Source organism: Eubalaena glacialis, chromosome 3 (assembly GCF_028564815.1).
Source record: "Eubalaena glacialis isolate mEubGla1 chromosome 3, mEubGla1.1.hap2.+ XY, whole genome shotgun sequence".
NCBI lineage: Eukaryota > Metazoa > Chordata > Mammalia > Artiodactyla > Balaenidae > Eubalaena > Eubalaena glacialis.
Window position 1 is genome coordinate 64,057,564 of NC_083718.1, and position 144,179 is coordinate 64,201,742.

At 39.1% G+C, this 144,179-nt stretch overlaps 1 protein-coding gene across 1 annotated transcript; it reads right to left on the reverse strand.

Moving 5' to 3' along the window:
• Positions 1 to 8,108: 8,108 nt before the first annotated feature.
• On the reverse strand, positions 8,109 to 72,218 carry LOC133087013 (PSME3-interacting protein-like). Its single transcript, XM_061183790.1, has 6 exons — positions 72,109 to 72,218; positions 59,825 to 60,059; positions 59,626 to 59,743; positions 57,616 to 57,758; positions 9,157 to 9,212; positions 8,109 to 8,832 (listed from the first exon to the last, which is right to left on the reverse strand). Exons 1-6 carry the CDS (start codon positions 72,216 to 72,218, stop codon positions 8,109 to 8,111), a joined length of 1,386 nt encoding a protein of 461 aa, XP_061039773.1.
• Between the last annotated feature and the right edge of the window lie 71,961 nt (positions 72,219 to 144,179).

Below are 144,179 nucleotides of genomic sequence, written 5' to 3' on the forward strand. Positions count from 1 at the left end.
GTGTATGCTCTACCGGTAGTGTACGAAAGGGCTCGGCACACACAAGATGCTCAATTCATGTGAATTCCTCTCACTGTCTCTTCAGGTTGCAGTATGAGACTCGGACTATTAATGACATCTACTCTAAAGAGACGTTCCCCTCTGAGGTTGCCCGTGGGCAAATGGCTTGGAGGCAACATACTGAATATAGGAGATTTAATAGTTTTAACAGAAAATTTAATTCCACTGATACTCTTCAGACGTTTGAATTTGAACCAAACCCATGATTTCTCCGACTCACTTCCTGACGATAATAACTAGCTAACAGGGTGGATATCAAAATTATAACAAAGCAATAGCTCTGAAAGTGCCTAGCACACTGCTTGGCTTCTGTTAGGCGTGTCATAAACATTTCTTCAGTTGGACATGGAGGCTTTCGGTAAAGTACTCAGTGTTAAACAAATGTGAGATACTATATTCTCCTGCTGCCATGACTTTTGAGCTCCACTTTGGGAAGTGGAAATACCCACAGGTTATAAAAAACCCAGATTTGCTTCCCTCTTTCATGCTGTTTCTCAGGCGACTGGCTCCCTAGATGTTTGGGGCTGGGTTCGCTCCCCCACAGGTACTACCTGCAGGGGATGCTCCAGGTAGCTGCTGTTCTCCAAGGTTCTGAGGGAGAAACTGGGGTGCCTGTTCCTTCTGTTTGCACTCCTATTGTGTGGAAATCAGTGGGAGAGCCCTGCAGGCCTCCTCTCAGGTTTCTCTGTACCTTCTCCTGAAAAGACACACACAATGTTCCACGCCCCTAGTAACCAAATGTGCTTCAGGCTCCCATACTGACTGGCTTTCTTGAAGGCAGAGCCAGGTGTGGACTTCCCACCACAGGTGCCTGTCATCCTGTCTGACAAATGGTTCGTCCTCAGGCTTAGCTAAGTGGATGCCAGCTTTCCCTATTCTCAGCTGAAGTGCCTTCACAAGTAGTAGAAATCTCTCTCGGGCTTTCATAGTTCCCAGTACCTTCTCCATCTCCATAGAGATATTGTCTTGGTGAGGGCTTCCCTCAGCTGTCTGATCCCCATGGGAATGGGGAGGGTTCATGGAAGAGAGAAATTTCAATTTGTGTGCTTCAGCAAGAAACTGCGGGGACAAGAGTCGGCCTGTAGTTGTTTGGTGATCTCATTTCTTTCCGAGCCAGCTCTTTTTGCTTTCTATTTTTGTTTTCTTTGTCCCCTGAGGCCTTACCTATCCAAATGCTCTTGTTATGAAGTCCAGAATGTGAGTCAAATGGCTGTTTTTGGTCCATAGGGGATTGCCTGCCCTTTGTTGATGGGAGGTCAGTGTGGGGAATAAATCACAAATTCAGTTCTCCTGCTTGGAAAGGCTGGCGTGGACATTCAGTGAGCAAATGCATTTGAAGGATATGATTGACCAATCCCATTTGTTGAGGTTTTCCTTTACAGTCAGCAGAGATGCTTTTAGGCTCCCAGAACCATCTGGAATGCCCAGTGACGTCAAAAGGAGAATGATTTTATTGGATTTTTCCCTTCAAAGGAAAATTTGGTTTATGTGGGGTATCCTAAATAGCACTTCATTTTCATTTTTAGAAAACCTCATTTGGTTATAGTGATTCCTCTGTAGTGGTCAATATTGACTCTCTTGAGTAGACAGGTGATTATTTTAATTTGTTAGCACAGGGGAAGCCATTTTTTCCAAAAAGTTGGTTTAATTGAGGTGATGTTTACATGCTGATATAGCGTTCCTGGGGAAAAAAATGGGTCCCAATGAGATTTCCTGACTCATGGTATATATAGATTATTGCTGTAGCTGGGTGTCCCTGCTTCTGCTCTGGAAATAGGTGTCCTTATTCTGAAAAGGAAAGGGATTTATTCCTATAGTGATGATAGCTAAATAGGAGGGCATATTATGGCTCCTTGCAGACAACGAAGGATATTAATGGCTACTTTGCTTTTAATATATTTATTCCCTGCAATTACGCAGTGAGTCCTATCGATTTTCCAATCACAGGCATACCTCAGATGTTACGGGTTTGGTTCCAGACAACCCCAATAAAGGGAATATCACAATAAAGAGAGTCACATAAATTTTTTGGTTTCCCAGTGCATATAGAAGTTATGTTTACACCATACTGAAATCTATTCAGAGTGCAATAGAATTACGTCTAAAAAAATCAATGTAAATGCCTAATTAAAAATACTTTATTGCTAAAAAATGATAACCATCATCTGAGTCTTCAGTGAGTCATAGTCGTTTTGCGGGTGGAGGGTCTTGCCTCAATATTGATGGCTGCTGAGTGATCAGGGTGGTGGTTGCTGAAGGTTGGGGTGGGTGTGGTGCTTTCTTAAAATAAGACAACGATGTTTGCTGCATCGATTGACTCTTCTTTTCACAAATGATTTCTCTGTAGCATCAATGCTATTTGATAGCATTTTAGCCACAATAGAACTTCTTTCAAAATTGGAGTCACTACTCTCAAGACCTACTGCTTCTTTATCAACTGTTTATGTAATATTCTAAATCCTCTGTTGTCATTTTAGTAGTCTTCACAGCATCTTCACCAGAGTAGCTTCCATCTCAAGAAAACACCTTCTCTGCTCATCTGAAGCAATTCCTCATCTGTTAAAGTTTTATCATGAGATTACAACAATTCAGTTACAGCTTCAAGCTCCTTTTCTTTTACTGTTTCCACCACATCTTCAGGTACTTCCTCCACTGGAGTTTTGAACCCCTCAAAGTCATCCATGAGGATTGGAATCAACTTCTTCCAAACTACTGTTCATGTTCATATTTTGACCTTTTCCCATGAATCATGAATTTTCTTAATGGCATCTAGAATGGTGAATACTTACCAGAAGGTTTTCAATTGACTTTGCTCAGATCCATCAGAGGAATCCTTATTTATGGCAGCTATCACCTTACAAAATGTATTTCTTAAACACTAAGACTTGAAATTTGAAATGTCTCCTTGATCCATGGGCTGAAGAATGGAGGTTGTGTTAGACATGAAAACAACATTAATTTCATTGTACATCTCCATCAGAGCACTTGGGTGACCAGGTGCATTGTCAATGAGCAGTAATACTTTGAAAGGAATTTTTTTTTTTTTTTTTCTGAGCAGTAGGTCTCAATAGGGGGGCTTAAAATATTCAGTAAACCATGTTATAAACAGATGTACTGTCATCCAGGTTTTGTGGTTCCATTTACAGAGCACAGGAAGAGTAGATTTAGCATAATTCTTAAGGGCCCTAGGATTTTCAGAATGGTAAATAAGCACTGACTTCAACTTAAAGGCACCAGCTGCATTAGCTCCTAACAAGAGAGTCAGCCTGTCCTTTGAAGCTTTGAAGCCAAGCACTGACTTCTCTCTATCTATGAAAGTCTTAGATGGCATCTTCTATCCAATAGAAAGCTAATTCATCTACATTGAAAATCTGTTGTTTAGTGTAGCCACCTTCATTAATTATGTTAGCTACATCCTCTGGATAACTTGCTGCAGGTTCTACATCAGCACTTGCTGCTTCACCTAGCACTTTTATGTTATGAAGACAGCTTATTTCCTTAATCCTCATGGTTAACCTAGTTTCCTTGAAGGAACCTCTGCTAGCTTCAGACTTTTCTTCTGTTGCTTCCTCACCTCTCTCAGCCTTCACAGAACTGAAGAGAGTTGGGGCCTTGCTCTGGATTAGACTTTGGCTTAAGGGAATATTGTGGCTGGTTTAATCTTCTATCCAGAACACTAAAATTTTCTCCATATCAGCGACAGGGCTATTTATTTCTTATCATTCATATGTTCACTGGAGTAGCACCTTTAATTTCCTTCAAGAACTTTTCCTTTGCATTCACAACTTGGCTAATTGGCACAAGAGACCTAGCTCTTGGTCTGTCTCAGCTTTTGAGATGTCTTCCTCACTAACCTTAAGCACTTCTACCTTTTGATTTACAGTGAGAGATGTGTGACTCTTCCTTTCACTTGAACACTTAGAGGCCATTGCAAGGGTTACTCATTGGCCTAATTTCAATACTGTTGTGTCTCAGGGAATAGGAAGGCCCAAGAAGCGGGAGAGAGACAGGGGAAGGCCGGTGGGTGGAGCAGTCAGAACACACACAACATTTATCCATTAAATTGGCTGTCTTATAGGGGCACGATTTGTGGTGCCCCAAAACAATTACAACAGTAATATCAAAGATCAATGATCGCAGATCACCATAACAAATATAATAATAATTTAAAAGTCTGAAATATTGTGAGAATTACCAAAATGTGATACAGAGACATGAAGTGAACAAACGCTGTTGGAAAAATAGCATCAATAGACTTGCTTTACGCAGGGTTGCTACAAACCTTCAGTTTGTAAAACATGGAATATATGTGAGGTGCAATAAAGTGAAGCACAGTAAAATGAGGTGTGTCTGTCTACAGATGAGGAAACCTGCTTAAATACCCACAGCCAGAATATAAAGGAACTGAAATTCAAACTTAGGTCTAATCTGATTTTAAAGCTTTTGCCCTTAACTGTTACATTCTCCTGCATCTCAATTTAGGGGTTATCTAATCAGAATGTCCCTACAGTAGCTCTCAAAGTATGGTCCTGAGGCCAGCATTATTAGCATTACCTGGACACTTGTTAGAAATGCAAATTCTCAAGCTACCTCAAATGATTAAATCAGAAATTCTGGGGGCTCAAGCTTGAGTATCACTGCCCCAAAACATTCCAAACAGGTAGTTATATAACCTCTCCGTCTGGCTCTTACATCCCGTAATGCAGTCATTCTCTCTGCTCTGCTTGTTTAACTGCATCAATCATTAGAAAGTTCTTCCTTATACTGGAGTATAATTTGCTTCTCTTCATTGTTCACTCTTTGGTTCTGGTTCTGCTGTTTGTCTCATCAACAAAATAGCTGAATGTAGCTATTGAAACTCACATGATCAACAACAGGAAATTGCTAAGGTATTAAAAAGAGCTTGTCTGATGGAACATGTGCAGTTTGAATGCCAGCTTCCTTTTTTTGTACATTTACCACAGATGCTTTATTCTTTGTCTCACAAATAAGATAGAAGGGGAACATTTTTGAAAAGGGGAAAAAAGAAAGACTGAGGAGTCAGGGTTCAAGGCTCTGCTATGTCTTTAGGATGTAGCCCTTCTAGTAGCTCTGGACCTGGAAGATGTTCTGTTTCCTCCAAAGTCATAGGTCAGATATAAAATCTCTCATGATGAGCAAAGTGGATCATTGAAACTTGAGGGCGTTTCAGAGCAGGGTGAGACTAGGTTGGTTAGAGTTGCTGTAGGTCAGAGTGGAAGGAGAGTTTAGAAGACCAGAAATCATATGTGATGAGCAGATGACTCTGAATCTTTGCCCTTGGAACTAAAGGTGAGGTTCACGTACTTCTTTCTTAACTTGGCTACCCCAGAAAACAAAGCTTCCACGCTATGACTGCATTACATGTTATCTTGGGGGAGGAAAGGAGTGAGGGGAAAGGGATGTGAGCCAAGAATAGAGGGAAAGCCAACGCAACAATGCATCACTGAGTTGTCTTCTACTCCATATGAGTATCTGCTTGATTCTGCTGGACTGGTTTTTCAAAGCTAGATTGTTATTCTTGGGGGAGAAAGAAAATTTATTCACTGGTTTCCATCTACCATCTGTCAAAGTTCCACCCACAGAGTCATAACTTCCCCAAACTCTGGGTCATGCATGTGTGGGCTCCATGTTGGGTCCTACACCATCCCATGCCTCATGGTCAACGGGATGGGAGGCAAGAGGCACTTGGCATAGGCATGAGATGAGACACTGTCAGGTTTTACCTGTGTAAAACTGGTGGCCACAATGGTGGCTAGAGCAAGAGTCAAGTGAGGCTGAGAGGATCTGAAATTGCACAGAAGAGGTTTCTGATATAACACCCTTAAAGTAATTTTGAAAAAAAAAAGAACATCCTTTTACGTTATAAGGTTGATGTCTAAATTTTTTTTTGTCATTAGTTTAAATAATGACAAAGGATAGCATTCCTAGCTTATCATAAATGCTGATTAACATTTTAAAACAAAATTGGGTTCTGGTTTCAGGTATGATGACTAAGACTCTACTGGATGACCACTCAACTTCCATCCACATAGAAAATAGCTGCAAAGTCTGGACCTAACACCAAACCAAACCAAACCAAACCAAACCAAACCAAAAAACCAGAAAATCAGTATCTGAAGGTACTGGAGAGCAAGCAGAAGTATACCAACTCTGGTGGGAAGTTCATACTTGTTTGGAGAGGGAAGACTGAATTAAATAAATAAATTTCTGTCTCTGCGGCATTTAGCTTGAGGCTAAGTACAGCCTGCATGTGGCAACAGCACACGTGACAAAACTTGCAATCTTTCAGGCCTGGAGAATAAGAAAATTGAAGTTAGGAAACTTACTAACTTTAATACTAAAGAGCGTGGGTAAATTCTGGAAGGGAAGAACCAGAGTGGGGACCCCCAAATGCTATCTATCCACATCTCTGACTGGACTCCTGAAGTACGCATGGGCAGAGCAGACTCAAAGCAGCCAGCTAAAGATGAAAAAGATCTGAAGGGACCCAAGTTGCCATAGAAGAAACTGAGTTTGCAATTCAAGGCCAGCCAAGGAAAAATACCTGCTAAAACAAATTTCCTCTTTGGGGAAAAATAACAGAATCCATATTTTCCACACTATGGCATTCATAATGTTCGGCATAGAATTCCAAGTTATGTTTCACATGAAGGAACAAGGAAATAAAGCATATTCTCAAAAGAAAAGAACATGAAGCAGATCAGACGCTGAGATTAAATGGATGTTGGAACTAACAGACAATGATTTTAAAGCAGCTATTATAATTATTCTCAATGAAGTAAAACAAAATATGTTTTTAATAAAGGAAAATCTCAGTAAATACAAAATTATTATATCATTCTTTTCACCATATCCTTTTGAATTTTAATATTATAGTGATTAAATATTAAAAAATTGCATGAACATTTCTTTTTTAACGGTCAGAAATTTTACATTTTTTTCTCCTTGAAATAAAAATTTCATTTTACTACTCCCACAGAATTTTATCTAAATATAAAGTACTATGGTTCAAATATTTTGATTATTATCATAATTCTCTTAAAATACATTAACATTTTTTTTCTTTTCTTTTTTTTTTTTTGTAGTTTAGAATCTTTACTTAGTCACACAACATCAAGAATAGGTTAGTTCCAGGGCAGTGCACCATTCCATCACCTGGGACCTTCTCTCCCCCCTGCATGCTCCACAATGCAGTATAATCAAACGGCGCCTTCGTCTAGAATAGAATGTTTAAATGATACCTGTTCAATAACTGTCCTTGCTTCTTTGTGGTGTTGGGAAAGGAAAAAATAAGAAACAAAAACCAAAAAAAAACACAAGAAAGCAACAGAACCCAAACCCTTTGCAAGCTGCTTGGTACCTATCTTCCCAGGGCATTTTTAGTGGAGTTTCTGCTGGGCCCTGACCTCTGCCCTACTACATCAGTGAGGTCAGAGGCCGTGGGACAGGTTTGGGCATCTGTACTGGAGTAGAAAGAGAAAACAAACACAAGTCGGGCCACAAGTGGATTCCGGCACATTTTTTTTTTTTTAATTGTATACAAAGTTGTTTTTGTTTGGTTTTTTTGTTTTGTTTTGTTTTAAATTATTTATTTATTTATTTATTTATTTATTTATGGCTGTGTTGGGTCTTCGTTTCTGTGCGAGGGCTTTCTCCAGTTGTGGCAAGCGGGGGCCACCCCTCATCGCGGTGCGTGGGCCTCTTCACCATCGCAGCCTCTCTTGTTGCGGAGCACAGGCTCCAGACGCGCAGGCTCAGTAGTTGTGCCTCACGGGCCCAGTCGCTCCGCGGCATGTGGGATCCTCCCAGACCAGGGCTCGAACCTGTGTCCCCTGCATTGGCAGGCAGACTCTCAACCACTGCGCCACCAGGGAAGCCCTCTGGCACATTTTTAGATGAGATTAAAAATGTCATGGTGTACACAGGGAGCAGGCAAGGGACTTTTCTGTGGGAGGTAATGCCTGTAGGCAGAACAAACTGTCCAGTCTACTCTTGGGGAGGAGCTCCCTGTGGTAAGAACAGAGGAACTAGGGGTCCTCGAGGAAGGTGTTGGTTCGGAAGATGGAGGAGACCATCTTGCCGGTGGCGTTGATGGTGCCTTCGCTGTCTGAGCTGGACTCAGAGTCGCTGCTCCCAGAGTAGGCACCCAAACCTGGGAGGATGCCGATACAGACGGCAGCAGAGGGGCAGTGGATGGAGGGACCACTCAGAGATGTGCTTCCAAGAGACACGCAGGATGGGGCTTCTTGATTCTTGTCATCTGGGTCAGGGTCCGATTTCAGTCTTTTCACACCGTTGCCACTCTCTGAGCTCTTATGCTTCACAGCTCCTGACAACAGCTTTGCCTGGGAGAACTTGGTCTTGGTTTCTGTGGGTTTCACAGCCACTTTCTTCTCCACTTCCTTCTTGTTTTCTTGAGAAATTCCAACCTTGTTGAGATTACTTCTGTATTCCTTCAGTTCTTTCAGTTCTTCTTCTCTTCGCTGCTTTTCTATTAGTTCCTGCTGCCGAGAAACCTCATCAAGGAAGTTGGTCTCATCTTCGTCTAAGCCTCTTACCATGTTTTTGAATTTGAACTGTTCTTCATACTCCTGCTGCTTCCTATCTTTCTGTTCCTGTAGCCTTTCATCTAGAGACCGAGGGTCATAAACCTCCTCTGGGCATTCTTCTGGATCTTCAGGTTTTCGAACTTTCTCCCATTCTTCTTGCCTCCTTTTGTGCCATTCATCTAATTGTGCCTCAGACACAAATCTTTTTTTTAAAAATAGTAATCTTTTATTTATTTATTTATTTTTATATTTATTTTTGGCTGTGTTGGGTCTTCGTTTCTGTGCGAGGGCTTCCTCTAGTTGTGGCAAGTAGGGGCCACTCTTCATCGCGGTGCGCGGGCCTCTCACTATCGCGGCCTCTCTTGTTGCGGAGCACAGGCTCCAGACGCACAGGCTCAGTAGTTGTGGCTCACGGGCCCAGTTGCTCCGCGGCATGTGGGATCTTCCCAGACCAGGGCTCAAACCCGTGTTCCCTGCATTAGCAGGCAGATTCTCAACCACTGCACCACCAAGGAAGCCCCCAAACCTCTTTTTGATAACAAGGTTACCATCATCCCCTCCATCTATAATGGAACAATCAGACTACCAGCGTGCAGGAGGCGAGACCCCCTCACCTTGGTGGCGCCCACCCCAAACCGCCACCGCAAGGGCCACTCGCTCTTAAGGAAAAAGAAAAAGAAAGAAAGTAAAAACAGCCATTTAAAAGTTTTGTTTTATGTACTAGCATAAGGTTCTAGGTGTTAAAAGTCTATTTTAAATTGAATCATTATTCTATATAGTATTACTATAGAATTGGTCAAAACAATGCAAATATATTACACATTTTGATAGATATTCAATGGAATAAAATTTTATTGCAAATGCATATCTTGATAAAACAGATGAGGTTATTTTATTTTTTCAATTTGTTTCTGTATTCTTAGATGGATATTACTTACTGCTAGTGTAAGCTAATGTTTTTATTTTTTATAGGTGTAAATATTGAGAAACTGCATTCATATAAGCAAGTGGATAGAACTGAAAGGGGGATTATATCACTAGCAGTCAATAGTTATTGTTCACTAAAAATGATTCTTAATGATCCATCAACTAACATCTTCAATTTTGTAGAAAGCAAAGAATTGGAAACCACCTGATTTATGAATATTCTTTTCCCTAGTTCATTAGAGACACTCACTTTCTTATCACAAACACAATATTTAATTGTGGCATTTTTAGTGCCCTGGGGTTTTTGTTTTTTGTTTTTTAACACTCTGGGGCAATGCATTGAAGTAAGTTTAGAATGGATGAGAGGTGAGTTTTTCTTTCATTAAGTTGGACAGAGATAATTAGTGGTCCAGGAAAACTCAGCTTGAGCAAACATGTTCTCACCCATATCAATGAGGAACGAGTTTCAACAGAAATTGAAAATCTAGAAATTGATCCTGTTGAAACTGTGCACTAATATGTACTTCCTGGAAACTCTTTATGTATGCGAATGCGTACCCCAGTTTGCAGATCACTGATTTAGATAACCAGCGCGCTGGAAACCACCCACTGGTTAAGAGACCTCAAAGGGAGCTTAAGTTTAAGAATTAGTTTTTTTTTTTTTAACCTGAAAAGGTGAGAAAGGATCTCAGACTAACACTAGCCAATAGATTAGTGTAAAACAGGGAAAACTTGAGGTGGTACAGACTAACACAGTATCCAAAGTGCAGCTAACAACAGTGAAATCTTGGATTTCTCAAGGAGACGGAGAAAAAAAATTCTCATTTGAGCAGTGTAATGCAGTGAATAAGTGCATAAAGATACAAAGAAACAAAGATGGAGAAGATCACCAGATGTGATAAAAGTAGCAGTACCAGCAGCACTTGTAGTTAAAGGTAGAAAGTTATTTTTAGTAGATGCTGGATTTGAGTGAGTACACTGGAGTCTGAGGAAGCCTGTGGAAATAGCCTACTTCTAGAGGTATTAATAATAACAGAAGAAAACCATCAGTTTCAGGCAGGTTCAACTGAGGACTTAACTTAAATACAAGGTGAAACAAGAAGCTATTTAGAACTGAAATAGTGATGGCACATGACTGAGTTCACTAAATGTAGTTACTTTTGACAGCACTGGTGCAGAAAGCAGGGTTCAGTCATACGCTATCACATCCTTTCTACACCTGCCTCTTGCTGTGTCATGTGACCAAAGAGTTTAATGGAGATTAGACCAGATAATTGCTAAACTTCCTTCTAGTTCTAACATCCTATGGAAGAACACTCTGCAAATGTTCATAGCAGCATTATTCATAATAGTAAAAAAGTGGAAATAATGAATGGGACAAAAATAAAAGTGGAATAATGAATGGACGAATAAATGTGGTATATCCACTCAACGGAATATTCTTTGGCAATAAAAAGAATGAAGTACTGATATATGCTACAACATGGATGAACCTTGAATACATTATAATAAGTGAAAAAAGCCTGACAAAAAAGACCACATATTGTATGATTCCATTCATGTAAAATGTTCATAACAGGCAAATCTATATAGACAGAAAGTTGATTAGTAGTTGCTTCAGCTTAGGGGTTGGGGAGAAATGGGGATGACTGCTAATGGGTACCAAGTTTGTTTCTAAGATGATAAAAAGTGATTGTGATTATTACACAACTCTGTGACTATAGTAAAAACTACTGAAATATACATTTAAATGGGTAAATTGCATGGTATGTGAATTATATCTCAATAAAGTTTTAATTTTTTTAAAAAGAACATTATGAAAGAATTTTTAAGAAGAGAAAAGAGCTTGGATCCTGGCACAGACATAGGACTGTTCTGTTTTGACAGAGATTCTAAAAGGAGAAAAAGGCCAGGAGTAAGTAGGGATGAGGGGTTAATTAGGGAGGTTAGGGCAGACAGCCAGTAGCCTGAGGAGAGTGGGCATTTGGTGGTAGGGGAGGATGCTGGAGAGATGTCCTGAAATGGAAAAGGAGGGTATCTTAAGGCAGACTCTCTGCCTCAAGCCTTGTCTTTTACCAGATTTGCACCTGGGCATGTCTTTCTAAATGGACCCCCCTTGGCCCTCTACCCCCATATTCATATCCAGGCAGCTAAAGACACAACTTTTCTCTCAGTTCTTTTAAACTCTTGTTAAAATGTCTTCATCTTCCCTAGCTTCTGCCTCCTTTGACATAAAGTCCCTCTCCTCTTTTCATTGGGTGCTTACCAGGTACTTTCTCTCTCCTAGGCATAGGCTGTTTCTTTTTATTTTTTATTGTTATTATAATGTCAGGTTTTGACTTTTATATTTCATTTATTCTTCCCTTGGGCCTTTTGTGACCTTATCATAAAGGTTTATTACATATAAATGTGAAGATTCACTAATACACTTAAGATGAGAGAAACCAATGTAGCAATTGCTGATAAGATAAAACACTGTATACCATAAAAATAAGAACAAAGCTATCCTACATTCATTTTCAATAATTTACACAATAAAGAAATTGAGAGCCACCTTAAATTTTTTTTTTTTTTTCTGTATTCTCATTCTTTAACCAGTAAGGACACAGTTTTATGTCTTATCCAGGGTTTATCCAAAGTATCATCTAACTTTTTACACAACTAAAACTAATGCTAGATTTCACATTCATTCATTAATCTAATCATTCATTCACTCATTTAACAAATGTTTATTGAGCATCTACTATGGACTAGGCATCTTGCTAGATGCTAGAAATATAATGATGAAAAAAGGGACAGAGTTCTCCTGGCTCTTGACACATACAATCCAGCATGAGAGACAGATGTTAAGCAAATAATCACACAACTTTCATAAATAATTATATAATTTAAATTATGATGTTTTATAAAGGATAAATATAAGGTAATGTTATATATTGGGTTGGTCAAAAAGTGCCTTCAGTTTTTTTTTTAATTAATTTATTTTTATTTTTGGCTGCCTTGGGTCTTCATTGCTGCTCGTGGGCTTTCTCTAGTTGCGGCGAGTGGGGGCTACTCTTCATTGCGGTGCGCGGGCTTCTCACTGCGGTGGCTTCTCTTGTTGTGGAGCATGGGCTCTAAGCTCACGGGCCTCAGCAGCTGTGGCACACGGGCTTCAGTAGTTGTGGCTCGCGGGCTCTAGAGCGCAGGCTCAGTAGTTGTAGTGCAAGGGCTTAGTTGCTCCATGGAACGCGGGATCTTCCCAGACCAGGGCTCGAACCCATGTCTCCTGCATTGGCAGGCGGATTCCTAACCATTGTGCCACCAGGGAAGCCCAGTGCCTTTGGTTTTTAAGTAAAAATAAAAGACACATTTTTCATTTTCACTGAGAACTTTATTGATCAATGTATTCACCCTTTTGTTCCACTACTTTCTGCCATTTTCCAGGCAACTTCATAATTCCATCTTCCCAAAACTTTTTATCTTTTTGAGCAAAGAACTGTTCCAGGTGCCTTTTACAGTCTTCCAGGGAATTGAAATTTTTTCCATTAAGATAATTTTGTAAAGACTGAAATAAATGGAAATCCAAAGGTGCAATATCTGGTGAATGTGGCAGATGAATCAGAACTTCACAGCCAAGCTGTAATAGTTTTTGCCTGGTCATCAAAGAAACATGCGGTCTTGTGTTATCCTGATGGAAGATTACACATTTTCTGTTGACTAAGTCTGGATGCTTTTTGTCGAGTGCTGCTTTCAGTTGGCCTAACTGGGAGCAGTACTTGTTGGAATTAATCGTTTGGTTTTCTGGAAGGAGCTCATAATAGAGGACTCCCTTCCAACCCAACCATATACACAACATCACCTTCTTTAGATGAAGACTGGCCTTTGGTGTGGTTGGTGGTGGTTCATTTCGCTTGCCCCGCAATCTCTTCTGTTCCACATTATTGTGCAGTATCCACTTTTCATCGCTCGTCACAACTTGTTTTAAAAACGGAACGTTTTTGTTACATTTAAGTAGAGAATGGCATGTGGAAATATGGTCAAGAAGGTTTTTTTTCTCTTAACTTATGTGGAACGCAAACTTCAAAGTGATTAACATAACCAAGCTGGTGTAAATGATTTTCAGTGCTTGGACATTTTGAGTATGTCAGCTATCTCCTGCATGGTATAATGTTGATTGTTCTCAGTTAATGACTCAATTTGATCGCTATCAACTTCAACTGATCTACCCGACCATGGTGCTCCGTCCAGCAAGAAATCTCCAGCACAAAACTTCACAAACCACTTTTGACACGTTCGATCAGTCACACCACCTTCTCCGTACACTGCACAAATCTTTGTGTTTCAGTTGCGTTTTTACCTTTCTTGAAATAATAAAGCATAATACGCTGAAAATGTTGTTTTCTTCCATCTTCAATATTAAAATGGTTACACAAAAATTCACGAATTTTGATGTTTTTTTTAAAAAATGCACGCTGATATGAGAGCTGTTGTAATAAAATCTAACAAAATTGTTTCGAATGAAGTTCGAAGAACTAAGCACTACTAGAGCCATCTTATGGAAAAAACTGAACGAACCTTTTGGCCAAACCCAATATAATAGGGCTCCTTCTTTCTTGATTTTCTTCCTGCACTTATTTGGTAAAGAAGCCCATGAAAATATTGGAAGGGATTTTCAAGTTACTGAATATTTTAAAAGATATTAAAATTTAAGTCTTTCAAGTAAGTGCTTTAATTAACTCAAGTAGAGTTGTCCCTAGTTTAGTGAATAGATCACTCACTTGTAAAGCAACATTAAAACATTTTAATAACTTTTAATTTAAGTATAACCTATGTAGGGAAAAGTGTGGAGATCATGTATACAACTCAATGATTTTTTACAGACTGAACACACCTGTGTAACCAGAACCTAAATCAAGAAACAGAACATTATTAGAACCTCAGAAGTTCCATACATGCCTACTTTTCTTCACCAAATTCAGTTTACAAGAGGACTAGTAGTTTTGAGCATTTGTTATGTGCTAGGCTCAATGCAAAGTCTTTTATAGACCCCATATTTTGTGAAGAGCAGTTTTTTTCTCTCTTATGTTTTACATTATTCCCTGGCAATCTAATTGACACCCATCATTTAATTAGCAAATTCATCCTTTTCAGATAGCCAGAATAGTATCCTTCAGCCCTGCACAGATAGGACTTTGCAGTTCTGCTTTCCTGGAGATTTTCCACAAGTGCAGGAAATTTCCATGATGACAGTGGCCTTGGAGCCCATGAATAGAAGCAGGGAAGTAGCAGTTTCTCTGGATGGCTGTGTGCCAGGCCCTTAAGCAATCAGGTGCCAGGATTTCTTAATTTGCTGTTCCATATCTCTTCCTTCCCCAAGGAGAAGAGTCAGCCTGCGTGCCTCTCTCCAATCCCCTCACCGTAAAGTCCTCCTTAAGGATAACTAAGATTGATTTGCTAACTTCTCTGAATAGTGAAGGTCACTGTAAGGTGAGCATCTCTTAGCCAACTGTAATCACTCAAAGCTCTGAAGAAATTTATATCTAGTATTTGGGACACCATCTCTTTGAATTCTAGGGGCTTGTGGAAGGGGATTGCTGTGGGGTTTTAAGGAGTCTGGCTGGAAAAGAAAAAAAAAGGAATCCAAAGGACTCTGGGAGAAATAGAGACAGAAAAAGTTACCTACTGCCCAAAGGAGGTTTGGCCCTCTAGGAACAATACTTAGAAAGTTTACTAGCAGCTTTTTTTTTTTTTTTTTTTTTTTTGCTTTGCTTTAGAGACCAATCTAGATGAGAAAGCAGGAACAGGAACCAAAGACTTAATATTGTTATCAATTATCCTAGGAGCTATAGGGGACAAAATGTATTGGTGAGGTTACACTTACCAGAAACTGTGCTGGTGAGACTTGGCCTATTTAGATGATAAGGTGGCTGCGTACTTATTATTATGGTACATGCTAGGTTAGGAGGAGTAGTGTGATCTTTGGAGATTAATAAAGTACCATGGGGGGGACATGCCTTGGGCACTGGTGAAAGGGAAAGCCATCTCTATGGTTTCTCCAAGAGATAATAAACATCTCCTTATTATAAAAACAAATATGTGAACAAACAATAAGAAAACTACTTCTAACTGATCCTGACAAGTTCCAAAGTCCCCAAATAACTTGCCTCTTTGTGCGAGGCATTGAAATCCCCAGAAACAACTTGGGTGTCTTGTATCTGGTGAGATCTCAGAATTTCTGACTAGGGCTTCTATAAAACCTAGGCTTCTTCTAGGCCTTTGGTGCTTTTTGAGTATGTGCTGATTTTCCACCATTGTTCTTTCTGGCGATGTGAAAGGCTGTGTCATATCTCTCCCACCTCCACCCCAACCTCAATCTCATGTTTTTTCCATTGTGGGGAGACAACTTTGCCTTTCCTTTGCTGAGAATCTTGAGGTCACCATGCAAGGTCTTCCTTACTTTCTCTCACTTCCCTCCTCTGCCCCTCAGCACAGTCTTTTTACATGGCCTTTGTTGATTTTTCTCCTGTTTCAAAGGACAAAACTCCTTGTTGCATCCCAAAGCCATTCTCTGTGCTTCTTCTCTGGGACTGTGTTCCTCAGTAATTTAATCCCTCTCATACTTTTGTTTTAAACTTTTATTATAACATTTTCCAAACATATACAAAAGTAGAGAGAATAGAATGATTCCCTCATATACCCTTCACCCACATTCAAAAAATTATCAACATTTTGCCCGCTTACTTTATCACTTTTTCCCTTCTCTCTTTGCATTGTATTTTGAAGCAAATTCCATCATTGTCTCAAAATGTCTTTTTACAATTGGTTTGTTTAAATTAGGATTCAAACAGGGCTTACATATATTTGAGTGCTATGTCACTTCATTTTTATCTAATCCAAACATTTCCCCAGCCCCTTTCTATTTTCTGCCATGTTATTGACTAGTGAGGAAAGCAGATCGGTTCTACAAAATGTTCCACAATTTGAATTTTTCTGCTTGCTTCTTGGTGTTATTTAACTAGGTGCTCAATCGCCTGTATTTTCTATAGCCTGGAAATTAGACTTAAAGGCTGATTAGTTTCAGGGTCTCCCCTACCCTCTTACTTCTTTTGTTTTATGATCTCTGTCATGCACAAATAGGTCATGACTATTCATTATAAAGTGTTTAATTTTCTCTGTGCCCAGATGGCCTCTGTCCCATCATTGCTCCACATATAGAGCAAATAGTCTGCATCAATTTTCTCTCCTATTCACATACATTTTCCCCCCAACACTTTTATATGGCCTCTGCCCCTATCAACTACAGAAATAATTCTTTCAGAGATCACTGAACATTCTTTAACACAAAACCCAATGACTTCTTGTTAGTATTATAATTAATGATTATCATCATCACTAGTTGCCAACTCCCATTTGTAGCCTTATAACAACCTATAAAAGGCTTTTTGTCACTACTTTTTTTTTTAAGTCCTCCTCCTTTATCACCTCATTCCTCTTTCTTGACTTTTTTATTTGCACTGTTTAATACTATTTATTTCTTTTTATATAACGCTAAGGGCATTTTTTTCTGTTTTCCTTTACTTATTGCATTTTCTCCTCCCACCAACAAACATCCGTGATTGTTTTTCAAAGTATTGTCTTTTTCCATTATTGGTTTCAGGAACCTCAGGGCTTCATTTCTTACCTTCACGTGATGGCTCTGCATCTCTATCTGTAGCTCTGACCAAATCTAATGAGCTCCAAGCCCACATCTCCTTTTTCCTAATGGGCAATTTTTCCTGTAAATGATTCACCAACACTTGGAACTCAGTTGATTTCAGTCATGTCATTTTCCCCTCAAATGAACTGCTTCTTCTAATTTCTCATCTTTCATAATGATATCCCTGTAAGTACTTCTGCTTGGAAGTCATTTTTTCTTCCTTTTTTTTTTTTTTTTGCTGCCATTTCTAATCTATTGACAGCCTAGCCCAGCCTGATCTGCAATATCTGTCCCAATCATTTCTTATTGTCCATCTTTTCGGTGCCCATTTTCTCCATTTAGTCTTCTCTACCTAGTTAAGACATTATTAATCTCATGTCATGCACATTCTATTGAAAACTGAGCCACCACTACATTTCATATCCTTTTCCATGCTTAATTTTTCTCCATAGCATGTAACAAATTTGTTTTACTATGTATTTTGTATATCTGTTTTTTAAAATTGTCTGTCTCCCTTGACTGGAATATAGGCAAGGTAGGATTTTTGTTTCGGACAGAGAGGAGGTACTCCACAAGTATTTATCAAAAAGACAATGTAGAGCCTGAATCATATAATCGGATTCAATTTAAACAATCTTTATTATGTAAACTTATGATAATGCTAATCTGATTTTCTGAATCGTAAGCTCCTTGAAGATAGAATTCATATCTCATACTTTTTTGGTATTCCATCTGACCCTCTCCTCCCTCATCCCCATTTGAATACACCTATACCTCTATGCTTTTTGGTGGTTGGCTTGGCAGATGTGACATAGGTGGTCTTCCAGACCACCTATGGTCTGTAGAGAGAGAACCAGGAGTGAAAGCAGGAGCCACAAGAAGGAAAAAGGAATAATGATGGAAGTCTTATCAGCAGGAATGAACTGGAGAAGGGCCTTGAAGACTAGTGTGTGTGTTGGGAGATGGTGCAATACAGAATCTACAGAATGGCAACTGTATTTTGAAAATGGAGTTTCCATCTGAATAGGTCCATAGATCTTGCTATTTTCTAGCTTATTAGTCTCATATAATTAACATTACTCAAATTGCAGAATAAGTCTTTGGGCTGTGCCAGGAAAGTTGTTTGCAAATTAATCTAAAAAGAAAAGAGTGATTAGAAGCCTCTGTTGATTTCTCTCTTGTATCACTTTCATCCTGATTAAAAGACTTCTTGTAACATCTCTTATATCATGAGTTTGGTGATTATAAATTCTTTTAACCTTTTTTTTTTTATATCCAAAAAGCTTTTATTTCATCATGATTTTTTGAGAGATATTTTTGCTGGGTATAGGATTCTAGGTTGACAGTTTTTTATTTCAGTACTTTAAAGATATTGCTCCATTGTCTTGTTGCTTTCACTGTTTCCATTAGGAAATCTTCTGTCATCCTTATTTTCTTTTTTCTCTATGTGTAATATGTCTCTTTTCTCTGACTCCTTTTAAGATTGACTGGTATTTTGGTTGTTACAGGATGGTAGGTTAAATCCTTTTACTTTATCTAAGAGAGATATTGTCCTAAAGCAACTTTTTGCAAATTTTTCTATTTGGAGATTATGTTTTAGAATTAAGTATTTTTGCCCAAAAGATCAAGGATAATGACATTTATATTGATTTATTTTGATTTGGTGATATAACATTTAGTTAAGAATATGTATTTAATAAATGAATTTAATTCAATAGGCATTCTTACTTTTTATAATGCATTGTGATATATGTAATACAAAGAGAAATAAATCCTTATCTCTGTCCTTGAGGATATCTTGGAGTTAATATATGCACAAAAATAACAATGCAAGGAAAAAATATTAAGTGTCACAAAGGCATGACATATACTTTTGTGGGAAACATATGATTGAATCTTCTTATAATAGGAGGACTTTGCTTCTAATTGGGAGAATGCAGGAGACTTTGTGGTTTTGAGGTAATCTTATATGACAGGTTATTTGGAAATGAAGTGGTTTGTGGGTATATGAGAAGGGTGATTCTAGAATTGATAGAAAACGTTGATCAAGTGCCACACAACAAGAAATACAGGGCATGTTAAAAGGCACACAGGTCAGTTTGGACTGGATCCTATGGTGTATATAGGAAAGTAAATCAGGCTTGCTTGCAAGGAAGGTTAGTACCAATTCATGAAGGATTTTGAATGCCTAGTTAAAGACATTTTCCCTTTTATTTATTAAGTATGGGGCATCTTTGAAAGCTTCTGGGCAAGAGAGTGAAAAGATTAGAGAAATGCTGTGGAATTCTTGAAAGTAGTGAGAGTGGATGGGAAGGGCAAATATGGAAACGAATTAAGAGGCAATTGTTTAAGAGGTCATGAACTTGAACTAATATAGTGACCATGGGAAAGAAGTGGGGATTGAACTTATTTTCAAGTGATGTTTCTTGGATAATATCCACAGTGTATGGAAACAGAATAAAAGGGTGAAAGAATTTGAATTCTCAAATCTTCATAATAATAGCTAATATTTGTTGTTTACCATGCAACAGTTCGAGTGCTGTACATATCAGTCTGTATTCTCTGTATCTCCACTTGGATATCTAAGTCATCTCACAGTTAACATGTATATAACTCAGCTCCTGATATTTCTTCCCAAATCTGCCTCTCTGTGTCTTTTCCATTTCAGATAATGGGAAATTCTTTTATCTAGTTCTCAAACCAAGATTCATCCTTGACCCCTCATTTTTTGCTCATACCTCACTTCGAATTTGTCAGCAAATTTGTTGATTCCATTTTCAAAATATATCCAGAATTCCACCACTTCTCACCACCACCACTGTCATCACTTCTCACTAGGGTTGTTTCAGTAGTCCCCTAACTGGTCTCCCTGCTTCTGTCTTTGCTTCCCTTAAGTCTATTCTCAATACAGCAGTCAGAGTGATTTACTTAAAGCATAAATTAATTATTTTTAAACCTGTGCTCAAAAACTGTCCTATAAGAACTAGAGTCCATAGAGTGTCTTATGGTGCTCTCCATGATCTGCTCCCTGCCCACTGCATTACTGCACAGATATTTTCTCTTCTTCTCTCTTTCCCTCAATCCATTCTAGCCATGCTGGGGGTCCTTGTTCCTCTAGTTTGCCATCTCAGGGCTTTTGCACTTGTGGTTTCTTCTGCCTGGAACAATTTTCCTCCAGTATCTGCAAGGTTCACATTCTTATCTTTTGGAGCCTTTGCTGAAAGTCACATTATGAGTAAGGCCACCATACTTAAAATTACAACCTATCCCTCTTGACTTCACATTCTGTTTCCCCCATTAAACTGCTCTGCTTCTCCACCCTCACACCCTTCAGTTAACTTATTACATTGGGCCCCCAGTGGGAACATGCCCTACAAAGGGGAAGGAGGCAGGCCTGGAAAAAAAGGTGGAGAGACTCTACATATTTCCCTCTGTATTTATGGAGTCACAAAAACAGAAGTTTCCCACACCTGTGCCTCATCTTTAGCCTGCCTGCTTCCTTATGTTACCATCTTGGAGTGAATAAGATGGGAGGACAATGAAAAATTTCAACACAGAAGAACATTTGGAGGAGGAATTTGAATCACAGGCTCTTCTAAGGTGTGATCTTCAAAACTTCTTTGAACTCTGGATACCCCTCCCACTCTACCTAGAAACCATTTCTACATTCACACCTCTGATAAGACATATTTACTCTGTGCCTTTGCAGCTTTTACTCAGCTCTTTGAAAAGCAGCAGTAAAAATCTCATGAGTGTCAGATCAAAGAAAATTGGTCATGACCTCCCAGCCTGTGGGAGCAATGCTGCTGAAAACAGTCAAATGGTGTGGCACACTGCCTGCAAATAAACACACACAGGGTAGCTTTCCTGGTCACTGCTGTGCTGCTTGCAGCTGAGGCTCAGGGGAAATTATAGACTGTCCATCTCAGCGCCAGGTCCAGAGGAGGCTGATGAATTCACCTTGGCCATGACTGTCTTGATGACTGTGGACAGATGTCTCTGGTCTGGGGGCTACCAAACATGCCCACACAGAAGAATCTCTTTGGTGAGTTCCCTGGTGGTCCAGTGGTTAGGACTTGGCACTTTCACTGCTGTGGGCCTGAATTCAATCCTTGGTGGGGGAACTAAGATCCCACAGGTCTCGCAGTGCAGTAAGAAAAAAAAAAAAAGAAGAATCTCTTTGGAGTCTTGTTAAGCATACTGATTTCTGAATGTTTTGAATCTGAATCTTTGGAGGTGGTGGGTCTAGAAATCTGTATTTGTTCCAAGCTCCTCAGGTAGTTTTCTACAGCCTACTGATGACTGCTCCACAGACTAATATATGGGATTCAGTGCTCTTCTCACATTTCTTTAAAGGTTACTTATGTACTTTTTTTCTTTTTATTGGATTATAATTGTTTTACAATGTTGTGTTAGTTTCTGCTGTACAATGAAGTGAATCAGCTATATGTATACCTATATCCCCTGTCTCTTGGACCTCCCTCCCCTGCATTCCACCCATCTAGGTCGTCACAGAGCACCGAGCTGAGATTCCTGTGCTTTATAACATGTTCCTGCTAGCTATTTTATGCAGGGTAGTGTGTACATCTCAATCCTAACCTCCCAATTCGTCCCACCCTCCCCTTCCCCCACTGCGTCCACATGTCCATTCTCTACATCTATGTCTCTATTCCTGCCCTGCAAATAGGTTCATCTGTACCATTTTTCTAGAGTCCACATATATGCATTAATATACGACATTTGTTTTTCTCTTTCTGACTTACTTCACTCTGTATGGCAGACTCTAGGTCCATCCACATCTCTACAAATGACCCAATTTCTTTCCTTTTTATGTCTGAGTAATTGGCCGAGAGGCACATGAAAAATGTTCAACATCACTAATTATTAGAGGAATGCAAATCAAAACTACAATGAGGTATCATTTCACACCTGTCAGAATGACCATAATAAAAAATCTACAAACAATAAATGCTAGAGCAGGTGTGGAGAAACAGATCCCTCTTGCACTGTTGGTGGAGATGTAAAGTGATAGAGCCACTGTGGAGAACAGTATGGAGGTTCCTTAAAAAACTAAAAATAGAACTACCATATGACCCAGCAATCCCACTACTGGGCATATACCCTGAGAAAACCATAATTCAAAAGGACACATGGACCCCAATGTTCATTGCAGCACTTATATGTACTTTTGACATTTGGTTTGGTGTGAACTAATTCTTAACCACAAATAACCTTGTCCTGCGTGAGATGGAGGTGGTGTTTTCTCCTAGTTCCTGAAAACCTGTCTTGTGTGGAAGATCCATCCCTCGGGCATACTCTGTGTACTTACCCAGCGAGTACCCACAGTCATCACTGTCTCCCTGACATGACCCCCAGACATGGACACTTCCATTTCCTCTCTATAACAGTGGGATAGGGGTATGTGGTGCTTGTGGTGTGACAGCTCTGAGAGGGATTCAATTAAGAGGGAACTTTAAATATGGCAGTGTATGGAACAAGACCATGACTTGTGTTAGGATTTAATGAGGGAAAGTACAAAGTGTAGTTTGAAAGGTTATTTTGGTAAGTGGCCCGGGAAGAGGGTGACACTCTTTAGAGTCATGCTCCAGTAATAACAGACGTTTATCAGTTGCATTCTTAACGGTTGGGGCAAACTTGGATACCTTCAGGGTTTGGGTGGAAAACTGCTGTGTGGAATCTTCATGTCCGAGGCTTGGGTCCCATTCATTAGGGAATGAATGGGTCCTTTCTCTGACTCCCTTTCCCCACGTGGCATTCATCATTTGTTCTGAATAGAGGTTGAACAAATACTGTCTGCCAGGTAAGACACCCCAGTAGGGAGTCAGGCAATACAGATTTTAGGTCTGATCTCACTGTCAAGTCTCCTTGGTGTTATCCTCTCTAATCTTTCCAGGAAGAATTAATACCTCCCTTAGCATCTCATACTATTGTTGTATGGTCTTCTACAGATTGACTCTTGTTATAGTGGGTTGCGTATGTGTCTGCTTCTCCTACAGATTGTGAATTTCTTGAGGACAGGACTCATATTTCATGTACCAATTTGTTAATTAATTCTATGTGTTATTTGGTGTCTGCTATAGTCAAACACTATACTTTGTGGCCTTTGGATTTGAAACAGTAAAACCATAGAACAGGCGAAGGGTCAAGAGAGCAACAACAACAGTAAACATTAGCTAACACTTATTAAAATTATTTCCCCTTTAAAGGATTTTAATTCAAGTTTAAAGCAAGTTTAATTCATTTGATCATCACTCTAATCCTATGAGGTAGTTACTATTATTAGGTTATTTTACAGATGAGCAACTGAGACACAGAGACATTAAGAGAGCAGCCAGAGTCCCAGAAAGACACAGGAAGCTGTCAGGCAAGGCATTTCTGTCTGGCCATTAAGTGGAGGCTGGCCTTCAGTAGAGTTGAGAGAAGAGACGTATTTTTAGAAATCAATTGATGAGGACACTTAAACTAGGAAATTATAGCAATTATGGAAGCAGAGACCAAGAATTTAATTTTCTATAAATTGTAATGTGATACTAAGAAGTTCAACCACCTTCAGTTGCTATTTTCATAAAGTCCTTAGTTAAAATACCCTTCAGATAGAGTTATAAATAACTTTCTGAATCTGTTGAGCTCTAACTGAGAATTATAGTCAAAGTTTTATCCAAAGTGGGCAGATCAAGAAGACGACCCACTTGGAGAATGCAGTTTCAAAAGATGTGTTCTGCATTGTACTCAGGGTTCGCGGCTGAGAAAGGTGACAGAGGGAGCACAGAAGAGAAATTTCTGTGAGGGATGGGATTTTTGTCTTGTTTTGTTCACTGTTATATCATTTGTTCTTAAACAGTGCTTGGCACATGGTATGTGGTTTAACCAAGATTCGTTGAGTGAATGATTGAGCGACAGGGGAGAAATATAGATAGAGCATGGTGGAAATATGCATAATAGGTGCTCAATAATTATATGTGAGGTTGAATGGAAAAGACAGTTTACAGAGCGGCCTCACTAAGGCAGGAAATAAAGTAAAAATAAAAACAACAACAACAAAAACCCTGAACAAATTAACAGAGAGGTAGTGTAAGCCAGACTTGCTTGACTTCATGGGTACTAGTATGTAATAAGCTGTGAAATATTTTAAGTTCTGCTTCTAGCATAGAATCTCTTTTCAGACGTCCCCTCTCCATGCCCCTCACGTCATCCATTATATCGTGATTCAAATGGAAAAAGCCTAAGGGTTTTGTCCTCATCAAGTTTCATCAAGGATAGTTGCGTGATAAAGAGAAGAAAGAAGACTCAGTCCTTAGAGAACTTGGAACAGGCTGCTGAAGGAGAGAAGAGGTAGAAGCCTTCCCAGAAATCTTGGGCTCTCTTTGGCAGGACCTCATTTGAGAAAACCATTTTTAAATTATTATTTACAGGGTCATGTCTCTTTATGTCACCACTACATTTTCTGCTGTTTGGGTCCAGTTTTGCTATTTGACTTAACTTGCGTGTGATGGGTGTATATTTGTCCTGCTGGCATTTTCTGTATATGTGGGAAGGTATGCCTGCACATAGAACAAGACCTTTCCAGTCTCTTTTGGTGCCTGGCATGGGGAACCCCATCTCTTCAGAATGACTTCCCTGGGGATGATTTATACCTCTAAAAAGCTCTACCAGGGTGTCATCTCAACTTTGAAGTTCTTACCAACCTACTTAGGTAGAATTAATGACACTATTGCTATTTGTTTCTTGTATAGAGTTCCATTTATTGTTACATCAATGGAGGAATGAATGAATGAATCCAGAACTCTCTCTTATTCTTTGTAACTCCACAGCTCTGCCCAGCACCTGACCCAATAACCACAATATCACGGCATATCATGGAGGATCAACAAATGTGCAACTGTACTGAACTTCACCTTCCATTTTTTTCCTTTTCTCCTTGATGTGATGATCATAAGAAATTAGAATTAGTGGGAACTTCAGAGATCATCTGCTCCTTTATACTAATCAATTTAGAAGTCCTCTCTAGAGTGGGTTTTATTGCCTACTTGAACATCTCCAGTGGTGGGACAGTCAATAATCCATAATACAGTGTGATCCATTTTGAACCACTCAAATTGTTAGAAAAGTGTTTTTATATTGAGCTGAAAATTGCTTCCCTATAACTTTTACCTATTGGTCCTATTTCTCTCCTCCCCCCCACACTGGGGACTATCTAAAATAAGACTGAACTCCCCCCATATGGCCATTCTCAAGTATTTGAAAACAACTGTCATGTTCCATTTAATATTCTCTGTTCCCAAATTGGGCCATTATATGCTAAATCAGACTTCAACACTCTCTCATATCATATGGTCCCTAGGCCATTTCTCTTCCTAGTCTTTCTCATTTGACATCCAGTTAGTCAATGTGGTTTCAACAACCTAGTACTCAGGACAGGTACAATGGTACCAAAAAGTTCAAAGTTATAGCTATGATCCCTGTTAACCTTTTTGAGCCTTCTGAATGCCAGGGCTGTGCTGGGGGCTGAGCACTCAGAGTTGGCAGGTCTGCCCTCAACAAACACCTGAAGGAAAAGACAGGCTTCTCACTAAAATTCTGCTCCAACACCCGTTTGTTTAGTTCCTGTTGCTATGGCAGAAGCAAGGTTCTCATCTCCTGTTGGCCTTTCTTAACTGAGGTGATCTGAAATGAATGAGATTGCCTGAAGCGGATGAGGGGAGGAGTGGTCAGTGGTGATATTTGGGCCTTAACAACCACTGGCAGGGATGAGGAAGCTGTGTGTGAGGGGATGTGGTGGGTATCAAAGCCAGGGGATCCCTGGATGATGGAAGAGATTGGCACAGCATTGGGTTGATTTCTGAGTCTTACTGAGAGAGCACTGAGGTGGGGGTTCTTCACTTCGGGAAAAACAACTTCAGTTGTACGGACCCTCGGTTGCAGTCTGGGTGTTCACCTGCAAAATGGAGGAGGCACACAAACAGTGTGGAGTAGATGCCAGGTGTTAAGCACTGAGAAGTAAGTGGGAGAAGACTGGGGCTTCACTCTCCTTCTCCTCCCCTCAGTATCTACAGTAGATTTACAGACATGCCAAGGGTTCGTGCCAGACAAGAACTGACCGGATCAAGCAGTGCTTTCAGAAAGGTCTTTCCTCCTTCTCAAACTCCAGGTGGGACCTCACTGCCAAACATCTGGGGAAACCCAGAGGAGGGCAACATTTGCCATTCCTCTGGGGTTCCTATTACCAGATACCAGATTGTTGCCCTGAATTTATTATCAGGAATCTTCTGTATCTGGCAATACATTTCCCAGACTCAGAAGTCATTCTCAGCTTAAAGACATGCACACTGAGAACTCTTAAAAAACAAAATGGTGTGACAGAAGCAAGATGTAAACATAAAAAAAAAAAAAAAAGTAGATGAAAGGAAGCCGACTGTGCCGAATGGAGGTCATCTGATTAATACAGAACACAAAGGAGTCATGAGTTTCAATGATTGGGTCTGGCCCTGTGCCCAGAGAAGAGCAGATCAGGGGTTGGAGGACACAAAGAGAGAAAGACAGTGGGAAAAGGCTGAATTGGGACTCTGACAGAAGCTGTGCTGACAGATATTTTGTCATTCTTATCAGGTGTCACATTTGAGCGCAAAGGCCCATGAGACAGGGCTTGTGTGGCACTCTGAGCAAGCTTGTGTCTGCAGAGAGAGGTATGGTGTTGGGCATTGTGGGGTTGTGATACTGGAGAAGGAGCAGGAGACAGGAGGCTCTGGCTCTGGTTTCTTCTTGGGTACTTGAGAGATGGTGCATGGATAAGCTGGCCGTAACACAAAGCTCCTCACAAGTAGTTCCCATGTGGCATGAAGGGCCACGGCAAAATATGAGTGACTACCTCCACTGTTCATCTTCCAGTGTGAGTTCTGTGGGAGCAGCCAGATGAATGATCAAAGCTGGCAGCAGACTCTACTGGTAAAGGACACACTCAGAGCAGTGCAGGATCCTGCCTAAAGACCTTCGCCCCTGTTTCTACCTCTTCTTCTCTGATTCTGAGTGAATCATTCTTTTTCTTTCTCAACCATGTCACCATGAACAAACATCCATTTGTTTGTGAACTGTGTCCCCAACTTAAGTCCTATAGCCCTCACAAGACCTATAATTCTCTCACCTCAGTACAATCAGTCTGATCCTACTTCAAGTCAAGTAGGATCAACTGATGAGGATGCCAGTTCCCCCTAGTCTCAGTTTTCTTCCTTTTCCTGCCAACGATTTTTCTTGGACCATAAACTAGTGCCAAATGACCATTCCTTTTTCTAACTCACTGCATCCTTGCCCAGGAAAGTTACACTCAGCCCTGGTTACTGCAGTTGAGAAGAGTAGAAAAATAACTAAACTGTCTTTCGTGAAAACCATTTGATCTGGGGGACCTTCAAGATGGCAGAGGAGTAAGACGTGGAGATCACCTTCCTCCCCACAAATACATCAAAAACACATCTACATATGGAACAACTCCTACAGAACACTTACTGAACACTGGCAGAAGACCTCAGACTTCCCAAAAGGCAAGAAAATACCCACATACCTGAGTAGGGTAAAAGAAAAAAGAAGAAAACAGAGACAAAAGAATAGGGATGGGACCTGCACCTCTGGGAGGGAGCTGTGAATGAGGAAAAGTTTCCACACACTAGGAAGCTCCTTCACTGGCAGAGATGGGGTGTGGCAGGGGGGAAGCTTCGGAGCCACGGAGGAGAGTGCAGCAACAGGGGTGCAGAGGGCAAAGTGGAGAGATTCCCACACAGAGGATTGGTGCCAACTAGCACTCACCAGCCTGAAAGGCTTGTCTGCTCACTCGCCAGGGCGGGTGGGGGCTGGGAGCTGAGGATTGGGCTTCGGAAGTCAAATCCCAGAGAGAGGACTGGGGTTGGCTGCGTGAACACAGCCTGAAGGGGGCTAGTGCGCCACAGCTAGCCAGGAGGGAGTCCGGGAAAAAGTCTGGACCTGCCTAAGAGGCAAGAGACCACTGTTTCAGGGTGCACAAGGAGAGGGGATTCAGATCACCACCTAAATGAACTTCAGAGATGGGCGCGAGCTGCGGCTATCAGCTCAGACCCAAGAGATGGGCATGAAATGCTAAGGCTGCTGCTGCAGCCACCAAGAATCCTAGGTGCAAGCACAGGTCATTATCCACCCCCCACCCTGACCCCCCCAGGAGCCTGTACAGCCTGCCACTGCCAGGGTCCCATAATCTAGGGACAACTTCACTGGGAGAACACATGGCGCACCTCAGGCTGTTGCAACATCACACTGGCTCTGCCACTGCAGGCTCGCCCCACATTCCAATGATAACTACCATGCCTCTCCCTCCCCAAAGGCCTGAATCAGCAAGAGCCCCCTAATCAGCCACTGTTTTAACCCCCTCTTGTCTGGGCAGGGAATAGATGCCTGAGGGTGACCTACACGCAGACGTGGGGCCAAAACCAAAGCTGAACCCCAGGAGCAGTGCAAACAAAGAAGAGAAAGGGAAATTTCTGTGTGCAGTCTCAGGAGTGGTGGATTAAATCTCCACAATCAACTTGATGAAACTTGCATCTGTGGAATATCTGAAGAGGCAACGAATCATCCCAAAATTGTGGCGGTGGACTTTGGGAGCAACTGTAGACTTGCAGCTTGCTGTCTGCAACTGACTTGTTTCTGATTTTTATGTTTATCTTAGTTTAGTGTTTAGAGCTTGTTATCATTGGTGGATTTGTTTATTGGTTTGGTTGCTCTCTTCTTTTTTTTTATTATTAATTTTAAAATTTTTTTATTTTCATAATTTTTTTCTTTTTTTATTTATTATTATTATTTTTTCCTTCATTTTCTTCTCCCTTTTCTTCTGAGCCGTGTGGCTGACAGGGTCTTGGTGCTCCAGCCTCATGTCAGGCCTGAGCCTCTGAGGTGGGAGAGCCAAGTTCAGGACATTAGACCACCAGAGACCTCCTGGCCCCATATAATATCAATCAGCGAGAGCTCTCCCAGAGATTTCCATCTGAATGCTAAGACTCAGCTCCACCTAATGGCCAGCAAACTCCAGTGCTGGATGCCCCATGCCAAACAACTAGCAAGACAGGAATGCAATCCCACCCATTAGCAGAGAGGCTGCCTAAAATCATGCTAAGGTCACAGCCACCCCAAACACACCACCAGACGTGGACCTGCCCACCAGAAAGACAAGATCCAGCCCAACCCAGCAAAAAACACAGGCCCCAGTCCCCTCCACCAGGAAGCCTACACAAGCCACTGAACCAACCTCTCCCACTGGGGCAGACACCAAAAACAATGAGAACTACGAACCTGCAGCCTGCGAAAAAAGACCCCAAACACAGTAAGGCAAACAACATGAGAAGACAGAGAAATATGCAGCAGATGAAAGAGCAAGGTAAAAACCCACCAGACCAAACAAATGAAGAGGAAATAGGCAGTTTACCCGAAAAAGAATTCAGAGTAATGATAGTAAAGATGATCCAAAATCTTGGAAATAGAATGGAGAAAATACAAGAAATGTTTAACAAGGACCTAGAAGAACTAAAGGGTAAACAAACGATGAACAATGCAATAAATGAAATTAAAAATTCTCTAGAAGGAATCAATAACAGAATAACTGAGGCAGAAGAACGGATAAGTCACCTGGAAGATAAAATAGTGGAAATAACTACCTCAGAGCAGAATAAAGAAACAAGAATGAAAAGAATTGTGGACAGTCTCAGAGACCTCTGGGACAACATTAAACGCACCAACATTCGAATTATAGAGGTCCCAGAAGAGGAAGAGAATAAGAAGGGGTCTGAGAAAATATTTGAAGAGATTATAGTTAAAAACTTCCCTAACATGGGAAAGGAAATAGTCAAGTCCAGGAAGCACAGAGAGTCCCATACAGGATAAATCCAAGGAGAAACACGCCAAGACACATATTAATCAAACTATCAAAAATTAAATACAAAGAAAAAATATTAAAAGCAGCAAGGGGAAAACAACAAATAACATACAAGGGAATGCCCATAAGGTTAACAGCTGATCTTTCAGCAGAAACTCTGCAAGCCAGAAAGGAGTGGCAGGACATAGTTAAAGTGATGAAAGGGAAAAACCTACAACTAAGATTACTCTACCCAGCAAGGATCTCATTCAGATTTGACAGAGAAATTAAAACCTTTACAGACAAGCAAAAGTTAAGAGAATTCAGCACCACCGAACCAGCCTTACAACAAATGATAAAGGCACTTCTCTAAGCAGGAAACACAAGAGAAGGAAAAGACCTACAAAAATAAACCCAAAACAATTAAGAAAATGGTAATAGGAACATACATATTGATAATTACCTTAAATGTAAATGGATTAAATTCTCCAACCAAAAGGCACAGACTGGCTGAATGGATACAAAAACAAGACCTATATATATGCTGTCTACAAGAGACCCACTTCAGACCTAGACCATACAGACTGAAAATGAGGGGATGGAAAAAGATATTCCATGCAAATGGAAATCAAAAGAAAGCTGGAGTAGCAATTCTCATATCAGATAAAATAGACATTAAAATAAAGACTATTACAAGATACAAAGAAGGACACTACATAATGATCAAGGGATCAATCCAAGAAGAAGATATAACAATTGTAAATATTTATGCACCCAACATAGGAGAATCTCAATATATAAGGCAAAGGCTAACAGCCATAAAAGAGGAAATCGACAACAACACATTAATACGGGACTTTAACACCCCACTTTCACCAGTGGACAGATCATCCAAAATGAAAATAAACAAGGAAACATAAGCTTTAAATGACACATTAAACAAGATGGACTTAATTGACATTTATAGGACATTCCATCCAAAAATAACAGAATACACTTTCTTCTCAAGTGCTCATGGAACATTCTCCAGGATAGATCATATCTTGGGTCAAAAATCAAGCCTTGGTAAATTTAAGAAAATTGAAATTGTGTCAAGAATCTTTTCTGACCACAGTGCTATGAAACTAGGTATCAATAACAGGAAAAAAAACTGTAAAAAATACAAACACATGGAGGATAAACAATATGCTACTAAATAACAAAGAGATCACTGAAGAAATCAAAGAGGAAATCAAAAAATACCTAGAAACAAATGACAATGAAAACACGGCAACCCAATACCTATGGGATGCAGCAAAAGCAGTTCCAAGAGGGAAGTTTATAGCAAAACAATCTTACCTCAAGAAACAAGAAAAATCTCAAATAAACAACCTAAACTTACACCTAAAGCAATTAGAGAAAGAAGAACAACAGAAAAAACCCAATGTTAGCAGAAGGAAAGAAATCATAAAGCTCAGATCAGAAATAAATGAAAAAGAAATGAAGGAAACAATAGCAAAGATCAATAAAACTAAAAGCTGGTTCTTTGAGAAGACAAACAAAATTGATAAACCATTAGCCAGACTTATCAAGTAAAAAAGGGAGAAGACTCAAATCAACAGAATTAGAAATGAAAAAGGAGAAGTAACAACTGACACTGCAGAAATACAAAGGATCATGAGACATTACTACAAGCAACTATATGCCAATAAAATGGACAATCTGGAAGAAATGGACAAATTCGTAGAAAAGCACAACCTTCTGAGACTGAAGCAGGAAGAAATAGAAAATATAAACAGACCAAACACATGCACTGAAATTGAAACTGGGATTAAAAATCTTCCAACAAACAAAAGCCCAGGACCAGATGGCTTCACAGGCGAATTCTATCAAACATTTAGAGAAGAGCTAACACCTATCCTTCTCAAACTCTTCCAAAATATTGCAGAGGGAGGAACACTCCCCAACTCATTCTACGAGGCCACCATCACCCTGATACCAAAACCAGACAAAGATGTCACAAAGAAAGAAAACTACAGACCAATATCACTGATGAACATAGATGCAAAACTCCTCAACAAAATACTAGCAAACAGAATCCAACAGCACATTAAAAGGATCATCCACCATGATCAAGTGGGGTTTCTCCCAGGAATGCAAGGGTTCTTCAATATACGCAAATCAATCAATGTGATACACCATATTAACAAAATGAAGGAGAAAAACATATGATCGTCTCAATAGATGGAGAGATATACCATGTTCTTGGATTGGAAGGATCAACATTGTGAAAATGACTCTACTACCCAAAGCAATCTACAGATTCAATGCAATTCCTATCAAACTGCCAATGGTATTTTTCACAGAACTAGAACAAAAAATTTCACAATTTGTATGGAAACACAAAAGACCCCGAATAGCCAAAGCAATCTTGAGAAAGAAAAACGGAGCTGGAGGAATCAGGCTCCCTGACTTCAGACTACACTACAAAGCTACAGTAATCAAGACAGCATGGTACTGGCACAAAAACAGAAATATAGATCAATGGAACAGGATAGAAAGCCCAGAGATAAACCCACGCACATATGGTCACCTTATCTTTGATAAATGAGGCATGAATATACAATGGAGAAAAGACAGCCTCTTCACTAAGTGGTGCTGGGAAAACTGGACAGCTACATGTAAAAGAATGAAATTAGAACTCTTCCTAACACCATACATAAAAATAAACTCAAAATGGATTAAAGACCTAAATGTTAAGGCCAGACACTATAAAATTTTTAGAGGAAAGCATAGGCAGAACACTCTATGACATAAATCACCCCAAGATCCTTTTTGACTCACCTCCTAGAGAAATGGAAATAAATATAAAAATAAACAAATGGGACCTAATGAAACTTAAAAGCTTTTGCACAGCAAAGGAAACCATAAATAAGATGAAAAGACAGCCCTCAGAATGGGAGAAAATGTTTGCAAATGAATCAACTGACAAAGGATTAATCTCCAAAATATACAAGCAGCTCATGCAGCTCAATATCAAAAGACAAACAACCCAATCCAAAAATGGGCAGAAGACCTAAATAGACACTTCTCCAAAGAAGATATACAGATTGCCAACAAACACGTGAATGGATGCTCAACATCACTAATATTAGAGAAATGCAAATCAAAACTAAAATGCGGTATCACCTCACACTCATCAGAATGGCCATCATCAAAAAATCTACAAACAATAAATGCTGGACAGGGTGTGGAGAAAAGGGAACCCTCTTGCACTGTTGGTGGGAATGTAAATTGATACAGTCACTATGGAGAACAGTATGGAGGTTCCTTAAAAAACTAAAAATAGAATTACCATATGACCCAGCAATCCCACTACTGGGCATATACCCTGAGAAAACCATAATTCAAAAAGGGTCATGTCAATGTTCATTGCAGCTCTATTTACAATAGCCAGGACATGGAAGCAACCTAAGTGTCCATCGACAGACGAATGGATAAAGAAGATGTGGCACATATATACAATGGAATATTACTCAGCTATAAAAAGAAATGAAATTGAATTATCTGTAGTGAGGTGGATGGACATAGAATCTGTCATACAGAGTGAAGTAAGTCAGAAAGAGAAAAGAAATACTGTATGCTAACACATATATAAGGAATCTTAAAAAAAATGTTTCTGATGAACCTAGGGGCAGGACAGGAATAAAGATGCGGGTACAGAGAATGGACTTGAGGACATGGGGAGGGGGAAGGGTAAGCTGGGATTAAGTGAGAGAGTAGCATTGACATATATACACTACCAGTTATAAAATAGATAGCTAGTGGGAAGCAGCTGCATAGCACAGGGAGATCAGCTCAGTGCTTTGTGACCACCTAGAGGGGTGGAATAGGGAGGTTGGGAGGGAGATACAAGAGGGAGGGGATATGGGGATATATGTATACATATAGCTGATTCACTTTGTTATACAGCAGAAACTAACACAACATTGTAAAGCAATTATACTCCAATGAAAATGTTAAAGAAAAAAAAAAAGAAAAACTCTTTATCCTCCTGAGCAGAGATCTGCCCCTTCTCAAACATGATGACTGTTATTGAATGTTCTGACATTTACTTAAATTCTTATTGTTGTCGTGGGGAAGGTGTTTCGTCCATTCCTGTTTCTTCAAACAACACTGCACAGAAATGTGCCTGCATTATGTCTATATATGGGCTATGAAATCACAGGGGAGAAAGTAGAGACACAGAGAAACAGCTAGCTGCCATCCCAGTACACCTGTTTCTCTTTATAAAATTGCCAAGTATATAATATAAGAACAGCAGAGATAGTATTATAAATTTAAAAAATACAATCATCCTTCAACTTATTCTAGAATTTTTAAATGTTGACACTCTACCATATCAACTTCTGGGCTTTTTTTTTTTTTAATAAAGCAACAAAATTATACACACATACAAAAGCCATAACTTTGACATCCCCCTCAGTTCCTGTTCTCCCCTTCCTAGAGACAACATCACCTCGAATGTGCTGGTATCCCTCATGCATTGCTTTATGGTGTATATGTGTTCAAAAAAATACATTGATAAAAGTTATCAACACAGCAGAATGGAGAAATAAAACATGATGCAACTTGCAAAAAAAAAACAAACCATTTGATCTCAATCTCCTTGTGTTTGTGGACCATTTTGCCAAGGTAATGTCCCCCTCCCCCTCCATGAGCTCTTGAATTACATAAGAGTTTAATATATGAAAAGGGAGGTACTGAAAATCAGAGGAGTAGGAACTGGGTCTTGTTCTCCATTGAATTCCCAATGCAAAGCACTGGGCCTTGTACAGAGCAGGCATGCAAAAAATATTTGTAGTACAATCAGGGATGAATGAACAATTACTCAACAAATAATCATTTGATAATTTTTCATTAGCATATAGTTGATTTACAATGTTGTGTTAGTTTCAGCTATACAGCAAAGTGATTCATATATATATATATATATATATATATATATATACACATAGCTATTTGAAATTTGAAAAGAAAATCCATTCAGAGAGCCATCATCTCATAGTATACAATAACAGAAATTCCAGGTTAATTAATATTTTAATTAATATTTTAATTTAATATTTTAAAGTAAAAAAAATTAAATCTTAAAAAAAACTAGAAGAAAACATAGAACATTGTTTATTTGATATAAAGAAGGATTTTCTAAGCTTAAGGCAGTGGATGGAATTACACAGGAAAAGATTAATTGATTTGACTAATTAAAAAATTAAAAGCTTCTGTATTAAAAAAAGTGAAAGGTAAATTTGAAATAGTATTTGGAAAAATATTGTTGAGGTTTCAGGGGACTCATAATTAATATTCCTTTCTTTCCCTTTCAAGTTTGGAACCAGTTTAGTAGTAGACACAGAAATTAGACTGATAGAGATCAAAATATCACGTTATTGGTGATAAAAAATCGATTAGAGCCTACAGTTTAGATTTGAGGCTGTACCAGATTTCCTAATACTTTACCTCAGAAATAAAGTTGCTTGCCTTGTCACAGGCAGAACAGGATGGCTGCAGAACTTCCCAAGGGCAAAGCTTCTCTTGGTCAGTTTACTTCATGGCAGAGAGTAGGTAGATCAGAGAAAGAGAGATAGACAGACAGACAGACAGATGCATTGAAAATATTCTGTTCCTTCTCTAACTCCTTATGAGTCAGATGAGTCAAGGGATGGAAAGAAGCCATGAGTGTTACTCCAGGGCAAGAATTTTTAAGTGTTTGGTGCCATGGACCACATTCACAGTCTGGTGAAGGCTATGGACTCCCTTTACAGAATAATATTTTAAATTCATTTAATAAAATACATAGAATTATAAAGGAAGCCAACTGTACTGAAATGAAATTATACAAATATTTAACAATTTTTGTGGTTAAGTAAAATACACCCTTCTTAATTACCCCATTACATATCATGATCTAACAGCAGACCTAATAACTAACATAATTTTGGTGTGATAAATCATAATTTGATATATGCAATGTGATATAAAAGTACCTATGATTTCTATTGGTGGCAAAGTCACAGGTACTGTTAACATTAGTTGAAGGAATCCTAATTTCAAGTAAGGGTTAATAAAAATAAAGATGTATTTTTTCCCATTCAAGTTCAAAAACAACACTCCCCCACCCTCTACTACTTCTATCGCCAAACCTGATAGACGTCAGGTGAAGAATCCTTTCTCTAAGGAAGTGCCTTCATCATAACATGAGGTCAGGAACTTAAAAGTTCTCCCAAATATTAAAAATATAAATGCCTCATACAAATTAACAGGAAAAGCCCCAAAAGACGGACAGGCCATGGGCATGATGAATAGATAGACAATGATAAAAAAATTAAAGAAAAATTCAACTTCAAAACAGAGAAGCAGAAATTAAATTTTTTTGGCATATTAAACTAGTCAGGTTAAAACATGCACCCACACAAACACTTACAAATTCTGCCAAATGGCGCTAATATGACTATTCTCACTGCTGTTTGAATTGAAAATTGGCACAGTTATTTTGGAAAACAGATCTTAAATTATTCACATTTTTGAATCAATAACTTATTAAATCAACTTGAATTATTGTCTTTTAATGGCTAAACTCTTAAGGTTTTTCTCATAATACTGACTACCGAAATCTTAAAGGACCCACTGGGTCATGTATACCAACAGCTCCCGCCATCACTAATATTCCCCCAGTCTCAAAACCATGTATGTAACAAAACCCACCACATTCCATTATATATGCTTAAACCTCAAAGGGGCTTGTTATGTATGCTGAACTCTCCTCTGAATCTGCTGAACTCTCAGAATATTCCTGGAGGAATGGCAAACTGCCCAGGATAGCACGTATTTGGGTCTGATGGTTAATTTTATGTGTCAACTTGACTGGGCTAAGGGATGCCCAGATAGTGGGTAAAAAATCACTATTTCTGGGTGCGTCTGTAAGGGTGTCTCTGGAAAAGATTAGCATTTGAATTAGTAATCAGTAGACTGAGTAAAGAAGATTATCCTCATCAAAGCAGGTGGGAATCATCCAACACATTGAGGGACTGAATAGAAAAAAAAGGCAGAGAAAGGGTGAATTCACTCTCTCTGCTTGAGCTGAGACATGCATCTTCTCCTGTCCTCAGACATTGATGTTCCTGATTCTCAGGCTTTCAGACTCAGATTGGGACTTACTCCATTCTCAGGCCTTTGGAATCAGATGGAATTATACCACTTTTCTTGGTTCTACAGCTTGCAGACAGCAGATCACAGGACTTCTCAGCCTCCATAAACATGTGAGCCAATTTCTTTAATATATCTCCATATATATAATATATATTATAAATATTCTATATCATATATGGTATATGGAGATTTATTAAAGGAATTATATATTAAATATACTAAATTAATATACTAATTATTAATCAATATTGCTTGATATATTATATTAATTATATATTAAATATATTATATATGTATATATACACACAGCTCCTACTGGCTCTGTTTCCCTGGAGAACCTGACTCATTGGGCATGGATATTTGGGCACAATATTTAGTGGCCTATATTTAATTTTTGCCCAGATGGTTTTCTTTGTTCATATTTTTACTATTATCTTTGTTTTCCCTTTGGCCTTTCTACCATTAAGTCTTTTGCTTGATCTTGGCATCATTGTCCCATCCATTTAATAAGTATTTCTTGACAGCTTATTATGTGCCAGGAATTGTACTAGGTATTAGTGATTCAATGGTGAATAAAACAGACTTATTGCTGTCCTCATAGAGCTTACAATCGATTGCTGGGTCAGCAAACTACAGTCCATGGGCCGAATTCAGCCTGTCATTTTTTGTACATTTTAAAATGTAATAAAAATCAAAAGAAGAATAAAGTTTTACTGAAACACACCACACTAATTTGTGTATTATTTATGGCTGCTTTTACACCGCAGCAGCAGAGTTGAGTAGTTGCAACAGATATCGTATGGCACAAACCTGAAATATTTACTCTCTATCCCCTTACCGGAGAAGTTTGCAGATTCCTGAATAGTGGGATAGATAGAAAAGAAACACATAATCAAATTATAAATAATCACAGATTGTGGCAAGTGATATGAAGGGGAAAATGAGGCCAAGATTGAGAATGTCAGGAGCACCTGTGTGGATGGGGTGGCCAGAGAATGCTTTCAGGTGGAAGTGACAGTGAAGCTGAGATAGGAAGGGTGAGAAGGGTCCAGCTATGTTAAGAGCAGGGGCAGTTCTGTTCCAGGCAGTGGAGAGGGGGTGGGTGATGGCAAAGGACTGATATGGGAAAGATGTTAGCCTGTTTGAGCAGGTGAGACGCCTTCATGGCTGGAGAATAGTAAGAAGGGAGACTGACACATAAGTGCATGGGAAACCAGTGAAGAATTTTAAGCAAGGGAATGACATGGTTTGATTTGCATGTATCAAAGATCACTTCAGCTGCTCTGTGGAGAATGGATTGCAAGAGAAAAAGAAAAGAGAAGGAGAGAGTATTTAGAAAGGGAATGCTCTAGCCTTTCCTATAAGGCCCCCTCCCACACCTTTCTCTCATGAACATGTACTACGGTCAACTCCATAAACCAATCAAGGTTAGATACTTCAGGATTCTGTAATGTTTTGCAATTATGTTTTTGAAAGTCGGTTATCGAGCTTTAGATGTGTAGAATAGCAACTGATAAAAATTTCTGAAGAAGCGTGTGTTTTCTATCAGATTTTACTCTAATAAGAACTCATTGAGGAATATTTTCTTGTGAAAAAATAGAGTTTTCAAATATGACGCAATAAAGTATAAACAGTGTTATTAGAAACCATAACTAGTGGTAGTCACTTTAATCTCCTGGCAAGCTGTATAACACTTCTCTGGAGTAGATACCCATACTGGGAAGGAAAATGAGGCCAACACTGATAGCTAAACATCTGTGCACAAGAAGTGAACAGTAATCTGTGGCTGAGGCAATCAGGGAGATGGAAAGAGTTTGGAGAAGGTAAGATAGAGGCTGAGAAACATGGCTGTGGAGACCAATGGGGAATTTCTGGAGGAGGATTAGCCTGAGGACTTTTAAGAACTCTGGTATCTATTTTTTAATTGTGTTACATTTTGCAGTGCTGCCATTTTAAAACCTTCCTCTTTTTTTTTTTTTTAAAAAAGACTTCAGTGAATATCTTATACAAGTGCACAGACTTGGGTTGGTGGTTTTCTGGAAGTAACTGGGGTGCTATCTCACAAAATATGAGATAGTATAGAGAAGCAATCACGTGTGTGGGGTGGTCGGGTGATCTATAAAATAAAATAGTTTGGTGAAAGCAGAAATTCAGAGTCAGATGGACTAGGAGAAAATTTAAGAAATATAAGAATTCTAAGAAAGACCAGGTGAGAAAACAAGTTTCTCACCAAAGTAATAGGGATTTTTGAGGCCATTTTATTTGACAGTTTAAGGACAGTATGGCTCCAGCTTACATGAGGGTTACAAATCATGGCCTCTCATTAGTTCTATAATTTACATAAGGTCAGTAGTGTGTTCATTTCAGAGACCGGGAAGAGCAGCCAGAGAGCTTAAATAACATCCAAGGGCACTGACATTCCCAGGGATAGAACCCCTGTTGTTCCTCTGGCCACTGGGGCCCTTGATAAAGCCCGTGCTTCTGGCTACTTGGTATATGAAAGCCAAGGTCAAAGAAAATCAGAAAAGAACAGAAGTAAATGTTTATGGAAAAACACAATCCAGCATTTATAGGAAGTATTTGCTTCCTCGTGTCTCTTGTCCTTTCTGAATTCTGGGTTTCCCTAAAAGAAACAGTTCTATTTTTAGGAAAACACACACACACACACACACACACACACACACACACACACACACACACACACACAAACTCATAAGGGCCAGATTTTGCTGAGCCTTTTTCAGGAAGCATTTTCCCACCAATCTGTTTCTGGGTTTCACACACCAGCTCAGAAAGTGTGAAGCATGGTGTTTCCATAGTCTCTTCCAGTCAACTCGGTATCCAATAAAAAGACACAATTAAAAGGATAGTTTTGTAATTTAAGAAAGATGAGGTAATTTAGCATTGAGGATCCCAGTAGGAACCTGCCTAAATCTGTACAACATGAAGAATAATGAGGACTTTAGTCAATTCAGTCTCATGAAGAGCTTCTTTGATATGCTTTTTACTTTCCTAATCTTAGGACTGACTGACAGTCTCCTGGAGACTAGCGTGGGCCTCTTGTTACCCAAGAACCTAAGCAAATGACCTTAGCTATGAGATATCTGGTACAATGGTGTGGATGAACCTTCAGGATGTGAGTGAGACTCCAGGGCCTTGCCTGGAATGGCCAACAGGAGTTGAACTGCCTCACTTCCTCTCTACTATAAGTTCTACCAAAAAATTCTGGAAGAGCCCCTCTCTCTTTCCCACATGTCTTGGATGAAATCCTGACCTAGACTCCTAGTAGAGATAGGAGCAGGCCAGATAAGAGGGCACAAACCCCTCCTTCCACAGACCCATAGAAATGGGAGTCAATGCATGGATGAGAAATTATCTCGGCTTTCCTGACCCTGCTTCTCTCCATTTTTCAAGACTCAAAAGAACGTTCTTCTTCCTTCTCTCTCAGAATGCAAGAATGAATAAATAATTGTCTACAAAGCCTCTTGAGTTTCTTGAAGAAAAGTACTGTCTGAATATGAAAGTAAATGTGCTAGACAGCTATCAGAGCTCAAATCAAGGAAAGTTGCAGACTGGGAAGAAACTTGCAAAATATAACTTAACATGTCAAAGTCAAAATCTTGTACAAATGACTAAGTAGCATTTTTTTTTTGAGGTCAAGAGAACCTGCAGAGCCTGCCATTCCCACTAAATAATAATAACAACCACCAATCCCTGTTTAGTGATTAATAGTTTGCAAAGCACTTTCAATACATGGCCTAATTTCTCATCAATGAGACATGCAAGTAAAACAGAAACATTGTGAGATAATATCTATTCTTACCACCAATTAAGATGAAGAGAACCTAAGACTCAGGAATGGTAAATTTTGCTCATTTCCTCAGTTGATAAGTGGTAGAATCAGCAACTGAATTCAGATCTTGTGGAGCCCAAATCCGTGCCATTTCCACTATATGGGACCACTTCTTCAGAGAGTTAAATATCCCTTTCCCCTCCAACTTCCTGTCTTGTTATGAATAGTCCATTAAAAAATGATTCCTGACTTCTTCAGTGAGGAATCAGCACTTTAGATACCAGAACCAGCCTAGAGTGGCTCACCGGTGCAATAGAGAGCTACTTCTAAGGTGATTTAAGTCTGGTCCTCCAGATCCAAGATATTCCTTCCTCTCCAAGCTGTAGAGTAAAGTAAGTTTAAATTCTAAGTCACCAAGTGAAATAAGCTCAAGTTCTAAATCACCAAGAAAAACTCTAGAAAGCCTTTCTTTTCCACAACTACTACCCCTCAGATATACCGTATTTAGCTATGATTTATTGCCCCTTCTTGTGCTAGACATTAGCACTTTATGTAAGTCGCCTCAGTCACTCTTTCAGCATTTGTGTTTATGAGTGTTTTGGGCATATTTCTAATTGCTGCACATAAAGTAGTGAACAAAATGGTCAACCCTAACCCTACAAGAGGTGGGTGGGTGGGACAAACAATATGCAAAATAAACAAGTAAGTAATGTGTCAGGGGGTTGATAAGCTCTGTGGATATATAGTAAGTAATCAAGAGGGATAGAAGTGTCAGGGTTGGGTGGTACAGGGGTGGCAGTGGGATATTGCTGTTGGGATGTAGCTGGGTCTCTGATTTAAGCAGCTCTCCCAAGGACATGGGAAAGCAAACCACATGGTTATCTGGGGACAGAAATTTCCAGGGAGAGAGAAGAGAGTGTGAATGTCCTTGGGAAAGAATGCTGGGTGTGTTTGAAAAACATGTAGTAGAACAGCGTGACTGGAGCAGGGGGAGAAAGGTAGAATATAAGATAGGAAAGACATGGGGTGAGAGGTCCAGACAGCTTGAAGGCCATTGTCTGAACAGAGATTTCAGATGAATCTTCACAACAAATAGGTCTACTGACTCCCCCCGCCTTTTTATTTTTTACTATTTTTTAAATCGAAGTATAGTTGATTTACAACATTTCAGGTGTACAGCAAAGAGATTCAGTTGTAATAAATATATATATATTTATTCTTTTTCAGATTCTTTTCCATTAGAGGTTATTACAAGATATTGAATATAGTTCCCTGTGCTATACAGTAGGCCCTTGTTGTTTATCTATTTTATGTACAATAGTGTGTACCTGTTAATCCTAAATTCCCAATTTACCTCTCCCATCCCCTTTCCCTGATTTTAAAGTTAAAGACACTCAAAGAGAAATTTCATAGTTACTCAAGGCCACTGCAGGGTGGTTAGGGGTTTAAATCCAGAATTTCTGATTCCAAAGTTTGCTTTCCGTTCTCCTTTTTCTCTATCCTGAGGGTCCTTTTGCCCCCATGTTCCTGAATATAGACTTTAGGCAAATAGCTGCGTCCACAACACATAAATTTTGATGCACATTTCTAAAGCATAAACATTAAGAGAAATTCATACAGGACATTTTAATGAGAGGCAAATTACATTCTAAGTTGTTGCATATATTGAGTTGGGATTTATAATCTAGGTAATCTAATGCTTTGTTTGTAACAAGGGGAAGGCAGGCAGAAGAGAGGAAGTTGTGGCTGCAAGTCTCAGAAATGTTGAGCACAAGGGCATACTGAACAATCAGAGATCAAAGAGGCCAGTGGAAATGCAGCCAGCATGAAATGCCAGGCCAATCCCCTGAGGATGAGACAGAGATGCTCTGCACCTGTTATCTAGGAAATCTTCTGAAATGCACACAGTGAAAATGCTGTCCCATGCTTTGGTTTGAGTCCCTTTGACAATGACTACAAACTCTAGAAAGTGTCAAATCTCTCTTTCCCATGTTATTTCAAAATTCCAGTAAATACGGTTGGTCATTCACATTGTGCCACTAAAAGCAGTGTTCCTGTGATTATATTTTTTGATGAGCCCTAGGGCCCCTATGCAGACTCTCTGGAGCATATCTCATTTGGGGTCTGCTCATTCATGTCTTGACTTCCGAGCTGTGTGGGACCATCCAGACCAGGTGCATCCTTCATGTCAGATACATGAACCCCTAGGTATGATCCCCTGTAGGTCCAGGTGAAGTCACCTGGTTTCATGTGGAAACAGATGGATAGTAAACCTTATTGACCCACACAGGCAGGTTGGGTGTTTAGAAGACTGGGGCTTACTCCCTTCAAAGGAGCAACTTGATAAAAATCCTACTGCAGCATCGGCTCTCAGCAATTATGATGCTCTGAGGAATTCCAAGGTAGCTCAGGAGTTCTATCAGAGCAGATGATTTACTGGAGGTTCTGTATGTCCTCATCCAGCTGTTCCCTGGCTTCCCGACAGCCATCATTCGCATGTGGAAACCAAGTAGAGTTCTGAGCCCACATCCCTGGAGGAATCCCCTCACCAGCACAGATGGACAAGGCAATCTAAGGCTGATGAAAACAGTTAAATGAGAGTTGGAGGAGGTCCAGGAAAAAGAAAGGTGTCATTCTGGTAGGGAGGGCAGGGTGCTGCTAAGGAATCCATCCAGACAAATCCTGAGAGACAGCCATGAAGTCTCACTTGTAAAAACGCTGACTGGACCTGTGGCTTCCTTTGTGGTATAATTTCAGAAATGCCAGGAAAAAAAATCATGTTTTCAAAACACCTTCTCGCTCCTGATTGTTGCTGCCTACAATTCCTTTCACTTATAAGCAGAGGAGTGAGTATAATTTGAGGTCAAAACCCAAAAACTCTAGGAACAGCAACATATCAGTGTAAACTCACCTTAGGGTGCAACTAACTGACCCTTCGAGAGGAGGTTGAATGAGGAGTAGTGGAATGAGGTGATATTCGTTTTCTATTACTGGAAAACAAATTAGATCAAACTTAGTGCCTTAAGACAACACACATTTATTATCTCACAGTTCTGTAGATCAAAAGTCTGGGCAGCTTGGCTGGGCTCTGCTCAGGGTTTCACAAGGCCAAGATCAAGGTGTTCGCAGAGCTGCAATCCTTACTGGAGGCTCTGGGGGAGGATCTACTTCCAGGACTTCTCAGATTGTTGGAAGAATCCAGTTTTTTTAGTTATAGGACCAACGTCCCCGTTTCCTTGTTGACTATAGGCCAATGTTCTCAGCTTCTAGAGGCCGCCTGCATTCCCTGGCTAATGGCTCCCTCTTCATCTTCAAAGTCACCAGTGCTGGTTGAGTCGTCATGTTCCACATCTGTCTCATCTCTCCTCTGCCCCATCTCTCCTGCGTCTTCTTCCACTGCATCTCTCTGATTCTAACTGGAAAAATTCTTTGCTTTTAAGACTCAAGTGATTAAATTGGGCCCATCAGAAATTCAGGATAATCTCCCTGTCTTAAAGCCTATTACCTTAACTATATCTGCAAAGTCTCTTTTGCCCTATAATTTAACATATTTATAGGAGCCAGGGATTAGAGTGTGGACATCTTTGGGAAGAGGGCCATTATTTGCTCTATCACAGAGGTGAAGGGGGACAGGTCAGGCTTTTTACACACATTATTTCTTTTAATCCTTACAATTACAATGAAGTACCAGAAGCTCAGAGATGTTAAGAAACTTAACCCAGGTAATACGGCTAAACCTTGGCAGTGTAAAATCTGAATACAACTATGTCAACTCATAGACAAATAGACTGTTAGATATAGAAGGGACCTTAGAAATGATCTAGACCGGAAATTTTTACCCTGGGTCTGTAGATTTGAAGTCCATGCGTCCATCAGGGAGTGAGAGAGCCAAGAGAAATTGAAAACAAGGAGGGGTATATGTAAAAGCATGCTTTTTTTTTTTTTTGAAAGAAAGAGAGCGTTCATGGTTTTCATAAGGACCTCAGAGGACTCCTACACAAAAAAGGATTAAGAAGCACCAATCCTCATGCTTCATTAATTGAGTTTATTTAAACATCGCCAACAACCTATTTTGTTGTAGCTGTGAAGAACAGACACCTAGACTCAGGAGATTTCCTCGCAGATCTCTTTACATCCATCAGCATCTTTCAATTTCTATCCTAACATTCATTGACAGCAATGCAATCCTACAGGGTTATTTAAAGGTTGGTGTAAAGCTGAAAAGATATTAGCATCTCACCTAGGGCTTCTCTATCATTGTTATTCCTGAATATTCATAAGCCCTGGAACACTGGAGATACTTTGATAGAGGAGAGAGGCATAAGAAAAGGGAAAGCTGTGTGGTTGTGAAATTGTATAGAATCTCTCTTTCAAAGGTCAGTAATTTTAACCTTCATCTCAACCAAGCTTTTTCAGCTAATTTTCTTTGCTGTACCTTTGGTGTTCTGTGCCAGCCTTCTGCACTTCATTCATTGCTTACCTTTTCCTACTCTGGATTTTGACATCCTCAAGGTCATGCCTACACTGTGCCAGGAACTGCGCTTAAATCCATGAAACCAAAGAGACACGTTTTCCATAGAGCTTACAAACTAATGTTTCAAGAAATGTTTTTCTTTTAAACCGAATATTAAACAGTCAATATACAAATATTTGTTATATTATTACTACTGATAATAAAGAGATTGATTTAAATTGCTGACTAGAGATTTCAGCCATGATATTGATTCAACATAATGTTTTAAGTAATTCAGCCAAAGAGCCAAAAGAATTATTAAAATAACTTATTGACCACTGAAATAGAAACAGAGGGCCATTTTATATATTTGTTCAATTAGGAAGCAGAGGGGAAAATATTAAAATGTTATGATCCTTATAAATGAATTTCAAGATAATATTACATACTAAGAGAATAACAGAGTAGATTTTCTTTTATTTTTCTTTTAATTGAGGCAGAATAAAATGGAAAATAGACAATAGAAGAAAATACCCTATGGGATATATATGAAAGTAAGAAAAGTGACAGCAAATGAAAAGATACATTCAAATAAAATTATCAACCACTAGCTTTGCAGAGTGGAGACAAACAGAACTGTATGAGTTTAGACAAGTAACTTTAAAAACTATGAGTTTCAGTTTTCTCATCTATAGTCATGACAACAATATCTGTCTTTCTATATTTTTAAAGAGTAAATTTTAAAAATTAAATTATATTATGTATATTTATAAGTAATCACTATTTAAATAAGAATGCATATGCCAGAGTAAAATACCTTGAAAACAGTAGATTTTTTAAAGTGTTACTAGTGTTTGATTGTATTGTCTCTTTGTTTAAAACATCAGTGAAAAGAAAACTATGAAGGACCCAAGATGTATTATTGTTCTTAGAGGAAAAAACAAAAAACAAAAAAAACACTCAAGGCACCTGCAGTAAATGGTAGCACAGGAGGAACCAGACCATTTTTCAGTTTTATTGTGGCTTTCTAATGGAGTCTTTGGCTTTGGGGATTTTAGCTAATCATTTGACTCATACTTGGGTCTACCACATTGATAAGGGTCTGGGTGTAAACATAGAAAACAAGTAATTAACTTAAGGAGGTTGCAGGGGAGCATGGCTGTGGTTTGTCCTCATTTGATGTGCCTATGCTTTTGTGTGAGGTTTAAAGAATGATATTAGAGCATGGAGGCTGATGGAACTCAAAGGACAGACCTGCAACATTGCCTGCAGAGAACCTCCTCTTGCTATTGTCGCAGAGCCTGACAAATGTGAGACCCCCTACTTCACATGTACTTACAAAAAGCAGTGACTGTGGTCCTCATTACCACTGCCTCAAGGAATAACCTCTCCATGGCATAACTTTGCAAAAGGCTGTCTTGTTCCTAACAATATACCGGAGTCCTACCACAGAGTTTAACATAGGATAGGTCTCAGTAGATATATGTTGTATGAATATATGACTGAGCTTTTATGCAATTATTTGGTTCAAATATATTGAAATAATGCCAAAACATCTAGCTAAGCTGCAAAATGCTTTATTTGTCAATATGGTGACATGGCAGAGGAGCTTTGTTGGCTGCATAGAATGAAACATCTACCATCATGGACTTCTATCAACATATCTTGTTCCTCAATTAAACCCTTTTCTATGTCCACAGTTTTCCCAAATAAAGAGACTTTAGATGAGAGGAAGGGAAGGAAAGAGAGATGAAAAGAGAGACAGACTGGTACAACTGGATAAGTCATCACTACCAGTGTATAAATGATTTATACATCATGTATAAAAAGGAAGAGTTCAGCCCTTTTTTATTTTACAATTTATTTATTTTTCCTGTCATTTTAACCCTAGGAAGTTCAGACAGTTCTAGGTTCTGCAACTTGCCATTTTGAGCACTAGGGCAAGTGACTCTGGGCTTCAATTTCTTCATATGTAAGATGAGAATATTCAAGGATGATGGGGAAGGGGAAGAGACCAAGGAAAGGTGAGTTTCCAAGTGAAGCTCCAGCCTGGTCCTGCAGTAGAGCTCCGGAATGCAAGTAATCTTACAGCCAATTAGTCATTGCCAGGAAGAGGTGGAGGAGAAAATAAATTACCAGACTCCAACAGCCTGATGTCAGTCCTCTGAGAAAGAGTTGTTAAGTGCCTGATTTAGATGCTTGAGCACACAGAATCTGGGGAGGAAAACATAACGCTAGTAAAAGGGGCCTAAGGAGATCTGAACACAATCCTACAGTGTTGGCTTCAGCCTGCTCTAAAGGTTAGATGATGCAGGCCTATAAAGCCCTTAAGATAGAATCAGGCACAGAGTAAGCACATACCCAGATGTTTGCTACTATAATTAATACTTTTATTATCTTCTCTGCAGTATTAGACTAAATGTTCCCTATGGCTTCCTTCCAAGCAGAGGTTATAAACCCAAAAGTTTTGGGGTTATGTGAATTAGAGAAACTGCCAGGAAGAAGACTAGGAAGAGGTGGGGCAGCATCACGTGGGGCACACCTGCACCACTGCATCAAAAATAAAGCATTTGAAATCACGTGTTTGGAAGACACTATGAAAAAGTCAAAATCAAACCAAACCAAAACAAAAATTACATCTGACTGGCGGACTGCCAGTTTGCCAGGTTTGCTCTAAACGTTTCTTACAATCCCCATCCCACAAGGCACTCTAGTTCCAGCAGGAAAGGATGGTGTTTGGCTGCATGCTCGCTGAGGAGTGCTCCTTGCCAGGCTTCTTGGGAAGCCAGGAGACCCTGGAATGAGCTTTACCTGGGTGGTCTGTCCTCTCCACGCTGGCCACCCATAGCAACCTCTGGTAAACTCCTTTCCCCTATTGAGGGCTCTGAACTTTATGACTGGGTAGGTGCTTTGGTCTTGCCTTGTTTGCTGTGTTCTCTAGTCTAAACTAGGGTCTGTGATGACACAATATAATGGAGAGTGGGATTTTTTTTTGCACCTTCAAGGAGTATTTATTGAGCACTACTAAACTCTATGCTGGGTGCGAAAGGTCCTAACGAGAAACAGGCTCTGTGTGTGTTTATGTGTGTGAAAGAGAGAATTTCTTTCAAATTAAAATGTTTGGAAGATCCCCTTGCTTCCCCTCTCTTCCTTCACAGGGAATACAAAGTTAGGAATGGAAACAATTGCTTATCCATGTATCTGTCCTCATCTTGGGCCAACTGACTCACCTCTTTGTTAGCACCTTTTAACATGTCCTTCCTCCTCACGTTGACTGGCCCTGCTAGACTGGACCATTCAATTTGGTACTTGCTGTGTGTATAGCTCTATGCTGAATGGTTGAAGGCGGGGGTTTATGTGCAAGAGGAAAATAAGCCACAATCCTGGGGAAACAGGGTAAGCTTTCAAAGGAGCATCAGGGACCTGAGACAATGTATAATAAAATGTTAACTTGTAAAACTGAGATACAAGTACTGACAGCGGAAAGATGAAAGATGTGAGATCAAGAACGCTATGGTTTTAACCTGGCACTACTGTCACCCAATTTGTACATTATATTCCTTTCATTATATCTAGTTTAGTCTACATTAATATACATTTCATGATTAAAATTTAATAAGTGTTCATCACAGAAGATTTAAAAGAAAAGAAAAACAAAGAAGGAATTAAAAGTTACTCATAATTCTATTACCCAGATGCAGCCACAGTTAACATTTTGATAGTTTTCCTTCTAGCTACAGGCATTTTTACTTTAATGGGATGATCTGTTTTGAAACTTGATTTTTTTCCTATTTAATAGTTTATCCTTGAAGTTTTCCCCATATAATTAAGTACTTTCATACAACATGCTTCCTAATGGCTATGTATAATATTTTGTCACATTGACATACTATAATTTATTTAAGCAGACTCTCATTTCCTCTCCCAAATCTGTCTCCTTATCTCATATGCCATCTAAATCCAGTTTTAAAGCTACACTTAGGGCCCCAGAAACCAGCAATAGATCATTTGCTTTATTCCTTCCCAAGAACTTCAAAGAACTGCAAGGGAGATCAGCTGACATGTTCTATTTCCACATTCACCGGAGTGACAACTCAGCTTGAGGCTGCTACAGGGTGGGCTAAGGGCTGAGGTGGGGCGGTTGGGAGACAGGGCTTGGAATTAAAAGATTTCCAACAACCGGATAGCAGCATCAAACCCTTCTCTTACAGGCTTCTTTCAGAAAACAAAAGATACCAGCTGAACTCTCAGGAGTGTTTTGAAAGGCAAGGCAAATGGCACATTTGAGAACTGAATTTGGCTCCATTTGTTCAAGGGAAGGTGGGTGGCTTCAGCTGCCTAGGAAACAGGCTTTGAATATGTGCTTCCTGGAATTCTTTATGCTTCTCTCCTGAAAGGGTTCCTAGTGTTCCTGATAAAGGATTCTTATTATTTGGCATTTGCAGGCAGCCTAGTTTTGGCAACATTCTGTTCAATTCTTTACGTTGGTGAGCTCTTATAAAGCCCTGTATCTCTTCAGAGCTAGGCCAGAATTCTCCCTTCTCCCTGCCTCTTTCTCCTTCCCTCTCTTTGCCTCACTCCCACCTGCCAAACTTGTGCATACTTTTATTTTATTTCCAATCTGAGAGCTGAAACTCTGGCACAGTTAGGTGAAGCTACACACAGAGCATCTGCTTCAGTGTTTCAGGCTGCTGCCTAGGAGAGTAAATAGCATATGCAAGGCAGGGGTGCTGTATTGGAAGTGAAATAAGCATCACCGTGAATGGTTGAATGTTGACCATGACACAAAACACATGAACAAAACCTCTAAGACCTTGCACTCAAAGGAGCAAAAATAAGCCTTGGCCTGTCCTTTCATGTCATCCAGATTTAAGGTGTAGAAAACAAAGGGAATGAGAGAAGAAGGTCTAGGAAGAACAGCTTCATTCTTCATTCATTCACTTGTATGTTCAGTAAATCTTCACTAAGCAAGTATTAGTTTCAGTATTGTTCACTTATGAGAACCTGAGTAATGGAGCGATACACTTCAGTTAAATGAGATAACGTACTGAAGGACCCAGTAAAGCACTGGGCACATGGTAGGCATTCTATACATATTAATGATAGCTAACATATTCTGGGCTTTCTACTTGCCAGGCACTATTCTAAGCATAACATATTTAGTCATTGAAACAATCTTTTGGAATAAGTTACCCCAATGTTACAGATAAAGTTAAATAACATGTCCAGTATCATTTACTTAACTCCTTTGTCTTACTTATATGTAGTGTACATCTCAGGAGCCCTGCCCTTCTCAGCAAGGATTAGCTGAGCACTTGACCAGACTAGGGAAGCAGAACTTCTTTACGAAGTTTGGGACTATGTATCTTGTTGGGAAAGATGAGAAAGAGGAGATAGCTGTAATCCTAAGAGACTATTACAGCCTAGGAGTCTCACCATAATCCTATTGGTTCAGCGTGCTGGTAGAGGAAGGTAAGCCACAGTAAGTAGCAATAGGGGCAAAGACTAGGGATCCTGCCACTATTTCATCACACATACATATACACATGCACACATGCATATGCACACACAGAGTTTCTGCATTCAAGAGTCTTGAAATCATTTGTGGATACAAATCACATATACCTGAAAAGACTTACAGGATAATACAAAACAACAACTAGATTTACCACGCTAAATACTATAGGGATATAAAATTAAGTGTTCCTTTCCTCAAGAATTTTGTGATCTTGCTGGTTATATCTGTACATCATTTGTAATTTTTGGAATTCAGACCAGTTGATGTCTACCATGTGAGCTATTCACTGCAGCCTGAGTGCTCTGCTCAATGACATTCCAGGCAAGGCTTAGGCACAGCCATATTTACCACATGGTCTTGTCAAAGAAACACAGTGGATGGTTCAGTAATAAGCTAATAGGCAACATATTGCATTGGGATCATGTGTTATAACTCATACTTTCATTGCATATTTTATGTTGGACTTGTTTGACTTTTATCTTCATGATAAGAAATTCCTACTATTGTTAGATATTGCTAGCAAAACACTATTACTCCTCTTTAAAGCTTTTGGATCCATGTAATTGAAGCATAGCCTAAGACTGCAAGGGATGCTGTTAAAAACAAAATTATACTGATGCTGATATAAAAATACAAATGTCATGGATAACCCCTGAATTAAAACTTTTGTGTTCATCATTAGAGCTCCACTGTTCTATTTAGTTGACAATTTGCATTCAGCTTTATACAAAGAAATGCATATAGGGAGGGTTCAAAATAAAGGAATATTCTTTTGAAATCTTTTGTGTAACAAATGACCATCTTCTGATCTATCCTTTGTACAAATCTTTTATATATAGTGAATTTCATTTGAAACAATTTCATACCATAAAAGCAATTGAAAACCCCTGATGTAACCCCAACTCTGTGGGAAAAATGAGAGAGAAGACCTGAAAGGCAGACTGAAGTCTTATAAATCATAGAATGATATTAGCAGCTATGACTGTAGAGCCAGATATAGGTAGGAAATAGATGCAGAACACAATCAGATACTTAACTATCTATGCAAAATATGGTCCTTCCAGAAAGGAGGAATGTGTAAAGAATTATATGGAGTCAAGTGGCCGATTTATTAATTGAACCAGTTGGGTAGTAAATCAACCTGCACGGGCATATGGAATTTTTTCCCACATCAATCAGTCAACAAAGCTAAAATAGATTATTAAAGAATTAAATTAAAAACATCATTAGAAATTTGAGAGTGTATTTGTGGAAACAACCCCATTTAAGGCAAATGGATGGGATCTCCAATTGGCAAAGCATATTATGAATAGGTCTCAGCTTTCAAAGAAGTATGACTCTGGATATGGGGAGTTTTAGAATTCACACCCCAGCCAGAATCATTGGTTGGTAATCAACCTCTTTTAGTTGAGCATTATAATTGTCTCCTGTGAATTCTAGTTCACTTAGGTGGTATTCCTGTTTCTTTTGTGAGTTGTCTTTTCACTCTGAGAAAAATTAAACAATATGTATAGATGAGATGCTATTTTCTATCCATCGAGAGTGGCAAAAGTTCATAAGCTTGACAAATTATATTAGTGAAGTTGGGAAACAGGCGTTTTCATACATTGCTGATGAAAATGTAAAATGTTACAAACTCTATAGGCATTGTAAATGTTAGTGTTTACCCTTTGATCCTAGGGCTTACTTTGAAGATATACTTCTAACAATAAAAAAAAAATATGCAAAAGGTTATTTATTGCAGCATTGTTTATACTGCAAAATTTTGGAACTACCTAAATGTCCAAGTATAGGAGATTGGTTGAGTGAATTATGGTACAGTCACATAATAGAATGCTATATGGTTGTAAAAAAAAATAAGAAAATAAGAAAAGTCTCTATGAAAGTATTGAGTAGTAATTGCCAAGAGACAGTGTTAAGTGAAAAAAAAGTACAAAAGAGCATATAAATATAGTATGTTACCCTTTGTGTAAAAAAGATGAGGAAATTTTTAAAAAAACATATGTATACAGTTTATTTTTACAAAAAGAAATGGGAAGAATAAACCAGAAAACAATAAAGTTGGCTACTTACAAGGGATGGTGGAAGGGAAATGAGGTGGAAGGGATATGGAAGGGAGTTGCATAAAATTATTCTTAGAGAATAAAAATATCTGTTTAATTTGCCTTTTGGAAGCGTGTTTATGCACTACATATTTAAAATATATACAGTTGTCCCTTGCTATCCACAGCAGACTGGTTCCAGGACCACCCCACAGATATCAAAATTCATGGATGCTCAAGTCCTTTATATAAAATAGCATAGTATTTGCATATAACCTACCTACATTCTCCTGTATAATTTAAATGATCTCTAGATTACATCATAATACCTAATACAATGTAAATGCTATATCAATAGTTGTAAATACAATGTAAATGCTACGTTAATAGTTTCCAGCATGAGGCAAATTCAAGTGTTGCTTTTTGGAACTTTCTGGAGTTTTTTTGAATTTTTAATCTGTGGTTGTTTGAATCCACGAATGTGGAAACTGAAGATACAGAGGGCCAACTGGGTATAAAATATACATTAATTAAATCAGCAGGGATGGGAAGGGACAAAAGAACCTAACACTGAAAGCAAACTGAAACATATGAACCTTAAAGTATTTCGAAGAAATTCTGAAGCTACTTCAGGTGTATTCTAGGATTAAGCAAATGAGTAAATATATAAATATATATTTTGTTGGGGTCCAGATATCTCATTATGGAGAAGGTACATATATGGAATGGGAGTAGGCAAGAACAAACCCTGTGGGGATAAATTGTATTTCATATTATCTGTGTGAACTCATTATTTCTAAACTATGTTTATGTATGCATAAATATATTATATACACATTTATGTACATGTTTGTATATGTATATATATATAAACATTCATATATTTTCTAGCTTTGTCTGCAACAAGGATCTAGAAGCAAAATCACCCCAACAGCACCTGTAGCAATTAGCTCATCTTGGCTTCTAAATACTGTTTCCCAATAAATGGAATCAGGGCTCCTTAGAGAAATGGCAAATCCCAGGGCTGGGATAGGGTAGGTAGAAAATGAGATATTTTGTTATGTTAGAAAGTAAGGAAGTTAAAACACACAAAAAAGACACAGATCCTACTTGAAGGGGCTCTCACTGACCAAATCTGGGACAATTTAAACACCAAAATAATTAAGGGCAATAAGAAGGTCATTGATAATCAATAGATAAGTAAACAAATAAATAAATGGGTGAGAAGAGAGGGCTCTTGTCTATAGTAAGTCTGAGCACTGACTGGAGGAAATGCTGGAGTTAGAAATCTATCATTTTGCAAGCATCCTAGTCAAGATTGGTTCAGGCAAGAGCCAATAATGGACACTAAACCTAGTGGGACACTCGGATAGGCCAGGCCTGGAAGTGGGGCCGTTGGCACTTCCATGTGTATTCTATCAGACCAAACTCATTGACGCGGCCACACCTAATTTCAAAGGAGGCTGGAAAGTTTGGCTTGCCCAAGGAAGACAAGGAGAACACAGATATTGGTGAGCACTAGCAGTCCTCATCAGGGTTTAGGAGATTTTGGAATACTGGAATATTCAGCTGTGATAGCTAGTCTCTAAGGAAGGTCCCCCAGTGAACCACACGTCCCGATACTTGATGCTCTTGTGTGGTCCTCTCCCACATTGAATCAGGGCTGGACTCCTGTTAACCAATAGAAGGAGGTGGAAGTGACTCTGCTCCAGTTCTACGCCTGCTTAGCCGTTAAGAAGACTTGTAGCCCTCACTGTTGGAACCCTCACTTTTGGAAGCCATGTGTCGTCGTGTAAGAAGCCTGGCTTTCCTGCTGGAGAGTCCATGTGGAGAGGCCACGTGGAGAAGAGACATGGGACTGAGGGGGAGGGAGGGGAGGGAGAGAGAGAGATAAAGAGAGATAAAGAGAGAGAGAGAGAGAGAGAGACATAGCTGTCTAAGCAATTCCAGTGAAGTCTCCAGATGATACCAGACAGAGCTCTGGGCCCAGAAGCATGACAGCATGTTTGGCAGATAGATCGTATGACCAAAAAAAAAAAGAGAGGAATTTCAGAAACCTGACCTCAGAATTCCCAAATTCTAAGTTAGGGATAAGATTTTCCATGACGGGTTTTGTTTTTTGGGGAAGTGGAGATAAGTCATGAACACTCTCTTAATAAACACTTTACAAAATCTTACTCTGGGGCAGTTGAGGAGAAATGATCCATCTTTATGCATGATATGTAAGCTTGGCACCATGCAGACTCAATCTCTGAACTGGTAGAAATATTTCAGGCAGCCAGCTCACAGATAAAGCAGGCCAGGAAGCTGGTCCCTGGTCTGAATCCTCTGATTGGGTCAGTCAGACCCAGGGATGGTGTGAAGGGGCCCCTGAGGCACAGATGACGCAGTCCTTCCAGGCCAACCAGGTTAATTAAGAGAAAGGCCCAGTAGAGATTCAGTTATGAAAGGAGGGTGCTGTATGCATCTTTGAGTTCTGCCAGTTTAGTCCAGAAGAGAGAGGAGTGCTCAGGATGAAGTTAAATCCTGCTAAAAAGCTCACTGATTGTTGAAAGGGGTGGGGATGGAGTGTAGGAGTTGCAGATGTGCAGAGAACGAGAAATAAAGAAGGAAGGAGAAGAAATAGGAAAAGAAAGGAGGAGGAAGGAAGTTTTATGTTAAGCTCTGTCAATATCTAAATTTGGTGTCTATGTTTAGACAGCCAATAATTTATTTCCAGATCACTTATTCTGCCCTGCTGTCTATGTGAAATCTCACACACACTTCACAGAAGTGGATTAGATTACTGCGGGTTGGGGTTTGGGGAGAGAGAAGATTTTAACCCACGCTCCTTGGCAGTGGAACGTCAGTATTTCTGTGTAGGAAGTACTCCGGATAGTAATGTAGTTGGAAAAGGGCTGGCTAGGAGACTTGCATTGAAACTGTGCTCAAATGTGAGAACATTTATTTATTTATTTTTTTAGCTTATATTATACTGCTTAATTGTGATGGATTGAAAAGGGGTCTAAAGTGTCCCCAAGTCTCCCAAATCTCCACCCCAATCCCATCCCTGGCACGTCTCACAAGGGACCATGGCAATTGCCAAGCTGTAAGAGTGCCTCTCTGTTTCCTTGGCTGAACTGGCTGACAGGACTGGGGGATAAGCTGACCGCAGACTGGCAGCCATTCCCCCAGCACTCTCAAATCTTTGTAGGTTCGAGAATCTCCCTTTCATCTAGTGACACAGATCCTTTATTCAAGCCACCCACTTAATTTCTGTTTTCTTACCAGTTCTTTAGTGATCTTTCTACTGCAGGAATATGGCTAACCTTAGCTTTTTACACGTTTCACTCATGTCATTTTCAAAGGCCCCACATTTATGTTGTGTCTAAGACAATGGATGGTTTTCATCAACTCATCTCCAATCTTTGGGCATTATACTCTAAAATAATGCTACTGGAAGTGTAGTTGCTGGGCCAGCAGCATCAGCGTCACTTGGGAGCTTGTTAGAAATGCAAAATCTCAGCCTCACCCCAAATATACTAAATCAGAATCTCTGAGTCTAGGGTCCAGGAATCTGTTTTAACAAGTTTTCCAGGTGATTTCACTGCCATCCAAGAGTCTGAGAAACACTATTCCATTTGTCATTTTGTATTTTTTTTTTCTTTCTCTACTGTTTATTACTGACTGAAATTTTATTTTTGAATATGGGGATAAAAAAATAAATATCTGCTCAAGCAAGTTGATTTGAGAGGTTCCATAAAATTTTACATACCCAAAAGACATTCCTAAAACATGATGTTGCCATGGCACTGTCTCTGCTTTTGTTAGTTTCTGGACTGAGAATGAGTGAATGAAAGAGAATCTCTAATATGCTTTGGACATCAAGATCCAGGAGGAAAGGGCATTGTGTTAATTAGGATTTTGTTTCAGCTCTGTAATAGAGAGATCCCAAGTAATAATGGAAATGGATTAATCATAGTAAAGGTTTATTTCTCTGTCACATAGAAGTCTAGGTGGGCAGCTTTGTAGTTCCACAATTATAAGGAATCCAGGCTTCTTCTGTCTTGTTGCTTTGCCATCCTCAGACTGCATCATTCATTTCGTGGTCCAAGGTGGCTGCTCCAGCTACTGTCATTACATCTGCATTCCAGCCCATAGAGAAAGAGAAAAGGGAAGGGAATAATACTATAAATAATACTATGAGACAATATGGCCAGAGCCACATAAGATGTGGATCCAAATTGCACTGGGTGCTGTTTTGGTCTTGGTCTTCTTTGACCTTAGATCCTTTCCTCCTCTTTTTTCTGCTTTTCTCTGTTTTGTCAAAGGGCTGACCCTTGGAGGCTGTATCTCCCAAGCTCCCTTGCCAGCTGACTTTCACTGGATTCAGTCATTGGGAAACACTGGTGAGAGATTAGTAGGTAGGAGGAAGGGAGCAACTGAGGTATTTTTTTTCCTGTCTGCTTCTGTCTTTATGCAGCAATTCCAAGGATGACTGTGTCTGTCTGAGGTTCCAGCTCCTACCGGCGCCTGGGCTCTAGAAACACTACCTCCTTTCTTCATCTTTCCAGTCCTCTGGTGGTAGTGGCTTCTTGCTGGTGTTAATCTCTGGATTGCTTCATCAACCTGTTTGGTTTTTAAGCTCTCCCATCTCCTGAAATCAACTCCTTGTATTAAAATCCCCCAGTTGTGAGTAAGGTGGTCAAACGCTGTCTAGCATAGAAGGGGATACACTATCTAGGGGAGAATTCATAGGGGAAGTGACATTTGTTCTGGATCTTCAGGGTTTGCTGATTGATTTCTATTAATTAATGCCAATTTGGTCTTTCTGGACCCTGGGTCTAGGGAAGACACAAAGGAAGAAGTGGTTTGGGGCTCAGATAATTCGGCACAGGATTAGTGGAACTCAGAGCTATGGGTTAGAACTGCTTCCAATGCAGGGTTTCTTGAGCTCCACACTATTGACATTTTGGGCCAGATAATTTTAGTTGGGGTGCTGTCTTGTGAACTGCAGGATGTTTAGCTGCATCCTTGGCCTCTACCCATTAGATGCCATAGAATCCCCGTCCTGGTCAAGTTATGATGACCAAAAATGTCTTCAGATATTGTGAAATGCCCCTTGGTGGGGTGGGGGTGAGGGATTGTAGGTGAAATCATTCCAGTTTACAAACACTATTCTGTGCTGATGGCTCAGCATCTAAGCAGTGTACTGGAAAACATTTTAATTCTAAAGGTCAGAAAGTCACTACCTTCCAGAAAGGGCAGCTGCCACCCTGCCCCTCTCCTTCATCTCTACTTCCCTCAGCTGGTGAGTGCCTTCAATTCTGATAGACACTGTCCACTAGAGAACAATGATCCCTTAGTCTCTAAGGGAGTGTCAGGGCCAAACCATTGTCTCCTTGCCAAGCAGTGGTGACACAGGAAATGGGGAGTCATCACCATTACAATATTACAATTCTTCTCTGAATTTTGAGATGAAAGCTGCAGAGCTCTGTAGGATATTTAATTTTATCCTTATGATAACCTTTCTTTCGTAAGACAAATTTTCTGTTTCTCTCACCCCCAAATGCACATCAATCCTGGCCTATTGAACAATAAAAGGAAGAAGGAAAAACACATCCTCTCTGAGGAAAAAAAACACCCTTACTGCTATCATCATTCCATCAAGAGCCGCCCATCACAAGTCAGACAGCTTACATGCATGCCAATATATTTGATTAATCCTTATAACAGCCCTGTAATGTCAACATAGGTTTTTCCTATATTACAGATAAAGAACTAACTTGTGTAAAGAAATACAGCTAATGTTGGTGAAGGCATTAAAAGCTCTCCTACCAGTTAAAGATAACAGCAATTCTTTATATTTGCATTGTGCTTTCCAAATTTTTGTTGGGTTGGCCAAAAATTTCGTTTGAGTTTTCCATAAGGTGTTATGGAAAAGCCCGAATGAACTTTTTGGCCAACCCAATAACTATTACTTTCACATATGTTATCTAACTTGTACTTATAGCTTAAGTACTGTGAGAGTTCAGAAAAAGTTATAGAATGTTTGGTGTGGTTGGAGGGAGCTTCATAAAGAATTAGGAAGTGAGTTGGTCTTGGAAAGTGAAATGGGTCTGAGAATTGTTGCTGGTGTTATTGGTGGAGGTGGTAGTAGAAAGTTCATTTAGACAGAAAATGTGAGCAAAGATCCAGAGTTAAGAATAAGAGGGTGTACAGGGAAAAACAAGGGGGATAGGCTACCCAACAGGAGCAGATGATTTGTGATGGCAGGGAGAGAGATGGGGTGGTTATGTCTGGTGGCATCAGACTATGCAGGACCTAGAAATCCAGACAGGGGAGTTAGGGTATTAGGAAACAGCCATAGAGAGAAGTTGGAAGTTTATAAACACAGATGAACATGTTGCATTGTACTCAGTATCACCTCCCCTCTGATGCTCTGTTTTGGGTGTCAGTCTTTTAGTATCCTGGGGCTTCCCTTGATCATGGCCCTACAGGACTGTAAGCTCTTTGGGGGACAAAGTTCTGACTCACCCACACTTGTGTCCCCAAGGCCTGGCACATAGGTGCCCTCAGTGAAGGGAGTAAATGGACAGAGAACCATGTGCTTCTCAGTGCCCTTGGAAGAAGGATTCCGAGGAGAGGAAGGCCACTAGACATATGAAATCACAGATTTTGAAAGCAGGAAGGTATTGTGAAATACACAGATGGACTCTCAAAGGGATTCACTTACGGAGAGCACAGCTGGAGAGGAGACGAACTGACGAAACTCCAGGCTGCGGGGGACAAGGATATGGATGAGAATCACCAAGGTAATCAAAATGTATTTGAGAAGCATGACCATCTTCACCCATCCTGAAACATGGTAACTTTCAGACATTAGGAGAGAATTAGACAGGACCACTACTACAACGAATGTGCACTGCCCTTCTGCACGAAATGAATACTCATACTCTTGATCTAAAAAACTGAAAATCAGAAAAGGGAGCTTCAAGATGGTGGAAGAGCAAGACACGGAGATCACCTTCCTCCCCACAAATACATCAGAAATACATCTACATGTGGAACTGCTCCTACAGAACACCCACTGAACGCTGGCAGAAGACGTCAGACCTCCCAAAAGGCAAGAAACTCCCCACGTACTTGGGTAGGGCAAAAGAAAAAAGAAATAACAGAGACAAAAGAATAGGGACGGGACCTGCACCAGTGGGAGGGAGCTGTGAAGGAGGAAAGGTTTCCACACACTAGGAAGACCCTTCATGGGCGGAGACTGCGGGTGGCAGAGGTGGGGAGCTTCGGAGCCACGGAGGAGAGCGCAGCCACATTGGTGCGGAGGGCAAAGCGGAGAGATTCCCGCACAGAGGATCGGCGCCGACCAGCACTCACCAGCCCGAGAGGCTTGTCTGCTCACCCGCCGGGGCGGGCGGGGGCTGCGAGCTGAGGCTCTGGGTTCGGTCGGATCGCAGGGAGAGGACTGGTGTTGGCGGCGTGAACACAGCCTGAAGGGGGCTAGTGTGCCACGGCTAGCCGGGAGGGAGTCCGGGAAAAGGTCGGAGCTGCAGAAGAGGCAAGAGACCATTCTTTATGGGTGCACGAGGAGAGGAGATTCAGAGTGCCGCCTAAACGAACTCCAGAGACGGGCGCGAGCCGCGGTTATCAACGCGGACCCCAGAGAGGGGCATGAGACGCTAAGGCTGCTGCTGCCACCACCAAGAAGCCTGTGTGCGAGCACAGGTCACTCTCCACATCTCCCCCCACCAGGAGCCTGTGCAGCCCGCCATGGCCAGGGTCCCGTGATCCAGGGACAACTTCCCCGGGAGAACGCACGGCGCGCCTCAGGCTGGTGCAACTTCACGCCGGCCTCTGCCGCCGCAGGTTCGCCCCACATCCATACCCTTCCCTCCCCCCCGCCTGAGTGAGCCAGAGCACCTGAAGCAGCTGCTCCTTTAACCCCGTCCTGTCGGAGCGGGGAACAGATGCCCTCAGGCGACCTACACGCAGAGGCGGGTCCAAATCCAAAGCTGAACCCCAGGAGATGGGCGAACAAAGAAGAGAAAGGGAAATTTCTCCCAGCAGCCTCAGCAGCAGAGGATTAAATCTCCCCAGTCAACCTGATGTACCCTGCATCTGTGGAATGCCTGAAAAGACAACGAATCATCCCAAATTGAGGAGGTGGACTTTCGGAGCAACAATATATATATTTTTTCTCCTTTTTCTCTTTTTGCGAGTGTGTATGTGTATGCTTCTGTGTGTGATTTTGTGTGTATAGCTTTGTTTTTACCATTTGTCCTAGGGTTCTGTCTGTCCTTTTTTTTTTTTTTTTATTACTTAAAAAATTTTTTTTCTTAATATTTTTTATTTTAATAACTTTATTTTATTTTATTTTACTTTATTTTATTTTATCTTCTTCTTTCCTTCTTTCTTTCTTTTCTCCCTTTTACTCTGAGCCGTGTGGAGGACAGGCTCTTGGTGCTCCAGCCAGGCATCAGGGCTGTGCCTCTGAGGTGGGAGAGCCAAGTTCAGGACACTGGTCCACAAGAGACCTCTCAGCTCCACATTAATATCAAACAGCAAAAGTCTCCCAGAGATCTCCATCTCAACGCCAAGACCCAGCTCCACTCAATGACCAGCAAGCTACACTGCTGGACACCCTATGCCAAACAACTAGCAAGACAGGAACACAACCCCATCCATTAGCACAGAGGCAGCCTAAAATCATAATACGGCCGAGGACACCCCAAAACACACCACCAGACGTGCACCTGCCCACCAGAAAGACAAGATCCAGCCTCATCCAACAGAACACAGGCACCAGTCCCCTCCACCAAGAAGCCTACACAACCCACTGAACCAAACTTAGCCACTGGGGATAGACGCCAAAAACAATGGAAACTATGAACCTGCAGCCTGTGAAAAAGAGACCCCAAACACAGTAAGTTAAGCAAAATGAGAAGGCAGAGAAACACACAGCAGATGAAGGAGCAAGGCAAAAACCCACCAGACCTAACAAATGAAGAGGAAATAGGTAGTCTACCTGAAAAAGAATTCAGAATAATGATAGTAAAGATGATCCAAAATCTTGGAAATAGAATGGAGAAAATACAAGAGATGTTTAACAAGGACCTAGAAGAACTAAAGAGCAAACAAACAGAGATGAACAACACAATAAATGAAATTAAAAATTCTCTAGAAGGGATCAATAGCAGAATAACTGAGGCAGAAGAAAGGATAAGTGACCAGAAAGATAAAATAGTGGAAATACCTACTGCAGAGCAGAATAAAGAAACAAGAATGAAAAGAATTGAGGACAGTCTCAGAGACCTCTGGGACAACATTAAAGGCACCAACATTCGAATTATAGGGGTCCCAGAAGAAGAAGAGAAAAAGAAAGGGACAGAGAAAATAATTGAAGAGATTATAGTTGAAAACTTCCCTAATATGGGAAAGGAAATAGTTAATCAAGTCCAGAAAGCACAGAGAGTCCCATACAGGATAAATCCAAGGAGAAACATGCCAAGGCACATATTAATCAAACTATCAAAAATTAAATACAAAGAGGAAATATTAAAAGCAGCAAGGGAAAAATAACAAGGAACACATAAGGGAATCCCCATAAGGTTAACAGCTGATCTTTCAGCAGAAACTCTGCAAGCCAGAAGGGAGTGGCAGGACATATTTAAAATGATGAAAGAGAAAAACCTACAACTAAGATTACTCTACCCAGCAAGGATCTCATTCAGATTTGACAGAGAAATTAAAAGCTTTACAGACAGCAAAAGCTAAGAGAATTCAGCACCACCGAACCAGCTTTACAACAAATGCTAAAGGAACTTCTCTAGGCAGCAAACACCAGAGAAGGAAAAGACCTACAATAATAAACCCAAAACAATTAAGAAAATGGTAATAGGAACATACATATCAATAATTACCTTAAATGTAAATGGATTAAATGCTCCAACCAAAAGACATAGACTGGCTGAATGGATACAAAAATAAGACCCATATATATGCTGTCTACAAGAGACCCACTTCAGACCTAGGGACACATACAGACTGAAAGTGAGGAGATGGAAAAAGATATCCATACAAATGGAAATCAAAAGAAAGGTGGAGTAGCAATTCTCATAACAGACAAAATAGACTTTAAAACAAAGACTATTACAAGTGACAAAGAAGGACACTATATAATGATCAAGGGATCAATCCAAGAAGAAGATATAACAACTGTAAATATTTATGCACCCAATATAGGAGCACCTCAATACATAAGGCAAATACTAACAGCCATAAAAGGGGAAATTGACAGTAACACAATCATAGTAGGGGACTTTAACACCCCACTTTCACCAAAGGACAGATCATCCAGACAGAAAATTAATAAGGAAAAACAAGCTTTAAATGATACATTAAACAAGATGGACTTAATTGATATTTATAGGACATTCCATCCAAAAACAACAGAATACACATTCTTCTCAAGTGCTCATGGAACATTCTCTAGGATAGATCATATCTTGGGTCACAAATCAAGCCTTGGTATATTTAAGAAAATTAAAAGCATATCAAGTATCTTTTCCAACCACAACACTATGAGACTAGATATCAATTACAGGAAAAAATCTGTAAGAAATACAGACACATGGAGGTTAAACAACACACTACTTAATAACAAGGAGATCACTGAAGAAATCAAAGAGGAAATAAAAAAATACCTAGAAACAAATGACAATGAAAACACAACGACCTAAAACCTATGGGATGCAGCAAAAGCAGTTCTAAGAGTGAAGTTTATAGCTATACAAGCCTACCTTAAGAAATAAGAAACACCTCAAATAAACAACCTAACCTTACACCTAAAGCAATTAGAGAAAGAAGAACAAAAAAACCCCAAAGTTAGCAGAAGGAAAGAAATCATAAAGAGCAGATCAGAAATAAATGAAAAAGAAATGAAGGAAATGATAGCAGAGATCAATAAAACTAAAAGCTGGTTGTTTGAGAGGATAAACAAAATTGATAAAACATTAGCCAGACTTATCAAGAAAAAAAAGGAGAAGACTCAAATCAGTAGAAGTAGATATGAAAAAGGAGAAGTAACAACTGACACTGCAGAAATACAAAGGATCATGAGAGATTACTGCAAGCAACCATATGCCAAAAAAATGGACAACCTGGAAGAAATGGACAGATTCTTAGAAATGCACAACCTTCTGAGACTGAACCAGGAAGAAATAGAAAATATGAACAGACCAATCACAAGCACTGAAATTGAAACTGTGATTAAAAATCTTCCAACAAACAAAAGCCCAGGACCAGATGGCTTCACAGGCAAATTCTATCAAACATTTAGAGAAGAGCTAACACTGATCCTTCTCAAACTCTTCCAAAATATAGCAGAGGGAGGAACACTCCCAAACTCATTCTACGAGGCCACCATCACTCTGATACCAAAACCAGACAAAGATGTCACAAAGAAAGAAAACTACAGGCCAATATCACTGATGAACATAGATGCAAAACTCCTCAACAAAATACTAGCAAACAGAATCCAACAGCACATTAAAAGGATCATAAATTATGATCAAGTGGGGTTTATCCCAGGAATGCAAGGATTCTTCAATATACACAAATCAGTCAACGTGATACACCATACTAACAAATTGAAGGAGAAAAACCATATGATCATCTTAATAGATGCAGAGAAAGCTTTCGACAAAATTCAACACTCATTTATGATAAAAACCCTCCAGAACGTAGGCATAGAGGGAACTTTCCTCAACATAATAAAGGCCATATATGACAAACCCACAGCCAACATCATCCTCAATGGTGAAAAACTGAAACCATTTCCACTAAGATCAGGAACAAGACAAGGTTGCCCACTCTCACCACTATTATTCAACATAGTTTTGGAAGTGTTAGCCACAGCAATCAGAGAAGAAAAAGAAATAAAAGGAATCCAAATTGGAAAAGAAGAAGTAAAACTGTCACTGTTTCCAGATGATATGATACTATACATAGATAATCCTAAAGATGCTACCAGAAAACTACTAGAGCTAATCAATGAATTTGGTAAAGTAGCAGGATACAAAATTAATGCACAGAAATCTCTTGCATTCCTATACACTAATGATGAAAAATCTGAAAGAGAAATTAAGGAAACACTCCCATTTACCAATGCAACAAAAAGAATAAAATATCTAGGAATAAACATACCTAAGGAGACAAAAGACCTGTATGCAGAAAATTATAAGACACTGATGAAAGAAATTAAAGATGATACAAATAGATGGAGAGATATACGACATTCTTGGATTAGAAGAATCAACATTGTGAAAATGACTCTACTACCCAAAGCAATCTACAGATTCCATGCAACACCTATTAAACTACCACTGGCATTTTTCATGGAACTAGAACAAAAAATTTCACAATTTGTATGGAAACACAAAAGACCCCGAATAGCCAAAGCAATCTTGAGAAAGAAAAACGGAGTTGGGGGAATCAGGCTCCCTGACTTCAGACTATACTACAAAGCTACAGTAATCAAGACAGTATGGTACTGGCACAAAAACAGAAATATAGATCAATGGAACAGGTTAGAAAGCCCAGAGATAAACCCATGCACATATGGTCACCTTATCTTTGATAAAGGAGGCAAGAATATACAGTGGAGAAAAGACAGCCTCTTCACTAAGTGGTGCTGGGAAAACTGGACAGCCACATGTAAATAATGAAATTAGAACACTCCCTAACACCATACACAAAAATAAACTCAAAATGGATTAAAGACCTAAATGTAAGGCCAGACACCATCAAACTCTTAGGGGAAAACATAGGCAGAACACTCTATGACATAAATCACAGCAAGATCCTTTTTGACCCACCTCCTAGAGTAATGGAGATTAAAAAAATAAACAAATGGGACCTAATGAAACTTAAAAGCTTTTGCACAGCAAAGGAAACCATAAACAAGATGAAAAGACAACCCTCAGAATGGGAGAAAATATTTGCAAATGAAGCAACTGACAAAGGATTAATCTCCAAAACATACAAGCAACTCATGCAGCTCAATATCAAAAAAAACAAACAACCCAATCCAAAAATGGGCAGAAGACCTAAATAGACATTTCTCCAAAGAAGATATACAGATTTTCAACAAACACATGAAAGAATGCTCAACATCATTAATCATTAGAGAAATGCAAGTCAAAACTACAATGAGATATCACCTCACACTGGTCAGAATGGCCATCATAAAAACATCTACAAACAATAAATGCTGGACAGGGTGTGGAGAAGAGGGAACCCTCTTGCACTGTTGGTGGGAATGTAAATTGACAGAGCCACTATGGAGAACATTATGGAGGTTCCTTAAAAAACTAAAAATAGAACTACCATATGACCCAGCAATCCCACTACTGGGCATATAACCTGAGAAAAGCATAATTCAAAAAGAGTCATGTACCAAAATGTTCATTGAAGGTCTATTTACAATAGCCAGGACATGGAAGCAACCTAAGTGTCCATCAACAGATGAATGGATAAAGAAGATGTGGCACATATATACAATGGAATATTACTGAGCCATGAAAAGGAACAAAACTGAGTTATTTGTAGTGAGGTGGATGGACCTAGAGACTGTCATACAGAGTGAAGTAAGTCAGAAAGAGAAAAACAAACACTGTATGCTAACACATATATATGGAATCTATGAAAAAAAAAGAGAGAGAAAGAAAATGTTCAGAAGAACCTAGGGGCAAGATGGGAATAAAGATGCAGACCTACTAGAGAATGGACTTGAGGATACGGGGTTGGGGGAAGGGTAAGCTGGGACAAAGTGAGAGAGTGGCATGGACATATATACACTACCAAATGTAAAATAGATAGCTAGTGGGAAGCAGCCGCATAGCACAGGGAGATCAGCTCGGTGCTTTGTGACCACCTAGAGGGGTGGGATAGGGAGGGTGGGAGGGAGGGAGATGCAAGAGGGAAGAGATATGGGGACATATGTATATGTATAACTGATTCACTTTGTTATAAAGCAGAAACTGACACACCATTGTAAGGCAATTATACTCCAATAAAGATGTTTAAAAATAAATAAATAAAAAACTGAAAAATATCCTTCCAAATGCTTCCTTCTTCCTGCATCCTCCACCCCCACCCATTCACATGGGTCTGTTGGCTATATTCCCACCAAATGAGTCAGACAGGTTAGAATATTAGTCTATGTGAGCAGATGTCACTTTAAAAAAACAACATTGCACCATTACACAAAGCTTACCAATAATGCCTGTCATGTAGCCATGGTGCTGATATAAAGAAAAAGAGTAATTTTGGTGAATTCAAAGGAGATAAGATTACTGTAATTATGAGGCACTGCTTCTAGATAATCTCAGAAAAAAGAAAGGCTGCTTTGTATCATGTTGAGATGTGGGAAGGAGGAGAGAAAGCCTGGCAAGGCGGTAGGCTGTCAGAGGGGAGCCGGTGGGAGACAGCAGTATTTACTGGTGGTGTTCTTGTGGCTGACTTAGCCTGCCTTGAGCTGAACACTTCCCTAAGAGAAAACAAGATCTCTGAAGGTCACTGGGGGAAGAATCCAAAGGGTTTGCTCAGAATAAACTACACCTCTCTCTCCTCACAGGTTGTCTAAATCAAACTCTTCTTTTTCAAAGCCCTGCTCAAATCCTTTCCCTTCTGTGAAGCCATCCCATTTCACTTCAGTCTGCAACACCCTTTACCTCCTGAATGGCAGTACCAGTCATAGGGCAATTAATTGGGGTGAGTTTTATGACTTCAGTGGTGATGAACCAATATCTTCTATTATTATTTAATCTTTCTTGTGTTCACATACAGATTCCCTAACCATACTGGCATCTTTTTTAAGAAGGCATGGTGGTGTATCCCACCCTAGTGTCCCCCAGAGTGCCGTAAATAAAATATATCCTCAATGCATCCTGGTTGGTTGATTGATTAGTTTGATAAGTTTCTGGTAATTTGTTACAGCAGCAAAAAGAAACTAATACATGAAGCAAGAATAAATTGGTGTTTGTTCCTGTTACAAACCTATGGAAGATTGAAGGGCTTGAAGAAGAGAACAGGAATCCACTGAACTTACAAGGAAGTGGAGAGAAAGGATAACAAAAGCCAAAATAAAAGGGTATAGCAGAGGTCAAGGATGCGGATGGGAACTCCTGGAAGGTGGGAATCATGTTCGTCTGCCTTGGCATCCCCAGTGCCATGCATGGGGCCTGAGATATAGTAAAAATCATTGATTCAACAGAATGAATGAATGGGTGGAGGAAATGATGAAGGAAGGAAGGAGAGAATGACTGGAGAAAAGAAGAGAGAAAAGAAAGTAGGTAAATGGGTATGGGGATGAGTGGCATCATAAGAGAGAAATAAGGTGGGCAAACAGCTGGACTGAAGGTTCTGTAATACATTTATGCTAAGGCTACCCCTTCAGTGAAGTGTGCAACCTATTCTGGAAACCCAATAAACAGTAAAATCCTTGTAAGCTTCTCACCAATATCATCACTGGCTCTACGTTTCTTGACCCATTATTTCTTTTTTTTTTTCTTTGTATCATCTTTATTTTTTAAACATCTTTATTGGAGTATAATTGCTTCACAACGGTGTGTTAGTTTCTGCTTTATAACCAAGTGAATCAGCTATACATACACATATATCCCCATATCTCCTGCCTCGTGTGTTTCCCTCCCACACTTCTTATCCCACCCCTCTAGGTGGTCACAAAGCACGAGCTGATCTCCCTGTGCTATGCGGCTGCTTCCCACTAGCTAGCTATTTTACATTTGGTAGTGTATATATGTGCATGCCACTCTCTCACTTCGTCCCAGCTTACCCTTCCCACTCCCCTTGTCCTCAAGTCCATTCTCTATGTCTGTGTCTTTATTCCTGTCCTGCCCCTAGGTTCTTCAGAATCTTTTTTTTTTTTTTTTAGAATCCATATGTATGTGTTAGCATACGGCATTTGTTTTCCTCTTTCTGACTTACTTCACTCTGAATGACAGACTCTAGGTCCATCTACCACACTACAAATAACTCAATTTCATTTCTTTTTATGGCTGAGTAATATTCCATTGTATATATATGCCACATCTTCTTTATCCATTCATCTTTCAATGGACACTTAGGTTGCTTCCATGACCTGGCTATTGTAAAAAGAGCTGCAATGAACTTAGTGGTACATGACTCTTTTTGAATTATGGTTTTCTCAGGGTATATGCCCAGTAGTGGGATTGCTGGGTCGTATGGTAGTTCTATTTTTAGTTTTTTAAGGAACCTCCATACTGTTCTCCATAGTGGCTGTATCAATTTACATTCCCACCAACAGTGCAAGAGGGTTCCCTTTTCTCCACACCCTCTCCAGCATTTGTTTGTAGATTTTTTGCTGATGGCCATTCTGACTGGTGTGGGGTGATACCTCATTGTAGTTTTGATTTGCATTTCTCTAACATTAGTGATGTTGAGCATCCTTTCATGTATATCTGGCAATCTGTGTATCTTCTTTGGAGAAATGTGGTCTTCTGCCCATTTTTGGATTGGGTTGTTTTGTTTGATATTGAGCTGCATGAGCTGCTTGTAAATTTTGGAGATTAATCCTGTGTCAGTTGCTTCATTTGCAAATATTTTCTCCCATTCTGAGGGTTGTCTTTTCATCTTGTTTATGGTTTTCTTTGCTGTGCAAAAGCCTTTAAGTTTCATTAGGTCCCATTTGCTTAGTTTTGTTTTTATTTCCATTTCTCTAGGAGGTGTCAACACATTATTTCTCATATATTATGTCAAAGAAAAAAATTAACTAAATAGAAATACAATTCTTCAGTATGACAGTCAAAGGGGAGTGGAGCAGCATTGATTAAGAACAATGGTTTTTCAGGCAATGGATTAAAAAAAAAATGTTTTTCCTGACATCTCAACTTTTCGCTCCAGTGAAACTTCTTTCAGAACCCATACCTGAAGGATCAAGTGATAATCTCCTTTTCACTTAGACTTGTCTTCATTAACCTTATTCTTCTATTGGAAAGCTTTAAACATGATGTTAAAAGTAAATTCCTCATTGCTAATTCTTAAATCCTCTCAGTTCCCATAAAACTGGAGACAAGGTCTCCAAGACTGACAATATCCAAATACATGTATTAAGTTACCTGCCTCTCAGCAGTCTGGCCAACAGTTTTTTAAAAATATGCATAATATTTATTGTCTTTAGCTGTAATATTGAAATCGATGTTTACAGACCCATTTTCTCTGAGCATTAGAAATATTGATTATATAAGAACCAGAGTCTCAAGTTCAGGATATGAAAAGTTGTTAAATATTTGTTCTTTGTTACTGTTTCTTTCTCTTTAATCCTTTTATATTCTCATTCTTCTTCACTCTTTCTTTTTCACAGATACATGGGCATGCACATTTGCACACACACACACATATACCTCTAACACCTAAATTTTAATCTATGTGCATTAAATAATCCATAGAATAACCACAGTTAGGGGTCATCTAATCCAGTCTTCTTCAATAGATAATGAGATGCAATTCTGGCCAACAGAGATAACCAGTTAGTGATAACAAGAAACCCAGATCCAGGTCTCCTAATTCCCCTCAGACCCATGTGTTTTCCACTATAACAAACCATCCCTAAGTGCAATAAATCTGATTATGAAAATACCCAGAGCCCCTGTATCCAGTCTCTTCCTCCTCCTTTCCCTCCTTTCTCCTCCCTCTGCTAGACTTAATTCTTTGTTAATCAGGTCCTTCATCGTTTTCTTTCTTTTTTTAAAAAATAAATTTATCTATTTAATTAATTAATTTTTGGCTGCATTGGGTCTTCGTTACTGCACACAGGCTTTCTCTAGTTGTGGTGAGTGGGGGCTACTCTTCATTGTGGTGCGGGGACTTCTTATTGCGATGGCTTCTCTTGTTGCAGAGCACGGGCTCTAGGCACGCAGGCTTCAGTAGTTGTGGCTCGCGGGCTCTAGAGAGCAGGCTCAGTAGTTGTGGCTCACGGGCCTAGTTGCTCCGCGGCATATGGGATCTTCCCAGACCAGGGCTCGAACCCATGTCCCCTGCATTGGCAGGTGGATTCTTAACCACTGCACCACCAGGGCAGTCCCCATCATCATTTTCTAAACCAGGTAGGTGGGGAATCAGATGTCTTACTGTCTCGGAGTGGCCCTGCCAAAATGATGAAAAAGGATGACTGGGGAGAATGCTGATGTTGGTAGAATTAAAGAAAAATTTAAAAATAAAAATATTCACTAGTTGGGAAAACTGTTATGTGTATTATTATATCAATACTATGAAAATGAGTGCCTCAGTTAGAAATAATAAATTAGCTTTATACATACTAACATAGAAAAGGTGTCTCTGGTATGTTAAATGAAAAAATTTAATTGCAGAATGAGATGTATAGAGTTATATTTTTGTTAAAATAGATGAAAAATATGTGGAAGGGTACACACCAAATTGATTTTATTGGTTATATATGTGGAGTGGGATTATGGAAAAGCTGAACTTTTACTCTTTTACTTTAGGAACTTCTGTTTGAAGTTTTTGCAAGGAGCATGTCTTCCTTTTGAAATTTAAACAGCATTAACAGAGAAGTGAGTTAGCCTGGGGTATGGATCTTAACTGGACAAAAGGTAACCACAGATCCAGCAGTGGAGCTGCATCCTTGGTGACTACCATGATCAAGCTCATCCTATGTCACATTCCCTGCTTTGGCATCTGAGCCAATCCTCACAGAGTTGAGTCCAGATCTTTATTAAACGCTTAGCCCCCTTTTCCTTTGCTTCCTGTCTCCTCAGGCACTGTCTGGTAAACGAAGTCTTGCTCTAAGACCCAAACTCAAGTGGCCCTGCCAAGATTTCTGGGAACCTCTGTTGTCTCCACAAGTCTGCTTCCCTGACACCCAGCCCCTGGCTCTGTGTGGTTAGTCACGGCAGGTGTATGGGCCCTTACACAGCCCTTGCATATGGCCTTCTGCATTAGCCTCACCCACAAGCCTGGGCTTTTGTGGATGGTCTCCTCCTATCCTTGAACACCAGCCTACTACATCTAGCATTGCTCATACGAGTCACCTCTTTGGGGTTGGATGGTTCCGCCATAGTCCCAGCTTAAGACTGGCCGCTATGCATGGACAGATCTACGTAGAAGGTTGCCACTGTCTGGCCTGACCTCTTGCTGTGGCTCTACCTTACCTGCAACCTGGAGTACTTCGATGTGGTTAGTTTCTGGAATTCAACAAATTACGTTATTGTGCCCCATTTGTGCCCTACACCTGGACCTTATAGTCACTTTTTATAAGGCCAACCTCCACTCTGTCCTAGATTTTTCCATCACCATACCATGTGATATTCCTCCTTGACAACCATGGACTGGGACATGACCTATAAAGCCAAGTTATCCCATCAGACCAAGCTTCAATAAAATGGTTTGGCTCAGTTTCACTCTGATGAATTCTTGAATAGTCTCTGCCTTCCAGCTGGACAGGGTCCCAATCTGCAGGGTGCCATTGTAAGTTTCCAAGACTCCTGAAGAGCTTACACTTTGTCACTTGATTCTCTCCTCCAGAGGAGACTGAGCGCCCAGATATTGAGCTAGAGGACAACCGTGTCCCTGAAACATCAGAGCACTCCATCTCCCAATCCAGGATGTAGTGAGACAGCATGTCATTCTTCATCAAGTCTTCACTGGATAATGGAAAAGCCTCTAGCTTTGGAGCTCAGGAAACCTGGCCTTGAATCCTGGGAGTTTTACTTGGTGGGCTTTTGCAGTCACTTCCCCTTTCTGAGCCTAAATTTTTTAGATTAAGATTGAGGATACCCCCTTGGCAAGGCTCTTGGGAGGGCTAGAGAGAATGTTTGTGTAAACTGACTGAAAGTAGAGCTGCTGAAGTTGAGGCAGAGGTTGTGATCCTGGAATTCTGCCAGCTTGGCCCTTATCTACTCTTCCCATTCATACCAGCTTCCCCATCTCAGGTCTGTCCAGAGCTCTGTTACTGTACTACTGCTCTGGACACAGTGCAAAGACCACTGCTCTAGATAACATGGAGTTCCTGACATTAAGCTCAGAACTAGAAGCTATTAATATGCCTTAATACTGAGTCCATAAGATGCCTGTGACCTCAGAGATAGGTGAAGGTATTATGACCAACTGTCCTGATGTTCCTAGGACTATCCCAGTTTTGGCACTGAAAGTCCTGTAGCCTAGGAAACTCCTCAGAACAAAGTAAACCAAGACAATTGGTTACCCTAAGAGAAGAAGGCAGATCCAAGGTAGGGTCGATAGATAATGCCCAACTACTACAGAGAAGATTTGTATACAAGCATGTTGACCAGAGCATTTATTTAAAGTAGAAAGGAACTAGAGGGGGAAAAAAAAACAAAATCAAATTCAACCAAAGAGGAATGGTTAAAATTACAGTACATTTAGTTACATAGGTTATCAGGTAGTCACTAAAAAACATATTTTGATGGACATTTAAAAGAGAAGTTTTCATGATATATTGCTAAATGAAAAAGCACAGGGAAAAATTATTTATGTAGCATAATGGGGGTATTATTGGTGATTTTTCTTCTTTATAAATTTTCAGCAAGCAGTTTGTATTACTTTTATAATCAGACAAAAAGGTCAATGATCATTTTAAGATACTATGGGTAATGAGAAGATTAAGTTTAGGTAGACCCAATTCCTAGAGCATCAGGAGCCCCAAGAATGCCACCAGGGGTGACCAATCATTTATTTTACCTGGGACGAGGGGGTTCTTGGGTCACAAAACTTTCATTGTGAAAACTGGGAAAGTCCTGTTTACACCAGGATAAGTTGGTCACTTTAACTTCACTATCTCTACCGACGCATGTCTTACAGCTTCTCTATAATTTGTTGTTAGCAGTGTGAGAAGCAGCTGAGACTATTGGTGAGTCTAGTGGGTAGACTCGTAGCCTGTGGAAAAATAGCTGGACTTCTCAACTCAAGCATCTGCTCAAGATTGCAAAGATCTCCTTAACTGGTAGAACCAACTAGAGAGCAGGTATCATGGACCTTGGATCCCTAGGACTCCACCCAATACCTCAGCCAGGATTTATGTAATAGGTGAGTTTGGCTGGCTGAAATCACAATGCTAAAAGCCACAGACAGAGCAGGGATCCCAGAAAAGCCACATTAGCCTCGTGGGAAGAGACTGTTCCCCAGAATTGGAGGCAGAATATCCACATGAAAAGGACTTGTTCTGATGATGAGTGCTGACCAGTTTCCATAAAATTTTCAATTGGGCAATCGAAAAGGAGCCCCATGAAAGAGTTAAAAAGGGGCACTGGATCTTCTGCACCCCTAGCCAATAAGTCCTTGAAGGACATTTCCATTGATGCTCCAGATGCTATGGTATTAGCTAAGCTCCATGGTAGCCCCATTCAGTATCTTCAGGTTCCTAATCCTTAGGAGCAAATAACATTAGTAGAAGTGGAACTCAGATGACTTGGACTGAGGAAACACTGCCAGCATCATCCCTGGGTGATTTTTGCCAAGCTCTTTTCCTAAAAATAATACATACACATGCGTGTGTGTAGTTTGAGATAAAACCTACGTATATAATAAAACATCCAAGTCTCAAGTATATAGGCTCAATAAATTTTGACAAATGGTCACACTCCTGTAACCAATATCAAGATACAGAATACTTCTACCATTCCAGAAAGTTCCTTTATGCTTCTTTTCCAGTCAAAACTCAACTACTCATCAGAGGCAACTGTTCTGATTTGTATTTTCATAGACTAAATCAAAATTAGATACACCCAGAAACATGGGTACAGAACTTGGGAAAGAACTTGAAATAAAATTTAAAAATCATTTGGAAATGAAAACTAAACTAGAAGGAACACAAGAGTGGCTAAAACCAACATATAATGCATTTGAGAAACAGAAGGTGAAAACGTAGAAAAATTTAAAAATCAAAAAGAAATGAAAAGATAAAAAGGATTTGAGAGAAAGCGACAAATATTGAAAAGAGGCGAAGACCTAACATATGGATACTAGGAGCCACTATAAAAATACTAGCTATTTGCTTAAATAATTATGTCCCATCTCCCTAGCTCCTCTCTGGTGGGTTCCCTGTCTTCTTTGAGTTCATTCATTACCCACCACACAGTAAACACAGTACTTTAAAAATAATTTAAAATCGAGGAAAGGAAGGAATAAAAAATAAAGAGAATGTAAAGGAGGAAAGACAATAAGGAAAACATGTAAAATCCCTTCCAACTCTGAAACTGGGTATATTTGGCAGGGAGAAGAAGGCTGGCCCTGAACGTTTCTATAACTCTACAGGTGACAGTCCCTAGAAAATAGTTTTCATTTTTAAAAATAAGTCTCTGAGTCCTATAATTCCTTAGCATACAGTGTGCACAGCAACATTTGGATTGGAATAGTGTAAGATTTCGCTGTCATAAATAATGCCTCTCATTTATAAGAAAAGTTTTGAGAGCCCTGCTTGTGCCCCCATCACTGACGCAGTGGATCCAGGGCATTGATGGATACTTATATCCCTTCTCTCAAAATATCAATTGCCCATCTTGCTCCTTGCTCCTAAAGAAGGCCCACCTATGTAAAACATGTGTGATGGTGTTGGTATTCTGCCCAGGCTCAAGGTGAGGACTGACAAGAGGACCTTGTCTCAGCCTCTATTTTGCTGCTTCGCTTGAGCAGGCCACTTGACCTCTCTCCTCCACTGCTGGCAGATGCTTCTTCTTGTTCAGACTGCTGAGCCACTTGAACATTCTTCTCAGTTTCCACAGTGTCCTTTCCTTCTTTTGCTTCATTTTCTAATGGTTGACACACTCCTGCTCAGTGAATATCCTGTGGTATATTGGTGGTCTTTGGGAACAGGCAGTATGGCGTAGAGAAAAAAGAGATTAACCAGATCTTCATTCAAGTTCTGGCTTTACCATTTTTAAGGTGTATGATCTCAGTTCCCTCATCTATTAAAGGCAAATGGAATAACAATATCTACCTCTCAAGATCATCATGGGCATTAACACAAGATAATGCATATGAAAGAGTTTAACACATAGTTGGTGCTCAGTAAATATCAGTTTCTTTTCTTCCACCAGATGGACTGTGGGCCGGTTGATCTCTAGGTGAATTGATGTTTGTAGGATGACAGTATTTGTGCCATCTGTAGTAATTTAGCACTGATTAGGAATTCAAACAAAATGAAAGACACAAACGTATGGCACAGATTTGGTCTGAGATTTTTGATATCCCAGTTTTGTTTTGTTTCAGATTTAGAAAACGGATAGGTTTTGTTCAAATTCATACTACTTTTAAAATAAACAACCCCATGTATCTTTAATTTAGGTAGTGGCACAGGATAAGAAAAAATGCCTTCTTCTTAGAATTAATATTATTTATTTCACTTGATTTTGGTTCATATGAATCTTTTAAATCCCCTTCTCCTTTATCACACACACACAGACACACACACACACACCAATATTGCCAAAGGTAAATATAACTGGATTTCTTATTGAACTGGTGCCTTCTATATAATGATTTTTAAACCAAAAGGAGTGATTGTCTTTGATGAAGAAAAGCCTGTATAGTTTTTTTCCTATAATAGTTTTTAAGAGATGAATTAGTCAGATAATCAGAGCCTGGCTGCTTGGGGCCGCAGTAACAGGAATGGTCAGATGGCAGGTGTCAGGGTAGGTCCGTTGTCATCAGCAATTATTATCTGAAAATCGGCAATTTTCCTATGACAGCGAAGTCAGGATGATACCCTTGAAAGAGTGGTTCCAGTTCTGCTGTCATTCCTATGACCTTGGGCAAATCATATCACTTCTAAGAAGCTATAGTTTTCTATTTATAAAATGAGGCATTTCTTGTAAATGATTTCTAGGATCTCTTCCAGCTCTATAATTCCATGGTTCCTTGAATACAGAAGTGATAATGCAACAAAAATCAACTGCCAGGAACAACAATGGAGACCAAATGAGCTAGCCTGAGAATACTAATGCAATGAACTTAAAATGGACCTGAAAAGCAAAGAAAAATATTCTATGGCCTGAGAATGGGTAAATTAAGAGATGAGGGAAATATTGATTCAGACAGAACAATGTATAATTGGCAAGGGGGATATTTCATCATAATCTCTCTTCTAGCTTTTGATCTTTGTACTTTACTGTCCCACTATTAGAACCCAACAAATCTCATGGGTTGCATTTGAAGGTGAGCTACTGACATGCTGCTAAAGAGGAAGTATTAATATTATAGAGTGATAAATGTGGGAACAATGACATGTCCAAATAGGGTAATCAGAAAAAAAGCATGATTGGGTCCAAGTTACTCTGGACAGTAATGAGGCATGTACTAAGCAGAGAAAAGTCAGGGAAGATAATTTTCAGAACATGGAGCAAATATTGCAGCTCTTTTCCTATAGAGAAAGATGGGCGGCACTAGGGAAAATCATAGAACACATGAATTACGTGATATCTTCATAGTACTCATGGCAATGGCAATTTAGCCCAGAAGTGTTGTGGTGTGTGTGTGTGTTTACTGAGTGAGATGGCATCTCCATTAACAAGAATCTTCCTACCACCCCACACAACTCATTCCATTTTCAGTTGAATCTGGTTTTTAGTTGTTTCTTCTATGGGCTAAGACACAGATTTCTGTAGCACTGAATCATTGGTCCTTGTTTTATTTCCAGGACTATAGAGGCTAAAACTCTGAGTCTGTTTAACTTTGAAGACAGCTGGTGTGCACCTTTGGAATCTCTTTTCTTCATTTGTAACTTCTGTTTCCCCTTAATGGTCTAATACCCACAGGCTTCGCCCTCCTTTCCTCAGAAGTTTTGTTACCTACACCTGGCTTTCTGTAGCAGTCCTAGATCTCCTTATTTCTGTCTCCATGTCTGCCCCAGGTTCTCTGCTGAGGTTGCATTTCCTTGTTTGGTTCTTTCATCACATAAATTTATACATCCTGACATATGCAGGCTTCAGCCTGTGAATCATGTAGGTAAGGCCCACATCTCAATCTGCAAGGTAAGCACTATAGTGTAGTTGCTGAGATCTAAGTGCTATCTCCATCATTTCCAGATTGAAAATATGGGTTGCCCACAGCTTTCTTCTTGAAAAGTTCATGGACTTGCAGCTCTGGCACCACCAAGCAATTGCTGACAGTCCCGTTAAACACATTCTTTAACACTTCCACAGATTAATTTGGCTGTATTACCTCATTACAGCAACCACATCATATATCTGGTACAGCATTAGACTCTGGGAAGAAAACTCAGAATGCCGTATTAAAGGCAAATTTGTCAATATATTACTCAATATATTAAACAGTTTAATATAGTAGGATGACCATGGATTTGGAATCATGAACTGAGTTCAAGTTGTAGCTACCACTGACTCTTTAGTGACCTCTGGCTTTGGGAGGATTGAATTAGATCATAATGTTAAAATGTCTGGTAAATTCTATGATACCTGGTAGTTGCACAGTAATTGTTACTACCTTTATTCCTTTTCCTGGGAACCAGTCCTATGTTGCATTTCCTGAGACTCCTTAGAAATCTCAAAGCAATGCATCTTCATATCTTCATTTGAAATAGGATTTCCTAGCTAAGAAAAATATCCTGTTATCCAGGACATCTGCCTTTCCTTAATAGTGCATTTTCTTAACAGTGTGATTACTGACTCTGGACAACTTGGAGTGATTTTTCTTCCTTTGGCATGTACTCAGTCTGACTACCCCACTGCACACATCGTCAGCTCTTGCACTTAATCATCTGTGTCACTCTCATGACTTTGAATTAACTGCAGTGGAATAAACAGAAGATTGTTTGGCATGTGGCTGAGGCTGAGTGAGCATTTCTAATGGGGGCTGAGCTAGGGCTGCTGAACTTTCAAAGTTCTTGTAAACTGAAGAAAGAAAGCAAATGCCAGTTTTTGATGATGTTGAAAATCTGGAGGAAGGCCAAAAAAAGAAAAAAAGCAAAAGAGATTTCGGTTTTTAATTAGTATTTTTAATATGGTCAAAAAGGATTTGTTGTTTCATACATCTAGTGTCTTATATCTTGTATTGTGGTAACTTACAAGCACTTTGTTTAATAGGGCTAAATGGTCAGCATTGCTAACACAGATTAAACATAACCAAAAATAAGGTGGGTGATCTGACATCAACAAAATTTGAACTAATATCCAGCATGATCTGAGACTTGTAGAATGTAGCAAAAAAGCACTTAATTCACCTCTCATAAGTTACTGGACTCTATTCTAGCTCTTCTCTGTCAGATGGAAAAGTGTGGTGGTTGAAACAGAGACTCTAGAACCAGGTTCATTCTGTTCAAATCCTGGCTTGACCACTCATCTTTGTATGACTCTGGGCAAGTTATGTAATCTCTGTGTCTCAGTTGCCTCATCTATAAAATGATACAACTGACGTCATAGAGTGGTTGTGAGAATTAAATGTAATGTGTGTAAGATAAAACTGAATAAGCACTACACACTATTAAAATACCTAAGCTCAGAAGGGATCATTATCTTCCTTTCCACAACTAAACTACAGTAATTGCTGAGCTGTTCTTTCTTATTTTTATTAATGTAACCAATATCATTGATAATTTAGAAAGTTCAAGCACTCTTCCAGGTGAACGGAGGCAAATAATTCTAGCAAAGTCCATGCGTTCAGCACTCAGAATCTGTCTCCTTGTAAATTCCACATGTTGGTCTTAGTTTTGCATGTGGAAACATATGGAATAAATTTGCTCCCTTTTCTGCATGGCTGCATCCCTTTAATGTGAGGACGGTTCTAACTCTTTAGTCTTTGCTGATTAAACAGGTGCAATTCTTTCAACTACTCCTGATATGCTAGATGTTTTCCAGCTGTGTTCCTGGAACTCTTTAAGGAGTCGCGAGAGGAAAGCATGAACTTTAACCGAGGTAACACTGAGGCTCGCATCTTGTTTTTGGCAGTCCTCCAAGTTCTACCTGCTTTCACTCTTGACCTTCTTGCTCCTGCTCTAGAATTAGCTTTCTCACTTTGTACCTTTAATAGGACTTTAGCTCAAGTCTGTTCTCTGGTTCTTTCTGCACCTGCTTGCTTTTGTACCATCTTGCCGCTGGGACCCTACTCAGACAGGACCCCAACTGTCCTAATTAGGTCCAACCCAGTTCACAAACTAATGGGTGTTAGATCCTGTAAATTTTCATTTTTTGTAAATGCTTTTAGTTGTCCTAAACCCCCTGACCTCTGAGCTAAACTTTCTCATAATAAGCAAGGGAACAAAATTAATGGGCCTTAAGTAAGTGAATCCAAGATGCACTTGATTGTAAGATACACCAATATGTTATGTAACACACACACAAAGTGTGGTCAAGTAAATCATGACACAATGCTTTCTTATCACTTAGAATTTTTATTTATACTTACTGAAGGAGCTCTTTTAGATTTATTTAGCAATAGACTTTTTAGTCCCATGTCACTCTTGTACATAAATAACCACCAACTCCCATTGTGTTTCAAAAGTTTATTTTTAAACTGTTCATGATTAAATATCCATAAGGTGATTAAAGGGTCAACATACTAGGTTGGTTAGGTAGAGCTCCTGGACTTCTACATTTATCTAGGCCTTCAAAAGCTCAGAGATCATTGTTTCAGTGTTCTCTGTATGCATGGTAACATCTGAGAAACATCTTATTTTGAGGCAGAAGTGGATTTATTTGTAGCTAATGAATCTTAGGATTCAGGGCTCCTTGCTAGCATAAGCCCCTTCCTATTTCTGTATAGACTATGTTATCACAGAATTTTGTCATATGAAAAGGTGATCAAAAAATACGTAGCCACAACATCTAGGGAAACGTATGAAGTCATGCCCAGCATCTAATTAATAAAAATATTACATTTTTTTGGATTATTGTATTTGTCAGCTTTAAAAAATTTGTAATTTGTCATGATTTATTTTCTCTTTCTTAATCTTCACTGTCATACCTTATTTTTATTCATAATTTTGTATTCTTTTTTTCCTAGAGCGGGGGTCTGTAAATTGCATAAATCTAGAGACCAGTAATACCTGGATTAGCCCCATTTAAGTATAACTTTTGCTTTAAGTTTAAATCTGATGGTAGCTCTAGGCCATTGGTAATACACACACCATCATAGTGATATGCTTTTTATGACCCATCCTTCAATTTTTATGTGTGTATGTGTGTAGCTCCTTTAACATTGATGGAATTATTTTGAGGCATGTTAAAGTACACCATGATTTCATTAGCATTTCCTATTTGCCTAAGCCCCAGTGTTTTTTCCTTAATTGAATTACATATTGTTGGAAGTTAAGAAGTTTCTGTTCAAAGTTAGCTGGAAATTTCCGATGAATTGATGTTCTGCCCAGTGTATGAGTTGGTTACACCAGCCTCTCATTGTTTTAAAATCTTTTTATGTATTCCCGGAGATTTGGGTGTTTTTCTCCTGCCTTTAGTTGATATGTTTTGTTGATATATGATAGTAAATCATTTTTAAATTTTGTACTTTTAATCATTTCAAGCTTATAGAAAAGTGGCAAAAATTGTGTGAAGAATTCTTGTATACTTTTCCCCCAGATGCCCCAAATATTAATATTTTACCACACTGATTTCTCATTCTCTAACTCCCTATATTTATACATAGTTTTTCTCAACCATTCAAAAGTAAGATACGATGTCCCATTACACCTTAATGCTTCAGTATGTATTTTCTAAAAACAGGAACACTCTCATAAATAACCATGGTATAACCATGGAAACCAGGAAATTCACAATGGTACAAGTAACATGCAATCCATTGCCAATTATCCCAATAATATCCTTTTTAAGGTCTAGGATCCAATCGAGAATGATGTATTTACTTGTCATATCTCTTTAGTCTCTTTTGATCTGGACCATTTCCTCAGGTTTTTCTTCCTTTATGACTGATATGTTTGATGAGTCCAAATCAGTTACTCTGTAGATTATCCTTCAATTTGGGTTTGTCTCATGTTTTCTCATGATTAGATTCATGTTTTGCATCTCTGGCAGGAATATCACAGAAATGACGCTGTGTTCTTCTCATTGCATTATTTCAGGTGACACATGATTTCTGGTGTTGTTAATCTTACCACTTGGCTAATAACCTGTTTTCCAATCTTCTCGACTATGAAGTTGATAACTACATATTAAGCATGGATATGTATTTTGTGGGAGTATACTTTGAGATTATGTAAATATCTTGTTCATTATCAAACTTTTAGCTACTAGTGTTAGCTTCCATTGAATGCTTGTGGACTGTTTTATTGAAACACAACCATGCCTAGTTTTTATGTAATGTCTGTAGTTACTTATTTGCTACAACAGCAGAATTTAGTATTTGTGACAGAGACAAAATATCCCCCAAAGCTTAAATTATTTACTATATGACTTTTTACAGAAAAACTTGCTGACCTTGCTCTTATTAGCCTGGTAATCTAGATTTTAATGAGTGTGTAAATACTTAAAAACATTGCCGCAGTATATGTTTTTTCATTGAACTTAGTCTATACTTGATAACTTACATATCTTTTCAGCTTTATAGCCTTTTTTGTCCTTTTACATTGTATTTTGTAATAAGACTATGAGATTTATAAAAGCAGATGAGATTAATGTATCTTTGAAATACCAGCTGTATAAACTGTACAGAGAGTGGTATGCTAACATGGATTTTTAATAGATACTCTTTCATATTATGATTTGTTGAAAAACTTCACAATTTTGAGTGGAAAGAACCCTAATAGTATTAATAATTTTGAGTTTGATTCTGACTCCTAGTCTTCCAATGTCTTCAAATAATGCTGTCAGATTAGCCTTCCTAAAGGATAGCTTTGGGTTTCTCATCCTTGGTTAAAAAAGCATAAAGCATTTCAGACTCTCCCCATACCCTAATTATCAGGAGCCACATTTCTTAGGCTGGCACTAAAGAACCATCATGAACTGGACTTAACCTAGGCTGAAGATGGGAAGAGGGGAAGACAGAGGTGGTCTTAGAAATTAGAGGTCTTTTCCAACAACATGCTCCACTTCTAGCCATACCTTTCTTAATGCTTTAGATAGCTCAAACTATCAACCCTTACCATAAGTAACTCATATTTAGATTCCTCTTCAGCTCTCTCTCTCTCACACACACCCATCACATACCTAGCTTGTAGCCTGTGTTGGTACAATCCCTTGACCTGTCCTTTAAAACTGTCTCCATGGATCCAAATCTTATCTGCTTCAGTTTAAATTCTCTCTTTAAGAAAGCTTCTCTTCCTGCCATGCATTGGAAGTAATCTTTCCCTCCTTTAGACACACTTTATACTTTCTCTGTACTTCTCCTATGGAACTTATTTTCTATCTTGAATTATAATTCACTGTGCACATAATTTATCCTTCCACTATTTTATAAAATGGGAGAGGATAAGCTTTATATCTGATCTCCCTTTGTAGTACAGTGTTTCCCCCTTAATAGATCCTCAATAAGCAGTGACTGAGTGACTCACAGGTCTGTCAGTGTGTCCACCCTCACCAGAACACCTGATTGTGAGTAGTGTAGCTGCTGTGTGCAGCCGAGTACACAGGATCTCTTGGGACCTATGAGCTCCATTTGCTGTAAGAAAAGGGGCTAATCTGAGAGGTTCTGGGCCCCTTTGCAGTCCCATTCCTTGTTACTCCACCTCTAAAAGCACATATTGAGAGCACTGTGAGGTGTAGGAGTTGATGTCTCCATCACAGGTCACTATGTTACCAAGCCCGAGTTTGTACTGCTCACTGCATGACAAACCAATAAATGGAGATAAGTTTTTAGGGCAAGGAATAGGGACTTTATTTGGAAAGCCAGCAGACCAAGAAGGTGGTAGAATCATGCCCAAGAACCATTTTGCCTGAGTTAGAACTCTTCTTTTATACTAAAAGGGGAGGGAGTGAAGTCAAGCATTTCCTGGTTCCAGTCAGCCTCCAGAAAGGATGTGTTAATTTCTTCCTCCCTGAGTCATTCACAGGTGGGACTGGTCAGGATGTTTCATGTGAGCTAAACAAAGATATTTTAGCATAATGCTCATTACCTGGGAGGCAGGGTGCCCAGAGATGGGCCATTATGTATAATTTAAGCTTATTAGGCAACATCCTTTTAGTGATTAACCTGTAATAGAATACAAAGTTTCTTCCCTATTACAATTCCTCACTTTCAATGTCCATTCCACAGTCTTGTGGGGAAAGGGACAAAGACCACTCTGGCTAATTCCTGTTGAAAGGGGGGGGGGCAATGAATATTCCTTAGAATCTTTAGTCAGTAGTAAAATTTTTTTTTTTAAATCTACAACTATTTGAACCTGATGAAACCACTTAGCACATTGTCGTCTAATTTGTAATTGAACTTGGAGTTTGTTTCCAATTCCCAATACATATACTAAATTCCTGTGCCATTTGGATAAAATTAAACAAATAGGTTGACCCTTCTCGAGCTACAATAAAATTACCATTTACTTCAGTTGGATAGGCAGACCTGTTGGAGGCAAACTCATGAGCAGAGGTTGGTATAGTGTCCAAAGTTTTAACACAATTGGTAACTGCTTGGTCTTTTAGAGCATTTATAGATTCTCCCTCCTGGGCAGATACCTGGAATGGCCTATGATACAATATTTTAAAGAGGCTTAATTTAAGCCTGCTTCTGGGAGCCACTATTATCCATGGCAGGGCAACTGGAATGGTCTTATTCCAAGTTATATTAGTCTCTTGACATATTTTAGAGATGTTCCTTTTTAATGTATGATTGATTCATTTTCTTGGTTTTACCCATTGATTGTGGTCTCCAGGACGAATGTAGTTTCAATGCCTTAATCCAAATCAGGGGATAATTTCCTTAAGGAGGGCTTTAACCACCTCAGATTTTCTGTCCAGGTAGGATATGCTTCCACCCATCCTGAAAAAGTATCAACACTAGTATCTACAAACACTAGCAGGTTATCTAAAATTTCCTGCAGCTTGAGGTATTTAAGTCTTTTTCCAGTCCTCGGTGGGGCAAGTTCCTCTGTGTTGAGTCCCCATCTGGGGAGGTCTGACAGCAGTCTGAATTATTTTTAGCACAAGTCATGCAATTCTGAGTGACTTGCTGGATGGCCTTTTGTAGGTTAGGCCCCATTATAGATATTTTTGAATCCATTGTAAGGTGGCACCTCTCCCATAATTGGTATTATTATGAGTGTGCTGCAGCACGGTGTCGAGGGGTACCTCAGGAATCAAAACAATTGGGCATTACAGTTTCAGCGAGGTGTGATCCAAGTGAAGCCCCACCCTTTTTGGCCCTCTTTGTCCTTTTCTGAATACACTGGCTGGTATTTTGACCAGTCAATCTGTGGGAGAAGTGATACTCTTGCCTCAGAGGATATTGTTTTAGATTAGGTGTCCCAGCATACTTTTTTAATGGGATTCATATTGGCTGTATGTTTTTGGCCTTCCCTGGGGTGCAGTTGGCACACATTTCTGGTCTTACCTTTTCACAGACCCAAGGAGGTGGGGAGAAGGGGAAGAGCTCTTCCTTTCTGGGGTTTTTACAAGTGCCATCTGTAGGCTTAAAGCGTGTTCTGGGGGGGAATCTGATATCAAGCTGTTCTGGTGAAAAACTTCAGGGTGAGGTCTATCAGAAAGTTAATCAGCTCATTCCCCACTGTCAATTTTACCTGGGGCTCCTATGGGGAAATTGGGAATTAGGCACCTCAAGTTCAAGGGAGCCCCTGGGCCTCTTCAGAGTGTTCTCTTTCTAAGATATGAGAAGCTCTTGTCTTTTTATTGTTTTTCTTATGTTTTAGTCTAGGGCAATCTGTTTTCCAATGTTCTTCCTCCTTACAGTAAGCACATTGTTCTTTCCCCAATCGTGGCTTACCTTTCTTCGGTTACTCCCCTTTCAAGAATCCAATGCTGCTGCCAGAAAAGTGGCATTTCATTTTGCCTCTTCTTTCTTCTGTCATTGTCCCCTGTTGAACACTTTAAAAGCAACATCTACCAACTGAGAAGGGTTCATTCCAAATGCACCATCTAATTTTTCAACTTTCTCCTGATATCTGAGGCACTTTGCCCTCCCAAAAGTTAAATTTTAATATTTTCAGAGACCTCAAGATCTGCATTAAGATGACATCTGTAGGCCTGATAAATCCTTTCCAAAAATTCAGAGAGGTCTTTTTCTTTTTTTTTTTTTGGCTGAGTTTCTTGAATTTTTTTCAAACTCCTTTGCTTTGTTTCCTCTTTTCAAAGCCCTGCCGAGATGCACTAGTAAATACTGCTGTAACAAGGTCATTTCTCCCTCATTGGGGTCCCAGTTTGGTTCAACTATGGGTCCTGCCAAGTGGGCTTCAGGTGTAGAGTATCCTCCGTATAAGGAGGGTTGTGATCTTTCCAAATAAATAAGTCTGAGAAATCCACCTGGCTGATCATTTGCGTTTAGCCCCATATGAAATAACAGCAGTGGAAATTACCCTGGCCTGGGAGTGGCTCCTGGCCCAAATTGGGTGTCCTGTCGGGTCTTAGATGGTGATACCAGGCCAAGTCACTGTACCCCAGAAACTAACACAGGACTTTCTAATTGATCTCTAGAAAGAGGGGAAGTCCTGAGTCCCAGTGTCAAGAATTGGGGCTGGATAGGAAATGAAGGGGTGGGTATATTGGCATAACGGCCAGAGAAGCTGGGACAGCCAGCTCAGCTGGAGGAGTTAAGGTTTGAAGCAACATATCTTCACTCTCATTCCTCTCCTTTTCTTATTTTCCCAGATGTAACGGCACAAATGCTTGTTTGCATGTAAAGGATTTCATCATTCATTCCCGCTTCATCACAAAATAGCTATAGAATCATTCAAAAGCCACTGTAAAACCATGAATATCAATTGATCATCTCTAACCATTAAAAGGAAGCCTTTTAGCTTTGGCATCAACCAACGGGGATTATAATGCAATTGAAAAGAAAATTGGTTACTGCTGTGACATACAATTTAAGATAATTATGACTGATATCATTTACCAGGATATATCAGAATTTTAGGAGTTCCATATAATTTCTAGAGTGTGTATATTAATAATGTTTACACATATGATAGAAGTTTTTAATCACCATTTATTTGACAATGCTTCCCACATAATTTAACATACCAAATAAGGCTAATTACTTTAATATTCCTCTCTGATTGGAGAGAAAACAAATAATTTGAGGTGTTCCAGGGACCCTTTGGAAAACCTCAAAGGTAGCTAGAGGTCAAATGAACTTCATTTAGAATTTGATCTTTGGGAAGTCTGTCAAAAATATCAAAAAGTTTTAACCAGTGATAATAAAAGACCTCAATGGCAAATACAGATCACTTAAAGAAACTCAGAATCTATTACCAAAAGCACTTCAATATTTTAAGAAAACTTTGTCCTCTTAGAGAACCAAATTCAGGTTGTGTACCATTTTACCTTTAAAAATCATTTTCTTAATTAACTTTAATCTTAGCCAATCCTGACCATGCACAAAACTTTCAGTGTTCCTTCTCCACAAACTTTCCATAATTTCTGTATCCATATTATCTGTCCCACACTTTCTTTTCCATTCAGAGACAACCGATTCTAGGACAAAACCACCATTTTCCCTTTAACAAAATGCATTTTCATTCTTCATACCTTCCTTGATGAAAACACACAGCCTACATCTTTGCATACTGATATGTTTCCCTTATAATTCTTAACCTTAAAACCTTAATCTTTAGAGAAAACCAAGAAGCAAGTAATTGTAAACTGTTTGTCATACCAGCATTTCCTAATTGACAAATTTATGCTTCAGTCTTCCTCTTCTTAGGAGAGGAAGATAGGTAAACTTAGACCTGCCCAGCAATTAGCATTCTAATATTTTATCATATTTGAGATGACCCAGGTAGTCAACGAATTCTCTTCAACTAACTTAGTTTCAAGTTATGAAAACCTGGAGAGACTATTTTAGATAGACATTGCTAAAACATAACTATTCCCCAAACGTAACTATTCCTATAGAGTTTATCTAAAACTCTAACCGCATTTATCTCTTTTATTTACTTAAAAGCTTTGTCATATTGTTATTTTCCTTGCTGATAAACTTAGTAACAGGAATAATAAGGTCTTATTTGATTTCTAGTAAACCTAGATACTTCTACCGTATAATACTTAATGTTGATGACTCTAAAGACGTGTCTGTATTAATCAGACCAATAAGCTTAAGCTAACTTTAATACAAGATATTAATCAATTACTGAAAATTTCCCAGACCATGTGAACCCAAAATTCATTCTGGCCAGTCTTGTATTTGAGTATTTATATAAGCACTTAATTTCCTTTAAGCTAATTAAATAAAGCTCTTTTACAAATTAATTTTGGCAACACCACACATCTATAACACATGTACAAACATAAAAAAACAGGGACCTCATAGTTCTCATTCCAAAATTTCAGCCATGAATCAGGTACAACAATGTAAAACCCATCAGTTGCAAAAGAGGTTGGATTCAAAGTGTGTTTCTGACAGACGGGACAAATCAAGGTCACTGTCTAGATGGCTACACTGTTTATACTAGTGTTTATGGAAAAGATACTTCTATATCTTTTTGTCACTTTCGGTGATTTTAGGAACTAAGTGGAACATTTCTCTTCTTCCTGGGAATATCCCATTCTTGGACAAGAACAGACAAGTTTGTTTTTTTTTTTTTTTCCTGTTCCTTTCCTCCATTTGACATCAGTAAAAGTTTTAAATATCACAAAGCTGATTTGGCTGTAAATGGAGAGAGTACCGAATGAAATGAAACAAAAAACCCATAGGAAAACCAGAAAATCCTAAATAAACTCTCAAGTTTAGACTTGGGGTTTTACATATACCAACCACACAGTAGTTCATAAACGATATCTTTAACACAGCAAGGGTAGCAGTACATGGTCCACGGGGTTCCGAGATAACCCTGCTAAACCCCTTGTGGAGATCCTAACAGGTACTGTGGCCACACATTGTTACAGTAAAATATCATCTCCCTCTCATCCATGGGTTCATAGCTGTAATCAGATCACTTATCCAAAATGCACCTCAGAGGACTTTCTTTAGGGATAATTGAAACATTCCCCATTTTTAAAGACAGAAATTCAAGAAAACAAAACACAAACTGCATACACAATCTCAAATATCCAAAGAAAACAAATCGATTCACAAGTCAGGTAAAAGTCCAACAACTCTTTTCTCTCTCCAAAGGGTACCGTGCTCAAATACAAAACAAATTGGCTTATTCCAGAGAAAAAGCTCCAGATGGAGAGGAAATACAACTACTTCCTCTCTCCAACAGGGTACCTCAAACACACTGGCTTATCCTGGAGAAAAAACCCCAATCGGAGAAGAATAAAGTTTCAAGCTGTACATATCAGAGTTACTTACCCTACTGTGTAGAGCTGTCAGCTCCCAAATGCTGATTTCTTGCTCCTACTGCCAAGTGCTGGGGCAGCCGGTGCTGTTCTGGGGAATTTTGAAGGGAAGATGTCCCAGGACAAGTGACCCCAGCAGCTGCTAGGGCTTGACGTGAACGGGCAGCCATGAGCAGCAAGGTTCCTGGTGGGCTGTGCCTAAATTTGTTATCGTGTCTAAGCTCAAACCGCTCGCTGCACGACAGGCCAATAAATTGAGACAGGAGCTGTTGGGGCAAGGAATAGTGACTTGATTCAGAAAGCCAGCAGACCAAGAAGATGGTAGACTCGTCCCCACAAAGAACCATCTTGCCTGAGTTAGAACTTAAGCTTCTTCTATACTAAAAGGGGAGGGAGTAAAGTCAAGCATTTCCTGGTTCCGGTCAGCCTCCAGAGGGGATTTGTTAATTTCTTTTTTTCTTGCAGCCATTCACAGGTGGGCCTGGTTAGGATGTTTCACATGAGATAAACAAAGGTATTTTAGCTTAATTCTCATTACCTGGGAGGCAAGGATCCCAGAGATGGGCAACTATGTATAATTTAAGCTTATAGGCAATATCCCTTTAGTGATGAACTTGTAATAGAACGCAAAGGTTCTTCCCTATTCCTTCACCTTGGATTCCTGAAGGAGAAGACAGGATGAGGTCAGTCTGAATATTACCGATTCCTTCTGTTCAGAGTTCTTGAACAAGTTCTTTGCCTTGATAAGTTGTTCTTCCCACTGTTATCAACAGTGCCTTAATTTGATTTTTTCCAGGTGTACAGAGATAGGAACAGGAAAAAAAAATGCATCGTAGGTCACGGGGATGATGATCAATGCAAAGTAGCAAAAAGAAGAGACAAACTTCAATATGGGGAGACCTAGGTTCCGATCCCAAATCTGCCAGTCACTGTGGAATGTTAAGTAACATATAACTCTGCCTGAGATCCAGTTTCCTAACCTGTAGAATGAGAATAATAATAGCTACCTTATGTGGTAGGTGTTAATTAATGTGCAACACCTGGTATAGGTGTTCAGAAACTTGTTAAATGGTGCCTTGGAGAAACTGGACAAAAGAAAGGACTTTTTGAAGGGGTCATGTTGATTATGAATATACTAATGAAAGATGCTGCATCCATAATTGAATAAATTACTTTAAAATTATTAAATAAAAAAATTTTAATGTGAAAAAATACATTTAAATGGAAGCTGGAAGGTATGCGATATAGAGCACTAGTGAAGGAATGCTCAGACAACTAGAGAAAGACAACTTCTACATTGGAGAGGCAATTAGGTAACAAGAATGGGTATTGATCGACGCAGGTAAGATTGCAGGTAGGATGGCAAAAAGTCGAGGTCATTTCCACTACGTGACTTTTTTTTTAAGATTTATTATTTATTTATTTAATTTAATTTATTTTTGGCTGCATTGGGTCTTAGTTGAGGCAGGCGAGATCTTCGTTGAGGCATGCGGGATTTTTCGTTGCAGCGCACAGGCTTCTCTCTAGTTGTGGTGCACAGACTCCAGGGCGCATGGGCTCTGTAGTTGTGGCGCGTGGGTTCCACAGCACGTGGGCTCTGTGGTTTGCAGCACGTGGGCTCTAGTTGAGACGCGTGAGCTCAGTAGTTGTGACACGCAGGCTTAGCTGCCCCCAGGCATGTGGGATCTTAGTTTCCTGGCCAGGGATCGAACCCGAGTCCCCTGCATTGCAAGGCAGATTCTTTACCACTGGACCACCTGGGAAGTCCCTACTTTGTGACTTTTATATTCTCCATCAAGTAAAAGGCAAGGTCATCTGGCAATGAGGCAGGATAGGGTTTAGGAGGATGATTTGATATAGACTACAGAAAGTTAAATAAAATTTGATATGGGTTAATTCAATATTAGGCTATTACCATATGAGAAAATTGAAAAGATTTTAAGGCAAGGTAGCCAAAGTTTTGGCAAGATAGTGATTCAAGTGTTGGGATATGGAGTCTAGATTGAATAAGGAAAGATGTGAAGATTGGAGTAGTCTTTGCAAGGGAGAAGAGGATCGGAAAGCTTGTGAGGAATAAGAGCAGATGAAGTGGGAATAACTGAGTGGGAGAACCAGGAGAGGAGATTGTGAGTGGACAATAGTGTGTCTGAACGGAAGATTTCAAGAACGGAGTGACAAACGACTAAAGGTCCAGGATGTGGCTGTGGGAGTGGGTAGCTGGAGTGGGGTGGAGGAGAAGGCCATGCAGATGGTGAGACAAAGAAACTGATTTGGAAGCCTTGACTATGTGGCACAGAAGTCTTCTTGAACAATGGCAGTACTTTAGCATGCTAAAAAGAGAGTTAACTAAGTACCAATTCTTAAGGAAATATTGAATATTGGGTGTGGTGACCACAGGAGGTATTTGTAGATGAAACGAAAGGACTACTTACACAGGTCAGGAGTCAACACTCTTCTCCACCCCACCCCCCTGCAAACAATTGTACTTACATTGTCTGATTGACTTTAGAATCTTGGCTAGAGCCAACCATCACATCACTCTGCAAATGGCCTCTGTTAAGAGAATAGATGTTTCCCCGCACCCCAGATCCTAGTTGGTAAATTACTATATTTTCCTTCCTGGCTCTTGTGCCTGACGCAATGGCTGATTGGTGTCTGATTTCTTCCTACCCCTTGTATCCAATACTGTATTTAATTCTATTGTCCACTGGCAGCTCAGGTTTAACTAGAAATCCCAGTGACTTGTAACTGTTTGATTCTAGTAAACAAAAAAAAAAACCCAGAACAAGAACAAAACTATGGTAGAACACAGACTCCAATAAATCTTCTTCTAGCAATGGAGAGGAAGACGTGTCAGTATTTACTGAAGGCAGAAAATACGCCCCAGCAGCTGCATAATTATTTTTTGAATGATGCCTGGGACTCACTCATTCCTGCCCAGACTACTCAGGATTGCCTCTTCATTAGCTTGCGATATTATATATCTTTGCATGAAGGTCATTTTGAATGTAATGGCCAGAAAAATCAAATGGAAAAATCTGACAAAGCCCCCACTCATGCAGTTGTTAACATAATAAAGTTTCAAATTGGATATCGAATAGCACTTGAGTGTTTTGTTTCTTAAAATGATATTAATTCGTCTTGTGGGAATCTGTGTGTATATTTTCTTAAGATGACTCCGTCCCATCTTGAATATCTCTTTTCAGCAGTGACTATCCTTAAAGATAGAAATAAATGCTCGGAGTGTGTGGTAATGGTTCTGAGAGCACTCAGGGGACTCACGCTCACTGAGCACTACACAATGCACTAAGGATTGAAATGCAGTCTGTCCACTAAGTGCTCTGCTTATGATGATCCATAGAGAACTAACTTCACCTCAACTGTAGCATCCCATGCATTGATCTGAAGGACTGATTATCATCCTCTCCATCGCCAGAAGGCATTCAAGTGTCTTTGGGGCAGTGCATATACTTTGAAAAGGTATAACCACTATTCAAATGTCATTTTTTTTTTTTTTTTTAAACATCTTTATTGAAGTATAATTGCTTTACAATGGTGTGCTAGCTTCTGCTTTACAACAAAGTGAATCAGTTACACATATACATATGTTGCCATATCTCTTCCCTCTTGCATCTCCCTCCCTCCCACCCTCCCCATCCCACCCCTCTAGGTGGTCACAAAGCACCGAGCTGATCTCCCTGTGCTATGCGGCTGCTTCCCACTAGTTATCTATTTTACATTTGGTAGTGTATATATGTCCATGACACTCTCTCACCCTGTCACATCTCACCCCTCCCCCTCCCCATATCCTCAAGTCCATTCTCTTGATGGATTAAAAACTATTATTCTGGGGCTTCCCTGGTGGCGCAGTGGTTGAGAATCTGCCTGCTAATGCAGGGGACACGGGTTCGAGTCCTGGTCTGGGAAGATCCCACATGCCGCGGAGCAACTGGGCCCGTGAGCCACAGCTACTGAGCCTGCGCATCTGGAGCCTGTGCTCGGCAACAAGAGAGGCCGCGATAGTGAAGAGGCCCGCGCACCGCGATGAAGAGTGGCCCCCACTTGCCACAACTAGAGAAAGCCCTCGCACAGAAACGAAGATCCAACACAGCCATAACTAACTAACTAACTAACTAACTAAATAAATAAATAAATAAAATGTTTTAAAAAAAAACTATTATTCTGTTATTTTTATAATAAAAACTTCTGAGAGAAAAGTTCAACAGGGTCCATTTGGCTGGCAAGGCCATATCAACACAAGACTGTTTTATTTAGGTGTCAGTGATTTTCATGAGGTGCTGTAATATAGTTTTTACTACAATGTTGGACAGACAGTATTCACTAAAATCATCACATATGTATACAAATACTGTTAATTCAATCCGCATGGCTGGGGAATGACCCAAGTCTAATGAAGTACATCATTCTAATAGGGAATAGTAGGCTGCAGGTCAAAGAAGGACATGTTGATGGCATCCCTCCACCTGCCTGAGCTCTGGGGCATGTCTTATTGCTCGTCTACCTTTTCTGAATTGGACATGCTCAATCAACTTTGTGTCCTAACCCTGACCTATTAAACTGTGCAAACTTCAGAAGTGTTTCCTTCAACAAAGGACGGAAGATAGAGCAAGAAGTACAGTTCAACAAAAACTGAGGTAAATTTCTTACCAAAGTTTTCAAGCAACATTTGGGACCCCTGGAGTGAGCAAATGTTGCATTAAAATGTTTTTTTAATAAGGATGACAAATAGATCCTTTGTGTACCAGTATACTCTGGTTATTAAATACCTGGTTAGTAATAGCCAATTAGAGTAAATAGAGATTTGAAATTAAAAATAAATTCATTTTAAGTGAAAACCGTTGATCTCTTTAGAGGTTATAAACTCAGATGACAAGGAGGGCCACACAGTAACATAAATGAATGAAACAAATTGGATAAGGACTGCGGTGAACTGGAGAGCTCTAACAGAGGAAGCTGCTCCTCACCTCCAGACTCATGTTAGCAGAGAAAATGTGGGTCTTACATTTCCACCATTTTTTTTCTCAAGAAAAGATGGACAAAAGTTGGACATCTGAATTTTTAATATGAGAAAATAAATTTAATTCTTTGCAGACGAAATAGGATATTGTTGAAGTCTAACCTCAGCCTGGGATCCCCAGTTTGTATCTTCTGATTTAGGGGTAAGCAAAATCGCTGAGCAGGAAAGGGTACATTAGAAGATGCTTGTCCAAAAATAGGTGGATGTTGAAAGAGGAGATATTTGCTCTTTTCAATCAATATATTTCATAACTGATGGGGAACTATATTAGGGCTTGTGACTGAATTATCCAAAGACCTAAAAGTATCAATAAACTGGATTGTCACTCTATCATACATCATTGTCCTTCCAGCTCTCTTCCTAAGAAAGGGAAATTTTTGCTATAGGAGTTTATATATTTCTCAAAGTCCATTTTCATAAATATCTGAAATGTTTCTTTATGATGCTGCATTATATTTATTTTTCATATTTTGAACTTGGTAATTTATCTGATAGAACATAATTTTCATAAAGGTACCCCTCTGAGCCTTGAAAATATTTTAGTTCTTTTTGTCCCTTAAAACTACTAAAGTACATTTGGTTATCAATTTATTTAATCTTTTTATTTCTTCCAAACTTCATTTATTCCATGCAATTTTTGTGCTAGGCAATAAGCTAGGTGCTGAGAATACCACAGTGAAGAAAACATGGTCTCTGTTTCTCAGATGCTTATGATCTAAAGAGAGAGATAGACTTACTTAAGTCTGACTTTTAGGTGAAAAAGTGTGATTTTTGGAGAGAGGCAGAACAGACAATAATGATATAATTTTCCCTCAGTGATGCATATCCATGATTCTTTACCAGATAAGTATATACTTTGAAAAATCCAAAGATCACACTAAAAACCAAAAAGTTATTCTTTCTTCTTCCTCACAGAACAAAGTTGTATTGAAATAATATGTGCAGAGATGGTTAATAAATTTATTTTTAAGATAGCCAATTAAATATATTACCTTGAAGATAAGGACTCGCCTCATCTTCTCAACCTCAGTCTTTAGAACTTTCTCTTCTCTCTTCCCTGTTTCCCTCACTGCCTTGGGCATTCATCTATCTCATTGTCTTAAATGCCCTACATTTATCTACATTTATGATAATGTTTAATTGATCCCATCTAAGACAGTTACAAACAACAGCTTAATGCGTGGCTGATCAGTTTGTTTTCTTTTTCAAGAAGAGCTATTTCAAGATGAAAAGCCTGAGACTGAACTGAGAAGTCTGAATTTCTGAGGAGATATTTTAGTTGCCCTTCTAATCACACCACACAGATAGAAATTCCCTGATCACATCTAGATTACAATAATATGGCAGCCACCTCATTCATTACCCTAGGAGTTAAGTACACAGCCTCAGAGAGCAACTTTGAGGAATTATTTAGTGGCAAATTGTCATTGTCTTGTGAATGAGTTTCAGTAGAGACTCAGTTTATCACTTCCTTGGGAACACCATAAAATTATTTATCTTCCATATAATTCTAGGAAGACTTCTGGAATCCTGAGGTACCAGCAGCTGGTCTGATCTTTTAAGGTTCTTAGCCTATTATCGGCACAAATGTCACATTTTATTTATAAGGTGAAATTTTTTTTTTATAGTAAAGCCCATGATATAGGTGATCCTTGTGTTTTATGATTTGTGATTCACCTTTTCACATTATCATCATTTAGGTAGCCTTTATCATTAAAAGAAAAAACAACTTGGGGAGGAAATGGACTTAACTCATTACAAATAAATACTCTCCAAACTTTTAAATGAGATTTTGTTCTGGTATTAATGTCAAACATGAAAGCTTATCACACCTTTACTTATATCTGTGTTGAAGAGAAAGTATTTTAAGAACTCAAAGCCATGGCTTATTCATTTACTTTTGGAAACAGAGACAACAGGATGAATTTCTATTTCTACTTATTTGGGAAAGTGAGGATGATTGTAACTGGTACTATTATATAAGTAGACAGTTCAAACATCAAAACAGTTTGTTGTGCCAATGACATTCTTTTGAGAAAAGTCTATATTTAAATAGAATAGAGTAAAAATTAAATGTTATTTTTAATATAACAAGTGGATACTGAGCAGCTCTAACCTCCTTGGCACTGTAGATGGATAAGCTCTATGCTTAATAATACTCAGGGACAGACATGGGTTTTTGGAGCCTGAAATATAATTTGGGGAAATGACACAAAAACATACTATTTTATAAACTTAATAGTAACATGTGACCATATTGCTAGGGCCTTTCTCAAGGGTTTGGAAGGGCCCATGCAAATGTGGGACCTGACACTTGAGTTTACTGCTGCTGCCAGGAACATTTTAAGAAAAGGAGTGACAATATTAATTATATCTTCATGATAGAAGGAGGAAGGCTTTGGGGTTCCTAAACTCTGAAGGTCTCCATCAGGAGCCTGTAGTCTTCATATGTTCACATGTGAGTCATACAGAGAGTTAATCAATGAAAAATTGCAAAATTATGACTCAATCTAGAGAGATAGGTTAGAATCATTTTATCCCTCTCCAATAGGATGTATTAAAGGTAGAATACGTAGCCTCATTCATCTTCTTTTCCTGGACCCAATTCCTAATCTTGACCCTGGATATCTCACCATTTTGTTGGGGAGAAACAAGACAGAAAGAAAAATACAGAAGTGAGAGAGTTTCTTCCTAAAGTTGAGGGAATAACTGCCTTAACGCATTCTTTTAGATCTTCCCAGGGTAAAGGATTCTCTTCTGAAAGGGAGGTAACCTCAGGTCCATCTTATACTAAGTACAAAAAGAAAAAAACAATTCAAAGAAGAATGTTACTCTATGAGCAGGAGCACAGAAAACAGGTTTAGAAGAGCAGGACTTAAGGATGCAATCATCCCTGTATCTCTTTTCTGTTAGGCAGTTTAATTGCCTTCAAAGCTCATTTCACTCTCTGAAATTCTCTTTGTTTAGTTCATATTTTTCTGTCTCCCTCACTAGAATGTAGTTTCCATGAGAGTGTGAACCTCGTCTGTCTTGTTTACCTTTGTAGTCCATGTGCCTAAAATAGTGCCTGATACATAATAGACCTTCCTTAAATATTTGTTCAAAAGTTATATAAGTATTCTAATGCTTTTCTGGTCCTAGACTATGGGGCTGGGAAGGGTGAAACTTCATGTAATATCTAGAGTTAAGTTTCCTCATATTCTGTCTCACTGTGACTATATCTGTTGACTTCAGAGTCTCTGGCAGGATAACAGAAAACAGACTCTGAATCAGAGAATAGTAAGAGATTTTATCAACCTCATATTTACTACTTCCATTATATCAAGCCCAATTCTAAAATAAATGTCCCTGAAGCTTATTTTATGTGTTTTACCACTTTGTAATATACCCTTTAGTTTTTTCTCAATTATGTTCCTTCCATGACTATAAAAATTTGCATCCCATAATAAGCAGTGGCTTTCACTTTGTGCTCCCTGGAGCCCCAGAGTTGCTTTAGAGGTGCCTCCAGGGCTATTAGGGACGATGAGGGTAGAAGTACCTGCAGCCTCAAGCCATCTATCCTTTCTTTTGATCACAATAGCTCTGCTTTGAGTTGTTTTATGTTTTGTCCTTCTCTGTATGATTTGACTTGATGCCACATGATTCCAAGGTTTAAACAAAATATTTGAACACCATTCATCTTTGACATCATCTTCTGGCTATGAAAAATCCCAGATGCTTCTACGTAATTCTAACCATCTGAGTCCCCTGAAAGACACTTCAAATCTGAATGTTTCCTCCCACAATATTTGGCTCTTTTGCATTAAAGTCCAATTAATTATGCAATTCTATTTCAAAAATAAAGAAAAGATAGCATACGTTTGCTTATTTGTACCATAATCACAAAGGAGGTATGACTAGTATCAAGAAAAAAGTAAGAATGCCTCTACACTCTTTCTTAGAAATTAAAAAAATAAGTACAGAATGTGAGATAATATATTATCTAGCATGAAAATTTTAACTGGGGGAACAAAAATAGGCAACAGAGTTAGAGACTATCTGGCTTTATTTTTATTCATCACCATGGCTTTCAGTTAGGATACAAAAGGAGAAACCCTGAGCCATTCAAGCTGGGAGCCCAGTTGAGGTCATTGTATTTCTGATTAAGCATTCCCCTTTGAAAATCTCCTCCACAGATGCCAGGTGATCTATGAATACTACTTACCTACAGATACCTAATACGCAAGGTTGATGTGCTTTCTTAATTTACCAGTTCAGTTATTTGAATACTATGACTTTCCTTAGTTCATCAATAGCTCTTGTTTGTTTACATCAGAAAAAATGCCACTATTCAAAATGTTAACAGCTTGATTTGTTTCTAATAATTCTGAAAATTTAAATATTTAACTCTAAAAAAGTACAATGATTAAAAAAATGCTTTAGCATGTTTTATGTGTGTATATGTGTGTGGGTGTGTTCTACTTGAAACTCAATGCCTTAGTGCTCTTCTTGAAATATACAAAAAATAAAGAACTATCAATTTATCAATTGCTGATAAGATTTGAATGATGTCCTTGCAGTTATACCTTACATTCTGCATCATTCAGTCTGTATCAAGCAGGTCTGGTCTGTATGGAATCACTGACTGGTGATTCTTAGCTGAGCAGATCCTATTTTTCCTATGCACTGTACTTTAGTAAATCATATTTTATTCATTATATTGGCATAACTTTGAAAGTGGGTGATCACGAAAATGATCTATATGGAATGATCCATATTCAACTGTTTTGTTGTTGAATACTTCTGGTGTTTTCATTCCCAGATAAACACTATTCTACAGTATTATTATATTCAATATGGGACTTTTTGTAGCCAGTTTTCTTTATATCATCAAAATGTCTATGTTATCTGCCAGTTATATGTAACTCCCTTGATGGCATGAGTCCAGGTCTTAATACCTGGATAGCCCCCACAGTGTCTAGTTCAAGGCTCACATTTAGTCAGGCTTCTGGCGGGTTAGAGTTAGCCTTGTAGTAGGCAAACATCACTAATGAGAGACTTTCCTGGTCTTCCTGATTCAAGGAGACAGGAAAAATGAATAAACTAGTCAGGAGACAGAACTAGAGCCGCAAAGTATGGAGGCCAAGAACTACATGGGACAGTCTGGGATTTAGGAAACCTTTTGAGGAAGGGTAGAGAGGGAAGATATTGAAAGGCAAAATGGGCCCGATTGAAAGGAGACTGCAGGGGAAATCCTGGGGTCAGATGGATTCAGACTAGACTGAAGATGAGCAAAAGCATGGAAGCCAGAGACCAAAGCTCACCAAGCTGATAGTGGAAGAAGGCAGGGTTAGGGCAGGCCCAAAGGCTAGGATCATAAAAGAGGGGGATTAAATGTTCCTCCTCATAAATCTGGAGGAACACAGTAGGGAGTGAAAGAAAAATGAGAATGAACATGAAGAGGGGCCAAGAGGAAAGCAGATGTCTGAGTGCCATCTCAGCTGTATTTATTCCTGATCATCACATGTCCCTGGGCCTTAGAAGCACCAGGCAGAGCCTCTGACAAATGCACATAATCAAATATGGTTTCTGTCTCCAGACTTTGCTTGTCCTCATTTGCTCTCTTATTCTCTTCCCCTCTAGCTCCCTCACTTTTGTTCTTGCTCACTCATTCTACGGGGCCATACAAGTAGAGTTAATATGCAATTCATGTCATTACTGTCATAGATAGTTAAGGTCAAGAAAATGACACCTCTAGGTTCAGCAGGTTACATGAAAAAAAGCAACGTGAATATAAGATACGTGGTATGGTCCAGGATGGTGACAGAGAGATAAGGAAAAATGGAGAAATGAGGAGGGCAATTCAGAGAGGTTTGAACTATTGAATTTCCTATGGGCCAGACACTAGTCTGGCATCTCTCTGCATATTAATTCTAACCTTGAAATGGTGCTACAAGGCAGATATTATTATCTCCATTTCTAAAATAAGCAAACTGAGACTCCAAAAGAAGGAGTAACTTGCCCAAGTTCACACAGCTCAGTGGCCAAACCAGTATTCAAGTCTGAGTTCCTCTGTTTCATAACCTTCCTTCTGCTTCTTCTAAGGAAATTCTCTACTTTGGAAAGTTCCAATAGCTTCTGAATCCATCAGAGCAGTCCTCTCTTCATGCCCCTTTTCCTGATATTGGTGAAGGCACAGTTATTAGTACAGTCTTATAAATTTGCTCTTGGGTATTTTGTGGTATCTTCTACAGCCTTTCTTTCTTGACACTTTCCTCACCTTACTTTAATATTACAGATGGAACAGCACAAATGAATAAAACAGCTTTTGATTAAATATAATGTGACTCAAACAGCCTATGTAATGGGTCTTGAAACATGGTCTGCTGCTTCCCCACTGGAGCTGGATGTAATTCTTAATTCTCCTGCAGTTGCAGAAGAACTTGTGTAGTCACTGTTTTCCGCCTCTGGCTACTTGTTTTCAAGAGGAACAACATTTATAGAATCTTGAAGTAGATGAGGAAACTGTATCCTATCTCTCCATCCTGGCGGGGACAGCCATTGTAAGTTGCTAGGAAATTGACAAGTACTGTTGTGATGATTTCTGTGCCTGATCCAAGAGGCTGTTTATTCATGAGGCCCAAATCTTTCCGGTCCCAGGATATACAAGTGATCCTTGGCTGAAGTCAGTACACAAAATAACACTGAGAAGTTATTCAGAATCTCATTTTGAAAGCCTCTCATGGTCATACAAGAAAAGCCAAGCCCCGATATTGTATGTGGAAGATAAGGCTGTGACAAAAACTCATCATGGATCCAGGTTTTTTCTGGTCCAACTTCTGAGCTTTGCTGTCTGGGAGTATATGTTTCCTTGGGAAGGAAGTTCAGGCAGAAGTTGACTTGTGATTCTGTGGGTTCCTGTTGGCCTTGAAGGCTTGCTGTCTTTACTCCCCCATGGAGTTGATTTGTTTACCTTCTGATCATATCTGTTTAGGATACATCCATTCATTCACTGAACAAGTTAAGGTGAACGCCTACTATGTGCTGGGCTCTATGTAGGAACTGGGAATATAATGCTAAGCAGAAACAAACATACTTTTTACACTCAAAGAGCTTACAGTTTAGTAAAGGAAAAACAGGAAAAAAATCATAGAGCTATGTAATTTCTTTTTTTTTTTTTTTAAAACATCTTTATTGAAGTATAATTGCTTTACAATGGTGTGTTAGCTTCTGCTTTATAACAAAGTGAATCAGTTATACATATACATATGTTCCCATATCTCTTCCCTCTTGCATCTCCCTCCCTCCCACCCTCCCTATCCCACCCCTCTAGGTGGTCACAAAGCACCGAGCTGATCTCCCTGTGCTATGCGGCTGCTTCCCACTAGCTATCTATTTTACATTTGGTAGTGTATATATGTCCATGACACTCTCTCACCCTGTCACATCTCACCCATCCCCCTCCCCGTATCCTCAAGTCCATTCTCTAGTAGGTCTGCATCTTTATTCCCATCCTGCCACTAGGTTCTTCATGACCTTTTTTTTTTCCCCTTAGATTCCATATATATGTGTTAGCATACTGTATTTCTTTTTCTCTTTCTGACTTACTTCACTCTGTATGACAGACTCTAACTCCATCCACCTCATTACAAACACCTCCATTTCATTTCTTTTTATGGCTGAGTAATATTCCATTGTATATATGTGCCACATCTTCTTTATCCATTCATCTGATGATGGACACCTAGGTTGCTTCCATGTCCTGGCTATTGTAAACAGAGCTGCAATGAATATTTTGGTACATGACTCTTTCTGAATTATGGTTTTCTCAGGGTATATGCCCAGTAGTGGGAATGCTGGGTCATATGGTAGTTCTATTTTTAGTTTTTTAAGGAACCTCCATACTGTTCTCCATAGTGGCTGTATCAATTTACATTCCCACCAACAGTGCAAGAGTGTTCCCTTTTCTCCACACCCTCTCCAGCATTTATTGTTTCTAGATTTTTTGATGATGGCCATTCTGACCGGTGTGAGATGATACCTCATTGTAGTTTTGATTTGCATTTCTCTAATGATTAATGATGTTGAGCATTCTTTCATGTGTCTGTTGGCAATCTGTATATCTTCTTTGGAGAAATGTCTATTTAGGTCTTCTGCCCATTTTTGGATTGGGTTTTTTGTTTTTTTGTTATTGAGCTGCATGAGCTGCTTGTAAACCTTGGAGATTAATCCTTTGTCAGTTGCTTCATTTGCAAATATTTTCTCCCATTCTGAGGGCTGTCTTTTGGTCTTGTTTATGGTTTCCTTTGCTGTGCAAAAGCTTTTAAGTTTCATTAGGTCCCATTTGTTTATTTGTGTTTTTATTTCCATTTCTCTAGGACCTGGGTCAAAAAAGATCTTGCTGTGATTTATGTCATAGAGTGTTCTGCCTATGTTTTCCCCTAAGAGTTTGATGGTGTCTGGCCTTACACTTAGGTCTTTAATCCGTTTTGAGTTTATTTTTGTGTATGGTGTCAGGGAATGTTCTAATTTCATACTTTTACATGTACCTGTCCAATTTTCCCAGCACCATTTATTGAAGAGGCTGTCTTTTCTCCACTGTATATGCTTGCCTCCTTTATCAAAGATAAGGTGACCATGTGTGCATGGGCTTATCTCTGGGCTTTCTATCCTGTTCCATTGATCTATATTTCTGTTTTTGTGCCAGTACCAAACTGTCTTGATTACTGTAGCTTTGTAATATAGTCTGAAGTCAGGGAGCCTGATTCCTCCAGCTCCATTTTTCGTTCTCAAGATTGCTTTGGCTATTCGGGGTCTTTTGTGTTTCCATACAAATTGTGAAATTTTTTGTTCCAGTTCTGTGAAAAATGCCAGTGGTAGTTTGATAGGGATTGCATTGAATCTGTAGATTGCTTTGGGTAGCAGAGTCATTTTCACAATGTTGATTCTTCCAATCCAAGAACATGGTATATCTCTCCATCTATTTGTATCATCTTTAATTTCTTTCATCAGTGTCCTATAATTTTCTGCATACAGGTCTTTTGTCTCCTTAGGTAGGTTTATTCCTAGGTATTTTATTCTTTTTGTTGCAATGGTAAACGGGAGTGTTTTCTTAATTTCACTTTCAGATTTTTCATCATTAGTATACAGGAATGCAAGAGATTTCTGTGCATTAATTTTGTATCCTGCTACTTTACCAAATTCATTGATTAGCTCTAGTAGTTTTCTGGTAGCATCTTTAGGATTCTCTATGTATAGTATCATGTCATCTGCAAACAGTGACAGCTTTACTTCTTCTTTTCCGATTTGGATTCCTTTTATTTCTTTTTCTTCTCTGATTGCTGTGGCTAACACTTCCAAAATTATGTTGAATAATAGTGGTGAGAGTGGGCAACCTTGTCTTGTTCCTGATCTTAGTGGAAATGGTTTCAGTTTTTCACCATTGAGGACAATGTTGGCTGTGGGTTTGTCATATACGGCCTTTATTATGTTGAGGAAAGTTCCCTCTATGCCTACTTTCTGCAGGACTTTTATCATAAATGGGTGTTGAATTTTGTCAAAAGCTTTCTCTGCATCTATTGAGATGATCATATGGTTTTTCTCCTTCAATTTGTTAATATGATGTATCACGTTGATTGATTTGTGTATATTGAAGAATCCTTGCATTCCTGGAATAAACCCCACTTGATCATGGTGTATAATCCTTTTAATGTGCTGTTGGATTCTGTTTGCTAGTATTTTGTTGAGGAGTTTTGCATCTATGTTCATCAGTGATATTGGTCTGTAGTTTTCTTTCTTTGTGACATCTTTGTCTGGTTTTGGTATCAGGGTGATGGTGGCCTCGTAGAATGAGTTGGGGAGTGTTCCTCCCTCTGCAATATTTTGGAAGAGTTTGAGAAGGATAGGTGTTAACTCTTCTCTAAATGTTTGATAGAATTCACCTGTGAAGCCATCTGGTCCTGGGCTTTTGTGTGTTGGAAGATTTTTAATCACAGTTTCAATTTCAGTGCTTGTGATTGGTCTGTTCATATTTTCTATTTCTTCCTGGTTCAGTCTTGGCAGGTTGTGCATTTCTAAGAATCTGTCCATTTCTTCCAGGTTGTCCATTTTATTGGCATAGAGTTGCTTGTAGTAATCTCTCATGATCCTTTGTATTTCTGCAGTGTCAGTGGTTACTTCTCCTTTTTCATTTCTAATTCTATTACTTTGAGTCTTCTCCCTTTTTCTCTTGATGAGTCTGGCTAATGGTTTATCAATTTTGTTTATCTTCTCAAAGAACCAGCTTTTAGTTTCATTGATTTTTGCTATTGTTTCCTTCATTTCTTTTTCATTTATTTCTGATCTGATCTTTATGATTTCTTTCCTTCTGCTAGCTTTGGGGTTTTTTTGTTCTTCTTTCTCTAATTGCTTTAGGTGCAAGGTTAGGTTGTTTATTCGAGATGTTTCCTGTTTCTTGATGTAGGCTTGTATTGCTATAAACTTCCCACTTAGAACTGCTTTTGCTGCATCCCATAGGTTTTGGATCATCGTATCTCCATTGTCATTTGTTTCTAGGTATTTTTTGATTTCCCCTTTGATTTCTTCAGTGATCACTTCGTTATTAAGTAGTGTATTGTGTAGCCTCCATGTGTTTGTATTTTTTACAGATCTTTTCCTGTAATTGATATCTAGTCTCATAGCGTTGTGGTCGGAAAAGATACTTGATACAATTTCAATTTTTTAAAATTTACCAAGGCTTGATTTGTGACCCAAGATATGATCTATCCTGGAGAATGTTCCATGAGCACTTGAGAAGAATGTGTATTCTGTTGTTTTTGGGTGGAATGTCCTATAAATATCAATTAAGTCCATCTTGTTTAATGTATCATTTAAAGCTTGTGTTTCCTTATTTATTTTCATTTTGGATGATCTGTCCATTGGTGAAAGTGGGGTGTTAAAGTCCCCTACTATGATTGTGTTCCTGTCGATTTCCCCTTTTATGGCTGTTAGTATTTGCCTTATGTATTGAGGTGCTCCTATGTTGGGTGCATAAATATTTACAATTGTAATACCTTCCTCTTGGATCGATCCCTTGATCATTATATAGTGTCCTTCTTTGTCTCTTGTAATAGTCTTTATTTTAAAGTCTATTTTGTCTGATATGAGAATTGCTACTCCAGCTTTCTTTTGATTTCCATTTGCATGGAATATCTTTTTCCATCCCCTCACTTTCATTCTGTATGTGTCTCTAGGTCTGAAGTGGGTCTCTTGTAGACAGCATATATATGGGTCTTGTTTTTGTATCCATTCAGCCAGTCTGTGTCTTTTGGTGGGAGCATTTAATCCATTTACATTTAAGGTAATTATCGATATGTATGTTCCTATTCCCATTTTCTTAAATGTTTTGGGTTTGTTATTGTAGGTGTTTTCCTTCTCTTGTGTTTCTTGCCTAGAGAAGTTCCTTTAGCATTTGTTGTAAAGCTGGTTTGGTGGTGCTGAACTCTCTCAGCTTTTGCTTGTCTGTGAAGGTTTTAATTTCTCCATCAAATCTGAATGAGATCCTTGCTGGGTAGAGTAATCTTGGTTGTAGGTTTTTCTCCTTCATCACTTTAAGTATATCCTGCCACTCCCTTCTGGCTTGCAGAGTTTCTGCTGAAAGATCAGCTGTTAACCTTATGGGGATGCCCTTGTGTGTTATTTGTTGTTTTTCCCTTGCTGCTTTTAATATGTTTTCTTTATATTTAATTTTTGATAGTTTGATTAATATGTGTCTTGGTGTGTTTCTCCTTGGATTTATCCTGTATGGGACTCTCTGTGCTTCCAGGACTTGATTAACTATTTCCTTTCCCATATTAGGGAAGTTTTCAACTATAATCTCTTCCAATATTTTCTCAGTCCCTTTCTTTTTCTCTTCTTCTTCTGGGACCCCTATAATTCGAATGTTGGTGCGTTTAATGTTGTCCCAGAGGTCTCTGAGACTGTCCTCAGTTCTTTTCATTCTTTTTTCTTTATTCTGCTCTGCAGTAGTTATTTCCACCATTTTATCTTCCAGGTCACTTATCCGTTCTTCTGCCTCAGTTATTCTGCTATTGATCCCGTCTAGAGTATTTTTAATTTCATTTATTGTGCTTTTCATCGTTGCTTGGTTCCTCTTTAGTTCTTCTACGTCCTTGTTAAATGTTTCTTGCATTTTGTCTATTCTATTTCCAAGATTTTGGATCATCCTTACTATCATTATTCTGAATTCTTTTTCAGGTAGACTACCTATTTCCTCTTCATTTGTTAGGTCTGGTGTGTTTTGACCCTGCTCCTTCATCTGCTGTGTGTTTTTCTGTCTTCTCATTTTGCTTATCTTACTGTGTTTGGGGTCTCCTTTTCACAGGCTGCAGGTTCGTAGTTCCCGTTGTTTTTGGTATCTGTCCCCAGTGGCTAAGGTTGGTTCAGTGGGTTGTGTAGGTTTCCTGGTGGAGGGAACTAGTGCCTGTGTTCTGTTGGATGAGGCTGGATCTTGTCTTTCTGGTGGGCTCGTCCACGTCTGGTGGTGTGTTTTGGGGTGTCTGTGGACTTATTATGATTTTAGGCAGCCTCTCTGTTAATGGATGGGGCTGTGTTCCTGTCTTGCTAGTTGTTTGGCATACGGTGTCCAGCACTGTAGCTTGCTGGTCGTTGAGTGAAGCTGGGTCTTGATGTTGAGATGGAGATCTCTGAGAGATTTTCGCCGTTTGGTATTATGTGGAGCTGGGAGGTCTCTTGTGGACCAGTGTCCTGAAGTTGGCTCTCCCACCTCAGAGGCACAGCCCTGATGCCTGGCTGGAGCACCAATAGCCTTTCATCCACACGGCTCAGAATAAAAGGGAGAAAAAATGGAAAGAAAGAAAGAAAGAGGATAAAATAAAATAAAATAAAGCAATTATAATAAAAAATAAGAAAAAAATTATTAAGAATAAATTTATTAAGAAAAAATTTTTTTTGATTTTTAAAAATAGATTTATTAATTTTTTATACTAAAAATAAGAAAAAATTATTAAGAAAAAATTTATTAAGAAAAAATTTTTTTTAATTTTTTAAAATAAAAAATATGAAAAAACTTATTAAAAAATTTTTAAAAAATTTTTTAAAGATAGAAAATAAGGAAAAAATTATTAAGAAAACATTTATTAGGGAAAAAAAATTTTTTTAAGCAAAAAAACAAAAAACAAAAAAAAACGGACGGACCTAACCTTAGGACTAACGGTGAGAGCAAAGCTATACAGACAAAATCTCACCCAGAAGCATACACATATACACTCACAAAAAAAGGAAAAGGGGAAAAGTTAATATATCCTGCTCCCAAAGTCCACCTCCTAAATTTGGGTGATTCGTTGTCTATTCAGGTATTCAACAGATGCAGGCACATCAAGTTGTTTGTGGAGCTTTAATCCGCTGCTTCTGAGGCTGCTGGGAGAGATTTCCCTTTCTCTTCTTTGTTCGTACAGCTCCCGGGGTTCAGCTTTGGATTTGGACCCGCCTCTGCATGTAGGTCGCCTGAGGGCGTCTGTTCCCCACCCAGACAGAACGGGGTTAAAGGAGCAGCTGCTTCGGGGGCTCTGGCTCACTCAGGCGGGGGGAGGGAGCGGTACGGAGGAGGCGGGGCGAGCCTGCAGCGGCAGAAGCCGGCGTGATGTTGCAGCAGCCTGAGGCGCGCCGTGCGCTCTCCCGGGGAAGTTGTCCCTGGATCACGGGAGCCTGGCCATGGCGGGCTGCACAGGCTCCCGGGAGGGGCGGTATGGAGAATGACCTGTGCTCGCCCACAGGCTTTTTGGTGGCGGCAGCAGCAGCCTTAGCGTCTCATGCCCGTCTCTGGGGTCCGCGCTGATAGCCGCGGCTCGCGCCCGTCTCTGGAGTTCGTTTAAGTGGCGCTCTGAATCCCCTCTCCTTGCACGCCGCGAAACAAAGAGGCAAGAAAAAGTCTCCTGCCTCTTCGGCAGCTGCAGACTTTTTCTTGTGCACCCTCCCGGCTAGTTGTGGTGCGCTAGCCCCTTCAGGCTGTGTTCACGCAGCCAACCCCAGTCCTCTCCCTGGGATCCAACCGAAGCCCGCGCCTCAGCTCCCAGCCCCCGCCCGCCCCGGCGGGTGAGCAGACAAGCCTCTCGGGCTGGTGAGTGCTGCTCGGCGCCGAGCCTCTGTGCGGGAATCTCTCCGTTTTTCCCTCTGTGTCCCTGTTGCTGTGGGATCCGCGCTGATAGCCGCGGCTCGCGCTCATCTCTGGAGCTCGTTTAGGTGGCGCTCTGAATCCCCTCTCCTTGCGCGCCGCGAAACAAAGAGGCAAGAAAAAGTCTCTTGCCTCTTCGGCAGCTGCAGTCTTTTTCCCGGACTCCCTCCCGGCCAGCACCGAAGCCCGAGCCCCAGCTCCCAGCCCCCGCCCGCCCCGGCGGCTGAGCAGACAAGCCTCTCGGGCTGGTGAGTGCTGGTCGGCACCGCTCCTCTGTGCGGGAATCTCTCCGCTTTGCCCTCCGCACCAATGTGGCTGTGCTGTCCTCCGTGACTCTGAAGCTTCCCCCCTCTGCTACCCGCAGTCTCTGCCCACGAAGGGGCTTCCTAGTGTGTGGAAACCTTTCCTCCTTCACAGCTCCCTCCCACTGGTGCAGGTCCCGTCTCTATTCTTTTGTCTCTGTTATTTCTTTTTTCTTTTGCCCTACCCAAGTACGTGGGGATTTTCTTGCCTTTTGGGAGGTCTGATGTCTTCTGCCAGCATTCAGTGGGTGTTCTGTAGGAGCAGTTCCACGTGTAGATGTATTTCTCATGTATCTGTGGGGAGGAAGGTGATCTCCGCGTCTTACTCTTCCGCCATCTTGCCCCTCCCCCAGAGCTATGTAATTTCTTGTGAGTGATTTGGAGAAAATGACAGCCAGGCTTCGAGAGTGTATAACATGGATTGAATCTAGTCTGCAGAGTTGGGGTAGATGTCCCTGGGAAAGAGGTTTGAGCGGAGATTTGAGAAACATGTATGACTTCACAGATGCTTGGGATTGGTAATGAATTAAGACTAGGATTTGACAAGTCACTAGAAGTGTGCACACACTCACACCTGAGCAATCAGCAGAGCGCTTGCTTGGTTTTTTTTCTCTAAAGATGGTAGCATTTTGGCAAAGGGAGGAGGAACTCATACTTGTGCAGACCCAGCTTCATCCAAGTGACATTTATATCCCTTCCCCAGATAGTCTCTTGACACCTGGTTTGGTTTGACTCAACCAGCAACCAATTTCCTCCTTTTGTTTTACAATGTCAGTCAACTGGTCAACTCCCTTTTGAAAGTCTTGAGCTTCATCCCTAACTACTGAGCTGGTTCCACAATTTGCTTTCTTCCTCTCCACTTTCCCAACTCACCTTTCTGACCTCCTCCCTTACCACATTCATTCCAATCTTCCCTGTCTCTTCTGTTGTTGATATATATATATATGTATATATATATATACATATATATATATATCCTTTGAGACTTCTAGGTCACAACTGTGACCACAGGAATAGAGTCTAGAGCAATTTCTACATCATATGCTCCTATGGTCACCCTATGTGGTTTTCCCCACCATATACTAAAATCTGGGTGTAGCTGAATCACTTTTATGATGAGATATGTGTAGATCTATTCTCCTATGGATTATCTTTACCTGGGGAATACATGATCTGAGGCATTTTAATAAAAGAACTGTAGTTTTCTTCCTTTATTGTGTTTCACTCAGGCTGGGAGAGGTGTGACGTATAAGCTGAAAGTAAATTTAATAGAAAACTTAGGCTTTGTTTCCTAGTAACACTAATTCAGTCTTCTTACAAATGGAAATGACACTGGAGGCCTTTGTTTCTGCATTCCCAGCTCTACAGGGCAATGTGCCATGCTGAGCACTCTGGAAACAGTGCTGTATCATAGAATTCTCTGACATTCACTTTAGAGCCTTCCCTCATTTAATTTCAAACCTTCTCATGGGCATTATGCTGCAGTTGATAGTCATCTGTTTGCTGAAAAAATGGGGACAGAAGAATATTTAGCATTGCGACTTTTAGTACACTAGGGCATGCTTGTCAGCAGGGCAGGGTGCATTTTGCCAGGCCAGGATGAGGAGTTTGGTGGGTCAGGAACAAGAGTGGCTGGAAGGTCAAGGTTAAAGTGGACAATAGTCCAGTAGTTCAGACATTTAGGGCTGGAGCACTGGTATATAGGAACAGTAACCACATCACTTATGTGGGCACTTGTTCTTACCTCTCACATCTATTTTGAATATTATATAAATACCAGGGTGAGTGTCAATAAGAATCCTGGAAGACATAGTAAACCACTTTTATCCATTTGAATAATATGCATTCAAGAGGCTTTGATAAAATTTGGTCTATTTTCTACAGTTAGGAGATTTCATGGATGTATTTCTTCTGGGAGGTTTTATAATAGTGGTAAGTTTTCGGGTTCTAGTAACAGACTGCCAAGATTTAAATCTTCGTTGTACTACTTACCATCTGTGAGACCTGGGAGAGCCTCTTACTTTTCTGTGCCTCAGTTTTCTCATCCATAAAATGGTGACGATTGTAGTTTAGGGTTGTAAAGATGGTTAAAAGAAGACATCTACATAAAGCACAGAGAACAGGGCTTAGAGTCTTATAGTAGGTGCTTACTATGTGTTAGGCATTGATCTGCCACACACTCCCACCTATTTGCCACGGGAAAAGACAGCAATTGTCAGATTTTTTGAGCCCTTGGAAAAATTTCATAAGAACTGATAATATGTAAATTATCAGCTTGTAAATAAAATTTTTACAAAGTAATTCATGAGGATTTGACTGTTCCTGTTTTGTAGCTGCTCCTTTAACCATGTGATGGAATAGGGGCTTGAGATCATGCATGAGAAGCAGGAGACAAAGGAGGAAGAGGAGAGGAGGCAATGAGAAATCTCATGACCTTGGAGCTGCTTACAGATTGGCACTCACACGCCTCCTTCCTCCCCCTCTCTCTCAGCAAGGTTTGCTCATTCCCAGTAACTGGAGATCCTGCTTGGGACTATGAGTTGCTTTTATTTTCCTGAGCTCCAAGAGCCAAGTCTGAAACACAACTCCTCAGGGTGAAGTTACTCACAGGTTATTATGTAGCGCTGCATCCTGCAATGAGAACACAGATTAGCACAGCCCTGGTAATAGTAGGAACCCAGGGTTCTGTGTGGGTGTGCAGATGTGAAGGAAGATTTATTTTTCACCCTTAAGATTAAGCTCAGAAAAAACAAAAAGAACAAAACCTCTGTTTTTATCTGTCTTTCTTAAACACTTACCTTGCAATTTTAGAAACTTAGAGGGCATGGTACTCATTTAAGGCAGTGTTAAGACTTATGACCCAAATCAACTAATATCAGGCAGAAAAAAACAAATGCCACAAATTCTCTTTTTGTTTGTAACTGAGGATAAATGTTACTTTATTGAAATCGTAATTGTTGGGTGTTCCTCCTTCTCTTGCCTGTCCACATTCTCATGCTCCTGAGTGATATGAGAGCACACGTGACATTCTGGCCAAATGTGCACTGCCCATTCTTGGAGAGAAATTCTATCCCAAATACAGACACTTGGGAAGGCATACTTGGCTCTCATAACTTTGGCCCCTGCCCTCTGCAGACATCTCTCAGCACTTCTCCTCATTCATCTCCCACTTTATTCTCCAGCAATACTAATCATCTCAGGGCTCTCTCATGTCTCTGGCCCTTAGCTTGTGCTGATACTTCCACCCTGATATGTTCCCCTTCTTCTCACACTCTCACCCTCAACTTGTCTCTTTGCTCTTTGTCAAGAGCAAAATACAAGTGTTAGATGCACTAGGCTCTAACGTAAGGAGCTCCCTCTTGGGCTCTGTGCTGGCCAGGATGAGGAAATGACAAGAGCCAACATTTCTCGACATTTATTGTTCTCAGGGCTTTACAGGCATTCTCTCATCTAAGTTATGAACTATTAGGTCTGAAACATTATCCCCATTTTACAGATGAAGAGGCTGAGACTTATATTGGTTAAGTAATTTGTCTAAGCTTATATCGCTAGTACATGTCAGAAGTGTCAGAGCCAGGACTCAAACATAGGTCTGCCTGAGTCTGACAGTGCAACTCATTCTAAGGCTGCTACCCAGGACCCTGCCTCATGTTGATGTCCTTTTCCACTCCCGGGATTCCTGAGTAATGGGGGGTTGACATCAGTAGTCAGGAACAGATGAGATACAAGAAGATCTATATTTACACAAAAGATAAACAAAGGATGATCATTTCCATGAAAAGATTTAACATAGTGTTACTTTAGGGAGAAAGCTCCCCAGGAAGACACATTGTTGTTCAGAGATTCACATCACAGAGTTTTTTTCAAGCCCACAAAGCAAAGCATGATGGGATTTTAGTATTGGCCTAAGGCATAGTATTTGTACCCTGAAGCCGCCTTGTAATTGTTGCTACATTTATATGAGTTGTTTTGGTTTTCTGTGATAATGCAGTAAAATCATTCTGGCATTCTTATAGATTTTCCTTGTATAGTCTACAGTTTAGGTTTGCCAGAACATTTATGTATTTTATACAAAAAATTTATCTTTTTATCTTCTTATTTATCTTCTTTAAACAAATAAATGCCTTATGATGCTTATAAAAGTAGGACATCAAGTTTTACCTACTAAAGGAGCAGAAGCAAGAAGAAATACAATCCTGCAGCCTGTGGAACAAAAACCACATTCACAGAAAGATAGACAAGATGAAAAGGCAGAGGGCTATATACCAGATGAAGGAACAAGATAAAACCCCAGAAAAACAACTAAAGGAAGTGGAGATAGGCAACCTTCCAGAAAAAGAATTCAGAAAAATGATAGTGAAGATGATCCAGAACCTCAGAAAAAGAATGGAGGCAAAGATCAAGAAGATGCAAGAAATGTTTAACAAAGACCTAAAAGAATTAAAGAACAAACAAACAGAAATAAACAATACAAAAACTGAAATGAAAAATATACTAGAACGAATCAATAGCAGAATAACTGAGGCAGAAGAACTGATAAGTGACCTGGAAGACAGAATGGTGGAATTCACTGCGGCAGAACAGAATACAGAAAAAAGAATGAAAAGAAAGGAAGATAGCCTAAGAGACCTCTGGGACAACATTAAACATAACAACATTTGCATTATAGGGGTACCAGAGGGAGAAGAGAGAGAGAAAGGACCCAAGAAAATATTTGAAGAGATTATAGTCAAAAACTTCCCTAACATGGCAAAGGAAATAGCCACCCAAGTCCAGGAAGTGCAGAGAGTCCCACACAGGATAAACCCAAGGAGAAACACGCCGAGACACATAATAATCAAATTGACCAAAATTAAAGACAAAGAAAAATTACTGAAAGCAGCAAGGGAAAAATGACAAATAACATACAAGGGAACTCCCATAAGGTTAACAGCTGATTTTTCAACAGAAATTCTACAAGCCAGAAGGGAGTGGCATGACATATTTAAAGTGATGAAAGGGAAGAACCTACAACCAAGATTACTCTACCTGGCAAGGATATCATTCATATTTGATGGAGAAATCAAAAGCTTTGCACACAAGCAAAAGCTAAGAGAATTCAGCACCACCAAACCAGCTCTACAACAAATGCTAAAGGGACTTCTCTAAGTGGGAAACACAAAAGAAGAAAAGGACCTACAAAAACAAACCCAAAACAATTAAGAAAATGGTAACAGGAACATACATATCGATAATTACCTTAAACATGAATGGATTAAATGCTCCAACCAAAAGACACAGGCTTGCTGAATGGATACAAAAACAAGACCCATATATATACTGTCTACAAGAGACGCACTTCAGTCCTAGGGACACACACAGACTGAAAGTCAGGGGATGGAGAAAGATATTCCATGCAATGGAAATCAAAAGAAAGCTGGAGCAGCAAAACTCATATCAGAAAAAATAGACTTTAAAATAAAGAATGTTACAAGAGACAAGGAAGGACACTACATAATGATCAAGGGATCAATCTAAGAAGAAGATATAACAATTATAAATATATATGCACCCAACATAGGAGCACCTCAATACATAAGGCAACTGCTAACAGCTATAAAAGAGGAAATCGACAGTAACACAATAATAGTGGGGGACTTTAACACCTCACTTACACCAATGGACAGATCATCCAAACAGAAAATTACTAAGGAAACAAAAGCTTTAAATGACACAATAGACCAGATAGATTTAATTGATATTTATAGGACATTCCATCCAAAAACAGCAGATTACACTTTCTTCTCAAGTGCACACAGAACATTCTCCAGGATAGATCACATCTTGGGTCACAAATCAAGCCTCAGTAAATTAAAGAAAATTGAAATCATATCAAGCATCTTTTCTGACCACAATGCTATGAGATTAGAAATCAATTACAGGGAAAAAAACGTAAAAAGCACAAACACATGGAGGCTAAACAATACTTTACTAAATAATCAAGAGATCACTGATGAAATCAAAGAGGAAATCAAAAATACCTAGAGACAAATGACAATGAAAACACAATGATCCAAAACATATGGGATGCAGAAAAAGCAGTTCTAAGAGGGAAGTTTATAGCAATAGAAGTCTACCTCAAGAAACAAGAAAAATCTCAAATGAACATTCTAACCTTATGCCTAAAGGAACTAGAGAAAGAAGAACAAACAAAACCCCAAGTTAGTAGAATGAAAGAAATCATAAAGATCAGAGCAGAAATAAATGAAATAGAAACAAAGAAAACTATAGCAAAGATGTATAAACCTAAAATATTTTTCTTTGAGAAGATAAACAAAACTGATAAACCATTAGCCAGACTCATGAAGAAAAAGAGGGAGAGGACTCAAATCAATAAAATTATAAATGATAAAGGAGAGGTTACAACAGACACCACAGAAGTACAAAGCCTCCTAAGAGACTACTACAAGCAAGTCTATGCCAATAAAATGGACAACCTGGAATAAATGGACAAATTCTTAAAAAGGTATAACCTTCCAAGACTGAACCAGGAAGAAACAGAAAATATGAACAGACCAATCACAACTAATGAAATTGAAACTGTGATTAAAAATCTTCCAACAAACAAAAGTCCAGGACCAGATGGCTTCACAGGTGAATTCTATCAAACATTTAGAGAAGAACTAACACCCATCCTTCTCAAGCCCTTCCACAAAATTGCAGAGGAAGGAGCACTCCCAAACTCATTCTATGAGGCCACCATCACCGTGATACCAAAGGCAGACAAAGGTCCTACAAAAAAAAAATTACAGACCAATACCACTGATGAATATAGACGCAAAAATCCTCAACAAAATACTAGCAAACAGAATCCAACAACACATTACAAGGATCATACACCCTGATCAAGTGGGGTTTATCCCAGGGAAGCAAGGATTCTTCAATATATGCAAATCAATCAATGTGATACACCATATTAACAAATTAAATAATAAAAACCATATGATCATCTCAATAGAGGCAGAAAAAGCTTTTGACAAAATTCAACACACATTTATGATAAAAACTCTCCAGGAAGTGGGCATAGAGGGAACTTACCTCAACATAATAAAGGCCATGTATGACAAACCCACAGCAAACATGATTCTCAATGGTGAAAAACTGAAAGCATTTCCTCTAAGATCAGGAACAAGACAAGGTTGCCCACTCTCACCACTATTATTCAACATAGTTTTGGAAGTCCTAGCCACGGCAATCAGAGAAGAAAAAGAAATAAAAGGAATACAAATTGGAAAAGAAGAAGTAAAACTGTCACTGTTTGCAGATGACACGATACTATACATAGAGAATCCTAAAGATGCCACCAGACACTACTAGCGCTAATCAATGAATTTGGGAAAGTTGCAGGATACAAAATTAATGCATAGAAATCTCTTGCATTCCTATATACTAATGATGAAAAATCTGAAAGAGAAATTAAGGAAACACTCCCATTTACCGTTGCAACAAAAAGAATAAAATACCTAGGAATAAACCTACCTAGGGAGACAAAAGACCTGTATACATAAAATGATAAGATACTGATGAAATAAATTAAAGATGATACCAACAGATGGAGAGATATACCATGGTCTTGGATGGGAAGAATAAATATTGTGAAAATGACTATACTACCCAAAGCAATCTACAGATTCAATGCAATCCCTATCAAATTACCAATGACATTTTTTACAGAACTAGAACAAAAAATCTTAAAATTTGTATGGAGACACAAAAGACCCCGAATTGCCAAAGCAGTCTTGAGGGAAAAAACGTAGCTGGAGGAATCAGACTCCCTGACTTCAGACTATACTACAAAACTACAGTAAACAAGACAATATGGTACTGGCCCAAAAACAGAGATATAGATCAATGGAACAGGATAGAAAGCCCAGAGATAAACCCATGCACCTATGGTCAACTAATCTATGATAAAGGAGACAAGGATATACAATGGAGAAAAGACAGTCTCTTCAATAAGTGGTGCTGGGAAAACTGGACAGCTACATGTAAAAGAATGAAATTAGAACTCTCCCTAAGACCATACACAAAAATAAACTCAAAATGTGTTACAGACCTAAATGTAAGACTGGGCACTTTAAAACTCTTAGAGGAAAACATAGGAAAAACACTCTTTGGCATAAATACAGCAAAATCTTTTTTGATCCACCTCCTAGAGTAATGGAAATAAAAACAAAAATTAACAAATGGGACCTAATGAAACTTAAAAGCTTTTGCAAAGCAAAGGAAACTACAAACAAGATGAAGAGACAACCCTCAGAATGGGAGAAAATATTTGCAAATGAGTCAACGGACAAAGGATTAATCTCCAAAATATATAAATAGCTCTTGCAGCTCAATATTAAAAAAACAAACAACCCAATCCAAAAATGGGCAGAAGACCTAAATAGACATTTCTCCAAAGAAGATATACAGATTGCCAACAAACACATGAAAGAATGCTCAACACCACTAATTATTAGAGAAATGCAAATCAAAACTACAATGAGGTATCACCTCACACTGGTCAGAATGGCCATCATCAAAAAATCTATAAACAATAAATGCTGGAGAGGGTAAGAAAAGAAAACCCTCTTGCACTGTTGGTGGGAATGTAAATTGATACAACCGCTATGCAGAACAGTATGGAGGGTCCTTAAAAAACTCAAAATAGAAGTACCATATGATCCAGCAATCCCACTACTGGGCATATACCCAGAGAAAACCATAATTCAAAAAGACACATGCACCCCGATGTTCATTGCAGCACTATTTACAATAGCCAGGTCATGGAAGCAACCTAAATGCCCATCGACAGACGAATGGATAAAGAAGATGTGGTACATATATACAATGGAATATTACTCAGCCTTAAAAAGGAATGAAATTGGGTCATTTGTAGAGACGTGGATGAATCTACAGACTGTCATACAGAATGAAGTAAGTCAGAAAGAGAAAAACAAATATCGTATATTAACGCATATATGTGGAACCTAGAAAAATGGTACAGATGAACTGGTTTGCAGGGCAGAAACTGAGACACAGATGTAGAGAACAAGCGTATGGACACCAAGGGGCAAATGCGTTGGAGGTGGGTGGTGGTGCTGTGTTGAATTGGGAGATTGGGATTGACATGTATACACTAATATGTATAGAATGGATAACTAATAAGAACTTGCTGTATAAAAAAATAAAATTAATTAAAAATATATATTTTACCTAATTAAGGAGTTACTATTTTTTTTTTTTTGCATGTGGCATTACAACTCTATGACTCAGTTGCCTGCATTTTACCTCTGTAACTGGGCCACCTAAATTATTAAAAAAGATGGTTTTGGAGCCCTACTATGTACTTCTTATGTTACTTTATTTCATCCTCACAAAAACCCCATTTTACAAATGGGATTTGACAGATGGGAGCCCTGAGGCTCAGAGCCCAGTAGTGACCTGGAACAACGTGATATCAGCAGCTGGGATTCCAACTCAGAATTCAAACCTTGCACCAAGAACAGTGTACTTTATCACATCAGAGCTCCGTTCCCTGTTTTCCAATGGATGCATCTCACCTTATTTCTCAATGGCTTATGGCACCTTTAAAAAAACAATTATGTTAATACAAATCAGATTCTACCTTATTATGTTGTTGATGTTTTCAGCATTTATCTCCAACATGACATTGGGCCTATCCTGCTCATTATGTGAGTTTGGTGATTATAGACAGATTGCTTAGGTTCTAGCGGAGAAAGAATTTGGAAGTGGAAGGCTTCAGGACGGCTCAGGTCTTCAGTCTCTCCCATCCCGTAATTATCCCTCTGAGTAATTGCTTTGTGCCCTTTGGTGGAGGCAAACAATAGCCACATTGAAATAAGCTTTTTGTGTAAATGATGGTGGGATTTTTTTTTTAAAGATTTATTTTTAACTTTCAGTTTTTGAAAAGAACACAGTTAAGAAGATTGACTAAAACAGCGGCCTACGTTCAACCGAACTGAAAATCTACCCAACTGGATAATTTCTTTAGAATCATGTCAAAACTCTTGCCCTTTCTCTCTCCCTTTCAGAGTGCCCAGTATCCAAAGTTCTGTGGGCAGTGGCCTCAGCAGTGGATGCTGAAGAAGTGGCCAAGCCCAAGGATATCAAGGCGGCTCCTTTCCGGCTCCTTTCAAGGCTCCCTCCGTGCTGCCAGCATTCAGTGGGGACCTTCTTTGAATACTGGGGCAATTTGATATGTTATTTGGCAAACAATACAATAGAATGTGCAAATGAACAGCACCTTCCTCTCCATTTTAAGAGTTGCTGGGCAACTGTTTTCTCTTTTGCACGTAAACTTGATGTCAATGCAGTTTTGGTGAGTTTGCTTGACTGATTAATGATGCATCTTAACGAAGCCAGACTTGTGCATATAATCCCTATATAGACCACTTAGCTCTCTTTTTTCTCTGCTGACTGATTGCTCTCCTGAATCTCACAAATCTAGGGCCTTGATCACCAGGCTGGCTAGTCGAGAGACTCATGGAGGGTATTTGCTATTCCATCTCTCTCGCTGATTAAGTAGCATGATTTATCTGTCTACCCAACAGTGAGTTTTTCTTTGAATCTGAATAGTGCATAGCTTCAGAAGCAATTTCAGTGCTAATCTAAATCTCTGCGAAATGTACTGAAGTTGTCATCCTAACTGAAATGCAAAGTGCACAATGTTCTATGCCCACAACTCTGAGTCAGTAATTGCACACATAACCTTGAGATTGCATTGATTGCAAAGGCTGCCTTTATTTTTCATGGAACCCTGCCATTTGGGGAGGGGACTTTGGACTTTGAGAACACAGGCACTGTTTGCCCCCTGGAGCGCCTTGGTTTGATTTCTGGCCGAACCTCTTTGTTAGCTATGAAAACTTGGGCAAGTCTTCACTTTTTCAAAGCCTCATATTCATTATCTAGAAAATGGGATAAGGAGTCAGAACCTACCTTACAAGGCTGTGTTAAGTACAAAACAAGATGATCCATGTAAAAGCACTCAGCACAGTGTCTTGTAAATAACAAATACTCAAATAAGTGTTAATGATGATTAACATGTTAATTTTCATCTTATGTAAGGGAAAATGAGGATGTGCTAGATGAAACAACTGTCAAATCATATTTTGATGTTAGGTCTGGATTCATGAAATATTGAAATAGATTCTGTATAAAGGTTAACTCTCTGCTGTTGAGAGGCAGTTGAGATCATTGGTTAAATAACACATTTAATGTATGAGGAACAGATGCAAAAGAAGAGCCAGAATTATCACATTTTCATTTTTATTTTAAAACTTTTAGCAAGAACCACCACACCAGTCAGTCTTCATAGTCTTCTGTGGCAACAGAACACAGCTAAAGATTCCTTGGTTCATCATGGATCATTGATCAACTAGAGGCTCCTGGTGAGTCACTTACTTGCTCAGAACCAGTTTTCCCACTGCAAAAAAGGGATAAGAAATCTTAGTTCACTGGGTTCTTATGAGGAATGAGTAAGATAATGCATGTGAAAACACTTCCTAATCCACAAAATGCTTTAAAAAGTTGAGTATTATTATTATTATTATTTGTGGCTAAAAAGTTTAATAAGAAAGTTATATAATTCTTGAAAACAATTTGAGTGAATGCTAAAGGCCAGTGTAGGCTCAGCTCTTCTTTTTCTGGATCCATATTATTGATCCCCTGCTGGACTGATGGCATTGGATGAAGTGGGCCTGCTCCAAAATCTTACTCATGGCATGTCCACTATTCTACTCCCTGCCCTCATAGACCACATATGACAGAACTACTCATAGGCTAGAAAAGAACTAATTCCTCCCTTTGAATATCTTGTTTTTTTTCAGGAAAGAAGTCTCTCGCCTTAAGGAACTGAAATCCATTTCTTTCCTTTTGTTTTTTTTAATCTTTATTGGAGTATAATTGCTTTACAGTCGTGTGTTAGTTTCTGCTGCATAACAGAGTGAATCAGTTATACATATACATATATCCCCATATCTCCTCCCTCTTGCATCTCCCTCCCTCCACCCTCCCTATCCCACCCCTCTAGGTGGTCACAAAGCACCGAGCTGATCTCCCTGTGCTATGCGGCTGCTTCCCACTAGCTATCTATTTTACGTTTAGTAGTGTATATATGTCCATGCCACTCTCTCACTTTGTCACATCTTACCCTTCTCCCTCCCCATATCCTCAAGTCCATTTTCTAGTAGGTCTGTGTCTTTATTCCTGTCTTGCCACTAGGTTCTTCATGACTTTTTTTTTTTTCCCCCTTGGATTCCATATATATGTGTTAGCATACAGTATTTGTTTTTCTCTTTCTGACTTACTTCACTCTGTATGACAGACTCTAACTCCATCCACCTCACTATGAATAACTCAATTTCGTTTCTTTTTATGGCTGAGTAATATTCCATTGTATATATGTGCCACATCTTCTTTATCCATTCATCTGATTATGGACACTTAGGGTGCTTCCATGTCCTGGCTATTGTAAATAGAGCTGCAATGAACATTTTGGTACATGACTCTTTCTGAATTATGGTTTTCTCAGGGTATATGCCCAGTAGTGGGATTGCTGGGTCGTATGGTAGTTCTATTTTTAGTTTTTTAAGGAACCTCCATACTGTTCTCCATAGTGGCTGTATCAATTTACATTCCCACCAACAGTGCAAGAGGGTTCCCTTTTCTCCACACCCTGTCCAGCATTTATTCTTTCTAGATTTTTTGATGATGGCCATTCTGACCGGTGTGAGATGATATCTCATTGTAGTTTTGATTTGCATTTCTCTAATGATTAATGATGTTGAGCATTCTTTCATGTGTCTGTTGGCAATCTGTATATCTTCTTTGGAGAAATGTCTATTTAGGTCTTCTGCCCATTTTTGGATTGGGTTGTTTGTTTTTTTTGTTATTGAGCTGCATGAGCTGCTTGTAAATCTTGGAGATTAATCCTTTGTCAGTTGCTTCATTTGCAAATATTTTCTCCCATTCTGAGGGTTGTCTTTTGGTCTTGTTTATGGTTTTCTTGTTGGAAATTAAATTATTTGCAAAGAAAGTCTTACTAAAAAAAACCTCACAAACACACAAAAACCCCCACTGAATCAGTTGGTATTATTCCTGCAGATTCATTAATGAAAAAGAGCTGCCCCTCTATTAGGCAGTATGGGTGAGAGTCCTCAGGGCACTTGTTTGTGATAGAGGGTGAAGCTGTGTTACACACCTTTAGCTGGAAAGGATCTTCCATCTACTGAGGCCTGGAGCATGTTAAACCTCCCACTTTCATATCCAGTTTCATCTCTTGCCATATGTCAGCTTTTATTTTATGTTTAGCCAGACAATATTATTTTCCTTTTAGTCTCTGTAGTGGTCTTTGCATGCTCATACCTTGGGGCCTTTGCACATGTTATTTCTATGTCTTGAACAAATCTTTCTCTCTCCCCGCTACCATTTCATGTGACTATAGCCTACTCTATAGTGATTTATAACACTTGTAAATCTATCCATCTGTCTGTCTGTCTCCTTCACCAGATTGTATGTCTAAAGAGAAGGACCATTTCACCACTGCATAATACCCATTGTATTCCTTTTGCTCTGCCAAGTTCCTGGTTCATTTTATATGTTCAATATGTATTTGCAGAATGAAAAAGTAAATGAAGATGTGCCGATACTTTTATTTTCAACATTATAATCTCTTTTGGATTTTTTTTTTTAATCGGTAAGGGTGTAAAATCCTTATATAGTATGTAAAGGCCTAGGATCCTTAAGCCCTCTGTCAATGATAAGATAAAACAATGAGGATTCCTTATTTAAATCTGAGCAGAGACTCAGTCATGGGCAAAGTTGCTTTTCTTGTTCAGCAAAGTAACACCTTAAAGATAGAATGAAAAATGGAAGAAATTATGGAAAATGTTGGATTTCTATGAGGAAAAGGCAGATTTGTCTTTGGAAATAGCCCTAATGAAGGGAATTGAAGTCCTAGCATTGGGATAGCTAATTGGTGAGAATTACTTTCCATGTGTGGAGCGATTGTCAGTTGAGGAAGACCAGCTGAAGTAGGAAATGCTCTACCTTGAGGGATTCAGGGCAAGGTTCAGGCACCTAAGGAGTCTTCTTTTTAACTGAGGGCACAGCCCTGGGTAGCAGGCAGTCACCTGTAATTGTTTTTAATGCTCCTGTTCTCTGTTTTGAACTGGAGTGCTCCCAAGGGCGGGGACTTGTCTCAATATCTCTGAATCCTAAAGAACTTGCACAGAGCCTCGCACAGAGCAGGATCTTAGTGAAGAATATTTTTGTATGAATAACAATAAGTTGGAATTAGACATGATTAAATACTTTAGATGTTTTGGTGTATGTATGTCCATAAGTACATTCTGATGTACTTATGCGGAAAAGATGGCTTGCTGCTTGCAACTGGCAGTCCGGACAATAGGTCCTTCTTCTAGCATCCAATAGGGCGGGCAATCAGTAGAAATCTAGTAAGGCCTGAGTTCCAATGCTGCTTATGTTGCTTATTAACTGCATGACCTAAGTCAATTCATCTTGACCCCCAGTATCTTCATTTTTCAAAAGAGCCTAACAATACTACTTATATAGTAGGATGGTTATAAAGAATAACAGTGCTTAGCATTGTAATGGCGCATAGCATGCACTCAATAAATATTAGCAATAATAACAATATCTAACATTTTTTGGGTAATATTTTATATGTGCGTATGTATGTATGTATATGTGTGCGTGTATGTATATATACGTATGTATGTGTGTTTATATATGTATGTATGTATTTATGTGTGTATATATGTGTATCTATTTGTACATATATATAAAATCATATTGTCAAAACAGGACTGAGAGAAAGGTACAACAAATTAATATTCATGTTTATAGATGAAGAAAGTAACAAAGAGATATTAAATAACTTGCCAGCTCCAGGATTTGAACCTCTGAGTCTGCCATTGTAAACTCATGCTTTCTATTGCCTCTTTGCCATCAGTATTACTGGTTTTAAAAGGGTATGGGATAGAGGAGAGTGGTGAGTCTTTGGTCAGATGCACTGATTTCATTAGGTTTTGCATGCGGCAGTGTAGTTACCCAGCCATACTGATCAGCAAAACTTTTTCCCACTCAAACATGACCTTTAGCATCTATCGTCATATAATCTAGAGGGTCTGGAAATTCTCTGTTTAATTATTGCAGTTATTCCATGAAGCCACCGAACTGAAAGTGAATAAAACCACAAAAGGGAAGAGGTGTAAAACTATCTTAGGCTCAGGTATACCTCACTGGTTATGCTCTCAGGGGTGGCCCCATAAAGTGATATTATGCTGTTGTGTTTATGATATTAATTTCAGGTAAATTTTATCATAATGTACTTTGCTTAGTGAAAACCAAACCATAGGCAAGAATATCTTATGAGTTAAGAAAAGTTTGCCGTAATGAAATATTGGGAAATAGGAAGGGGAAGGAAAAGATTAAGCAAGGGGTATTTCACCTGTGGGATGGCAAATATTTGTTTTTAGTAGATTAACTATTAGTATCTTGATTAGAGCTGTGGATCAGTCGACTTCTGTTTCTTCTGAAAGTGGCCTAATCTTGGAGTCAGCCAGTCACTTTAGCTCCTGGACCCTCCAATTCTCACTTAGTTAAATGGAAGCAAGAATTATCAGCAGAGAACACTTACCATGAATGTGGAGTGGATAAATAGCTGGTCAGTCTCCAACTGGGTTTTTTTATTACCCTTTGGTGCTGAAACCATTGGAAGAGGGCCATGTTGGCACCTCTCTGCTACCTCATTTCTCCCTCAGCTGCTTCCCAGAAGAAGTTACTGGGACTTGTGGATATGTGAAGCAGGAGATTGAATGGGGGACGGGAAAGTAGAGGAGGTAAGGAAGTCTGAAATGTGACAATGAGAGTGGCTTACAGGGCAGCTACTTATAACTCATGCATCCACATCAACCAGCATGAATTCAAGAGTTGAGGTTGGGAGGAAAGTGTGGGCTTGGTGGAAAATGCTTAGGGGGAGAGTGAGATTAACACTGGCCACAGGTTCTTCAAGTTGAACCTAAAAAACTGTATTCAACTAGTTAGACACCAACACACCTACCCAGTACAGACTCATGGGCTCTGCAATTCAGGTCCTTAAAGATTAAAGCTCCCAGCAGAGATGTAGTTGGGCACCTACTCTAAGACAACTACTAGGAAACCGTGGCAACAGAAGGAGGCAATGGCAAAGAAAATACTAAATGGTGTAGGCAGCCAGAAAAGAAGCTCTGGAGTCCTTGAACTCCTCACTGAAAGCTGGAATGTGGCATTTCTGCCCAGAGCCCTCCAGCTCATGTGGGTCATAGCCCTGAGAATAGATGTGACTGGGCCAAAAAAGAAAAAGAAGTGCTAAATGTAGAAGGACATTATCAGACCAGTTTGATGAGTAATATTTGCCTAGTGCTTTGACACTTTTGAAAGAAACATGAAATCAAAGGGTAAATGACTAGGACAGTACACAAAGCAGGTAGCTGCCTACCATGGCTTTAAGATAATCCCAAATCTATGCTCCTACGTAAAAAGAAAAAGCAGGCTATTGAAAAGACTTTCGTAATTTATTTAGAAAGGATCTCATGTTCTAAGGAAAGGACCACTTTTTCTTTGTTAGAGGCGAGCAAACACTCAAGTTCGAGGCCATGAGAACAGACGTAGTTAATAGAATGTTAACTCATTATTCGTGACATCAAATCTCCCAGATGCCTGAGTGTGAGAAAGGAAAAGCCACTCAGGTGAGAGATTGTGGCTTATTAGCACAAGGAGAAAACCACTATCATTTCTGCTCTCTGCTTTACATTTATATAACAATGAATAGTTTATAATACAACTTTTATTGAAGTTGACAGCTCTGAATACCACAAAATGAAAAAGAATGGATATTAATATCCCTATCTGTAGATTAAAAAACTGGGCCTTGGGCTCAAATGCTCAGAATGTGTTTCACCTCCTCTACTCCCTCCAAATCTGGCCTCATCCTCTCATGTTACAATTGCTTGACATTCTGGATAAAATGGAAATAAGCAGACTGACCACCAATGGGTCTGTCCAAGTTACCTCCAGGCTGTGTCCTGATAGGCTCCCTGCTTGTTTGGGGGGATGCACAGATAGTCACATTATGGGTATTATGGCATGTACATTATTGGTGATTATATAATAACCGACAAGAGTTGAGCAGTTACTGCCACAGTAAGAACACTGTGCTAAGAACTTTTCTTGTATTATCCTCTCAATAACCTCTGAAATCATTATTATAACTCACTTTACAGATGAGGACACTGAGACACAAATATGAAGCAACTTTCCCAAGGTCACACAGTAAGTGTAAACCCATCTAGATCTGTACTCATAGACTTAATAATTAATACTTTGTCATTAACTTTGTTGTCAGTGACATTCCTGAGTCTAAATGAAGTTAGAGGAACAATGCAGTGGAAAAGAGCACAGAGTCAGGTGCCATGAGTTCTTGTCCCAACTCTGTGACATTAGCTATGTATCTTATTCTCAATTTCCTCATCTGCAAAATGAAGGTTAGATTACACATAATCTCCATGGTTCCTCGCAAATCTAATAGGGTATATTTGACTAAAGACTCTGCTCTATTAGATCATCAAATGTCTTCATTTCCTAAACTACAGTCTGAAGATACTCTCTGGGCTTCTGAAACTCTGAAAAGCTATCCTAATTACCTTAGAAAAACCAAATGTATAGGAACTATTTTATTTAGTGCTTGGGCTCTGCAAGGCTCCTAAGAATGTTGATAACTAAATTTTTCATGCTGCTGCATGGGTTTACATTGACTTTGACATCCAGTGTCCAATGACTCCTCATTTCAATTCTGAGAGGTGGGTGGGAGATGTTGGCTCACTGCAGCAAGGGAGGGTATCACCACCATTCAGACACCCCTACTTCAATGGCTTTTGGCAGCTTAAAAATCACTTCCACAGATCACAACACCCTCTGAGGTAGGTGCTAGCATTCTCATTTTATAGATGAAGAAATTAAACCCCAGAAAGTGGTATGTCTTGACTAAACTCTAAATACTTATAAGTAAAGACCTGGGTCCTAAACCTCGTCTTCTGACTCTAAATCTAAATGCATTTCCATTGCCTCTTGTAAGGAAGGCAGGGCTCTACAGTGGCAGGTAAGACTCATGACTCCACTCTTTACCATCCACGTGATCTTGGGTAAGTCAACCAAACTTCTTGCATCTCACCTTGTAACCAACTTGGGGGTCTGGCTGCTCACCGCTCAAAAGCCAATAAAGAGGCAAGGTTGGTGGAGAGGAAAGTTTGTTTTATTTTGGATGCTGGCAACTGGTGGGGAGGGTGTGCTCCTGTCCAAAGGCTGACTCCCCCCACCGCCCCCCAACTGACAATCAGTGGGCAAGAGCTTTTATAGACAGAGGGAGGGGGCTACATGCAGAAACAGCACAGTCAGCTCTGACAGTCATCTTGAAATTGGTCATCTGCGGTCTGATCAACATCATCTTGGTTGTTTTAGGTACAGTTAATCTTCAGTTCCAGGGTCGGTTTGTTCCCATTTCCTTGAGGCCAGTTCTCAGAATTGTGGCAGCTTATGTCATGGCTATAGTCTGGTCATCATGTAGTTAAATTCTTCCGCCTGGTGGGGGTTTCAGTATATATAAAACAGCTCACAGGATATGGCTCAGAATATTATCTACAGCCCTTGAGAAGGAACTAAAGGTTCTTGACTATGCTTAATGACTAAACTATTATTATTTTGTCTCCTTTGACTTCCTTTGTTTCTGTATTTTCTCACTTTTCTGATTAAACTTATTCTTTGGCTAAATTTTTTCCACAGGCAAAAGGCAGGCAGAGGACATGGGGGAGAAGGACCATAGGGTACTGTAAGGTTCCAATCAGTGAAATAGGTTAATAATACTTACCATGCAATGGTAATGGCTCAAAATTGACACATTCAAAATTACCTAGTAGAGCAGCTAGCACAAAGTAGATACTCAAAATCACTCTTGTTTCCATTTCTCCATGTTTGAAAACCTAGTATTTTGTTTTTCTTTTTGAAAACCTAGTATTTTCTTATGCTTCCAGAAAGTCTACAGTTTTGTCCTTACCGTCTAACTATTGGGTTGGTGAAAAAGTTCGTTCGGGGTTTTCCATAAGATGTAACATTTTTTCTTATGGAAAAACCTGAACGAACTTTTTCCCCAGCCCAATAATTAATATACAAATGAAGAACCAATATTTTAAAGTTTTCCTGTAGAAATGATTTTCTTGTCAGTGAAGAGCAAAGAAGAAGGTAGATTAGAAATTTGAAAAATTATCAATTTAATACATCAGGATAATCTAGGGCTACAGAGTCACAGATTTCTTGCTCTAAGTCTCTTCATTCTCTTAGCTTCTAAATCTCATTTTCCATCTTTCAAACTCATCTTTAAAAAGTGAACTCACAAATGATATAATGTATTAGTCAAGCTTCTCTCTTAGTCATTAAGTTGAGAAATGGAAACTCTAATGGAAACTCAAGCATTGGAAAATGTATACTCGGCATATACAGCTGTGTCCTTGGTGAAATATTTACCCATTCTCAATTTACAGTGTAATAAGCAAAAGACTAGTGCTCAAAGAGAATAAACAAGTCTCCAAGCTAGATTTTTCAATTTTTTATATTATTGTTCATGCACAATTATTTAAAAACAGAACATTTTATTTTAATCATCATTATTATTTTTCAGTTCCAGCAGTGTGGTGTCCTGCTGGTTTTCTCACCTGATTGTCACAATTGGTTTCTGGTGTTGGGGAAGGGAAGGCAAACTATCATTTATGGACCTACAGTGTGTTGAAGGCTCTTTGCATTATCACATTTAATCCATTTGACCCTGAAGAGGACTGTGCAGAGCTGCACAGTGTCGTCTGACTCCAGAGTCTGTGTTCTCCACTTCATCATATTACCTCCAGGATTCCTTTATGATCCTTGTCAGGACCTCTGGTGGAGCAAAGAAAACAGGAATGATTCCTTAGGAAGTGATATGAGTAATTTCAAGATCTTTTCAACCGTGACAATCCTCTCTTAAAATAGAAGAATGGAAATCTATTTGTCAGAGGAATTCTCTAGTTGAGAAGAGGCAGAAAGGTATAAAGGGAGTATGGTAGACTAGAAATAGGACCCCGGCATCTGGGTCCTGGTTCCATCACCATATCCCTTTGGGATCTGGGGTAAATTCTAAACTCTTTCTGAGCCCTGATTTCCTCTTGTATGAAAACAAAGATTTGGAAACATAAATCTCTAACTTCCCTTCAAGCTCTAGGATCTCGTGGTCTAAATTGAGTCTTCTTATATGACTCTTGTTAATGGTAAAACAATTCAGGCTTACGAACAGTCATGTTAAGTACACTAGCCTTTTAAGAGCTTAATTTTGGTTATGTATAATAATGAGTTTAACAAAAACCAGAAATGACGAAAGACGGGTAGCTGAAACCCTCATTTATCTTCTCCCGAGACAAGGGGTTGGCAGTTTGCCAGACTAAGTTTATTTTCTAGCAACATGCCAGAAAAACAGAGTGGGTTTGGTAGCACAGAAGGTACAGCCACTTTGGGATTTTTTGCTTCCATACTGTAATCAGATTCTCCCAGTCCCAGTGGGCATGGCCTTAGAGTGAGTTGAGCAGTGGTCATCTCCTAAGTTTAAGCTGAGAACCATATGCTACAAGGTACCTCCTGCCCAGTGACTAATGAGTTGCATGAGTGGTTGTGGTTACTAGGAGGCAGAGGGGGGACTAATCCCTCAATGGTAAAGATGTTGGAGAAGGTTAGAGGTCATTCTGTAGAGGTAACTGGAAGACTGAACCTTCTTTGAAGGTTGAATAGGACCCAGATAAATAGAGAAGAGTTGGGGGCTAATAGGGTAAAATGAGATAAAGAACGTAGAGCAGCTGAGAAAAATGAATAATTTAATTTAGCACAGGCAACTCAGATACAGAGGCCTTCTGAATTAAACCCAGAATTTCTAGGCTCTAAAGAAATGTAGAGTTATGTAGATGAGTCACAGTAGACAGATTAAAATTTTTTCAATTCCATTTCTTTATGTGAGTGACTTTGGTTCACTGACAATAAAGGTAATAACCAAATTGCTTATAAACTTGCTTTTTTCAAACTGATTTTACAAACACCACTCTGAAGAGGGTAACTTTGATACCTTCACAGGAATGTGCTTGCCTTTGACCAGTTCGTTGGCATTATGGTCTCCACAGAAAATAATGCTATTAAAAGTTTCATGTGGCAGTTGGATCTTGGATTTTTTTGGCATCAGCTGCCTCTATCAATTCATTACAAGGAAGCCATGTTCTCCTTCTTAAACTCTTTGAGCTTAAAGTACAAGCTGTCCAATTGAATGAGATGTGTGGGAGCATTTTCAAGTCTAGAAGCACTTTACAGTGCTCCTGAGTATATGGCATCCCACTGGGGTCATGTCATTCATCAACTGAGGATAATGACAAAAAATAGGGCTCTAATAGCTTCACTGTGGGTAGGTCCAAGTACAACATCAACATCTTCCTCTGCCTGTTCACACATACCAGTCATAAAATAATTTGCATGTAAAATAGTATTTTTTCTTTAAATTTATTTATTTATTTTTGGCTGCATTGGGCCTTCGTTGCTGTGCACAGGCTTTCTCTAGTTGCGGCGAGTGGGGGCTACTCTTTGCTGCTATGCGCAGGCACGGGCTTGCACCGTGTGGAGCACGGGCTCTAGGTGCGTGGGCTTCAGTAGTTGTGGCACGCTGGCTCAGTGGTTGTGGCTTGCAGGCTCTAGAGCGCAGGTTCAGTAGTTGTAGTGCACGGGCTTAGTTGCTCAGCGGCATGTGGGATCTTCCCGGACCAGGGCTCAAACGCATGTCCCCTGCATTGGCAGGTGGATTTGTAACCACTGCACCACCAGGGAAGTTCAAATAGTATTTTTTTCAAACTACTCCAATATCACAAGAATGATCTCCCTATGGAAACAGCAGTAAATAAGTATTATGTAGACTCTATGGGCTTTAGTTTGGAGTCTTTGTTAATGTTAACATTCTTATTTTTGTCATAGCTGATTTCTTCTAACTCTAGGCCAGTTAATATTCATGCATAATCTATGCCTTTTGAATTTGACTAGCTAAGGAGAACTTCTAGATTTTTTTTTTTTTTTTTTGCCTATTTAAAAATCAAGATTTGTCATCAGTAACTTAGGGAAACTTTTCTCACAGATGTTTCCCTCATATAAGATGCTAAAGTAGTATTTTAGAGCTTAAGAATTGGTCTTTGGAACCAAAACTCTTTAGTTATTCAAAAAATCATGAAGTTCTCCCCTCCTTCCCTTTTTCTTTCAACCACAACAAAACTTAGCATGGCATGTGTATACATTTTAGCAAGCAAGGCATGGGGAATTCGAGACAAATGATCTCCAAATCCCTGCCTTTAAGGAATGCAGAGTCTAAGAGAGTTAGACCTAAATAAGTAATCATGTAGGCCACATGTCAGCTGAGTTACCCTGGCCATTAAGATTCAATGAGTTTGCTTCCAGTCCTAATCTATAAGCAGTGACAGCCTTCAGTCCCTCCCAGTCCTTCCAAAAGAATTGTCTGGGGAGGAAGGAAAAGGGAGGAGGGGGGTGGTTAGGATGACACATTCCCTCTCATCACTTCTGGCTGCATCTTGCTCTTCCATACATAATGTTCCTGCATCATATTGCCCAAGCTGTGGGACATGACCCCTTTAGCCCCTGAAAACTTCATGCACACAAGACATTTGTTTGTATAGTGGACTTTATCGAAAGTTTGAGATGATGGAGGGGTTTTACACTGTCCATTACATGTCCTCCTCTCTCTGTAAATACCCTATTTCTCCATCTTTCAGGCCCCCACCCTATTAACACAGAAGAGAGAAGCTTAACAGAATTGTAGAAAGTAAGGGATGAAATGAAGCATGAAGGATGAATAAACACTGGCCAGACTCTGGGGCACATCACAGCAGTGAGGGAGCCTTTTCTTCCTTTAATTAGGTGGAGCCCTCCATCTTCTCCATCTCTGCTCCATGCTCTCCTATCCATGGACTCTACAATGTGTCTGCCCAGCCACCACCAGCTACTCCTGCCTCACACTTCAGTGGTACCCAAAACTGTAGAGACTGAAATTTTCTATTTTGCTTCTTTTCTTCTCTAGTACCCATAAAGGAAAGGGAGCATTATAAAGAATTATTGATATTAAATTATGTCACTTCTTTTAGAAAGCAATCATGGCTGTTTTAAGTATTATATTTTTCCCTTTTAAAATTGCAATACAGTCTAACCTAATCCAACCCTAGATCAAGGTGTTCATATGCTCTCATACAAGCGATAATGGATTCTTTACGTCCCATCCTAAGCCATGACTCTAAAAGTGTAAACAGTAGTCATGTTCCATACCAGGAGCAGACTTCAATGACTACTAAAAAGTTCATCCTTAAATGAAAAATAAGTACTATTGAATACAGAATTCTATCACTGTTTAAATACTGTTATTTTGTTGCATCATAGTCAATAGATACTCATTCACCTCTTAACAATAGTGAAGGTAACTTTAAGTTAAAAAAAAAAAAAGAGTCTTGTTCTCCAGGAATTAACATTCTGAAAGAAACTTGTTTTCTGAAGTAAATCTTCTTATAGATCAAAATGCCAGAATTGTAAAGTCAAAGGAATTAAAGAGAAAACTTGAGAACTGAATAGCTTACAATATCACTTCTCAAATATTCATGTTGTAAGGGCCACTTAAGAATGAAATGATAATGGAGACATACAAATCATTCCCTAATCTTATTTTAGCCTTCAGGTTCAAACTTTTTATAGAACTAGTGAAGTGCTAGGTACTTCATTAATAGTTATCTTTTCACATAATCCTGTTTACCCCACAAGTGGAAATACTTCTCAAGAGTGAAATGACCAAATAGAAGAAAAATATAGGTTTTAGAAAGGAACACATTTTAATGTATTATTTAAAGTTGTTTTTCATTCTAAATCATGTTAAGCTACTTCTAAAGATGGCCATCATCAGTTCTTTCCTTCTCTGCCCCTATGTGCCACTTCCACATCAGAAGATAGTCAAATTTGCCCTCCCTTGAATTTGGGCTTGACCTTAAGTTCTTATTTGACCAATAGACTAAGTTAGAAATAAAATCACAGCATTTCCAAGGTCATAAAAATTCCTACACCTTACACCTGGGTATCATGGAGTACTCTTCTTGGGATGCTCTTGGAACCCACCTGCCATACTGTGAAAGGTCCAAGCCACATTGAAAGACCACATATGGAAGCTTCAGAAGACAGTGTTTTAGCTGAACTTCCTACCAATAGCTGGCCATGTGATTCAGGTATCTTGGTTGTTGAGCCCATTTGAGCCTTCAGATGACTCCAGCCCCAGCTACCATGTACCTGCATGGGAGGCCCTGAGCAAGAATCATCCAGTTGAGCCAGTCAACCTATAGAACCATAGAGATAATAATTAATTGTTTTAAGCTGCTAAATTTTATTTTATTTTTAAATTTTTATTGGAGTATAGTTCATTTACACTGTTATGTTAGTTTCAGGTGTACAGCAAAGTGAATCAGTTATACATATACATATATCCACTCTCTTTTTTTTTTAGATTCTTTTCCCATATATGCCATTACAGAGTATTGAGTAGAGTTTCCTGTGCTATACAGCAGGTTCTTGTTAGTTATCTATTTTATGTGTAGTAGTATGTATGTGTCAATCCCAGTCTCCCAATTTATCCCCCGCCCTATCCCCTGGTAACCGTAAGTTGGTTTTCTACATCTGTGACTAAATGTTAGGATGCTTTGTAATAGAGCAATAAATACCAAGAACAGAAATAAAAATGTTTTGAATAGTTCATTTATTCTTTCTTTTTTTCCCACTTTTTGCAAGGTCTTTATGAACCAGGTACAAAGCTAGGTGCTAGGGATTCAAAGATGAGTGAGATATAAGCTGTAAGGCCTAAGATATTTCCTTAAGGAACTTAGCACCTAGTTAGGGATACAGACAAATGAACAGAAAAATATTACACAATATGATGTATTCTGTCATAAAAATGTGTGTGGCTCCTGTGGTATCACTTAGCCTTGAGAAAACTAATCAGTTTTCTGGAAGGTGATGAACAAAGTGAGACTTGAAAAATGAGCAGGAGATAACAAGGCATTTAGGTAGAGGGAACCACCTGAACACTAGCATGTAGAGAAGATGGCATGGGGAACCCTGCTGCAATTACAAATAGTTCAGCAAGGCTGGGGCATAGATATGGGGGCTAAGTGGGAAGAGATGTGGTTGGAAAGATTGTCAGAGAGCTCAAAAAGGTTCCGTGTTTTGTCGAAGGAGTTTGGATTTTATTCTTCAGTGCTAATTTCTAGCCATGTTGACCCTTCTGTTTCTTATTTTATCTAATTGTCCTTCAATGATTAAAAAGTAATCAAACTCCTCTAGTGGCTGTATTGAAGGATTTTGAAGAAAGGCAGAGCGTCACGTTATCCAATTTGTAATTCAGGATGATGGTATCAGATATAGATTGGTGGTGTGGTAGAGAAGGCAGGATTATATGTAGAGAGACTATTTAAGGGTCTGTTCTAGTAACTTAGGCATGGCAGTGGGAGTGAGAGTGGAGAGAAGGAGAGGGATACAGGATATGCTAAGCAGGTAGAACTTGGATGTTGAATTTAATAAGACAAGGGAAAGGGAGGAATCCAAAACAAGTTCCAGATTTCTAACTTGGGCAAATGAGTAGATGATGATGTCATTCACTGAGGTGTGGTGAGGGGATAATGGTGAACAGTTTTGAATGTATTGGATTTAAAGCATATATTGGGCATTCACGTGGAGATGTACAGTAGAAAGTTGGATGCATAGCTCTATAGAGTAGAAGAGGAATCCAAGTTGAAGGTCTAGTTTAGAAGATCATCAGTATACAGAAAGGGCCTGAAGCCATGGATGTGAATGAGCACTGAAGAGAAATGTGCACTATGTTAATAGAGTTTAAGCATGGAACTTTGGGGAATGGCAGTATTTAAGGGATAGTTAGAAGCCTGTAATGGGAATTGAGAAGAAGTATGCAGAGAGGTATGAGGAAATCATGTATAAAAAGCCAAGGAGGAGAGATTTACAAAAGAAAAGAGGTGATGAGTGATTGGATTGATCCAGTGGTATGATTTTCAGGGCAGGTGCAATGGATTCATAAATTGGCATGGGAGTTGAGACTATTAACCAAAGAGTAGTGATAGTTTTAGATCACAGAATCTAAGCAAGGATCAGAGGGCTCATTGAGGTGGAAGAATGTGTATTAAAAAGAGAAAGCTGGAAGGATTGTGGTCAGAAAGAGATGCTGTTCAGATTAAGGATGAGCTGGATTTTCCCTATGGACATGAAATACACATAGGATGATATAGGACTTCTGAAGAGATTGTAAGATATCAATGACTGGGATGACATTCTTGTATCAGGAGGTAAGAAGACTCCATAGATGAAAAGCGTGGAGAATGACATAGCTGCACTGCATGAGCCACAATGGAAGAGATAAAGCAATTATACAGAGAAGGGATTGATTAACTATGAGGCATGGAGCGGGTAATAGCTGAGTGGGGCTTTTCAGGATCAATAGGAGTTCTCCAGGCAGATGAGGAAGATTAGGGAGGGCATTTCAGATAAAATTAATAACAGCTGTCACGGTTTAAATTCTTTTTCAGCACAATATCTCCCAGGAGCTATAGCCCATATATGTACACCCTACTTCCTACTTTTCCTCTCTTTTTTCCAGACTATGACCATTCTGGAAATGAAATCTTATGGAATTAAAATAATCCTATATCCTGGTTACCCAAGCAGGTTTTACTTAAAATGTGCCCAATTTTGCCATTTGTACAGTCTGGCTAACCCTGTTATCATTATTTTTCAAGGAAAAATGATAAAAGTTAAAGATAATTCTGTGGAGCTCTTAAGATATCTTTGAAGAAGTGCCACTTTTATGACTTTGCAGGAATTGACATCTTAGAATCCATTATTTCTCCATGACCCATATTCCCTTTCTATTCTTCTTTGGGAGTGAGTGTAATTTTAGGAAGATCATGGCCTTAAAGGCAAGACAGAGCTGGTATTGATTCTTGCTAACAACATATACAACCTGTGTGATATTTAGCACTTAACTTTTCTGGGTTGCCATTTCCTCCTCTCTGAAATATGGATAACATGCCTATCTCCCAGACTTATGAGGATAAAATGAGATCATGTCAATAAGACATATGACATGAGTAGATGCTCAATAAGTTTCCTCTTTCTGGCTCTCAATCACCCTTGCTTCTCCCAACTCTTTTCCTGTGCCAATTTCTTTCAAGCACTTAGATGCTGACCTTTTCTTTCTCTTAATCCATTGACTCCTCTATAGTTCTCTATCTCCTACCTGCCACAACCTCACAGAAATGCATCACAGTTTCCTGAAATCAATTAACTTTCCTAGAATCTTGACTTCCAGCAGTCAACACCAAAAGAAAAAGAAAGATCCAAGACAAAAATGAGTGGAGGGGGGTAAACTCTTTTATACTGAATGGTTTTAAGAATGGAATCTTGGAGACAAGGGCAGAACATGATCATGGAATGGAAAACAAAGAGAACAAATACAAGAATGTAGAAGAGACACCTTAACAGCAAAACTCAGAGCAGCAAAGGATCCTGCCATGCTTGGCTGAAGTTGAGTGATACCTGATGACAGTTTGTTTGTACTCTAACCACTTTTCTGAAACTAATGTTCTTTAAATAGGAGGAGCAAAATCTTTTAATAATGAAATAGTGGTTTGTCACATGCTCTTTTTATATTTTCATCAAAATGAAATCCATATTTTAAATTTCTCTTCCTTCCCAGCCTTTTTAAAAAAAATTGGAGTATAATTGCTTTACAATGTTGTGTTAGTTTCTGCTGTATGATGAAGTGAATCAGCTATATATATACAAATATCCCCTCCCTCTTAGACCTCCCTCCCAACCCCACCCCCCTATTTCACCCATCCAGGTCATCACAGAGCAATGTGAGCTCCCTGTGTTATACAGCAGGCTCCCGCTAGCTATCTTTACACATAGCAGTGTATATGTATCAATCCTAATCTCCCAATTCATCCCACACTCACCTTCCCCCACTGTGTCCACACGTCCGTTCTCTATGTCTACATCTCTATTCCTGCCCTGCAAATAGGTTCACCTGTACAATTTTCTAGATTCCACATATATGCATTAATATATGATATTTGTTTTTCTCTTTCTGACTTACCTCACTCTGTATGACAGGCTCTAGGTCCATCCACATCTCTACAAATGACCCAATTTCATTCTTTTTCATGGCTGAATAATATTCCATTGTATATATGTGCCACATCATCTTTATCCATTCATCTGTTGGTGGGCATTTAGGTTGGTTCCAGGTCCTGGTTATTGTAAATAGTGCTGCAATGAACATTGGTTGTACATGTGTCTTTTTGAATTATGGTTTTCTTAGGGTATGTGCCCAGTAGTGGGAGTGCTGGGTCATATGGTAGTTCTATTTTTAGTTTTTTAAGGAACTTCCATACTGTTCTCCATAGTGGCTGCATCAATTTACATTCCCACAAACAGTGCAGGAGGGTTCCCTTTTCTCCACACCCTCTTCAACATCTATTGCTTGTAGATTTTTTGATGATGGCCATTCTGACTGGTGTGAGGTAATACCTCATTGTGGTTTTGATTTGCATTTCTCTAATAATTAGTGATGTTGAGCATCTTTTCATGTGCTTCTTTACCATCTGTATGTCTTCTTTGGAGAAATGTCTATTTAGGTTTTCTGCCCATTTTTGGATTGGGTTGTTTGTTTTTTTGATATTGAGATGTATGAGCTGCTTGTATATTTTGGAGATTAATCCTTTGTCTGTTGTTTCATTTGCAAATGTTTTCTGCCATTCTGAGGGTTGTCTTTTCGTCTTGTTTATGGTTTCCTTTGCTGTGCAAAAGCTTTTAAGTTTCATTAGGTCCCATTTGTTTATTTTTGATCTTATTTCCATTACTCTAGGAGGTGGGTCAAAAAGGATCTTGCTGTGATTTATGTCAAAGTGTGTTTTTCCTATGTTTTCCTCTAAGAGTTTTATAGTGCCTGGTCTTATATTTAGGTCTTGAATCCATTTGGAGTTTATTTTTGTGTATGGTGTTAGGGAGTGTTCTAATTTCATTCTTTTGCATGTAGCTGTCCAGTTTTCAATCACCACTTCTTGAAGAGACTGTATCTTCTCCATTGTATGTTTTTGCCTCCTTTGTCATACATTAGGTGACCATGGGTGCATGGGTTTATCTCTGGGCTTTCTATCCTGTACCATTGATCTATATTTCTGTTTTTGTGCCAGTACCATACTGTCTTGATTACTGTAGCTTTGTAGTATAGTCTGAAGTCAAGGAGCCTGATTCCTCCAGCTTCATTTTTCTTTATCAAGATTGCTTTGGCTATTCTGGGTCTTTTGTGTTTCCATACAAATTGTAAAATTTTTTGTTCTAATTCTGTGAAAAATGCCATTGGTAATTTGATAGGGATTGCACTGAATCTGTGAATTGCTTTGGGTTTTATAGTCATTTTCACAATATTAATTCTTCCAATCCAAGAAAGTGGTATATCTCTCCATCTGTTTGTGTCATCTTTGATTTCTTTCATCAGTGTTTTATAGTTTTCTGAGTACACGTCTTTTGTCTCCTTAGATAGATTTATTCCTAGGTATTTTATTCTTTTCACTGCAATGGTAAATGAGATTGTTTCCTTAATTTCTCCTTCTTAACTTTCGTTATTAATGTATAGGGATGCAAGTGATTTCTGTGCATTAATTTTGTATCCTGCAACTTTACCAAATTCATTCATTAGCTCTAGTAGTTTTCTGGTGGCATCTTTAGGATTTTCTATGTATTGTATCATGTCATCTGCAAACAGTGACAGCTTTGCTTCTTCATTTCTGATTTGGATTCCTTTTATTTCTTTTTCTTCTCTGACTTCTGTAGCTAAAACTTCCAAAACTATGTTGAATAATAGTGGTGAGTGTGGACAACCTTGTCTTGTTCCAGATTTTAGAGGAAATGCTTTCAGTTTCTCACCATTGAGAATGAAGTTTGCTGTGGGTTTGTCATATATGACATTTATTGTGTTGAGGTAGGTTGCCTCTATGCCCACTTTCTGGAGAGTTTTTATCATAAATCGGGGTTGAATTTTGTGAAAATATTTTTCTACATCTATTGAGATAGTCATATGGTTTTTATTCTTTAATTTGTTAACACGGTGTATCACATTGATTGATTAGTGTGTATTGAAGAATCCTTGCATCCTGGGATAAACCCCACTTGATCATGGTGTATGATCCTTTTAATGTGTTACTGGATTCTGTTTACTAGTTTTTTGTTGAGGATTTTTGCGTCTCTGTTCATCAGTGATATTGGTCTTAATTTTCTTCCTTTCTTTTTTTTTTTTTTGTCATATCTTTCTCTGGTTTTGGTATCAGGGTGATTGTGGCCTTATAGAATGAGTTTGGGAGTGTTCCTCCCTCTGCAATTTTTTGGAAGAGTTTGAGAAGGATGGGTGTTAGGTCTTCTCTAAATGTTTGATAAAATTCACCTGTTAAGCCAACTGGTCCTGGACTTTTGTTTGTTGGAAGATTTTTAATTGCAGTTTCAATTTCATTACTTGTGATTGGTCTGTTTATATTTTCTATTTCTTCCTGGTTTTGTCTTGGAAGGTCATACCTTTCTATGAATTTGTCCATTTATTTCAGGTTGTCCATTTTATTGGCATATACTTGCTTGTAGTAGTCTCTTATGATCCTTTGTATTTCTGCAGTGTCAGTTGTAATTTCTCCTTTTTCATTTCTAATTTTATTGATTTGAATCCCCTCCCTTTTTTTTTTGATGAGTCTGGCTAAAGGTGTATCAATTTTGTTTATCTTCTCAAAGAAACAACTTTTAGTTGTATTGATCTTTGCTATTGTTTTCTTCATTTCTATTTCATTTATTTCTTCTCTGATCTTTTTGATTTCTTTCCTTCTACTGACTTTGGGTCTTGTTTGTTCTTCTTTCTCTAGTTGCTTTAGGTGTAAGGTTAGATTGTTTATTTGACATTTTTCTTGTGTCTTGAGGGGAGCTTGAATTGCTATAAACTTCTTCTTAGAACTGCTTTTGCTGCATCCCATAGGTTTTGGGTCATCGTGTTTTCATTATCATTTGTTTCTAAGTATTTTTTGATTTCCTCTTTGTTTTCTTCAGTGATCTCTTGGTTATTTAGTACGGTATTGTTTAGCCTCCATGTGTTTTTGTTTTTTACAGTTCTTTTCCCTGTAACTGATTTCTAATCTCATAGAGTTGTGGTCAGAAAAGATGCTTGATATGATTTCATTTTTCTTAAATTTACTGAGGATTGATTTGTGACCCAAGATGTGATCTATTCTGGAGAGTCTTCCATGTGCACTTGAGAAAGTGTAATGTGCTGCTTTCGGATGGAGTGTCCTATATATATCAGTTAAGTCTATCTGGTCTATTGTGTCATTTAACCCTTGTGTTTCCTTATTAATTTTCTGTCTAGATGATCTGTCCATTGGTGTAAGTAAGGTGTTATAGTCCCCCACTATTATTGTGTTACTGTTGATTTCCCCTTTTATGGCTGTTAGCATTTGCCTTATGTATTGAGGTACTCCTATGTTGGGTGCATATATATTTATAATTGTTATCTCTTCTTCTTGGATTGATCCCATGATCATTATGTAGTATCCTTCCCTGTCTCTTGAACATTCTTTATTTTAAAGTCTATTTTATCTGATATGAGTATTGCTACTCCAGCTTTCTTTTGATTTCCATTTGCGTGGAATATCTTTTACCATCCCCTCACTTTGAGTCTGTATGTGTCCCTAGCTCTGTAGTGGGTCTCCTGTAGACAGCATATATATGGGTCTTGTTTTTGTATCCATTCAGCAAGCCTGTGTCTTTTGGTTAGAGCATTTAATCCATTCACATTTAAGGTAATTATCGATATGTATGTTCCTATTACCATTTTATTAATTGCTTTGGTTTGTTTTTGTAGGTCTTTTTCTTCTCCTGTGTTTCCCACCTAGGGAAGTTCCTTTAGCATTTGTTGTACAGCTGGTTTGGTGGTGCTGAATTCTCTTAGCTTTTGCTTGTCTGTAAAGCTTTTGATTTCTCATTGAATCTGAATGAGATCCTTGCTGGATAGAGTAATCTTGGTTGTAGGTTTTTCCCTTTCATCACTTTAAATATATCCTGCCAGTCTCTTCTGGCCTGCAGATTTTCTGCTGCAAAATCAGCTGATAAACTTATGGGGATTCCCTTGTATGTTATATGTTGCTTTTCCCTTGCTGCTTGTAATATTTTTTCTTTGAATTTAATTTTTGTTAGTTTGATTAATATGTGTCTCAGTATGTTTTTCCTTGGGTTTATCCTGAATGGGACTCTCTGCACTTCCTGGACTTGACTGACTTTTTCCTTTCCCATCTTAGGGAAGTTTTTGACTATAATCTCTTCAAATATTTTCTCAGACCCTTTCTCTTTCTCTTCTTCTTCAGGGGTCCCTATAATGCAAATGTTGGTGAATATAATGTTGTCCCAGAGGTCTCTGAGACTGTCCTCATTTTTTTTTTTCATTCTATTTTCTTTTTTCTGCTCCTCCGCTGTTATTTCCACCATTGTATCTTCCAGGTCACTTATTCATTTTTGTGTCTCAGTTATTGATTCCTTCTAGTGTATTTTTCATTTCAGTTGTTGAGTTGTTTATCACTGTCTGTTTGTTCTTTAGTTCTTCTAGGTCCTTGTTAAACATGTCTTGTACTTTATTGATCTGTGCCTCCATTCTATTTCCAAGATTTTAGATCATCTTTATTATCATTATTATGAATTCTTTTTCAGGTAGGTTGCCTATTTCCTCTTCATTTTTTTGGTTTTGTAGGTTTTTATCTTGTTCCTTTGTCTGTAACATAATTTTTTCATCTCATTTTTTTTATGGGTGGAGCTGTGTTCCTATCTTGCTGTTTGTTTGGCCTGAGGCTTCCAGCACTGGAGTTTGCAGGTAGTTGGGTGGAGCTGGATATTGGTGCCAAGATGAGGACCTCTGGGAGGCCTCACATTGAGTAATTTTCTCTGAGTCCATGGTTCTCTATTAGTCCAGTGGTTTGGACTCAGCACTCCCACCACAGGAGCTCAAGCCTGACCCCTGGCCCAGTTGTGTGGGGATTCCTCCAGTCCCCTTAGGTGTCCGAGGTCCCCCACCAATGCCTGGTAGGTGCCCTAGTTGTGAGGAGACATGAACTCCACATCCTCCTATTCTGCCATCTTGACTCTGCCCCTGCCAGCCTTGTTTTATATTTTATCTCCTACAGAGGTTTGCATCCAAGAAAAACTGAGACTCTTGAACCAGTGCCCTATTTATACTTTCTGAATAGAGTAGCACATTGTCTTTAGGTGAATGATGCTCTCTGGGTTGTGCAACAGAGTTTCCTGGAGAATCACGGAGGCTGGTCTGGGTCTTGAGACACAGGACACTTAAATCTTCAGAGCTGCCAAACTTCAGTGGCTCCTTCGCCTTTTTCTGTTAATGGTTATACAACATGGTGCACATTTCTATTCAACTATGCAGGAACAGCAGAAAAAGAAGTTTGTAATATAGTTGACAAGTCCCTCAAAACAGGTAATTCATAAAAGAAGAAATATAAATAGAACCTATGAGAGTATATTCAATGAACCTATGAGAGGATATTCTGTCTCTCTGGTAATGAAAGCAATGCCACCTAAAACAGCAAGAATGAGGCATTTAAAGTGATAGCATAGAATAGTAACCATCATTGGCATGAATGTGAAGGAAGCCTGGAAGAGAATAGACCCCAATGGCAATGCTGGTTATTACTGGACAACGTGACCATGGATGATTTTCTCTTTGTTTTTTATATATGTCTGAATGCCTTCCTATCTGCCCACCCCTCCCAATAGATACACTCACATAATAATCGTGTCTAATTGGGAAATTAAATAGGGAAATGATCTAATACAATGTATGTTTAAAACTTTTAAAAGAAAAATGTTAAATATGCACCAAAGTAGAGAGAACAATTTAAATATCCCTCCTGAGTACCCACCTCAAGATTTGATAGTTAGTCAATATTTTTGCCTGTCTTCCCTCCTCCCCTCCTTCCATTCTTCCTTTCCCTTCCTTCTTTCCTTCCTTTTTCCCTAATTTATTATTTCTTTCCTTTCTTATTTTTTTTTCCCTTTTGGTGCTTTATTAAAGCAAATCTCTCTCATGTCATCTTAACTGTAAATATTTCAATATATATTCCTTTTATTTTTTAAATTTTAAAATTATTTTTAAAATTGTTATTTTATATTGGAGTATAGTTGATTTACAATGTTATGTTAGTTTCAGGTGTATAACAAAGTGATTCAGTTATATATATACATACATCTATTCTTTTTCATATTCTTTTCCCATATAGGTTATTACAGAATACTGAGTAGAGTTCCCTGTGCAGTAGGACCTATACAGTAGGTCCTTGTTGATTATCTGTTTTTTTAAATGTAAATTTATTTATTTATTTTTGGCTGCATTGGGTCTGTTTTGCTGTGCATGGGCTTTCTCTAGTTGCAATGAGTGGGGGCTACTCTTTGTTGTGGTGTGCAGGCTTCTCATTGAAGTGGCTTCTCCTGTTGCAGAGCACAGGCTCTAGGTGCACAGGCTTCAGTAGTTGTGGTGCATGGGCTCAGTAGCTGTGGCTCATGGGCTCTAGAGCACAGGCTCAGTAGTTATGGCACATGGGCTTAGTTGCTCTGTGGCATGTGGGATCTTCCTTGACAAGGGCTTGAATCCGTGTCCCCTGCATTGGCAGGCAGATTCTTAACCACTATGCCACGAGGGAAGTCCCTATCTCTTTTATATGTAGTAGTGTATATATGTTAACCCCAAATTAGGAGTTTGGGATTAAGATAGGATCTTTTATTGTCTTTTGAACTTTTTTACTATGATTTATTTTTTGCCATGCAAACATCTTAATTTTTAAAAAATTTTTTATTGGAGTATAGTTGATTTACAA

Coding starts and splice junctions, on each gene's coding strand:
- LOC133087013 (XM_061183790.1), bottom strand. CDS start 72,218: ATGGCGGAACCATCCAACCCCAAAGAGGTGACTCGTATGAGCAATGCT. Junction 9,213..57,615: donor TTTCTAGAGCCCAGGCGCCG/GTAGGAGCTGGA, acceptor GCACGCTGGTAG/TCTGATTGTTCCATTATAGA. Junction 8,833..9,156: donor AACCTTGTTATCAAAAAGAG/GTTTGGGGGCTT, acceptor TTTAAAAAAAAG/ATTTGTGTCTGAGGCACAAT.